We start from the raw sequence: 135472 nt of genomic DNA, 5'->3' as shown, positions 1-135472 counted from the left end.
TTCATCACATATTCAAAAGGAAAATACAATTCCCAACTTGTTTTATAGGTGAATATATCTCAGTACCAAAGTTAGACAAGCATTGTAAGAAAACTGGAAACAAATATCCTTTAGGAATACAGATGCCAAAATTCTTGACAAATTGCTAGCAAACTGAATCCAGCAGTACGTGAAAGATACTGTACACAACGACCAAACTGATTCTATCTCAAGAATGCAAGGATGGTTCAACAATATGAGAATAATCAATGCACTGTTAATGGGAAAGCAGGGGAGGGGGCAACATGAGTATCTCAATAGATGCAGAAAAGACCAAAGTCCAACACCATTTCATGATTAACAAAAAAGCTAGATTACACTTTGCTCAATAAAGGCCATTTATGAAAAACCTGCAACTAACATCATGTGTAACGGTTAAAGAATATTTTCTCCCAAGTGAAGACAAGACTAGGATGTCCGCTCTTACTACTTTTATTCAACTTTGTTCTACAGATTCTATCCAAAGCAAAGAAAAACAACAACGGAAGACATCTAGATTGGCCAAAGTAACCCAAGAGAGAAATGACTGGGAGCATTTGTGGGTTTTTTTCCTTTTTTTAAATTGAAGTATAGTTGATTCACAATGTTGTATTTATTTCAGGTGTACAACAAAATGATTCAGTTATATAAAATTTGGACTTCATCAAATTAAAGTCTTTAGTTCTTCAAAGGACACCTTTAAGAAAGTTAAAAAACCTATAGAACAGGGGGAAAATTGCAAATCATGTATCTGATAAACTACTATCAGAATATGTAAAGATCTCTTACTATTCAGTAATAGAGACAAAAATTCAGTTGTGAAATGGGCAAAAGATTTAAAAAGACATTTCTTCAAAGAAGATATAAAAAATAGCAAATAGCACACAAAAAGATATTCAGCATTATTAGCCATCAGATAAACGTAAATCAAAACCAAAAAGAGATACAATGCCATACTCCTCGGAATGGCCAGAATCAAAAAAAACAGATAAGAACTTGGGTTAACAGTGATGTGGAGAAGTTAGAATTCACATATTGCTGGGGGAATGTACAATGATGCAGCCACTTTTCAACACAACTTTGCGATTTCTTGCAGTATTCCCTTATGACAGCAATTCGATTCCCAGGTGTATACTCAAAGAAATGAAAACATGTCCACACAAATGCTTGTAAACAAACATTCATATTATTCACAATAGCCCAAGAGTATAAAAATCTCAAATGACCATCAATTAATGAATAGGTAAATAAAACATGATATACCCATAAATATACCAAAAATGACAAAATGAGCTCTGTTCATTTCCAAAGCAAACCATTCAGTATCACGGTAATCCAAGTCTATGCCCTGACCAGTAATGCTGAAGAAGCTGAAGTTGAATGGTTCTACAAAGTCCTACAAGACCTTCTAGAACTAACACCCACAGATATCCTTTTCATTATAGGGGACTGAAATGCAAACGTAGAAAGTCAAGAAATATCTGGAGTAACAGGCAAATTTGGCCTTGGAGTACAGAAAGAAGCAGGGAAAAACCTAGTAGAGTTTTGCCAAGAGAATGCACTGGTCATAGCAAACACCCTCTTCCAACAACACAAGAGAAGACTCTACACACGGACATCACCAGATGGTCAATACCGAAATCAGACTGATTATATTCTTTGCAGCCAAAGATGGGGAAGCTCTATACAGTCAGCAAAAACAAGACTGGGGGCTGACTGTGGCTCAGATCATGAACTCCTTATTGCCAAATTCTGACTTAAATTGAAGAAAGTAGGGAAAACCACTACACCTTTCAGGTATGACCTAAATCAAATCCTTTACAATTATACAGTGGAAGTGAGAAATAGATTCAAGGGATTAGATCTGATAGACTGAATTCCTGAAGAACTAGGGATAGACATTCGTGATATTGTACAGGAGGCAGGGATCAAGACCATCCCCAACATAAAGATGCAAAAAGAACTAATGGTTGTCTGAGAAGGCCTTACAAATAGCTGTGAAAAGAAGAGAAGCGAAAGGCAAAGGAGAAAAGGAAAGATATACCCATCTGAATACAGAGTTCCAAAGAACAGCAGAGATAAGAAAGCCTTCCTCAGTGATCAATGCAAAGAAATAGAGGAAAACAATAGAATGGGAAAGACTAGCAATCTCTTCAAGAAAATTAGAGATACCAAGGAAACATTTCATGCAAAGATGGGCAATAAAGGAAAGAAATGGTATGGACCTAACAGAAGGAGAAGATTTTAAGAAGAGGTGGCAAGAATAAACAAAAGAACTATACAAAAAAGATCTTCATGACCCAGATAACCACAATGGTGTGATCACTCACCTAGAGCCAGACATCCTAGAGTCCAAAGTCAAGTGGGTTTTAGGAAGCATCACTACAAACAAAGCTAGTGGAGGTGATGGAATTCCAGTAGAGCTATTTCAAATCCTAAAAGATGATGCTGTAAGAGTGCTGCACTCAATATGCCAGCAAATTTGGAAAACTCAGCGGTGGCCATGGGACTGGAAAAGGTCAGTTTTAATTCCAATCCCAAAGAAAGGCAAGGCCAGAGCATGCTCAAACTACTGCACAATTGCACTCATCTTACACGCTAGCAAAGTGATGCTCAAAATTCTCCAAGCCAGGCTTCAACAGTAAATGAACCGGGAACTTCCACATGTTCAAGCTGGTTTTAGAAAAGTCAGAGGAACCAGAGATCAAATTGCCGACATCCATTGAATCATTGAAAAAGCAGAAGAGTTCCAGAAAAACATCTACTTCTGCTTTATTGACTATGGTAAATCCTTTGACTATGTGGATCACAACAAACTGTGGAAAATCTTCAAGAGATGGGAATACCAGACCACCTGACCTTCCTCCTGAGAAATCTGTATGCAGTTCGGGAAGAAACAATTAGAATGGGATAGGGAACAACAGACTGGTTCCAAACAAGAAAAGGAGTACGTCAAGGCTGTATATTGTCACCCTGCTTATTTAACTTATATGCAGAGTACATCATGAGAAATGCTGGGCTGGAAGAAACACAAGCTGGGATCAAGACTGCCGGGAGAAATATCAATAACCTCAGATATGCAGATGACACCACCCTTATGGCAGAAAGTGAAAAAGAACTAAAGAGCCTCTTGATGAAAGTGAAAGAGGAGAGTGAAAAAGTTGGCTTAAAGCTCAACATTCAGAAAACGAAGATCATGGCATCTGGTCCCATCACTTCATGGCAAAAAGATGGGGAATCAATGGAAACAGTGACAGACTATATTTTTCTGGGCTCCAAAATCACTGCAGATGGTGACTGCAGCCATGAAATTAAAAGATGCTTGCTCCTTGGAAGTAAAGTTGTGACCAACCTAGATAGCATATTAAAAAGCAGAGACATTACTTTGCCAACAAAGGTCCGACTAGTCAAAGCTATAGCTTTTCCAGTGGTCATGTATGGATGTGAAAGTTGGACTATAAAGAAAGCTGAGTGCCAAAGAATTGATGCTTTTGAACTGTGGTGTTGGAGAAGACTCTTAAGAGTCCTTTGGACTGCAAAGAGATCCAACCAGTCCATCCTAAAGGAAATCAGACTTGAATATTCATTGGAAGGACTGGTGCAGAAGCTGAAACTCCAATACTTTAGCCACCTGATGGGAAGAACTGACTCATTGGAAAAGACCTTGATGCTGAGAAAGATGGAAAGTGAGAGGAGAAGGGAACGACAGAGGATGAGATGGTTGGGTGGCATTACCAACTCAAGGGACATGAGTTTGAGTAAACTTGGAAGTTGGTGATCGACAGGGAGGCCTGGCGTACTGCAGTCCATGGGGTCTCAGAGTCAGACATGACTGAGTGAATTGAACTGAACTGATACCCATAAAACAAAATATTACTCAACAATAAAAAGTATGAAGTACTGATACATGCTGCAACATGGATAAACCTTGAAAACATTATGCTAAGTGATAGAAACTGTCACAAAGACCACATATTGTATGATTCTATTTATGTGAAATGTCTAGAACAGGCAAATCTATAGAGATGGAGATGTAATCTATAGGTCAGATAGATAGATAAGGCTTCCTTGGTGGCTCAGATGGTAAAAGAATCTACCTGCAACATAGGAGACCTGGGTTCGATTCTGGGATCAGGAAGATCCCCTGGAGCAGGAAATGGCAGCCCACTCCAGTATTCTTGCCTGGAGAATTCTATGGACAGAGGAGCCTGGTGGGCTACAGTCCATGGGGTCTCAGAGTTGGACATGACTGAGCGACTAACACTGTCATAGAAAGTATACTAGTAGTTGCCTAGGGTTGGGGGCATTGAAATGCTCATGTGTATGGGATGGATGTCTCCTTGATATGACCGAAATGTTCTCAACAGATTTTGGTTTGTTGCATAACTGTGAATATAATAAACTAAAAACAACTGCACTGTATACTTTAAGTAGGAGAATTTTATACTATGTGAATTGTATCTCAATAAAGTTGCTTTTAAAAACTGACAGAAGGCACAGTGTACAAGCTCAATGTGAAATCTTTAAATGTTTAAGCTTAATAAATACCCTTTTTGTCTCCCTAGTGGAGCCCCTGCTGAGATGTGGAAATCTCTACCCCTTCAACTACATTTATTGATGATCCATGAGGCTCGAACTAGCTAACAGCTCCTTCAACTAAGAGAACCCCCTGGGGATCAAGAGGAAAAGCAAGAATTCTGGAACCTCTTTTTTCCTCATCTATGCATTTACTCCCAAGATGATCTCACCCTGTCTTTTTTTTAAATTAGTTTTTTCCTATTTAAAAAAAAATTTTATTGAAATATAGTTGATTCACAATGTTGTGTTAGTTTCAGGTATACAGCAAAGTGATTTGGACACATACATATATATATATATATATATATACACACACACATATACATATATACATATATATGAATAGGTATATGTACACACACACATATATATATATATGAAAAAGACTGTTTTCCCTTATAGGTCATTACAAGCTATTGGATATAGTTGCCTGTGCTGCACAGTGGGTCCTCGTTGATTCTCTTACATATGGTTTTGTGTATATGTTAATCCCAAACTTCTAATTCATCCCTCCCCACCTTTCCCCTTTGGTAACCATAAGTGTGTTTTCTATATCTATGGGTCTATTTCTGTTTTGTATATTAGTTTATTTGTATCATTTTTTTTAGATTCCACATATAAGCGATATCATATGATATTTGTCTTTAACTTCACTCAGTATGACCATCTAATGTTGCTGCAAATGGCATTATTTTCATTCTTTTTTGTGGCTGAGTAACATCCCATTGTCAGTGTATACCACATCTTTTATCTATCGTTGGACATTAGGTTTTTTCCATGAATAGTGCTGCAATGAACATTGGGGTGCAAGTATATTTTTATATTGTGATTTTCTTATGGAGAGAAATCTGCTCAAAGTCCACTGATTTAAATGTAAATCTTATTCATAAACACCCTCACAGAATCATCCTAAACAGTATTTGACCAAATACCTAGGCACAGGGGCCCAGCCACGTTAATGCATAAATTTAACCATTACAGCTTCTGTGTGAAGAAGAAATTGTGGTAAAAGGCAAGACGGAAGCAGAGAGGCCAGATGGAAGGACTTTGCAAGGATGCTGGTGAGAGAAGATGGATGCTCAGAGCAGAGAGTGGGCAATGGAGGGTCTGAGAGGTGCTTGGATTTTGAAAAGGTGAAGACTGAGCTGATGGATTAGACAGAGAAGGTAAGAGAAAGAGGAATCAAGGATACTCCAAAGTATCCTGACCTAGTCAACCAGAAAAATGTTGTTGCCACTTACTGATGGGGGAAAACGGAGACAATAGGGGATGGGCTTCCATGACCTGAGGGTGAGAGAGTGGGGGTCCAGTGGGCCCAGGGGGCAGCAGAGAGGGGACAGCAGAAGGGACACAGCCCTTGCTCCTGACCTTGAACCTGGGAGACATGAGGAAACATTGGACACTCCAGGGTGCACAGTGAAAGGACTGAGGGGCCATGAGAAGGATATTTCATCCTGGCCAAAGTATTGTTTAACTCGAGAGGGAAATGACTGGTTGGGGTAGCAATTTTTTTCTCTTTTTATTGAAGTGTAGTTGATTTACAAAGTTGTGTTAGTTTCAGGTGCATAACAAAGTGATTCAGTTATATAATGTTTCTGTTGCTGTTTAGTCACTTCTGACTCTTTTGTGGCCCCATGGACTGTAAGGCCACCAGGTTCCTCTGTCCATGGATTCTCCAGACAAGAATACTGGAGCAGATTGCCATTTCCTGCTTCTGGGTTTGAACCCTGGGTCAGGAAGATCCCCTGGAGGAGCAAATGGCAACCCACTCCAGTATTCTTGCCTGGAGAATTCCATGGACAGAGGAGCCTGGTGGGTTACAGTCCATGGGGTCACAAAGAGTCGGACATGACTGAACAACTAACACATGCACACACACACACATATCTATCTATCTATCTGTATATACACACACACACACACATACATATACATATATAATATACATACATTATAAATATGTGTATATATTTAAGTATGCATATATTCTTTTCCAAATTCTTTTCCCTTGTAGGTTACTACAAAATATTGAGTATAGTTCCCTGGCTATACAAAGGTTTGCATCTTTAATGAAAACTGAGGAAATCAGTTTGATCAGTATGATTGGTTTCATTTTGACCTAGGCCTCACAGAATTCAGTAGAGGCCTTGATGTCAAGCTAGGTGTTAAGTTAAATAAATATTAGTTGAATACCTGTTAAGTGACGAACACTCTTCCAGGTTTGGGTAACAGAGTGTTACTACTCTCCTTACCCTAAACCTTAACCTTCCAGTCACCTTTAGAATCAAGTCCAAAATCTGAACCAGGACTTTGACATCATCTCTAGCCATACCTCCTGCCTTTTCCTCTTTCTATTTACACTTCAACCACATTCTCATTCCTACAACTCTTGAATCACGCTTTTTCCTGATGCACAGTCTTTCCAAAAGCTTTTTCCTCTGCCTGAAATGAACCCTTCTCTTGTACTGGCTATAACTTTTAGATTTTTTTCTTGCAGAAGTGAAGGGGAAGAAGGGAAAGCCTTTGTCCACTTTCACCCACCCAGGCAGCCCTACTCCTGTGCCTGGTAAACCTCTTCCAAAATGCACTCCTATAGTTTCCTTTTTTTTTTTTCTGACTTTCTTTTTTTGTAATATAGTCACACTTGACAATTTCTGTTTGTTCTAGGTCTGTTTTCCCCATGTCAGCATAAACTCTGGAGGGCAGACACCATGCATGTATCATTCACTACTCCATCTTCAGTGCTTGGCAAAGTACTTGACACACAATAGGCACTCACTAAACATCAGTTGAATATTTGAGTGGATGGATGGCACAATCTCTGGCTAAGTAAATGAATGAACAAATGAGTGAAAGAAGAATCAGAGCCCCAAATCCCAAAGAAAGGCAATGCCAAAGAAGGCTCAAACTAGCACACAATTGCACTCATCTCACATACTAATGAAGTAATGCTCAAAATTCTCCAAGCCAGGCTTCAGCAATACGTGAACCATGAACTTCCTGATGTTCAAGCTGGTTTTACAAAAGGCAGAGAAACCAGAGATCATATGGCCAACATCCACTGGATCATGGAAAAAGCAAGACAGTTCCAGAAAAACATCTATTTCTGCTTTATTGACTATGCCAAAGCCTTTGACTGTGTGGGTCACAATAAACTGTGGAAAATTCTGGAAGAGATGGGAATACCAGACCACCTGACCTGCCTCTTGAGAAATCTGTATGCAGGTCAGGAAGCAACAGTTAGAACTGGACATGGAACAACAGACTGGTTCCAAATAGGAAAAGGAGTACGTCAAGGCTGTATATTGTCACCCTGCTTATTTAACTTCTATGCAGAGTACATCATGAGAAACGCTGGACTGGAAGAAACACAAACTGGAATCAAGATTGCCGGGAGAAATATCAATAACCTCAGATATGCAGATGACACCACCCTTTTGGCAGAAAGTGAAGAGGAAATAAAGAGCCTGATGAAAGTGAAAGTGGAGAGTGAAAAAGTTGGCTTAAAGCTCAACATTCAGAAACGAAGATCATGGCATCTGGTCCCATCACTTCATGGGAAATAGATGGGGAAATAGAGGAAACAGTGTCAGACTTTATTTTTGGGGGCTCCAAAATCACTGCAGATGGTGACTGCAGCCATGAAATTAAAAGACGCTTACTCCTTGGAAGAAAAGTTATGACCAACCTAGACAGCATATTCAAAAGTAGAGACATTACTTTGCCGAATAAGGTCCGTCTAGTCAAGGCTATGGTTTTTCCAGTGGTCATGTATGGATGTGAGAGTTGGACTGTGAAAAAGGCTTAGTGCTGAAGAATTGATGCTTTTGAACTGTGGTGTTGGAGAAGACTCTTGAGAGTCCCTTGGACTGCAAGGAGATCCAACCAGTCCATTCTGAGGAGATCAGCCCTGGGATTTCTTTGGAAGGAATGATGCTAAAGCTGAAACTCCATTACTTTGGCCACCTCATGCAAAGAGTTGACTCATTGGAAAAGACTCTGATGCTGGGAGGGATTGGGGGCAGGAGGAGAAGGGGACGACAGAGGATGAGATGGCTTGATGGCATCACTGACTCGATGGATGTGAGTCTGAGTGAGCTCCGGGAGGCCTGGCGTGCTGCGACTCATGTGGTCGTGAAGAGTTGGACACGTTGGACACGACCGAGTGACTGAAATGAACTGAAGAACCAAATCTCTGGAATAACTGAGATTGATTTCTTTTTTTTAAATTCTTTTAAAAATTGAGATAAAATTGACATGTAACATTGTATTAGTCTTAGGTATATAACATAGTGATTTGATATATGTATGCATACATATACATATATGATTATCACAAGTTTAGTTAACATCTATAACTATACAAAAGTACAACTTTTTTTCTTGTGATGTGACATGTTAAGGTTTACTTTCTTTTAAGATTTCTTCTTCACACATACAATGTGGTATTTTAACTGTAGTCACCATGCTGTACTCTACATCCCCATAACTTATCTATTTATAACTGGAAGATTGTACCTTTTGTCCATGGTCACCCATTTCACCTACCCACTCCTGCCCACCTCTGGTAACCACCAATCTCTTCTCTGTATCTGTGAGTTTTCTTTTGGTTTGTCCTTTATTTTAGATTTCACATATCAGATATCATATGGTATTTGTCTTTCTCTGTCTGACTTATTTGACTTAGTATAATACCCTCATGAGCCTATGTTTGTTGTCACAAATAGCAGGATTTCCTTCTTCTTATGGCTGAATAATATTCCACTATATACAACTATCTTTATCCATTGATCAGTCAGTGAACACTTAGGTTACTTCCATGTCTTGGATGCTGTGAATAATGCTTCTATGAATACAGAGGTGTGGAGATCTTCCTGAGCTAGTGATTTCATTTTCTTCCAATAAATATCAAGAAGTGGAATTGCTGGATCATCTGGTAGTTTTTTTTTTCTTTATTTTGAGGAACTTCCATATTATTTTCCATAGTGGCTGCTCAATATACATTCCCATAAACAGTGTACTAGGTTTTATTTCCTCCACATCCTTGCCAACATTTGTTATTTATAGCCTTTTTGATGATATCTGTTTTGATAGGTCAGAGAAGGCAATGGCACCCCACTCTAGTACTCTTGCCTGGAAAATCCATGGATGGAGGCGCCTGGTGGGCTGCAGTCCTTGGGGTCTCTAAGAGTCAGACACAACTGAGCGACTTCACTTTCACTTTTCCTTTCATACATTGGAGAAGGAAATGGCAACCCAGTCCAGTGTTCTTGCCTGGAGAATCCCAGGGACGGGGGAGCCTGGTGGGCTGCCGTCTATAGGGTCGCACAGAATCGGACACGACTGAAGCGACTTAGCAGCAGCAGCAGCATTCTGACAGGTATAAGGTGATATCTCATTGTGGTTTTGATTTGCATTTTCCTAATGATGAGTGATGTTGAATATCTTTTCATGTGTCTCTTGGCCATTTGTATGGCCATTCTTTCTGGGAAAATGTCTATTCAGTTCTTCTGCTCATTTTAAAAATTGGATAGCTTATTTTTTAAGAGAATTTTTTTTTTTGCCTGTCTATGTGGCTTGCAAATTTGGAAAACAGCAGTGGCCAAAAGCCTGGAAAAAGTCAGTATTCATTTCAATTCCATAGAAAGGCAATCCCAGAATGTTCAAACTACTGTACAATTGCACTGATTTCACATATTAGCAACGTAATTCTCAAAATCCTTCAGGCTAGGCTTCAGCAGTATGTGAACTGAAAACTCCAGATGTACAAGCTGTATTTAGAAAAGGCAGAGGAACCAGAGATCAAATTGCCAACATCCGCTGGATCATGGAAAAAGCAAGAGAATTTTTTTAAAAAGTGTGCTTCATTGACGATGCTAAATCCTTTGACTGTGTGGATCACAACAAGCTGTGGAAAATTCTTAAAGAGATGGGAATACCAGACCACCTTACCTGTCTCCTGAGAAGCTTATATGCAGATCAAGAAACAACAGTTAGAACTGGACATGGAACAATGGACTGGTTCCAAATTGGGAAAGGAGTACATCAATGCTGCATACTGTTACCCTGCTTATTTAATTTAAATGCAGAGTACATCATTTGAAGAAAAAGAAATGCAAAAAGGCAAAATGGTTGTCTGAGGAGGGAAGCTGAGAAAAGAAGGGAAGCTAAAGGCAAAGGAGAAAAGGAAAGATATACCCATCTGAATGCAGAGTTCCAAAGAAAAGCAAGGAGAGATAAGATAGCCTTATTCTTGCCTGGAGAATCCCATGGACGGAGGAGCCTGGTAGGCTACAGTCCATGGGGTCGCAAAGAGTCGGACACGACTGAGCCCACCTCACCTCACCTCCTCAGTGATCAATGCAAAGAAACAGAGGATAACAATAGAATGGGAAAGGCTAAAGATCTCTTCAAGAAACTTAGAGATACCAAAGGAACATTTCATACAAAGATGGGCACAATAAAGGACAGAAATGGTATGGTCCTAACAGAAGCAGAAAATATTAAGAGAAGGTAGCAAGAATATACAGAAGGACTATACAAAAAAGATCTTCATGACCCAGATAACCATGTTGGTCTGATCACTCACCTAGAGCCAGACATCCTGGAGTCCAAAGTCAAGTGGGCCTTAGGAAACACGACAAACTAGCTTAAGAACAAAGCTAGTGGAGGTGATGGAATTCTAGCTGAGCTATTTCAAGTACTAAAAGATGATGCTGTGAAAATGCTGCATTCAGTTCAGTTCAGTCGCTCAGTCGTGTCCGACTCTTTGCAACCCCAGGAATCGCAGCACACCAGGCCTCCCTGTCCATCACCAACTCCTGGAGTTCACTCAAACTCACGTCCATCGAGTCAGTGATGCCATCCAGCCATCTCATCCTCTGTCGTCCCCTTCTCCTCCTGCCCCCAATCCCTCCCAGCATCAGAGTCTTTTCCAAGGAGTCAACTCTTCGCATGAGCTGGCCAAAGTACTGGAGTTTCAGTTTTAGCCTCATTCCTTCCAAAGAAATCCCAGGGCTGATCTTCAGAATGGATTGGTTGGATCTCCTTGTTGTCCAAGGGACTCTCAAGAGCCAGCAAATTTGGAAAACTCAGCAGTGGCCTTGGGACTGGAAAAGGTCAGTTTTCATTCCAATCCCAAAAAAAGGCAAGGCCAAAGAATGTTCAAACCACACAATTGCACTCATCTCACATGCTAACAATGTTCAAAATTCTCCACACCAGGCTTCAACATTATGTGAACAGAGAACTTGCAGATGTTCAAACTGGATTTACAAAAGGCAGAGGAACCTGAGATCGTATTGCCAACATCCATTGAATCACAGGAAAATCAAGAGAGTTCCAGAAAAATATCCACTTCTGCTTTATTGACTATGCCAAAACCTTTGACTATGTGGATCACAACAAATTATGGAAAATTCTTCAAGAGATGGGAACACCTGATCTGCCTCCTGAGAAATGTGTATGCAAGTCAAGAAGCAACAGTTACAACCAGACATGGAACAATGGACTGGTTCTAAATCAGGAAAGGAGCACATCAAGGCTGTATATTGTCACCCTGCTTATTTAACTTATATGCAGAGTATATCATGCAAAATGCCGGGCTGGATAAAGCACAAGCTGGAATCAAGACTGCCAGGAGAAATATCAACAACCTCAGATATGCAGATGATACCACTCTTATGGCAGAAAGTGAAGAAGAACTAAAGGGCCTCTTGATGAGGAGAGTGGAAAGCTGGCTTAAAATTCAATATTCAGAAAACTAAGATCATGGCATCTGGTCCCATCATTTCATGGTAAATAGAGAGGGGAAAAATGGGAACAGTGTCAGTGTTTATTTTCTTGGGCTCCAAAATCACCATGGACTGTGATTGCAGCCGTGAAATTAAAAGACACTTGCTCCTTGGAAGAAAAGCTATGACAAACTTAGACAATGTATTAAAAAGCAGAGACGTCACTGTTCCAACAAGGCAAAGCTATGGTTTTCCAGTAGTCATGTATGAATTTGAGAGCTGGACTATAAAGAAGGCAGAGTACTGAAGAATTGATGCTTTCAAATTGTGGTGCTGGAGAACTCGATTCTTGAGAGTCCCTTGAACTGCAAGGAGATCAAATCAGTCAATCCTAAAAGAAATCAACCCTGAATATTCATTGGAAGAACTAATGCTGAAGCTGAAGCTCCAATACTTTGGCCAACTGATGTGAAGAGCTTCAATTCAGTTCAGTTCAGTCGCTCAGTCGGGTCCGACTCTTTGTGACCCCATGAACTGCAGCATGCCAGGCCTCCCTGTCCAACACCAACTCCTAGAGCCTACCCAAACTCATGTCCATTGAGTTGGTGATGCCATCCAACCATCTCATCCTCTGTTGTCCCCTTCTTCTCCTGCCCTCAATCTTTCCCTGCATCAGGGTCTTTTCAAATCAGTCAGCTCTTCGCATCAGGTGGCCAAAGTATTGGAGTTTCTTTCAGCTTCAACATCAGACCTTCCAATGAACACCCAGGACTGATCTCCTTTAGGATGGACTGGTTGGATCTCCATGCAGTCCAAAGGACTCTCAAGAGTCTTCTCCAACACCACAGTTCAAAAGGAGGAGAAAGAAGTAAGGGAAATAAAAGTTTTGTAACCCTAGTCTCGAAGTCTAATGTTCAAGTCAGTTAATCGCCATCATCAAAAATGCCTCTGACTTAAGTGCCTAGTTCTTTTTTTCTGGAAGGAATGTTAATGTCAATTATTAAGTAATTTTAGCTTTTCAAAGTTAAAATTTTTAATCTATTGGTGAGAGTAGTGGTGGCATAAAAATTGACCAAGAAAAAAGTTCATTATTAAGTGATTTCTTTCATTCTAATTGATAGACATATGTCTTACACTTAACAGATGTTTGGTTGTTTGTTGCTGTATAACAAGCCACCCCCAAAATTGATGATTTGAAACAACAGTAATCAAATAATAATTATTATTTTTGTCCACAGATCTGCTGTTTGGCAGGGTTCATCTCTGCTCCATATAGCACTAGCCAGGACAGCTTGACCAGAGGCTGAAGGATCTGCTTCCAGTGGGCTCCTTCAGCATGGCTGAGGCTAAGGACCAGGGGACTCAGGTCCTATGGTCAAAGGGAAAACAGCAGAACTCCTGTCCAAACCCTTGCTCTAAGAGATGCCCAAACTCTTCATGGCTTCTAGCAACATAAGACTGTGTCCCAGGATGACTCCAGTCCCTATTAAAATGCCTGCCTGAGAAAGCTCAGTGCTGCCAGAATTTAAACATTGTTTTTGCTAACATCTGATGAAAACCCCCAACTGTCCCTTTCCTACAGCATTTACTAAATAGGGCTTACAATTGTGATACCTTCCTCTGCCCTTCTTAGATGTACAGAAATCCCCTGGTATCTGCAGGGCATTGGTTCCAGGAGCCCTACAGATACAATATCTGCTGGCATCGAAGTCATATAAAACATCATAGTATTTCCATACAAGCTATGTACATCCTCTTGTAAACTTTAAATCATCTCTAGATCACTTACAATACCTGACACAATGTAAAGAAATTGAAAGTGTTAGTAGTTCAGTTGTGTCTGATTCTTTGCAAGTCCATGGACTGTAGCCTGCCAGCTTCCTCTGTTTATGGAATCTCCAGGCTAGAATACTGGAGTGGGTTGCCATTCCCTTTTTCAGGGGATCTTCCCCAACCTAGGGATCGAACCCAGATCTCCTGCATTGCAGGCAGATTCTTTACCATCTTAGCCACCAGGGAAGCCCCACTCAATATATGTGCTTTGCAATTAGTTTAAAATACAATGTAAATGCTGTGTAAATAGTTGCTAGGGTGTGTGGCAAACTCAGGTTTTGTTTTTTGGAAATTTCTGGAAATATTTTAAAATTTATATTTAATTGAAGGATAACTGCTTTACAGTATTGTGTTGGTCTCTGCCATACAAAATGAAATCAGCTCTGCTGCTTCTGCTGCTAAGTCACTTCAGTTGGGATTCTCCAGGCAAGAACACTTGAATGGGTTGCCATTTCCTTCTCCAATGCATGAAAGGAAAAGTGAAAGTGAAGTCGCTCAGTCGTGTCCGACTCTTCGAGATCCCATATACTCATTAACCCTCTTAAGTTTTGCTTGAGCTCTTCTCTCTTCCCCCACCTCTACTCTTTCATTTTCCCTTTAAATCCCTAGTCCTCTCCACACAAACCATGACTCAGCCTGGCTCTTTCCCCTACTGTCAGGAGTGATGGAATAAAATGTTTTCATCGTTTTCACTGATGTCTATGGCTTTAATCTACCTTTGATAATAAGCTACCCTAAGTGACCTGGGCTTCCTTGCAGTAAGGTGGCTGTGTTCAAAGGGTCAAATGAAGAGAGAGAAAAGTGACCTCAGCAAAACAGCAGTGCCTTGGGCTCCTGGAGCAGGAAAACATTTTATACTATCAGTTCAGTTCATTCACTCAGTCATGTCTGACTCTTTGTGACCCCATGGACTGCAGCACACCAGGCCTCCCTGTCCACCACCAACTCCTGGAGCTTACTCAAACTCATGTCCATTGAGTCAGTGATGCCATCCAACCATCTCATCCTCTGTTGTCCCCTTCTTCTCCTGCCTTCAATCTTTTCCAGTATCAGGATCTTTTCCAATGAGTCAGCCCTTCTCATCAGATAGCCAAAGTATGGGAACTTCATCTTCAACATCAGTCCTTCCAATGAAAATTCAGGGTTGATTTTTTTTAGGATTGACTGGTTTGATCTCCTTCCAGTCCAACAGACTCTCATGAGTCTTCTCCAACACCACAGTTCAAAAGTGTCAATTCTTTGGCGCTCAGCTTTCTTTACGGTCCAACTCTCAAATCCATACATGACTACTGGAAATAGCTTTGACTAGATGGACTTTTGTTGCAAAATAATACTCCTACTTATTAATACTATACTCCTTTATAAACCAAAGAGGACTGGAAATAAAGTGATTCATATAGATTTGAAAAGAGAAAGCAAAGAAAAATGAAGTTTTGAGAAAAGAACAAATATGTCACTTAGGGGTAAATGTAAATTCACCCTATGGGGGAAAAATGAATCACTCCTTAAAAAAAAATCAATTAATTATTTGAAAGTCTCACATAAAATTAAAACACAGAAAAGGAGAATTCCCTGGCGGTCCACCGATTAGGACTGCTTCCATTGAAAGGGGCACTGGTTGAATCCCTGACCGGGGAAATAAAATATCACAAACCACTGCAGCTCGGACAAAAAATTAATATAAGAAAGAACTAGAATTTGTAAGAGTGATGCCAAAATTTGAATTTAGGCAGACAGGCCCTTTCTATTATCTTGGTTTTTCAGATTAGGACACGCAGGTGATAAGTATTATTTCTGAGGACACTTTGAACACTAAACCTTCACGTGTCAACGTTTCTTAGATACTTTCTCTTCAGTACAATCCTGCTGAATGGGTCTCCCGATGAAGAGGTACTTGAAATGTAGAGAAGTCGGTTTTATCTCAGGCTAAGGGAGAGGACGCGAGATGACTTTTTTTTAATATGATTTTTGATCCCCGTGGGGCTCCGGCCTGGACTACATTTCCCAGCAGGCCGTGCTCCGAACTACGGGTGCCGGCTTGAGGTCTAGCGCCGTTGGCGGCGGCGCAGTCGCCGAGAGGGCGGCCGACCGGCGGGCGCTTCGCGGTTTGAATGGCTGCGGGCCCGGGCCCTTGGCTCACCTGAGGACCTGCCACACAGGTGTACGCTATGCCGTCGGGAGGCGACCAATCGCCGCCGCCCCCGCCTCCCCCTCCGGCGGCGGCGGCGGCCTCAGATGAGGAGGAGGAGGACGATGGCGAGGCGGAGGACGCCGCGCAGCCGGCCCGGTCGCCGGCCCCTCAGACCCAGCAGCGGTTTGACGAGCTGTGCAGCCGCCTGAACATGGACGAGGCGGCGCGGGCCGAGGCCTGGGAGAGTTACCGGAGCATGAGCGAGAGCTACACGCTGGAGGTGCGCCGGGGGAAAGGAGACCAGGGGTTTTCGGGGCCTAGCGGTCCCGCCCCGCCGCGGGGGATGGGGGCCCTTCTCTCTCCGATTCGGGCGCCCCGCGGGGGAACTCCCCAGGTCAGCCCCGGCTCTCCCGGTCCCCAGCCTGGAGCGGGAAGGGAGTCCTTTTTGCCCACTTTCGTCCTGGAAACCTGGCTTTTTGAAAAGCCCTTAGCGGTCCTAAAAGTGAACTTCTCGGTGCTCTTCCCTCTCCGGTTCCGAAGGGGGAACAGCCTTTGCCCTGAATTAGCACCTCGAGGCTGAGGTCGTGCTGGGGTCTGATTACAAAAATACAGCCATCTGGTTGGCAGACTGAACAGGTGCAGTTGTCAGGACCGTACTCAAAAGGGATGGGGGTGGGGGGCTTGCCTGCGCTCGCACTGAAATTCACCCGATTTTAGTGTCTGCGTTTCCAGGCTTCTCCTCAAGTTCTTTGCAAGCTGTACCTAATTGCCTTTGTCCAGGCATTGCCATTTGAGTAAATGCATTACGTTTCGGGCTGTGTTTGTGTATTTGTAAACAAAGACGAATCTTCCCGTGAGCGGATGAAACGGGCTTTCTCCCTACCTGGATATAGACTCATATCTGTCTCTAGGAAGTCAGGACTGCGGAGATCTTGAGGACCTATTGGTCACCCCAGACACTGCACAGGATTCTTAAGAGTCGCTGTCATCTAGACATGTTTTGTCCCTTTCTTCGGACGGGTCTTGCAATTAAGAAAAATGGCCATTCTAGCCAGTGAGGTTCAACTCTGTAGGCACCTCCCCTTTACGGGCCAATGGGAAGTGACACGGAAGTGTGTATTGTTTATCCGCTGTCTAACTGCCCACGGGAGTGATATTTAAACTGCGGGCCATATGATTTTCTTAAGTTGTTTAATAGTTTGTGGAAAGAGTAGGGCAAATAGGCTCAGAATGGGAAGGCTAACAGAGGTGTTTTAACTGTAATACGGTGTTTTTGCCTGTGTGGCACTCACTAAGTTTATTCTTATTATTTTTTATTCTTGCATTAATATAATTTTAATTTAGTTACATCTAGAGTAGGGGAGGGTAGCTAGAAATGTACTGGCTTTAGAACCTGACAGGCCTTGGTGACTTCGGGCAATTTACTTAACCACTCCAAACTCAGTTTTGTGATATGTCAACTTGAGATATGTGTACCTACTTTACACAGCTGTTCTGAAGGTTAAGTAAGGTAATGTGGAATTTCTGGAGCATAAAACATTCATGGATAGTGCTTTAGAATTTACAAAGCTCTTTCACATGCTTAGGTGATATGACTGAATAGGTCGGGTCAGGTCAGTTCAGTTCAGTTGCTCAGTCGTGTCCGACTCTTTGCAACCCCCATGAATTGCAGCACGCCAGGCCTCCTTGTCCATCACCAACTCCCAGAGTTCACTCATGTTATTGTTGATTTCCTAGTGGTTCCTGTGACAAAAGAGAAGGACTATTTTTGGTGATGGGCATAAGTGCCTCCAAATAAGCTCTTATTTTACCCTCAGGGTAACCTTGTAAATTAAATAGAAAAAGCATAATTTTACACTTTTTATGCTTAACTCACAGTGGTTAAGTCATATGAAGCCCAGGGTTATATAAACAAGTGACAAATAATAGATGGTTCAGTTCAGTCCAGTCGCTCAGTCATGTCTGACTCTTTGCGACCCCATGAATTGCAGCACACCAGGCCTCCCTGTCCGTCACCAACTCCTGGAGTTCACTCAAACTCACGTCCATCGAGTCAGTGATGCCATCCAGCCATCTCATCCTCTGTCGTCCCCTTCTCCTCCTGCCCCCAATCCCTCCCAGCATCAGAATCTTTTCCAATGAGTCAACTCTTTGCATAAGGTGGCCAAAGTAATGGAGTTTCAGCTTTAGTATCATTCCTTCCAAAGAACACCCAGGACTGATCTCCTTTAGAATGGACTGGTTGGATCTTCTTGCAGTCCAAGGGACTCTCAAGAGTCTTCTCCAACACCACAGTTCAAAAGCATCAATTCTTCAGCACTCAGCTTTCTTCACAGTCCAACTCTCACATCCATCCATGACCACTGGAAAAACCATAGCCTTGACTATATGGACCTTTGTTGGCCAAGTAATGTCTCTGCTTTTCAATATGCTATCTAGCATCTTTTAACTTCATGGCTGCAATCACCATCTGCCGTGATTTTGGAGGCCAAAAATAAAGTCTACACTGTTTCCACTGTTTCCCCATCTATTGCCCATGAAGTGATGGGACCAGATGCCATGATCTTCGTTTTCTGAATGTTGAGCTTTAAGCCAACTTTTTCGCTCTCCTCTTTCCCTTTGATCAAGAGGCTTTTTAGTTCCTCTTCACTTTCTGCCATAAGGGTGGTGTCATCTGCATATCTGAGGTGATTGATATTTCTCCTGGCAGTCTTGATTCCAGTTTGTGTTTCTTCCAGTCCAGCGTTTCTCATGATGTACTCTGCATAGAAGTTAAATAAGCAGGGTGACAATATACAGCCTTGACGTACTCCTTTTCCTATTTGGAACCAGTCTGTTGTTCCATGTCCAGTTCTAACTGTTGCTTCCTGACCTGCATATAGGTTTCTGAAGAGGCAGGTCAGGTGGTCTGGTATTCCCATCTCTTTCAGAATTTTCCACAGTTTATTGTGACCCACACAGTCAAAGGCTTTGGCATAGTCAATAAAGCGGAAATAGAAGTTTTTCTTTTCCATGATCCAGCAGATGTTGGCAATTAGATCTCTGGTTGCTCTGCCTTTTCTAAAACCAGCTTGAACATCAGGAAGTTCATGGTTCACGTATTGCTGAAGCCTGGCTTGGAGAATTTTGAGGATTACTTTACTAGCATGTGAGATGAGTGCAATTGTGTGGTAGTTTGAGCATTCTTTGGCATTGCCTTTCTTTGGGATTAGAATGAAAACTGACCTTTTCTAGTCCTGTGGCCACTGCGGAGTTTTCCAAATTTGCTGGCATATTGAATGCAGCACTTTCACAGCATCATCTTTTAGGATCTGAAATAGCTCAACTGGAATTCCGTCACCTCCACGAGCTTTGTTTGTAGTGATGCTTTCTAAGGCCCACTTGACTTCACATTCCAGGATGTCTGGCTCCAGGTGAGTGATCACACCATCGTGATTATCTGGGTCCTAAAGATCTTTTTTGTACAGTTCTTCTGTGTATTCTTGCCACCTCTTCTTAATATCTTCTGCTTCTGTTAGGTCCATACCATTTCTGTCCTTTATCGAGCCCATCTTTGCATGGTTGGTTATTTTTTAAAATGTATATGATTGCTCAATTTTTTAAAAAAGACTTTGATCTCAGATTCTTAGTTTACCCAATAAGTTAATCAGTATTTATTTATTTTCCAAATACTTGTTGATCACCTGTTCTTTGCCAGACACTCTTATCCAGGTGCTGGGCATAGAATAGTGCACAAAAACATCAAAATCCCTGCCCTTGTGAAACTAGTAGTCAGCCATGCTGTCAGATCATGTGGGGTGTCAGTCTCATGGACATGTACAGTGGAAAATAAAATTCACTTGATATTTAATATATAATACTGGTTAACGACTTTTATCTTTTGATTTCTTGTATTTCTGTCCTTGTTGGGACTTTTAGGGTATATGTTCTGAGAGAGAGAACCACGTGGAATGCCTGTTGCCTTTCATGATCTTGAAAGTTGCATCACTCTCATTTGTGCTGTTGGTGGAGCCAGATCAAAGTGAAAGAACAAACTCATACTTCTCCTTGGAAAAATGTGTCATAAAAGCATTTGGGACAGGAACATCATTGAAAATGCAGTTTCCCACAAGCATTTTTCAACTGAAATATGTATAGTTCATTAGCTCAAACTCAATTTTCTTTCTTTTTCTTTTTTAACAGGGAAATGATCTTCATTGGTTAGCATGTGCCTTATATGTGGCTTGCAGAAAATCTGTGCCAACTGTAAGCAAAGGGACAGTTGAAGGAAACTATGTATCTTTAACTCGAATCCTGAGATGTTCAGAGCAGAGGTAACTATGTTAGAGTTGTTAAAGTGCGGCTAATATAAAGACATAGTGACAGCAGAAATTCTCTTTTTCACTTTCTGAGCTTTTGTGCCTGTGGAATGCTAAATTTAGAAGTTAGGTCATGGTTTTCCTTTGCCACATCTAAGTTAGTACCCGTTATATTTTATTTCTTTGGAGAAAAATATTTAAATTTTAATGTATTTAACACTTAAATGAGGAGTTTACTATTAAAGGTTATGACTTATTATAATTATTGGGAGAGTTCTAAGTAAAGATACTCTAAATTGAAAAGGTAAATATTTTATGGTATTAAACCTGCAACTACCTGCACAGGACTGGTATCTTCTATAAGTAATGTGTAAATACTCAGTTTCCTGTTTGGGGGATAAGTAACACTATTACAAAATCAGTTAGAGAGAAGGCCAAAGAATATTTTAAGGAGGAGGAATAAATTGTTTTTTCTATCTGTTGTGTAATTGAATTGATTATGTTTCATTATTTGGGCACTTTGGGTTAATTTTCTCATGGCTTATTAAAGGCTGGTGGGAAAAGGATGTTTGGCATTTTGAAGGAAATACCACTGTCAAAACTTAATGGATCTAGTGGTTTAAAAAAATCACTTACTTTAAAATAATTAACAAGAAACATAATCTTTTAGCTGTAGTCTTTATTAATCCTGAATTTCACCCAGAGTTATATTTAGGCCTAAGAACAAGAGGCAATTGATAAAGAATTGAACATCTCGGCTATAAACCTTAAAAAAGGTGTTAAGTATAATCATTGCCAAGAAACAAAGTGGAGACAGAGTAATCTAGTTAAATGACAGATAAGGAACTTTAGAAGCAAAGGTCAAATTATGGAATAATCATTATAGACTTTACTAGACAATGGCACCCCACTCCAGTACTCTTGCCTGGAAAATCCCATGGACGGAGGAGCTTGGTAGGCTGCAGTCCATGAGGTCGCTAAGAGTAGGACACGACTGAGTGACTTCACTTTTACTTTTCACTTTCACCCATTGGAGAAGGAAATGGCAACCCACTCCAGTGTTCTTGCCTGGAGAATCCCAGGGATGGGGGAGCCTGGTGGGCTGCCGTCTATGGGGTCGAACAGAGTCAGACACGACTGAAGCGACTTAGCAGCAGCAGCAGCAGCAGCAGCAGCAGACTCAGTTCAGTTCAGTCGCTCAGTCATGTCCGACTCTTTGCGACCACATGAATTGCAGCACACCAGGCCTCCCTGTCCATCACCAACTCCCGGAGTTCACTCAAACTCACATCCATCGAGTCGGTGATGCCATCCAGCCATCTCATCCTCTGTCATCCCCTTCTCCTCCTGCCCCCAATCTCTCCCAGCATCAGAATCTTTTCCAGTGAGTCAGCTCTTCGCATGAGGTGGCCAAAGTAATGGAGTTTCAGCTTTAGCATCATTCCTTCCAAAGAATGCCCAGGACTGATCTCCTTTAGAATGGACTGGTTGGATCTCCTTGCAGTCCAAGGGCCTCTCAAGAGTCTTCTCCAACACCACAGTTCAAAAGCATCAATTCTTCAGCGCTCAGCTTTCTTCACAGTCCAACTCTCACATCCATACATGATCACTGGAAAAGCCATAGCCTTGACTAGACGGACCTTTGTTGGCAAAGTAATGTCTCTGCTTTTCAATATGCTATCTAGGTTGGTCATAACTTTCCTTCCAAGGAGTAAGCGTCTTTAAATTTCATGGCTGCAGTCACCATCTGCAGTGATTTTAGAGCCCTCAAAAATAAAGTCTGACACTGGTTCCACTGTTTCCCCTAAACTTATACTTTAACACAAGTAATTTCTAAGACTCAGTTTTATTTCCATTTCAAAAACTCAGTTTTTAACTTCTTACCTATGGGTACAGGTTATTTACTTTTCTGCCATAATGGACTAAATGAATTAAAAGCAAAGAGCAGTTTGGGAGAAGATATTTACAATGTAATGTAACAACGGTCAATATCCAGAATTAAATAAAGAACCACTAACAAAAAAACCTCTTGATGAAAGTGAAAGTGGAGAGTGAAAAAGTTGGCTTAAAGCTCAACATTCAGAAAACGAAGATCATGGCATCTGGTCCCAGCACTTCATGGCAAATAGATGGGGAAACAGTGGAAACAGTGGCAGACTGTTTTTTTGGGCTCCAAAATCACGGCAGATGGTGATTGCAGCCATAAAGTTAAAAGACGCTTACTCCTTGGAAGGAAAGTTATGACCAACCTAGATAGCATATTGAAAAGCAGAGACATTACTTTGCCAACAAAGGTCCATCTAGTCAAGGCTGTGGTTTTTCCAGTGGTCATGGATGGATGTGAGAGTTGGACTGTGAAGAAAGCTGAGCGCTGAAGAATTGATGCTTTTGAACTGTGGTGTTGGAGAAGACTCTTGAGAGTCCCTTGGACTGCAAGGAGATTCAACCAGTCCATTCTAAAGGAGATCAGTCCTGGGTGTTCTTTGGAAGGAATGATGCTAAAGCTGAAACTCCATTACTTTGGCCACCTCATGCGAAGAGTTGACTCACTGGAAAAGATTCTGATGCTGGGAGAGATTGGGGGCAGGAGGAGAAGGGGATGACAGAGGATGAGATGGCTGGATGGCATCACTGACTCAATGGATGTGAGTTTGAGTGAACTCCAGGAGTTGGTGAAGGACAGGGAGGCCTGGCGTGCTGTGATTCTTGGGGTCGCAAAGAGTTGGACACAACCGAGCAACTGAACTGAGCTGAACACTAGTTAATAATTGACAAATAGCTACTAAAAAATGGGAAAAGTGTATGATTTCACAAAAGCCTAAACTCAAGTAGCTAATAGATGTAACAAATATATTCAATCTCACTAGTAATCAAAGAAGCTCAAAGTAAAAATTAGATATTATTTCATTCTCATCAGATTGGGGAAATTTGCAGTTTCATAATACCATTATTTGGGCTTCCCACGTGGCACTAGGGGTAAAGTACCTGCCTGCCAATGCAGGAGAGGTGAGAGACGTGGGTTCGGTCCCTGGGTCGGGAAGATCCCCTGGGGAAGGGCATGGCAACCCACTCCAGGATTCTTGCCTGGAGAATCTCATGGACAGAGGAGCTCTAGTCCACAGGGTTGCAGAGAGTCGAACACAGTCGACTGGAGCAACTTAGCATGCGCGCACAATACCATTATGCAGGGCAATAGGAACTCTTTATTGCTAATGTACATTAGAGAGAGTATAAATTGGCACAGTCACTCTAGCGGGAAATTTGGCAGCAGCCAGTAAAGTTGAAGATGCATATTCTCTGAGTCAGCAATTCTATTTCTTGGGGGTAATTCTTAAATAAATTCCAGTATACATGTATAAGAATGTGTTCCTTATAGCATTTTTTGTTACAGAGAAAAATTAGAAGCCTTAGTTTCCATTGGTTGGGGAGTAAATGCAAAAACTAGTAGTTCATATGGAGGAATATTTTTAGCAATTAAATTGAATAAATTCAATCTATCCATATCAACGTTAATCTAATAAACAATATTGAATGGGGAATTCTCAGATGATTCAGTGATTAAGACTTCATACTCTCACTGCAGGGGGTGTGAGTTTGATAGGGAACTAGGATCCCACATGTTGCAGGACAAGGCAAAAAAACAAATAAAAAGCCATTATTGAATGGAAAAGTAAGTTATAGAATGCTACTTACAGTGTACTATTTACATAAAATTGTAAAATCAGACATACAAAAGATACTGTTACTGGGTACATATATAACCACATAGTAAGTATAAAAACTTGGATGAGAAGGACTCAGACTGTAGAATGATGGTTATCTTTGGGGAAGAAGAGTGAGAAATAGGATTGGGGAAGAGTACAAATGAGAACTTTGGCTGTTTCTATAGAATATGAAGCAAACGTCAAAATTTATGTGCTATATTAATATCTGTTGAATCAGTTGGTACGTGAATGTTGGTTTTGTTCTCTGGTTACTTATTTTATAGTGTGGATGTGTATTTCATAATTTAAAAAAAACTTTAATCTCAGAAAAAGAGATTAAGAAAGTTTTGGATTAGGAAAGATTTGGAAGATGAGAGAAATAAACCGACCTGTGAGACTAAGCTAGTCAGAGTCATGAGTTGTGATTTTATATCACTGTCTAAAAGTAATAGTGAGTTAATGTTGATTTACTTTTATTTACCTATATTTGTATTAATTATGAAAATCTCACTTTTAATTTTTACTATCAGCTTAATTGAATTTTTTAACAAGATGAAGAAATGGGAAGACATGGCAAATCTCCCTCCACATTTCAGAGAACGTACTGAGAGATTAGAAAGAAACTTCACTGTTTCTGCTGTAATTTTTAAGAAATATGAACCCATCTTTCAGGACATTTTTAAATATCCTCAAGAGGATCAGCCGCGTCAACAAAGAGGACGAAAACAGCGGTATGTTTTTATATTTGTTAAGCAGGAATACACACTCTTCTGTCTGTGCTACAGTTTTGATCCCTTGGTCTGCTTCCCTCAGTTTCTTTTGCTAGTCCTAAGAAATCAATGTGATTTCATAACTAATCTTTTTTCTCATCATAATTTCTTGCTTTTCATTTTATGTTAGCTCTGAAGAGTTTAGCTTCTTTCATGTTGCAAAATGTGGGGAATCTTTGTTCATATATACTTTTCCTTTAAGCAACCAACAATGCAACAACGGGACTGTCGGTGCTCTCACCAATTAGCCACCTTGGGTATAGAATTTGATTACTTAATTTTCTTATATTGACTGTATTGACTTTTTCTATTATTTTCTACATATTATAATACATATAAACTCTTTATTTGACTTTTATGTCAAACTGAGTAAATTCCCCTGAAAAGGCTTCTTGTATTTGGATGTTTACAACCAGTGAAAAGTAGAGAAATTTGGTTGGAGAAGAGTAGTTGAATTGAAACTGTCATGAAATTGTGCTTCTGACTCTGTCTGTAAGGTCTGAAAACGTACTCTGGCTCAATGTCTTCCATCTTTCCTGGCAGATAAGGGCAGTTATGGGATACAAATTCTCTACTTTTCTCAGGAAAGTTGTTTCATAAAGTAGAAGTGGAAATAGAACTAGAAAGATGTTGACAAGAAAAGTAGGGGAAAGGGAGTTATTATAATTGAATGAATAAAGTTTGCTTCTCTTTCAGTATATAAAAATGTCCCCAAATTGTGATGGATGTTTATAGTAAGTGAGCATCTTTAAAAAATAAAACAATGTACATTTTTATATAGTTGACCCCATTGCTATGGAAGCAGCCAGTCTGGTTTGCTTGCAGTTTTGGGGAATTGTCTGTTTATAATGAAGTATTCTAAAGTTTGGATAGAAGCTTCTTTCTGAGTCTGAATGAGCTGATACGATCATTTATAGAAAAATATAATGTATCTTCTTTTCCTTAAAGTGTTGCAGAAAATGGTTTCAGATTGTATTTGCTTTGATATATATTATTACACATATATATTATCAGTTCAGTTCAGTCACTCAGTCATGTCCAACTCTTTGAGACCCCAGCATCCAGGCCTCCCTGTCCATCACCAACTTCCGGAGTTCACCCAAACTCAATGTCCATTGAGTCAGTGATGCCATCCAACCATCTCATCCTCTGTCATCCCCTTCTCCTCCCGCCTTCAGTCTTTCCCAGCATCAGGGTCTTTTCAAATGAAGCAGCTCTTCGCATCAGGTGGCCAAAATATTGGAGTTTCAGCTTCAACATCAGTCCTTCCAATGAACACCCAGGACTGATTTCCTTTAGGATGGACTGGTTGGATCCCCTTGCAGTCCAAGGGACTCTAAAAAGTCTCCTCTAACACCACAGTTCAAAAGCATCAATTCTTCAGTGCTCAGCTTTCTTTATAGTCCAACTCTCACATCCACACATGACTACTGGAAAAACCATAGCCTTGACTAGACGGACCTTTGTTGACAATGTAATTCTATAATATATATTATAGAATTTTCTTAATTATATGTATATATATATATTATATTGCTATGTATACTATATTGGAGAATGAAATGGCAATCCACTCCAGTATTCTTGCCAGAAAATTCCATGGACAGAGGAGCCTGGCGGGCTACAGTCCTTGGGGTTGCAGAGTGGGCCACAACTGAGTGACTGAGCACATACATATTATTTAGATGTATATATTACTTAATTCTAATTAAGAAAACTCTAAGATAAGTTTACTAAAAGGTCTAATTTATATCACCCTAATCACAGGAATAATAATTCGTACCATTTACTGAGCATTTATTATGGTGCAGGGACTCTGCTAAGACTTAAATTAAGCATGTATTACTTGAGTTAATCACTGCTTCAGCTTCATGAGGTTGATACTGTTGTTACAGGTAGGGGAACCAAGCCTTTCAGAGGCTAAGTGATCTGGCCAGTGTCACACAGTAAGTGTGGAGCTCTTACTGAAACTTAAAGAGTCTGCCTGAGAACCCATGTTCTTATAAACTGTTCTTTGAAAATTTGTCATTGAATATTTATTGAGAGTTTACTATATGAACTACTTTGTTAGGTATTATGTAGGACACAATTATTAAAAACAAGAACAAATAGGCCAAAACCCAAACCCACAGTTACTGTCTTTTGAGAACTTACAGTAAGTATTATAAGGGAGAGGCATGTATAAATGCAAAAAATAATAGAAATGTAGGACTTCTGAGGCAAAAATAATCCACTCTGTATAAGCCAGTTAGATAATGTTCCATGGAAGAAGTAGAAACATGTCTGAAAGGTTGGGTGGCATTTTGGTAACCATCATTTGGTACCCATTTTGGTGAATTTGGAGAGATGTTCTTCTATGCAGAGGATGAAGAATGAAAATACCACAGCAGCAAAGAGGAAATTTCGCTAAGTTGGTTGGTTGTTCCAGGGTTTTCAAGTTATAGAGCCAGTTTTGGGAGTGGCTTAATTTTTTTTTCTCCCTTCCAGTGTTATTGAGATATAATTGACATACAGCACTATAAAATTTAAGGAGTGCAATATAATGATGTGACTTATGAAATGATGACCACAATACGTTTAGTGAACATTCAGCATCTCATATAGCAATACAAAGTTAAATAGAAAAAAAATTCCTTCTGATCAGAACCCTTTAAGATTTATTCTCTTAACAACTTGCATATGTGAACCTACAGCAGTGTTAATTATATTTATGTTGTACATTACATCCCTAGGACTTATAGCTGAAAGTTAGAATGGCTTGAGGGTTAAGCCTAAAAGTTTGACTTTTATCTTGGTAGGCGTCAAAACTACATAGTTTGTCATGTCTGTGGTCAGAAGGCTGCTTTTTAAAGTGGGGCCATGACGTATAACCCTTGCCATCAACTGGTGAATGAAGCCCTACAATATGCTACCCAAGGAGAAGTATCTTTTAGCAGATGAGGAAACTAAGACACGTGGAGAGCAGGGGTACTGAGTTAATGACAGTGTGGGAACTAAACTCCAGTCTTCAGCTTCTTCTCCTCAAAACACCTTGTAAGAATAAGGGTATTGGGATATGGAGCCAACACATGTCTGATCTAAACATTGGCAGAGGTTTTGGTAGAAAAGCCAGTTTAAAACAGGTCTAAAACTCCCTTTAGCAGATGACTTAGCAAATACAACAGGTACTCTTATTTTTTTCTCCCTCTTCTTCCCTACAACAGTACCTATAACAGGTACTCTTAATGGTAGAAATAGAAGGAATGATAGGAAGCCCAGAATTTCCACTGAAAGTCCTCTCGTGGGCCTTCCCTGGTGGTCCAGGGGTTAAGACTGTGCTTCCACTGCAGGGGGCACAGGTTTGATCCCTGTTTGGGGTAAGATCCTGCGTGTCATGCAGCATGCTCCCCCCATGCTTTTTGTGACTTAATATAATCTGGAATGTCTTCAGAGAGTGAGGGTTTACAGTTCATCAGCTATGATAGAGGAAAAAAAATTGGAGGACTATCTGACTGCACGAGTGTGTGCCAAGCTGCTGCAGTCATGTCCGACACTATGTAGCCCACCAGGCTCCTCTGCCCATGGGATTCTCCAGGCAAGAATATTGGAGTGGGCTGCCATTCCCTTCTCCAGGGAATCTTCCCAACCCAGGGATCAAACTCACACCTCTTATATCTCCTGCATTGGCAGTCAGATTCTTTACCACTAGCGCCACCTGGGAAGCCAATCTGACTGTATACATGGGTCTTAAAGCAACGTTAGCCTTGCTGATGTCATCAAGAGAGCTATTGTTATTTTGTTCATTTCATTCTTATTTTGTTTGTACCCTTATTCTAACAAGGTGCTTTGAGGAGAAGAAGCTGAAGACAGGGTTTAGTTCCCACACTACTGTTAACTCTGTACAGTTGCTCTCCATGTGTCTTAGTCTCCTCATTCGCTACAAGAGCCTTCTCCTTGGTTATCATATTATAGGGCTTTATTCACCAGTTGATGGCAAGGATTAAACATTGCCCTGCTTTAACCAACTCGTTAAAAAATAGAACTCATTTTATTTTCTGCCTTAGCTATCTTGACCTGGAAAAGGATCTACAGTTCTTCAGAATTTTTCTTCTGAGCGAGCTTTCCCTCGCTTTCCCAGCAATTTCCTTACCTGTGTTCGATTGGAACAGAACTTCTTGCACGTTTTCCACGAGAAATGAATCTGCTGTCACTCCCTCCAACTGTGGGTTTTGTTTCTCACCTAGTTTACAGTCATGTGTCATGTCTTTTTCTGATTCTTCTGTTATCTCATGACTTTTTTCTCCCCCCTCAAGGCGACAGCCCTGTACCGTGTCTGAAGTTTTCCATTTTTGTTGGGTGCTTTTTATATATGCGAAAGGTAAGGAAAGAGTAATATTTATTTCAATATTAGCTTACTTAAAAGTTCAGGTACTACTACGGTCAACCTATAATGTGTATCAGGAAAAGATGCTCACTGAAAAATTTCTCGAGGATTTGAATCCCACCTTCTTTTTTTTAAGTATTGCCATTTTATAAAGCTTTTGAATTTCTTTTCTTTCTTTATTTTTTTTTCCTCTGATATTTTCTCCCTTCCTCCCTCTTGATTTCTCTTTTTTTAAAAAAATTATTGATTCTTTTATTTTTGGTGCACGCGCTTTCTCCGGTAGTGGCGAGCGGGGGCTGCCCTCTCTGCGGGGCACAGGCTTCTCGCCGCAGCGGTTTCCCTCATGGAGCACAGGCTCTAGGGCACTCTGGTTTCAGCAGTCGCGGTACACCGGCCTAGTTGCTCCGCAGCACTGGATTTCTTTGCAGTGTACCAAATATTGTGCATTAAATGGACTATCCTTTAGTTTTGTTCTCACACAACACCTTTTCCAAAGCATATTATCTCTGAATTATGGGCTGAAATACGTGAGTGTGTCTGTGCTTTTGGCTTGGACTTGTATTTTGCACAAGACATGCCTTCCATAATGGAGTGGGACTAATCATTCTCAAAGTAATTTAGATTACTTTTTATGCCTTGTTCAGATAAACATGCTTGATCAAATGCCTTTAGATACAACTTATTTTCACTACCTTCTATTCTCACTTAACCTGCCCAAGGTCTGCGTTCAGTGAAATACATTTTTATGACTATCATCGTCCTGTGTTTCTATGTAAAAATGATTCTTAGTAATTTAAGGAAGAAAAGAAAGTACGGTTCTTTAGCTTTTTCTGTAGACTGTGTAGAATGCCTTTGCCATTAAGATAGCCTAATAAAATGCAAAGTTAAAATCAAAGAATTATAGAGCTGAAAGGTTTCTTCAGTAGGAGAGATTCTCACTATTAGCTCAACTTGCCCAATGTATTTATGTTAAAGAGTAAGTTACTGAGGCCCAGAAACCAGCTGCTGGAAGAAGAGCTAGGCTGTGAATCCACATCTAGAAGCTCTTGGTTTCATGCTGGGGGTGTGGGCCCTCCAGCAGGGATGTGTCACTCTGTTGGTGTCACTGTGATTGGTCTGATTGTTATAGGCTACAACTAATCCCCCCTTCCCCGAGCTGCATGCTTGACTGAAAAGAAAAATCTTTCTTTGTCCGAAGTAAGCTCTTGGTGATTTTCACTTTCCATCACACTGCATGTTTCTTTAGTGCGGATGAAGGTGGTGTGATCAGTGGCATGAAATGCGGAACATCTTAAGAGCACATAAACTGTTTCATGATGGTTTGACCATTCGCTGCCCCTCGGCTTACTGTGGGTGGTGTTATATATGATATTAATCTGGGCAGTAGGTTATGGGCAGGTATATCTGACTTAGAGGATTTTTGTCTGTTTTATGGAGGTAAGTATTTAGTACTGGTATATAAATTACTGGAAAAGAAGTGGATTGCCCTCAAGTAGGTTTTGGTCTCAGTTGAGCAACTGGGGGTGGCATATTTTTGTCTCTACAGTTATCTGAGTTTTTAATTTTATCTTACTGTTATTAATTCTGTCTGTAATTATTTGGTCTGAAGAGCCTTTGTCTACTCACAGTCCAGTGCTGCGATCATTTACGCTTCACTACGATCTTTTCCAGTAGAGTAGAATAGTTGGTTTTCTTCAGTTCTGGATTTCATTATTTGTGGGGGAGGTGTATTCTTTTATGGGCATCTTTTTCATGATTTTGTGTGCAACAGTGGGCATCCCAGATGATCTCATTCCTGATAAATAAGCTAACATTTGCCTGTTATCTTTGTTGACTTCCAATGGCAAGTACATACCAGTGACAAGTTTGGGCTTGTTGTCATGAAGGGCTTTGTGGCCTGAAGACTGTTAGGCACCACTTCCTGCTTTACATGATCTCCCAAGTCTTTAGTCAGATTATCTTTGTAGATTGAAAGAGAAAATATTTCACAAAGTGGGATTTATTTCTAAAGTCAGGATTGGAAAGGTAGACTCTGTCATGTTAGGAGAGTCCTGGAATTTAGATTCTGATCTTTAGGGGCATCTAAGTTGCTTGTAAGAAGTTACTGCTGCAGGTTTTTTCCTTCTACGGCAAGTACACACCAGCGACAAGTTTAGGCTTGTCTGTGTGATGGGCTTTTTAATTTGAAACTGGTAGGTACCACTTCCTGTTTTACATTTGAGGAATTGAGTATATTTTAATATTAAGCATCTTTATAGTCAAACCAAGCAAGTTAGTTTGGTTATATCAATGCAGAATTTAACCTATTAATTATCATTTGTGTTTTTGGCAACAGAAAAATATTTTTTTCTCTTTGATTCATTTAAATTGATTTGTTGAAATGTTTCACCTATTAAAAAAAATGAATTGCTTATCCTGATATGCTGAGGTAAGTGGTAAGTTTCTTTAGAGGAAAGAAGGAAAAAAGCCTGAAACAAAGTAGTATGAGTGTGTGTTTGTATTTAGTGTGAAAACGTCGAGGTTTAGAAATAATTCTTCAGATGTATGTTAGCTATTTAGATTGAATTCATCTGTTACTATGAGAATGTAAAGTCAATATGAAGCATATATAAGCAGTGTTTAGTGGAAGGAGGGTTATGCTTAAAGATACAAAATATCTAGAACTATGTTTTAATTTCTAAGAATAACTCGTTTTAACTGCCTGTAAAAACCTGTTTTCAATGTTAGAGATAAACTAGAACTACAAAAGTTATATGTTTCTATGGGTTTAGGTTTTGGTTTAGTTTTTTCTCTGTTACCAAGCATCAACAGTTATTCCCAGGATATTTGCTCTAGAACTGAAATATCTTTTATTGTGATCCTGTTGCGTTAGTTTGTATGAGCTTGTATTACTACATCAAAAAGCATTGAACTATTACTGCTAGGAGTCTGATTATAGTTTCTGGTCTTTTTAAAGTACATATATGCTAAAAAATAATTATATTAATTTTGAGCTTTTCCCAAATAAATATTTATACCAATTTTCTTGACAGAAAAGTATTTTCATATACAACAATTTCTTACAGCTTGAGATAATTTATGAAGTTGTATTCAGGGTTTTCAAAAGAAAAACCAGCGAAAGTAAGTTTGGACAGGCATTTAATAAATGCTTATTTAACAACTGTTAAGTGAATGGCATTTTTAGTGAAGTTTTGGTTTTTCTTAAACTCTTAGAAATTTATTAAACAATTAGTAATATTTCAAAATGTAAATTTGCCAAAACACTTTCTGTAGCTCTTGAGTCAGCCTTGCATATTGTTGTATAGTGACATTTTAATTAAAGGAAGAGATTATTTTTATAATATTGTAAAGTTGATGCAAATTTGACTCTCTAATTCTTTATAATCCTATAGGTAATTTTCCCATGATTAGTGATGACTTGGTTAATTCTTATCATCTTCTGCTGTGTGCTTTGGACTTAGTTTATGGAAATGCCCTTCAATGTTCCAATCGTAAAGAACTTGTGAACCCTAATTTTAAGGGTAAGTTTGTAAATCAGGGACTCAGATGACTCACATGTCTACACTATGTTTACTCTTGAGGGTTGTATACATAGTACAGGTTTCCTAGCATCAGAGAACATAAATGCTTTCCCACGCTTCATCACCATAGTTATCCCAGAGTACTCAGAACTAGGAGTCGAGCTCTCTGTAAAAATATCTGTAGAAAGAGAAATCGCAAATATCACAACATTTTTAAAGTGTTAGATGACAACTTTAGAAGTTTCTGAAATATATACTCAATGAGAAGAAGGAATTTAGAAATCTGGAGTAGCAATGATGACATTCAAGCTGACAGTGGTTTTGTGCGATGGCAAGTTTCATGCCTGACACACAGGAGGAGGTCAAAGAAGATTTGTTGAAAGATTTATTCATTCAAGTATTTTCTACAGAAGAGGAATACCTATGGTTCTAAAATAATTAAAATGCATTTTCAACTCTGAAAGGTGTGTGGAAAGGATCATTATTTTGGCAATGCATTTAGCAGGCTTTAAGGTGTAGAATTTCTATGAATGATATACAGTAAGAGGCCAAATTATGATTTATAAAGCAAATATTTAACAAGTACTTATTGAACTAGTATGTAATGCTCTTGCTGCTTGAATAATACCTTGGTCGGATTCTGAGCGATTGTCAGTTTTGAAGTGGTTATGATGAGAATTTCAGCCTGTCCAACTCACATGGCAGACTTTTCAAGTTAGTGGAGTTAATTACTTCAGTTGCTCCTGGTTTGGTAAGTCTAGTGTCCTCTGTATTCTGTCCTTTCATTTATTTTCTTCCTAACTCCCTTTTGTATTTCTATATCGCTGGTTCCCTTCATTTTTCCCCTCTTCTTTTATTTATTATTTGTGGGGGTTTTTTTGCCTTGCATTGAGTCTAGGGCAAGAAGGGCTGTAAAGTAATATAATAAAAACATCTAATGTAATTAACTCAAAGTATATAAAGAGTATGTGCTTTGAACAGTAACTTTTCTATTTGACTTTTTTATTTGAATGTAACACTTCTTTTGCAAAATTTAATTTTTCTGTTTTGTAGATATTATAGTAGTATAAAAAATATTTTTTTAGTTTTTCTTTTTTAACTCTCTCCAGATAGATAACTGAATAACTGAAATCTTTGGGGTCATAATAAAAGCTTTACTGCTATTTGCTATTTTTGAAGTGTATTTAAACAGTTAAATTAGCACCTTACACTATTTCCTATACATGCATGTGCTAACAACTCATGTGCTGATTAGACTCTGTGTTATTTATATCTTAATTTATTACAGTTAGGCTTGTTGAATGCTACCTGATATCTCTGTTCTGTGCTTTTACCTATCATAGGTCTATCTGAAGATTTTCATGCTAAGGATTCTAAACCTTCCTCTGACCCACCTTGTGTTATTGAGAAACTGTGTTCCTTACATGACGGCTTAGTTTTGGAAGCAAAAGGAATAAAGGAACATTTCTGGAAACCTTATATTAGGAAGCTTTATGAAAAAAAGGTTTGTAAGTAGAAAGAAATGATTTGAAAATATTTTCTGGGTAAAGACTTGATTTAATATGACTTAAGGATCTTTTTTTTCATCATAGCTCCTTAAGGGAAAAGAAGAAAATCTTACTGGTTTTTTAGAACCTGGGAATTTTGGAGAGAGTTTGTGAGTACTTCTGTTATAAAAAGTGTTTTCATACTTTATGTGCTCAGGAAATGTCAGAGTTTAATGTTTTTATTGTTTGTATCCTGGAAATTTAGAATATGTTTTGTGGCAGAATATAGGGATGCAGTAAAAAATTCTATCAACTCTTACTTGAAGCACACGTTTTGAAGTAGTTGAAAATTGTGCGGATGTTTTAAAGCTCTGATAGTTAAATTTTGGGATCATGATTTAAAATCCTTTTGGAACTACCCAGGTGGCGAATGGTGCTGTGGAAGCACTGAGGTCTTCACAGGTGCCTGGAGCAGCCGGGAGAGAGAAGTCGGCTGGCAGCTTGGTACAGGGCACCCACCCTGGAATACTGTCAGCAAAATACACTTCCTGTACAAGGCATGAGTGTAGTGGAGCACACCTGCATTTCTATACTCCTCAGTTTTTATCTTGGTGATCCCACTAAAATATAACTTTCACAGACTATTAGAATTTTTAGTAAATGAAAACAATGGAACAAGCAGCCTCACACAACTTCAAATGGCAGTTCTGCAAGTGTACATCTTGCCTGTTTTTCCCCCTCTAGTAAAGCCATCAATAAAGCGTATGAGGAGTATGTTTTATCTGCTGGGAATCTGGATGAGCGGATTTTTCTGGGCGAGGATGCTGAAGAGGAAATTGGGACTCTCTCAAGGTGCCTGAACACTGGTGCAGGAACAGAGACTGCTGAGAGGGTGCAGATGAAGACCATCCTGCAGCAGCACTTTGACAAGGTGAGCCGAGCCAGGCCGGAGCAGCAGTGCGAGAGCAGGTGCGCCGAGGGCCTGCTTTATTCTGGCAGCTGAGTGTGTATGCGTGCTTTACTGGCTTCCAGTACAAAAAAGAAAATTCACATCCTCCTTATTGCAGCTGAAAAGGTTATCTCTGTCTTTATTATTTTAACTTTTGTTGACATTGACTTTCACAAGTTTTGGTTAGATCTGTGAAAAAGAATTTAATATAAATGTCAACAAATGCCTCATGCTGGTTGTTGGTTTTGAAAAGATGGGCCAGGGATATACAGCTGTTACATACTGAACATAGTAGGCATTTCGAAAATGTTGATTGACCCGAATTAGTACCTTCATCTAAGACACTAGGGAAACTGAGAATCTGTAGTCTTTAAGAAAACTCTCTTAAACTGAGTTTCAGGATCATGTGTTATTTCAGGCAGGATGATGGAGACTGAGAGTTTCCCTTCTGTTGTGTGGTGTTCATAGAAAATAAGCAACTTCTGACAGGTACTTCCAGAGGCGGTGTGGCTAATTCCAAGGGGTAACTCACCTGTAAGACCTGAATCAAGGCTGGTTTGCTTTTTTGATTCAGCAAATATTCTCAAGATATTCTATATACCGGGTTGTATCCTAGACACTGGGACTACACCAGTGAACAAAACAGCTATGAATATCCTGTTTAATATTCTGATGTGGGGAGATGGATAAGAGATAAACAAATAAATATATAGTATATCAGATGATGATAAATGAAGAAAACTAAAATAGAGTAGTAGAACAAAGTATTGAGAAGAGAGAATGGGTGGGCCTTGGGCTTCTGGGTGTAGATAGGGTGGTTGGAAAAGGCATCTCTAAGGAGGTAGTATTAACGTGGGCCTGAAGAAGGTGAGGAAGCAAGTTATGGGAATAGCTGGGGAATGTATTTGAAATCAAGACAACAGCAAGCACAAAGCCGCGAGGTACAGACATGGTTGGCTTTTTGGAGGAACAGTGAGTGAGAACACTACCACACACTAGTGTGGTAGAAATTGAATGAGTGAGAGAAATAATGACTGAGAGCTGAAGCGGGGTGGACCAAGGGGACAGGCCAACCGTAGAGGACTGAAAGCTGTGGGAAGGTGTTTACTTTTGTTCTGCTTGAGAGGAACGCCGTTAGGAAGGTATTGTAGAGAACAGTGACTGATGGAATCTGGTTTACATTTTTAAAAGGGCTTGTGAAGAGGTGGGATGGGGCAGGGGTAGGAGTAAGGAATTAAGAGGCTATTGCAGTGATTCTGGTGATAATTCATGGTGTCTTGAATCAGAAAAGTGGTTGTATTTGGGGTCTGTTATGGAGACAGCATCCACAGAATTTACTGATGGCTTGGATCTAGGGTGTGCAAGAAAGAAAACAGTGAGGACTCCAGTTGGGTGCATGGTATAAAAGCTAATGTCCTTGCAGATGTCTGGAAGGTCATCAGTGATGTAACCCCACTCCCTCTCTGAATTCATCTCTCACCACCTTCTTCCTCACTGTTTCCACTCATGTCACATTAGCCTCCTTTTTCCTTCTTCAGATATGCCAAGCCTACTTCCAACTCAGAGCAAGCTGTTTCCTTGGCCTGTGGTGTGTTTCTTCAAGATACTCATGTGGTTCAATTGTTCACTTCCTCCAGATCTCTAATAACCCGACTACTATATAAAATAACAACCACCAGCATCCTCCCATACCTCAAGACTTCCTTTCCCACTTACTCTGTGATTAGTGTTAGTATTAATCACTGTCTGATGGTTGGTAGGTAGGTAGGAAGAATTGTTTATCTGAAGATGATAGATAAAGACAGAAGGAGGAAGAGGGGAAGGAAGGATAGATGGACTGTTTATTATCTGTCTCCTTGCATTACAGTCTAAGCTTCATGAGGTCTGTGATGAGTGTTGTGTTCAGTGCTTGTAGGCATTACATAGTTATTTACTATTGACAGTTACTGAGGGGAGAAAGAAGAGTCTAGGGGGGTGAAAATCAAGAGTCACAGTTATGAGCATGTTCAATGTGAGATGTCTCTTAGACATTCTAGTAGAGGAGCTAAGTAGGCAGTTAAGAGATATACAAGACTAGGGCTTCCCTGGTGGTCCAGTGGTTAAGAATCCACCTGCCAATGTAGGGGACACAGATTCAGTCCCTGGCCTGGAAAGATTCCACATGCTGTGAACTAAGCAACTAAGCCCATGAGCTGCCACTACTGAGCCAGCATGCCTAGAGCCTGTGCTCGCAACAAGAGAAGCCACCAGAATGAGAAGCCTGAGCATCGCAACAAAGAGCAGCCCCTACTTGCTGCAACTAGAGAAAGCCTGCACACAGCAACAGTGACCCAGTGCGGCCAAAAAAAAAAAAATGATGAATAAATCCTTATTAAAGAGAGAGATATAAGACTAGCGTTCACAGCAAATGTAAAGGCCATATATATAAGTACCTGTGTATGTGCGCTCAGTCATGTCTGACTCTTTGCAACCCCACGGACTAAAGCTTGCCAGGCTCCTCTGTCCAGGCAAGAAGACTGGAGTGAGTTGCCATGCCCTCCTCCAGGGGATCTTCCCGATCCAAGGATCAAACCAGCCTCTCTTGTCTCCTGTATTGGGTTCTTTACCTCTAGCGCCACCTGTGAAACCCATAGGACTTCACACACACCTATACATAGAGTCATTAGGATACAGATGGCTTTTAAAGTTATGGAATTAGGAGAGGTTACCTAGTAGTATGAGTTGCCGGGCAATAAAAGGTCTAAGGAGTTAAAGACTCTTCTTGATCAGAATGCACAGGAAGTTTTAAGCTAAGAATTTAAACGGGGCTACCAAGAAGCCCCGTGCCGACCTTGAGGACTGTGGGCAGGAAGTTGTTTGTGGTCGTCCTACCTCGTTTCCTTTGTGGAAGCACTGCTGCCTGTAGGCATGGTGGTGAGATGCTGCTGGCTGCTGTCATTTCTCCTTCCAGAAAGGCTCCGGGTCATACACAGGGAAGACGGTGGCTGCAAGGAGAGCTGCTCAGGGACTCCCCTGGTGGCCCAGGGGTTAAGACTCTGTCTCCCAATGCAGGGGGCCCAGGTCTGATCCCAGTGCTGCAACTAAAGAACCTGCATATGGCAACAAAGATCCCAAGTGCGGCAACTAAGAACTAACGAAGCCAGAAAAAACAGCTGTTAAGTACTGAGAAAAATCTTCTGAATGTAGTTAATCAACCTAGATCATTTTATTGACCTAAAAAAGTTATAGAATTAATTTCTTTGAAGCAGAGTGGAAGTCTTTGCTCTACTCTTAAGTCACAGAGAAAGCATGTAGATTTATTTCTATATAGTGGATTTCTGTGTTTTTCTGTATGTCGTGGAACTCGAACAGTTCTGTTGCCAGGTAAAATTTTTGGTGGGTGTTTTTACAGCTGTCTCTGGAATAAGTACATTTACTACATAAGGAAACGTAGTCTGTCTTGAGTATTAAAAAATTCTTAAGCTATCTTAACCTTTGTTGGAAATATAGAAAAAGATATTTTATTAGACTGTGTATTCATACTTAAATTCTTTGGCGTCAAGTTGTATCTTTTTCATTTTTGTGTTCAAGAATTTCACTTGAACTTATTTCTCTGAAGGTCTGTCTGCTTTAGGGGGGAAGCCTGTGATAGATTCTAGAAACTAAAGGAGGGGCAAGAAGACTGCAGAAGGCTCTTCTGCATCAGGCTGTGCTCTGCATCTAGGGAGGCTTGCTTTATCCTCTCTGTGAAGCAAGATTTGATTATTCAGAGGGGCTTTTGGGAAATCATGGATTTCATTTGGGCCAGATTTAATTCTCAGCTTTCCTTTGTAAGTCTTTGAATGATTACAAAAATAACAGTAGATGGGAGTTATGAAATTATGTTTGTCAGAGATAGCCTTAATATTTTCATGCTTCTTTTTGCTTTCAAGTTAAGTTTTGAAGGAAGAATAATAGGGAACTATGCCTTATTTTAAACATTAACTTTTTTTTTTTTAATCTGTGCCACATGGTGAGGCTTGTGGGATCTTAGTTCCCAACCGGGCATTGAACCTCTGCCCTTGGCAGTGAAAGTTCAGAGCCCTAACCACAGGACTGCTGGGGAATTCCCATAAATATTTTTTAAGAGATAAACTTCTTGGTTGGCTAAAGTATAGATTGTCCTTTAACACAATTTCACATGGATAGTGATGTCTCTTAGTGGTATTATATTTAAATTCCAAGAAAGTGGTGACATTTGAATCACTAATATTTATCAGTAATGTAAAGATAAAGTCTGATTGGCTTGAATTCCCATTTATGAAGTGACTGACAGTCTCTTTGACCTGAGATACTGTTCCTTTCCCCCCTTTAGTCTAAAGCACTTAGAGTCTCCACACCACTTACCGGTGTGAGGTACATTAAGGACAGCAGCCCTTGTGTGACTCCAGTTTCTACAGCTACACACAGCTTGAGTCGCCTTCACACCATGCTCACCGGCCTCAGGAATGCACCGAGTGAGAAGCTGGAACAGACCCTCAGGTTAGTCTGAGCCCTTCTTGCCTTCTAAGACTTGGTTGTTGACTGTCTTCCAATGTTTTATTTTAATGTTTTGCCATTTGTGCCTTAATTCACCCATTGATAATTCTATATCAAGTTATGCTCAGTTCTGTTGTTAGTCCTTAGAGGACAGAAAAGGTATGAATAGAAAATGATCCTTTAAAAAATAATAATAATAAATAAAAATAAAAAAAAAGAAAATGATCCTTTTTTCTCAGTATCTTAGTCCATTTGGGCTGCTATACAGAATATGGTAGACTGAGTATTGGTGGCTTAGAAACAACAGAAATTAATTTCTAACAGTTCTAAAGGCTGGAAGTCCAGGCTCGAGATGCGAACAGTCAGTGTCTGGTGAGGACTGCTTCCTGGTTCGTAGACAGCTGTGCTTTTGCTGTGTCCTCATGTAGCAGAAGGAAGAAGGGAGCTCGCTTGGGTTTTCTTTATAGGGGCTCTAATCCTATTCATGAGGACCGCCCCCCTCGTGACCTAATCACCTCCCAAATTCCCCACCTCTGTACATTAACCTTGGGGATTAGATTTCAATACATGAAATTGAGGTAGGAGTAGGAGGGGAGCAACTGCAGACGTTCAGTTCATCGCTCTCAGATGTTTTTAAACATAGTTCAGGAGACAGTAACTAATAACACTAGATACTGTAGAATAAAACACTGACCTGTCTATTATCAGTTATTCTATCTTAAGATTTCAAGGAAAGAGGGATCAGTAAAGATGGGCATCTGTCAAAGAACTTCAAAATAAGGACTGAATCTGAGCGAACTTCTGAAGGGTGGGTCACATTTGAAAGGATAGCCAGTTAGATTCACAGCCAATATAAAACCACCGTACCTTTTCTAAGTTCTAGAAAACACCCTTAGCCTGGAAAGGTAGTCAGCTGCCTTTAGTTCCTTTGATCTGTCTGATACTAGTAAGAGTAAAGGGAACTTTAGTGGAAAACACAATAGACTGAATTTCATTACCTGTGCATAATTTTTAGCAAATTTATTTGACAAATTACCTTCAAGACTGCTTCTATTCCTGAACATTTATGATTTAATGACATAGATCCTATGAGAGACCATTTAATTTCTGGCAGTATAGTATAAGAAAGCTCTGTATAAGCATACAGTAATTTCCCACTCATAGCCACACATATTAAATATCAAGGCTGATCAGTTTTCCTGTACATTTGTATGAAGTCTACTTTATTCATAAACTGAATTGTGATTGACACCCAATAGGCTTTTTCTGTATGACCTCTTCCTAAGTCATATTGCTCAGATGAATCTTGTTTACCTAGAATTCAGAAGCATTTTATAAATACATTTTGGAAGGCTGTCAACCTCTGTGTCTACCAGATCTCCTTGCAGTCTCTAACTAGGTGTAACAGCTTCTTTAATCTTAAATACCATTGCTGCTGCTGCTGCTAAGTCGCCTCAGTCATGTCCAACTCTGTGTGACCCCATAGACGGCAGCCCACCAGGCTCCCCCATTCCTGGGATTCTCCAGGCAAGAACACTGGAGTGGGTTGCCATTTCCTTCTCCAATGCATAAAAGTGAAAAGTCAAAGTGAAGTCGCTCAGTCGGAGCCCACCAGGCTCCTCCGTCCATGGGATTTTCCAGGCAAGAGTACTGGAATACCATTAGTGGGGTTAAATATTGCCAGTAGATACTAGGTAGAACCAAAGAGTCCTGTTGTTGTAACCTCTGTGTGTATTCATAAATAAAATTCTGCTTACGTATGATATTCAGTAGCCATTAGTATCAGGACTATAATTGATTTTTACTTCCTTTGTAATTTTCTAAACTTGCTGCATTTCTACAGTGAATATATATGTTATGATCAAGATAAAAACATAGTTATTACAAAAGCCCACATGGTGATCATTTATATTATGCTTCTGAATTGAACATATAGTGTTTTTCAAGTAAAAGTAGAAAAATCAATGAAATAAACTTCATTTTGGAGGAAAAAATGTAGAATGCCACTAATGATTTATATGACTTTGTTGTAGTATAGATTATATAACCCTTCATTCTGTTTTCTTCCAGGAGTCCTTAATAAGAGTTGTGCTGCTATCTGGGGAAAGAGTTGAGGGCAATTTTGTTTGTCAACAGTGATTGCAGATGTGTAGGGTAGGTGGGGGCCAGTCACGTACATCAAATGGGCACTGGTCAGAGTTGCTCCATGGAATAAATATTTTTCATTCAAATGGTAATACTAACAGCTTTGATAAGGAAGTATGGGATTGCCTGGATTAATTGGGATGTGTATAGTTTCTGCTCAAAGTATTTGATATTTACAGGTTAAAATTACTCTGAAATTCCAGAGTTGTAAACAGTTTATCACTTTGTGACTTGGCAAGACCCTTAAATAATTTCTTCTTCTTTTTTTAGGTCATGTTCCAGAGATCCAACCCAGGCTATTGCCAACAGATTGAAAGAAATGTATGAGATATATTCTCAGCATTTCCAGTCAGAGGAGGATGGCAGTAATTGTGCTAAAGGTAAGACTTAATATTACCCATATTGTTCTCATTTTTGAAATTTTACTATTAATATGTGGATTTCTTTCTTGGAAAAATGTGGATTTCTTTCTTGGAAACCGAGTCAGAAATTGACTCTAGTCTGAGGGCCACAATACGGATATCCAACTTTTCTGTCAACAGATTTCTGGGCTACTCTCAAAAGAGAGAAATTTTAGATTGATAATCTTTATTATGTTGGACTTCTGGCACTTAAAAAAATCTTTAATTTTCATTTGTAGACTGGATATTACATATAGAACTATAGTGATTCCTCACAGTATTAAGAACAAGGACAGAAGATATAGCTGTTACCTGCCCAGGCTTGTTCTTGGAGTTGTTTGATGGCATGAAGTATAAGTACCAAATAGTGCAGTAGCAAGCCAGTCACATGCCTCTTAGCACAGAGCTGCTCTATTCAGAATTTAAAAAAAGAAAAAAGTGTGATCTTGATGGGGTGCTATTACAGTTTTTATGTACAAATTTTATTTTCAATTTTAGAAAAATTTCAGTGTTACCATGAAGAAAATGTTAAGGAATCTTAGGGACGGTTGAAATAGTAGCTCTAGGAAATACATACATATATATGAAGTGTTGGGGTTGGTTTTTAAATTGTATTCTGTGAGTAGGGGATGGGATAGACCCTCATTTTCCACAATACTTATGTTCTTTGCATGTGGCTTTTGTGTTTTGTTTTTTTTTATTCAGATATTGCCAGCAGACATTTTCGTTTTGCAGAGATGCTTTACTATAAAGTATTAGAATCTGTTATTGAGCAGGAACAAAAAAGACTGGGAGACATGGATTTATCTGTGAGTAAATAACCAATGTACTGAGCAGCACAATAAAATGTAGTTCCCTTTCAGCCCAACCCACCAAGAAACTAGCCATTATTGAAAAAATAATATATGACTTTGAGGGAATAAGATTGTCATCTAAGGAAACTTGTGTTCTGAGCCTCTCATCTCTGGTTGCCCACTTAGTGTTTCTCATCACAGCAGGCTGTGTGTTATCACTTAGAGACTCTGTGGGTAATAAGACTCTTTAGTCAAGGTTAACACATTCAGACTTAGCCTTAACTGAGGTTTTCAAATAACATGGAGTTTTAATTCAAGCCTTGTATAGAATAAATTGAGTACTGACTATATAGGAATTTAATATAAATATTCAACCATTGATCTTTGACTAAGGTAATTTTTCTAGATTGTGGAAGTAATGCTTGCTTTTAATGACCTCAATAAAGATAATTTAAAAATAAATAACATTTTAATGAAAACTGTAAAATTGACAAATAATGGTTCTGACTCTTTATAACTATCTACAGTGCTTTTATTCTGTATAAAAATATGGCTGTGTATACAATGGAATGTTAATGATAAAATAGAATGAAATTCTGCCATTTGCATGTGTGGATGGACCTAGAGAATACTAAGTGAAATAATGTCACTTACATATGTAATCTTAAAAATATGCAAAAGAGAAACAGACCCACTGATACAGAAAACAAACTTTTGGTTACCAAAGGGGAGAGGGAAGTAGGAAAGGATAAATTAGGACTATGGGATTAACTATACTAACTGCTATATCCCTGGAGAAGGAAATAGATAAGCAACAAGGATATTCTGTATAGCACAATAAATTATAGCCATTGTCTTATATTATTTCTAGAGTATAATCTGCAAAAATACTGAATCATTACACTGTACACCTGAAACTAATGTAACATTGTAAATCAACTGAACTTCAGTAAAAATAGTATATGGTGGTTGAAATTTAAAAGGCTGTTTTAGAACAGTTTTTCTTTTTTAAATTTTGAGACATACAGAAGAGTATAAAAATGTTCCTAGATGTTGAAGCTTTGTTTTTTTATAGGGCATTCTGGAACAAGATGCATTCCACAGATCACTCTTGGCGTGCTGCCTTGAGGTCGTCACTTTTTCTTATAAGCCTCCTGGGAATTTTCCATTTATTACTGAAATATTCGATGTGCCACTTTATCATTTTTACAAGGTATTTTTAAAAATCTGATACTGATGAGGAAATTGTAAAAGAGAGTAACATCTTGTTAGTCATCTAATCCATTTTAATATGGAAGTACATTTCTTCTGTTTTAAATTACATATTTAATAATTTGCACTCTAAATGGGGAGCAGAGAAGAAAAAGGAGAGTCTTAAGAACTATATAAATTATTTTAATATGTATAGACCTATTTTGTATAAAAGTTTCATATGATTCCTCCATTTATCTGATAGTCTTTTAGAATACTTTCTTTTTATAAGGTAAGAAAGTTTATAAAAAGTAGCAAATTATCACTAGCTAATCATGATAGCAACCTTCCTTTTAATTTTATGAAAATTAAATGAAAGTGTCTTTCAGAAAAGAACTTTTCACATGTTATATAGAGGCACACAGTTACAGCACTGATTTGGTTTCCCACTTGATATTGATATAGTATATAAACTTATCTTAATTCTCATACACTGCTGCTGCTAGTTTGCTTCAGTCATGTGTGACTCTGTGCGACCCCATAGACGGCAGCCCACTAGGCTCCTCTGTCCCTGGGATTCTCCAGACAAGAACACTGGAGTGGGTTGCCATTTCCTTCTCCAATGCATGAAAGTGAAAAGTGAAAGTGAAGTCGCTCAGTCGTGCCCAACTCTTAGCAACCCCATGGACTGGAGCCTACCAGGCTCCTCTGTCCATGGAATTTTCCAGGCAAGAGTACTGGAGTAGGGTGCCATTGCCTTCTCATACACTAGTCAAAACTAATTTTTATAGTGGCATAGACTTTTCAGTTTTTAAATATCACATTTTGAGTCATGTATCTTAATCTCAGTAGATAGAGCATGTTTTTTAAAGATTTTTGAAATGTATTACTGTACAAAAGATTTTAGATGGCTCATACCTGCAATTCAAATAATTATTTATTAAGGTAATGAAATGAAGAGCAGCTGTTTCAAAATAGTATTCTTTAACCTTAATTTTTCATTAATTGACTTCTGTTTCTATAAATATGTAAAAAATATTGAAATATGTTTGCCCATTTTGCTTTTCCACTTGAATAATTTTCTTGTTAAAAGTTATTACTAAACAAACCAAGACATTTTGAAACATTTCAGGTGATAGAAGTATTCATTAGAGCAGAAGATGGCCTTTGTAGAGAAGTGGTAAAACACCTTAATCAGATTGAAGAACAAATCTTGGATCATTTAGCTTGGAAACCAGAGTCTCCGCTCTGGGACAGGATTAGAGACAATGAAAACAGAGTTCCCACATGCGAAGAGGTTTGTGAAAAGATCTTAACATCTTTCTGTGACAAAAAGCCTACCAATATCTATCCTATTCATAATTCTCTTTCACTGACCACAGTTAAACTTAGCATCTTGCTCATAAGTGTGGGAGGGTAACAGCTGGGTGTAATTTGGTACAGTCACCTCTGTATCTACGAGGAAACAAGAGTCAAATGATTAGTGACTGCCCCAAGGTTTTAGTGACAGAGTAAGAATTCAGTGTTCTCTCTTGATTTCCTAATCAAGTTTCTATACTTTAAAATGGTTGATTGTCTAATTCTCCAATGAGTAATGAAGGTTAATTTGTATTTAGTATCCAGTTATTAGGTTTGAATTTTTTAAACCTGCCAGAATTTTTTAAAAGATTTACTTATTTTTTTTGGCTGTGCTGGGTCTTCATTGCTGCACTTGGGCTTTCTCTGGTTGCTGCAAGGAGGGGCTGCTCTCTGGTGTGCAGGCTTCTCATTGGGTGACTTCTCTTGTTGCAAAGCACGGGCTCCAGGGTGCACGGGCTTCAGTAATTGCTTGGGGGCAAGTGGGATCTTCTTGGACCAGGGATCGAACTCATGTCTTCTGCATTGGCAGGCAGATTCCTATCCACTGCACCACCAAGAAAGTCCCAGAATTTTTTTTTAATTCAGTATGAAAGTGAAAAAGATAGGTGATTTTATTTAGGTGGAAAAACTGATGAGCCAAGATAATTTCCTTTTGCCTTAGATTATTATTTTTTGGTTTGCCTTAGATTATTATTTTTTGGTGTTTAAAAAAAAAACTTTTTTGAATAATGGTATTTTGTGTAAACATTTCTTAATAGGTCATGCCACCTCAGAACCTGGAAAGAGCAGATGAAATTTGTATTGCTGGCTCACCTCTGACTCCCAGAAGGGTGAGTGAAGTTCGTGCTGATACTGGAGGACTCGGAAGAAGTAAGTTTAAAATACTAGGGGAAGTATTTTGGGGATTTAAATTCCATCCAAAACTACAGATAAAGTTATTAGGGTATATATAGAAGAAAATAATCCATGCATTATAGTGTCACGTGGATCAGTTCAAGAGCACAGGAAAATGTATGATAAGTATCTTTTAAAATAGATAGAATGCTATATATTAATGTAATTCCTATTTTTAAAGTATATTTTTTCCTATAAACACACAAAAGGGCTGAAATAGAAAAACCAAACCATAAATGATTAGTGTCGGGTAATAGAATTCCAGGTGATCTCTATAAAATTTTTAAGATGAATATCTATCACTTTTAAATTCAGAAGAAACAGAAAAAGGTTTCTTAAAGATGGAGTGTCTATGATGTAATTAGATATAGACGAGCCAGTGAGTTGAGAGGACTGAATGGCCTGAGTGTGTTCAGGTTTTTCAATTTTTGACCATGCCTTGCTGCTTGTGGGATTGTAGTTCCCTGACCAAGGACTGAACCAAGGATTGACCCCAGCAGTGAAATCTCCGAGTCCCAACCACGGATCACAGGGAATTCCCGGGCATGTTTAGCTTTGACTCTTGTCAGTCGAGCAGTGCCACCTACCCTGGTTAACATAACAGCATTGCTGGCCCTGAGGTGCAGCAAAGGGAAGTTTTGCTATTCATCTGGTTACAGTTTAGACAGCTCTTTATAACAGTTGCCAAGTGCAACACATACTTCAGATAAAACTACTTTTTTGAAAGCAATTCTGTAAATCCAGAGAGTTCTAAATCCTTAGATGCCATTAGAAAGATATTATTTCTAGATCAACTTTTTAATGTAATTGATAAGCACTGGCTATAGAAGATCAGTTTTAAAATCAGAAATCTCTCTATGTCAGTGCATTGTCAATGGATATGAATGATCTGTATGAAAATTTCCTCATTTTTGAAAGAGGAGGCATAATGGCTTAACTTTTTCTGCTTGTTATCCACTTTAAACTTCATTTTTTGTACTTTTCCATATTCATGAGGTCTTTTAATATTTTACAAGATAATGATCATAATTTGAAACACTAAAAAAATTGTATTGAACTATAGTTGATTTACAATATTGTGTTAATTTCTGCTATCTAGCAAAGTGACTCAGTTATACATATATATATATATATACTTTTTTCATATTATTTTCAATTATAGTTTAGCACAGGATATTGAATATAGTTCCCTGTGCTATACAATAGAACTTTTTTTGTTTATCCAGAGATAATGATCATAATTAATGTATTCTTCTTAACTCTGCAGCTTTGTTCCAAATGTAAATCAAGTAAATTTGTTTGCTTTTGTATCATCAAGAAATTGAAATGTTAAGCCACAGTCTGTCAGAAATACTATCAATCCTCTTATGACCTCCCTACATATATTTTAATACTTAAAACCCACTCGTGCAGTTTTTACAGCTAGACATGGAAAAGAGAAAGGGATGATTCTCAAAAATTCAGATTGGTGTGGATTCAAACTTAACAACAGATGAAGCTACAGTGGTTAACAGAGTTTCTGTTTGGGATGTTGAAAAAGTTTTGGGGAAAGATGGTGGTGGTAGTGGTGGTCTGCACAGTAAGTGAAAGTCACTTAGTCGTGTCCAACTCTTTGCGACCCCATAGACTCTACAGTCCATGTGATTCTCCAGGTCAGAATACTGGAGTGGGCAGCTGTTCGCTTCTCCAGGGGATCTTCCCAACCCAGAGATCAAACCAAGGTCTCCCGCATTGCAGACAGATTCTCTACCAGCTGAGACACTAGGGAAGTCCAAGAATCCTGGAGTTAGTAGCCTATCCCTTCTCCAGTGAATCTTCCCAACCCAGGAATCGAACGGGGGTCTCCTGCAATGCAAGCAGGTTCTTTACAAGCTGAGCTATCAGCAAAACCCTCTGTGAATGTGATACCACTAGATTGTATACTTAATGCCAAATTATATGTATTTTATCACAACTTAAAAAAAAAATAGTGATGTAATATACCCCAAACCATTGAATTGTACAATCTAAGTGGGTGAAATATATGTGAATCATATCTCAGTAAGGTTGTTTAAAGAATAGTGAACTAAGCTTAATTGAATCTAAAACATGTATGTCCATTCTTACTGAATAACATTATTATATTTTAGTAACTTTCTATGTGTAAAAAATGACAATGATGAAAATGCATAAAATGGAGAGTAAATGCCCCAAATATTACCACAGTAATTTCAAGTCTATCAAGTCTTCATATCAAGTAATAGCTTTACAGTGAAATCTGTTATCTGAGTGTTAGGTAGAAACTGAATACGGTAGAAAAATAGTTATTCAAAATGCCCCTAAATCATCAAGACCTCATGGTAGTGGAGGGAAAAGTCTAGTTTGATTTAACAGAAGATATAGTGAAAACAGCAACAGTATGAGACAAATAGAGAAAAATCCTTCCTTTAAATTTTGCTCTTAATAGTATTCAGTTGAATTTTCATCCATTGAATTTAGCTATGATGTGATTCCTGTAATTTTCATTTTTCAGTTATAATGTATTTCAAACACTTAGTTATGAGCATAATATCTTGGATGGAAGTCAGATCTGTCTCCTTGAGTTAAATGGTTCGATCTTTTCTTTCTTCTGACCCTAGGCATATCATCTCCAACCACACTGTATGATAGGTACAGCTCCCCAACAGCTAGTTCTACCAGAAGGCGACTGTTTGTGGAGAATGACAGCCCCACGGATGGAGGGACCCCTGGACGCATTCCCCCGCAGCCTCTAGTCAATGCTGTCCCCGTGCAGAATGTATCTGGGGAGGCTGTATCTGTCACACCAGTTCCTGGACAGACCTTGGTCACCATGGCAACAGCCACCGTCACAGCCAACAATGGACAAACAGTGACCATTCCTGTACAAGGTAAGGAAGGCAGAATTGGATATTGAGTTCTTTCTCTGGCATTTATTACTTGAGATTTGGCTGGAATGATGATACGAGACAAGCGCGGACTGGGAAAGGGGTTGGGAGGGGAAAAATGGGAAACCTCTGCCCGGAGAATCTGTTGTTATCAACATTTTCTTTGTGCTTTTTTTTTCTTTGAAACAAACTTTAGGTATTGCCAATGAGAATGGAGGAATAACGTTCTTCCCAGTCCAAGTCAATGTTGGGGGGCAGGCGCAAGCTGTGACCGGCTCCATCCAGCCCCTCAGTGCTCAGGCCCTGGCTGGAAGCTTAAGCTCGCAACAGGTGACAGGAACAACGTTGCAAGTCCCTGGTCAGGTGGCCATTCAACAGATTTCCCCTGGCGGACCACAGCCAAAACAAGGCCTACCTTTAACCAGCAGCAGTGTCAGACCCAGGAAGACCAGCTCTTTATCGCTTTTCTTTAGGAAGGTAATTTTTCACATGCCCTCACCAGGTCTACAACTCAGGAAATACAAGGGTTAGATAAAGTTTGATATAATATTTTTGTTTATCTACTAGGTTTATCACTTAGCAGGTGTCCGCCTTCGGGATCTTTGTGCTAAATTGGATATTTCAGATGAACTGAGGAAAAAAATCTGGACCTGCTTTGAATTCTCCATAATTCAGTGTCCTGAACTTATGATGGACAGACATCTGGACCAGTTGTTAATGTGTGCCATTTATGTGATGGCAAAGGTGAGTACCATTAGGAATATAAAAGGAAAAAGATGCTACTTTCTTACTCTTAGAACACTTTTAACAGCTTTACTAAGGTAAAATTCACATACTGAATAATTCACCCATTTAAAATATACAGCTCAGTGGATTTTAGTATATTCATAGATATGTGTGACAAGTACCACAGTCAATTTTAGAATATGATATTCCATTGTATGAATATATGATATTTTGTTTATCCATTCATCAGTTGATGGACATTTAGATTGTTTTTACTTTAGGGCTATTATAAATAAAGCTGCTAATGAACATGTGTATACAAGTCTCTGCAGGGACATTTTTTCATTTCTCTTCTGTATATACCTTGGAGCATATTGCTGGGTCATGTGGTAAACTCCATTTTTAACTGCTTGAGGAACTGCCAGACTGTTTTCCAAAGTCACTGCACCATTTTACAGTTCCACAGATAGTATATGAAGGTCCTTATTTCTCCACATTCTCATTAACACTCATTGTCTGACTTTGTTTTTAAAAATAATTTATTAAGGTGAAATTCACATAACATTATGCATTTTAAAACAAATGGTCCAAGTTTTAAATTCGGTAACTTTTTTCTTTTTCAAGGTTTGGCTAGTCTAAATTGCTTGACATTCTTGATGAATTTTAGAATCAACTTGTCTATTCTTCTTGTTATAAAGAAGTCAGGTGGGGTTCAGATAGAGATTATGTTGAATCTAGATTAGTAAAGGAGTATTGTTATCTTAACCATATTTTACCTTCTGATTAGTGGACATTTCAGGCCTATGCTTTTCTCTGTGGGTAGTTTATTGTGAATGACTCTTTTTTCTCTGGTTACGAGTCTGTTCAGATTGTCTGTTCCTTCTAGAATCGGTTTTGGCAGTGTATATCTTTTCTAAGGAATTTGTTTTCTCCAGGCTAATTTGTTGGCACCATTGTTTATAATATTCCTTTTAGTCCTTTTTATTCTTTGTCAGTAGTAATTTGAGAGCTTCTTTAAAAATTTTGGTCAGTCTAGCTGAAAATTTTGTTGGTTTTGTCAAAGAACCACTTTCTGGCTTATTATTATAGGCTCTAATCTTTATTATTCCCTTCTTTCTGCCTGCTTTTGTTCTTTTTGTTTTCTCAAGCTTTCTTGAGGCTTATTTTTGTTCTTTTTGTTTTCCTGGCTCTGCCACACGGCTTGTGGGATCTTAGTTCTCTGTTCAGGGATTGAACCGAGGCATTTGGCAGTGAAAGTGCCAAGTCCCAACCACTGAACTACCAGGGATTCCCTAGGCTGTGTTTGCTTTTTTTTTTTTATAGTGTCTTAAGATGGATGGATAGGTAATTTAATCTTTCTTTTTTCTTACTATGGGCATTAAGAGCTATAGATTTCCCTCTAAGCACTGCTTTAGCTGTATCTCATAAATTAGGGTATGTTGTATCTTTATTTCACCCATCTCAAAGCATTCTCTAATGTTTTTTGACTTACTGGTTATCTAGGTGTGTCGTTTAATTTCCATGCATTTGTGAGTTTCTCAAATTTCTGTTAATTTCTAGTTCCAATCCACTGTGGTTCCAAAATACACTTTGTATTAGTTACTTTAATCCTTTTAAATTTATTGAAGTTTTGTAGCCTAGCTTGTGGTCTATCCTGGACAATGTTCAGTGTGCACTTGGGAAGAATATATATTCTGTTGTTGGGTGTTACATCTATAGATGTAAGGTTTTTTAGTGTTTGTTTTTTTTTTTCTTAATAGTGTTAAAGTCTGTTTCTTTGTTGATCTTCTGTCTAGTTGATCAATCCATTATTGCCAGTGGAATATTGAACTCTCTGAATATTACTGAATTGTCTATTTCTCTATTAATTTGTCAGTTTTTACTTCATGTATTCTAGTGCTCTGTTATTAGGTATCCGTATGTTTTTAATTGTTAGATCTTTCTAATGGATTGGCCCCTCATAATCATGAAATGTCCCTCTTTATCTCGAGTAACTTTTTTGTTTTAAAGTCTATTTTATAGTGTGATCTTTGTATATCCACTCAGTTTTCTTGAGTTGCTGCTGGATGATATGTCTTTTCATCCTTTTCTTTTCAATCTGTTTGCTTTAACCTAACATGTTTTTTGTATATGGAGTATATAGTTGGATCTCCTTTTTTAATCTAATGTGACAATTTCTCCCTTTGCTTAATATTCACATTTAACATTGTTGTAACTGGATTTATGTCTGACATTTTCCTTTTTGTTTTTTTTGTCTCATGTCTTTTAGATCCTCTCCTTCACTGCTTCCATTTTCATGTGCATGCAGTAAATACTAATATGGCATTTTAATTTCAGTATTGAGTTTTAAACTTTTTTTTACTAGTGGTTTCTTTAGGGTTTTCTATATTTTTATTTTTGCTCTGCCTTTTTTTTTTGGTCCCATCTTTATTGAGATATAACATCACATTTCTTCATGTATATATTTTGTTTTATACAATTAAAAAAATCAGTTAAGAAATACACATTCTGTATTCTTTCCAGTTACATAATTGTTTTTACATTGCTCTTTGTTTTTTCATGTGTAGTTGAATTACTGTGTGGGGTCACTTACTTTTAGCTTGAAGAACTTGCTTTAGTATTTTTAAATGAAGCAACTGACAAACAACTAATCTCAAAAATATACAAGCAACTCCTGCAGCTCAATTCCAGAAAAATAAATGACCCAATCAAAAAATGGGCCAAAGAACTAAATAGACATTTCTCCAAAGAAGACATATGGATGGCTAACAAACACATGAAAAGATGCTCAACATCACTCATTATTAGAGAAATGCAAATCAAAACCACAATGAGGTACCACTTCACACCAGCCAGAATGTCTGCGATCCAAAAATCTGCAAGCAATAAATGCTGGAGAGGGTGTGGAGAGAAGGGAACCCTCCTACACTGTTGGTGGGAGTGCAAACTAGTACAGCCACTATGGAGAACAGTGTGGAGATTCCTTAAAAAATTGCAAATAGAAATGCCTTATGACCCAGCAATCCCACTGTTGGGCATACACACAGAGGAAACCAGAATTGAAAGAGACACATGTACCCCAATGTTCATTGCAGCACTGTTTATAATAGCCAGGACATGGAAACAACCTAGATGTCCATCAGTAGATGAATGGATAAGAAAGCTGTGGTACATATACACAATGGAGTATTACTCAGCCATTAAAAAGAATACATTTGAATCAGTTCTGATGAGATGGATGACTATACAGAGTGAAGTGAGCCAGAAAGAAAAACACCAATACAGTATACTAACACACATATATGGAATTTAGGAAGATGGCAATGATGACCCTGTATGCAGGACAGCAAAAAAGACACAGGTGTGTATAGTGGACTTTTGGACTCAGAGGGAGAGGGAGAGGGTGTGATGATTTGGGAGAATGGCATTGAAACATGTATAATATCATGTAAGAATCGAAATGCCAGTCTATGTCTGATGCAGGATATGACATGCTTGGGGCTGACGCACAGGGATGACCCAGAGAGATGTTGTGGGGAGGGGGGTGGGAGGGGGGTTCATGTTTGAGAACGCATGTACAACTGTGGTGGATTCATGTCAATCTATGCCAAAACCAATACAGAATTATAAAGTAAAAATTAAAAATAAATAAATTTAGAAAGAAAAAAAAAGAACTTGCTTTAGTATTTTTATGTAAGATGGTTCTGCTGGCACCAAGTTTTCTGTCTTTATGTTTAGTTGAGACTGTATTCATTTCACTTTCATTTACAAAAGATAATTTTGTTACATACTGGATTCTTAGATTTTACCTTGTACAGTTTCATAGCTTCCATAGTTTCTAATGAGAAGTTATCTGTTACTTTATTAGAGTTTCCTAGTAAGCAAAAGGTTGCTTTTCTCTTGATGCTTTCAAGATTCTCCCTTTCTTTGGCTTTCAACTTTTTTACCAAGTGTCTGGGTTTCTTTGCATTTGTCCTACTTGGAATTTGTTAAAATTTGTGGATATATTTCAGACTTAAATTGAAGAAAGTAGGGAAAACCACTAGAACATTCAGGGTATGACCTAAATCAAATCCTTTACCAGAGATACAGTGGAAGTGAGAAATAGATTCAAGGGATTAGATATGATAGACAGTGCCTGATGAAATAGGGATGGAGGTTTGTGACATTGTACAGGAGACAGGGATGAAGACCATCCTCAAGAAAAAGAAATGCAAAAAAGCAAAATAGCTGTCTGAGGAGGCCTTACAAATAGCTGTGAAAAGACGAGAAGCAAAAAGCAAAGGAGAAAAGGAAAGACATATCCATTTGAATGCAGAGATCCAAAGAATAGCAAGGAAAGATAAGAAAGCCTTATCAATGATCAGAGCAAAGAAATAGAGGAAAACAACAGAATGGGAAAGACTAGAGATCTCTTCAAGAAAATTAGAGATACCAAGGGAACATTTCATGCAAAGATGGGCTCAATAAAGGACAGAAATGGTATGGACCTAACAGAAGCAGACGATATTAAGAAGAGGTGGCACAAATACACAGAAGAACTGTACGAGAAAGATCTTGGTATGATCACTCACCTAGAGCCAGAAATTCTGGAATGCGAAGTCAAGTGGGCCTTAGGAAGCATCACTACGAACAAAGCTAGTGGAAGTGATGGAATTCCAGTAGAGCTATTTCAAATCCTAAAAGATGATGTTGTGAAAGTGCTGCACTCAATATGCCAGCAAATTTGGGAAACTCAGCAGTGGCCACAGGACTGGAAAAGGTCAGTTTTCATTCCAATCCCAAAGAAAGGCAATGCCAAAGAATGCTCAAACTATCGCACAACTGCACTCATCTCACACGCTAGCAAAGTAATGGTCAAAAGTCTCCAAGCCAGACTTCAACAGTACGTGAACCGTGAACTTCCAGATGTTCAAGCTGGTTTTAGTAAAGGCTGAGGAACCAGGAATCAAATTGCCAACATCTGTTGGATCATCGAAAAAGCAAGAGTTCCAGAAAAACATCTATTTCTGCTTTATTGACTATGCCAAAGCCTTTGACTGTGTGGATCACCACAAACTCTGGAAAATTCTTAAAAGAGACAGGAATACCAGACCACCTGACCTGCCTCCTGAGAAATCTGTATGCAGGACAGGAAGAAACAGAACTGGACATGGACCAGCAGACTGGTTCCAAATAGGGAAAGGAGTACATCAAGGCTGTATACTGTCACCCTGCTTATTTAACTTATATGCAGAGTACATCATGAGAAATGCTGGGGTGGATGACGCACAAGCTGAATCAAGATTGCCAGGAGAAATATCAATAACCTGATATGCAGATGACACCACCCTTCTGGCAGAAAGTAAAGAACTAAAGAGCCTCTTGATGAAAGTGAAAGAGGGGAGTGAAAAAGTTGGCTTAAAGCTCAACATTCAGAAAACTAAGATCATGGCAACTGGTCCCAGCACTTCATGGCAAATAGATGGGGAAACAGTGGCAGACTTTGTTCTTTTTGGGCTCCAAAATCACTGCAGATAGTGACTGTAGCCATGAAATTAAAAGGTGCTTACTCCTTGGAAGTAAAGTTATGACCAACCTAGACAGCGTATTAAAAAGCCGAGACATTACTTTGCCAACAAAGGTCTGTCTGGTCAAGGCTATGGTTTTTCCAGTAGTCATGTATGGAGAGTTGGACTAAAGAAAGGTGAGCGCCAAAGAATTGATGCGTTTGAACTGTGGTGTTGGAGGAGACTCTTGAGAGTCCCTTGGACTACAAGATCCAACCAGCCCATCCTAAAGGAGATCAGTCCTGAATATTCAATGGAAGGACTGATGCTGAAGTTGATACTCCCAAAACTTTGGCCACCTGATGTGAAGAACTGGCTCATTTGAAAAGACCCTGATGCTGGAAAAGATTGAAGGTGGGAGAAGGGGATGACAGAGGATGAGATGGTTGGATGGCATCACTGACTCAATGGACATGAGTTTGAGTAAACTCCAGAAGTTGGTGATGGACAGGGAGGCCTGGTGAGCTGCAGTCCATGGGGTCACAAAGAGTCAGACAAGACTGAGCAACTGAACCGAGACTAATGTTTTTTAAATAAATTTGGAAGGTTTCAGCCTTTGAACATTTCTTCCTGCTTCACTCCTTCTGGTACTCCCATTATGTGACCTTGATGTGCTTAATGGTATGCCCCATTTCTCTGAAGCACTTTTAATTTTTCTTCATTCTGTCCTCTGTTCTGTGAACAATTCCATCTCAGGTTTATTAAACTTTTCCTTTGCCAGTTCAAATCTAGTTTTTCATTCCTCTAATGAATTTTCTGTCACTGTGGTTTATTCTAGGTCTTGATTTAGATACCACATATTCCCTCTGTTGTACTGAATTAGTAGATTTACTTGAATATATAGTTCATTTGTTGTATGCTTTTTAGAGACATTTCCAGCGACTTTAAATGGTTGTTTTTTAATGCGATTTTCACCAGTGTCACTGGGGAGCAGGTTCATGGATCATCTCATACTATATTATGCTAGAAGTCAAATTCACTCTCAGTGTACCCTTATTCTTTGCCAGGTCACAAAAGAAGACAAGTCCTTCCAGAATATTATGCGTTGCTATAGGACTCAGCCACAGGCCCGGAGCCAGGTAACTACATTTTCTCTCAGGGCTGAAAATAAAGATGAAAGTCTTTTTGATGCATATAAAAAAATTAACTACAAGAGGCTACAAGTGATTCTGTAGCCTCTTCTCCAGGATAAAAAATAGGACTCTATTTCAGTCTTATTTAATTATTGACAGCCACACATCTTGATTAGTTTAAGTTCTCTTTTCCCCCAAAGTTAATGATGTAAAATATTTGATTCCTTTTTAATTCAGATAATTACAAGATAGATGTAAATTAGGAAGCTGCTGTTTGGATTCTATGTCACCTTGAATTCAGTCTGGTTTAGGACACACAGTGCTGCACATTTAACCAAAATAGCATTAAATGAAATTTTAAAACCCATTTTATACCTTTAATGCTATATACTTGTCTCGAAGAGATAGGTAGGTAAGATCTTTGTATCTGACTTAGAATGACTTGATTTTATAATTAGATATTATTGCTGCTCTGTAGTATTGTAGGCAGCACTTGGAAGTTGAAGCCTGATGGGCCCTGATACAGAACCTTGGCTGCATTTACAAACCTCCCCTGAGTAGGACAGCTATTACTGTAGGGAACTGTGAGAATTAAATGACATGAAAGTTGGTATAGTCTAGGTTGTGCTCAATAGATACTGTTCTGTTGCCTTCTCATGCTCTGTTTAAAGGTGTATAGAAGTGTTTTGATAAAAGGGAAAAGGAGAAGAAGAAATTCTGGCAGCAGTGACAGCAGAAGCCATCAGAATTCTCCGACAGAACTAAACAAGGACAGAAGTAAGTGGGATCTTTATGAATGTATATAACTAAATTAGGAGCTCCTCTTTTTTTTAGGTCTAGGACTAAAGAATTACTAAAATTACTGTTGTAGAAACTGTGAAAACAGTTTATTGGCAAAAGATTTGTTGGAACAATAAACAATTCTAAATTTAGTAGCAAAGTTGTCCTTTATTCCATGGTTTTGAGACACATTGTGCATAAACATTTTTCTTTAGGGGTACTAGAAAAGGTTAGAGAAGACAGGCATTTGCTGACCTGAGTTCCATAAAAATGTGGCATGTCAACAGAAACCATGCTATGGAAATACCATCCTTAATTGCTGGTTTATACCACTTAATGCACGGCTCGGTCCTAGAAAACTGGTTTCAATTAATGAATACTTGCTACAATTAATGAATACTTGGTGTCAATCAATCAAGCCCTTGCTACATTAATAGCGTGACAGTGGTTAGTGGGGCTTCCCAGGTAGCTCAGTGGTAAAGAATCCACCTGCCAACCCAGGAAAGCTCAACCCTTGGGGTGCGAAGACCCCCTGGAGAACGGCAACCTGCTCAAGTATTCTTGCTGGGATAAACCCATGAACAGAGGAGCCTGGTGGGCTACATCCAATGGATTCGCAAAGAGTCGGACACAACTAGACATGCACACACACAGAGTTAGTACTAAATACCTTGTCTGTGCTTTGCTCCTCGGTGTAGAGGGCCCATTTGCTGCCGTTTAACAAGGAGAACGGGTAGCTGTTCACCCTCCTCTTCCTGAAGTTTCTTTTTAAAAGCAAACTGCACCAGCAGTCTCCCTGTTTAACACCTGTTCTACCTGGTACAGCCAGCAGAGACTCCAGTCCTGTCATGAGATCCAGCAGCACCTTGCCAGTCCCACAGCCGAGCAGCGCCCCTCCTACCCCGACTCGCCTCACGGGGGCCAACAGTGATGTAGAGGAGGAGGAGAGGGGAGACCTCATCCAGTTCTACAACAACATCTATATCAAACAGATTAAAACGTTTGCCATGAAGTACTCACAGGCAAATGCAGTAAGTTTGAGGAGGATTATTTCATACTTTTTTTTAACTTGTGGGGAATGAGAGATCACATGTTTTTGAGCTACTTCTGTGTAAACTAGTTTGACAAATAATTATTTTGTTAAGTAAAATAAAACTGAGAAAGTCTTTAACAAAAATAATTTGCTTAATGAACATAACTTCTACTGTTGTGAAGTGTTAAAATGAATAAGTTTGCATTTGGACTCCCTGCAAAGTATAGTCATATGAGACGGACTGCGTAAGTTCAGATTACCCCAAACTTGCCAGCTCTGGTAACCTTGCAAATTATTTAACTCTCTGTGCCTATTATTTCCTTTATATAAAATGGGAATAGAAATAGTCCTTTGCTTATAGTGTTGTGAGGATTAAATGACCTAATATATTAAAAATGGTTAAAACAGTGGCACAAAGAAAGCACTTAACCAGTTCCTAATGTATGGTTTTCTTTAGTTTTTTTGCCACGAATACATCACTATCGACCATTCATAAAGCACTTAGTTTATTATACCTCTTCACTGATTCAGCAAGAATAACCATTTTCCCAAAAAAGTAATTGGTTAGGAATTTTGTTTACCTTAGAATTTTTTTTTTTTTTAACAGATGGATGCTCCTCCACTCTCTCCCTATCCATTTGTAAGAACCGGCTCTCCTCGCCGAATACAGTTGTCTCAGAACCATCCTGTCTACATTTCCCCGCATAAAAATGAAGGCATGCTTTCTCCTCGAGAAAAGATTTTCTACTACTTCAGCAACAGTCCTTCAAAGGTGAGCCTAATGTAAAGCTTGGGCTTTACCAGCCCCACACTCGGGATGCTAAGGGTTGTTGGGAAACCTTCAGCACGCACACGAGTGATGGGATCTGCGAAGGAAGAGTAACCAGTGGTCCCACAGCAGCAGGAAACAAGGGTTTGGGGGAGAACTTTCAAGTTGGAAATAGGGTAAGGGGTTTGGATTTTCATTCCTTTTTTCCCATTTGTGCATCTGAACATTCTGCTGTAAATCTGGAATTTTTTTGGTCTCATTTGTTAAAACTTTAAAATTCCAAATTTCTGTTAGGCAAAGAAAATCCAGATCCTTTGATGGATTACTCAGTGCCTGTCTCTGGGCCAGGAACTGTCTCTGTCCTTTGAATTCTTAGTCTAAAGGGGAGAAACGGGCATTTTATAACGATACGCACATTAGCACCGATTTAAGTGGTAGCATCTGCCTCAGTCTGCAGTGGGTAGGGAAGCTTGAGTCAAGCCTTAACAGATGAAAAATTAGGAGATTGCTGAAGTGTGGAAGGAAGAGCATCCAGGATAAAGTGGACAAGAAAGGGAAACAAGTCCTTGAGGCAGTAAGGCTAGAGCTCTGGGAATCATATGTTACTTACTGTTAAGGAGGCAGCTAGATCTTAAAGGTCCTTAAGTGATAACTTATAAAGATTGTTCAGAAAACACACATAGATAACAAATGGCACAGGAAAAACATGCAGACTCCTAAAAAACACAATGTCAATACCATGGAGAGATGGATGACAGACGGCGGGGAGAGCACTGCTCTGTTTCATCCCATACCAAATTAAGTTCCAAACAGATTAAAAAGTTAAACAGAAAAAATAAATTGGAATAGGACTATTCAATTCAAAAGAAGGCCAAAAAAGGAAGAAGACAGCAAACAAAGAGCAAGTAAATATAAATGGTCTAAATACCCCAGTTAAAACTCAGGAATTGTTAACACTGGATTAAACTATGATGCAGATTACCACAGAATACTATGTAGCAGTTAGATATGTGATCCGTATATATTGATATGAGAAGGTGTAAGACATAATGTGGACTGAACAGTACATAATATATCATTTTAATTTTTTTGAAACCCCACTTAATGAACATTATTATATTTCTAATGCGTGCCTTCCTAGAAAAAAAGAGCAGAAAGCTACACAGTAGCCTGATCTGTTCAGTGAATGAATGGTAACAGTAAGTGTCCTTAGCGATTGGGTGAGGACAAGATGGTATATTCTGTATGAATCTGGGGGGGAATAAGTATTCATTTTTAAACTGTCATGTACCTATTATATAAATTATGGTGTATAAAACACTGTATTGTATATAAATTATGTATTAATGTGTTATTAATCTATATTGATGTTATGTATATAGTAAGGCACACAATTATACTTGCACAATACAAAATATCTTGTATGTACATGTATACAAATACCACTTATACAATTAGTGTATAGTTAACAATGTAAGAACATTCCAGTAAGTGGGAGACTAGAGATAGAAAGTGCAGAGCAGACTTTTAGGGAGGCAAGAGAGTAGATGAGAAAGAGGAAAACTTGCTTAAAATGGTTAAAATTTGAGAAAGATGCATATACTGATTATAGAAAACAGTGATGGTTTTAAGCCTCAGAAAAGCCTTTATTATTTAAGAATAAGAAATAGATATCTAGGATTTGCTTTAAAACATCTGAGAGATGAGAAGTGAATGAAGGTATGGATCAAATAAGACTGGCCAACATTGCTGAAGTAGGGTGATGGTCAGGTGAAGGTTCACTATATATGCTTTTCCGTTCCCATGTTTGAAATGTCCTAAAACAAATGCATTTATAATCTGCTCAGTATGCTTTCTACTAGGAAGCATGGACAATGAAGTCAGTGGCACATGAAAAAAAAAATTATCCGAAAATAATGTAACAGCCGACTTCCGGGACTCTGGGGAAACTCAGTGCTGAAGGCACCTGTACATAGATCCAGTCTTTCTAGCCCCCTGGCAATATTCTTCTCACTCCAGGTTCCTCATGTGAACCAGAGAATGCAGAAAATAATTTGCCTTTCCTCAGAGGAAGATGTATAATGCATTTTAGAATTTAGACTTCTCCTATGAAACTCCATGGCTGCTAAAAAAAAATGAGTAACACTATACTGGGGGAGAAGGGGACATAATACTATATAAAGTCATGTTTTTTAAAAATGAAAATGGAAATGTATGAAGTTGATTAAATATGGCATAGCAATGTGATGCTATGTAACTTGTTAAAAAATAAATACTCTGCCTCTATCCCAGTCAGTCGTCATCTCAGCTAGCTGAGAAGTGAAACCAGAAGGGTGTAAAATTTGCTAGTTCTTTCCCTTATAAAGATGTTCAAATTCTTCAAAGTAAACTACTTAACTCATGTGAGGTTCTTTGATGTTACACTGAACTGTGTGTATTAGAATTTTAACGCTTTTTATATCTATTTTTACCTCTGCCACCAGAGACTGAGAGAAATTAACAGTATGATACGGACAGGAGAAACTCCAACCAAAAAGAGAGGGATCCTTTTGGAAGATGGAAGTGAATCACCTGCAAAAAGAATCTGCCCAGAAAATCATTCTGCCTTATTACGTCGTCTCCAAGATGTAGCTAATGACCGAGGTTCCCACTGAGGTTAGTCCATTGTATTGAAACTGTCTCTTCACAAACTCTGTTTAGCAGCAGCATTTAATGTATGCTAGATTATGGGGCTCTTTTCCTGAATCCTTCCCGGTATCCTTAGGATATTTTTACTTACCCCAACTGCCTTTTTTCCTACCTTGCAGTGCTTGCTATCAAGGCTGCCTAGAATCCAACACAGTTGGATTTTTTAACTCTTTGGCAAAGCTATTCCAAGTATTACAAGTACTGCAGAGAACAAAGCATACTCGTGTGTGTAGAAGAGTCTCTGTTAATGTGTTCTAGCAGAGGAACCATATTTCAGTTCATTCCTGTTTTGTGGTCAGCCCTGGCCCTCATGAAAAGCGAAACTTGGCATTTCGTCCTGAAACACTTGGTAGGAGTGTGAGATTTCTGCATTCCTAAAAGGTAACAAATTGGGAAAGCGCCCAGATTTGGAGGTCCTAGGTAACCAGTCCAAGTCTCCCGTTTCCTTTGTGTAATTCTTCCCTACCCCAGTAGATGTGGTGCAGTGTGACAAGTCTTTGATTAGTGTGCAATGTGTGAGTGAACTTGTATAAGAAGTGGCACTTTAGGGCTGTAAAAAGCATGATTTTGTAACCCAGATTTTGCTGTATATTTGCGATGGCACTTTCTACAATGTGAACTTTATTAAGTACAAAACTTCTAGGCTTAATATCTTCTTTGATGCTTTTGTACTTTTAAAAAATTGTTAAAGCCCCAGTAGCTACCTTTTGGGCAAGTGTTTTAAATTCTCCATTTTTGTTGATAGGGATCAGCTGGCTAAGTAAAGATTTTAAATCAAGTTGAATTAAGGGGATTATTATGAAAAATTAGGACCTCTTCCTTTAGGAGGTAGTTATCCAAAAAGACATGTCTTTATTAAGGTGGTATTTTTAAATATCTTTGGGTGTGTTCCTGGAAGTTTAAAAAAATAGATTGGAGAATTTTAGGTTTTTATTAGTACACAGTACCATTTATACAGATTAGAAAATGTTAATTTAACAGCTACTGAATTATCTATATATACCTTTATTAATCACTATTGTTCCAGCAGTTTTAAAGTTGAATGAATAATCTTATTAGGGAGAAAGTTCAATTGTAAATTGAATCAGTATAAACAAAGTTACTAGGTAACTTCATATTGCTCTGAAAAGAATATGGAACTTACACTGTTCAATTAGAATAGTGTTCTGCAAAAATATTTATAAAACCTCTCAAGATACTGCTACTGTAATTTTATATGAAAATAAGTGTATTTTTCAATAAAGCATTTATAAATTAATCTTTGTTTAGTTATATTGAGAAAAGGGTATTTAGTTTCCTGCATAAATGACAAAGAACAATCATTCATTGATTTATTGTCTCTACAGAACACACTAGTCATTCATCATTTAAATCTCTGACTTCATTAGAAACTGTTTTAACACTTTTTCTCCCTCCTGCCATAAAAATACAGTAATTTGCTTAAAAAAAAAAAAAAACACCTAAGAACAAGTGTTCTGGTTTCCTCTCACTCACCTAGTATGTCCCTCAGTGACAGCAGTTTGTATATCAGTAACACAGTAAGCTGAAGACTGAGGTTCATTCATTCAACTGCTCCTCCACTTAAAAGTGCTAATAAGCTATGGAAACTGCTCTCTCTATCCTTTCATCTCTGCACCCTAACGTATGTACAACCAAAACCGCCAATTAAGAAATCACTATAGTGTTGAACTTTGCTTAACTTCATTAGTTTAAATGAATGCAACTTACCTTTAGCATTATATTCAAAAAAATACGTAAGCTTCAAAGTCTCCAATAATTTGGAGTACTGAACTAGATAACCACCTTAAAGACACTTCTGACAGAAGTAATGCATTACGTAAAGAGAGGTTTCCAGAACTTGCTGTTAGAACCTAAGCATACACGGACAACACTGACGTCAGCCACTGTTCACAATGTTTTACTCTGCAGGCAGTCCTTTGCCATTGGCCAGCTTTAGGAGCCGAAGTCCAGCAGGAAAGTGCGTGGTGCACGATTCACCAGCTCTTAGGTCGCTACTGTTTTCTCTTCTTTACTGAAAGGTTGTACTGAGCCAGGCTTTACCCATGACAGGCCAGCAACATGAACACTTTTATTGTGCTGTTCTTCAGGCTTCTTCTAGGCACAATGAAAAACAGACCAATAAGGAGATTTCAGCACTGCACCAATCTGTCTCCCCAAAAGTCACTGTATACACTCAATGGTCACCAGTGAAGACACTTTAGAAAGGAAACAGCAAGTTAACCTATTTCTAAAATGGCCATCTACTTACTTTCTGAGTCAGCATCTTCTCTCTGGCTTCATCATGGACAGAAGGATTCCATGGAGAAAAGCTTAAGGAAGAGAGAAACACTAAAGAACGGCTCACTAAATTTAATGTCCATTTTTAAGCCCGTTCCCCAAACAGAACTTAACAAGGAACAGTCTTAATCAGTTGTCAGTATGTAAGTTTCAGACATTACCTAAATGATTTTCTCACATAATTACCCCTTAGAGAGCACTTTTCCTGGGTTAGCTCACGTAAGCCTTGCAACCACCCCTGATGTCCTATTACAGATAAAGAAAGCAAGGCACAGTAAAACTAAGTAACTGCTCAGGGTCACCAAAGCCAATTAAGTGCAAATAACACCCAGTCTAACTGCAGAGCCCAAGCCCTTGAACACTATACTACACTCCTCTCTCCCAGCCACACCCACGCTGCCCAAGAGCTAAGTCACTTCAGCTCTCAACACTCTTGCAGACACTTCCCCAACTCACACCAACAGTGCTCGGGGAACCCATGATTCAGACTGTTCACTCACCCTGATCAGTTTCCCTCCTTTCACCAAATCTGTAGGTTGATGGGGTGAAAGTGAAGTCACTCAGTCGAGTCTGACTCTTTGTGACCCCATGGACTGTAGCCTACCAAGCTCCTCTGTCCATGGGATTCTCCAGGCAAGAATACTGGAGTGGGTTGCCATTTCCTTCTCCAGGGGATCTTCCCGACCCAGGGATCGAACCTGGGTTTCCTGCATTGGAGGCAGACGCTTTAACCTCTGAGCTACCAGGGAAGCCCAAGGTTGATGGAGTAATGACCATTTAAGAGGGGCTCCAATTGGAAGGAAAAGTCCTGACACTTGAGTGAGCACATTACCAGGATCTTTGAGAAACCAAAGTCACTCAATAGCTTGCTCCTGGCATAGTCATCCATGTAAAGCAGAAATCAAGTTAGAAATGTTGTAGGCTAGCAGATGACTCACTTTCCTTTTAAATCCCCATTTTAAGGCCACCTGGAAAACAAGCCCAGTATTGCCAAGTGCGGCTTATCTGGATAATGTACCACTCACCTAATTGCATAGGGGTCTTCTATTTTAGGTTGGTCAAACAAGCGAGCAGTGCACACCTTAACGCTGTCAACCACTTTACTTTTAAAAAGCTGAATATCTTTCTCGTACCTGTGTCAAAAGTTTAAATCAAAAGGTTACCAACATGACCTCCTTCGCTGACTTTTCAAATGTATCTTAAGTGACAAAGCAGAGTAACATACAGTACTGCAGCCTCGGGGTTTAGGGGGCTTGCTGTATCAATCTTGTAGAAGACTCGCCTTGCGTACATCAGTACTTGCCAAATGTGATTATGGTTCCGCCTAAAGGGAAACAGTGGGGTGACTAAGGCTTCCCCTTACTGGCTTACATTACCACATGAAACTCTCTATTTACTAACCTCCATTTTGCAAACGCTCTCTTCACATCCAGTTCACCTGAGGTGGGATCCACTAGCGGGTGAAAGACAGGAATATCAAACACCAAACGCTACAGTGAGAGAAAGACACTGCCTTTAATGGAAGCAGTGGAGCTTGTGAAACCCACACAGAAGCTGTAAAAGGAGCTTGAGGACAAGGCAGTCTTGTTGCTTGAAGTCAAAAAGCTGCCTTGAGAGGGACACTTAAGTACTTTCACCATTTTCCTGTAAAAGTAAATTTTGCAATGAAGCAAAGGGAAAGTTGCTCTCCCCCACCACAGCGTAACAAACGCCACTCACATGGCAAATGCTATACCACAGCATCCAGCCTCACAGGCACACCCTGGACAGAGAAACAAGCAAAGCTGAAGGCAGAAGCCAGCATGGCAAAAGATGGAACAAAAAGCAAAAAAAAAAAAAAATCCCCTCCAAGGACTACACAGTAGACAGAACATTCTGGGAAACTGAAATCATAAAACTTATTAATTAGGTCCAGAAAAGAACCAAGACATTTTGAAAGCCCCGTTAAGCCCTCCTCACTGACGAAGCAATGAAGCCAGAGTGTATCCCCAACTTACTGGACAGTCACCATCTGGGTAGTTATCAGGGATGTAAACTGTAAACTTAAATACGCCATCTTGATAAAGTCCATGCCGTATGAATATTACTCCAAACCACACTGCAGGACAAAATAGAAACAGTTAAGGGCTAAGTTTGCGTCAGCGGAATCAAACATGCTATAAAAAGAGTGAATGCTTCTTACTTAATGCAGATCGGTAAGATGGCTGCACATAGACACCTGGTAACTTCTGCTTCACAACCAAGGTACTAAAACAGAAGCAGCAGAATAGTGAGACTGTAGGGATGCAAAAGACACACAGAGACCAAACCACCCACATTCAGTTTTTAAAGAAGGAACAGTTCTCAAAGGGGAGCCGATGCCTTGACCACATCTGGAGGCATCACAGTCTCTCACCTGGCCCTAATTGCTGTCTACTGGCTTCATAACATATGTGTGCAGAGTAGCACAGCCAAAAAAGGGCCCCAGATTTAGAAATGAAAGCCAAGCAGGGATTCACAGTCACGTTTTCCCTCTAGAAATCAGCTTCCCTAAAACACCATCTTGGAAGCCAACCTGCATAGTTAATACTGGACATCAAGTTTTAGGTCAGGGAGAGTCATTTGTAAGGTTATTGCTTTTGTGACCACAGACAATAGATCTTACCCACACACATTCAGAAGCTCTTTGAAGGTAGTTTTAGGTAATTAAGACATTAAAATTCCATGGAATTTCCCTCACTTGGGGGTCATGTTAAGTGTGAATGTCAGCGTCTGACTGTACTCTGCTCCTGAGTTCACCAACTCAGGCCCTTGAACTCTGCAGGGCTCGGCGTGGGAGCTGGCGGGAGCTGAAACAAGGGAAGACAGGCTGCACTGGCTCTTCTGGGACCTGGTTGTTCTGCTCTGTTCCCTGCTGCTGAGCCACGAGCCGACACAAGTAATGCTGTGACCAGACCTCGAGAACTGAGGGCCTTAAAGCACATTAACCTGCCAATCCTCAGTTTTACTGAGAAGAAACTTATTAGATCTCAGTTGACATTTTATTACCTATTTGCTACCACACTTATTTTTCAATCATTTTAAAGTAGTTATTCCATTTTTAAATCACTAAAATTCAGCGCATCAACAGCAGTGTGGATGGCAGATATATCTCCTACAGAGGTTTGCCAGAAAGGCAGATATTGTGGCCTAATACCGCAGATTTAACACCACAATAGAAGCCTGTCCAACTCACTGCCTCGCCTCAAACACAGGTGTCCATTATAAAGTTACCAGCTCATACTCAGCCTCAGACCCTCTGACCATTACAACATTAGTAAAGAAAGAGGGCACTGGAGGATGCTTTTAAAACAGCTTCATGGGCAAAGGCATTTTTAAATGACTGAAATTCAGAATTAATTCTCCAAATTTGCTGCCCAGATAACAAATGACCAATTAAATGCCATCTGCACTCATTCACTGCTTGAGCCCCTCTGATGGGCCAAGCACTGTTTCATCACTACCAGACTATGCAGAGGTACCCATCTCCTCACAATCTATAGATAGGTACAACCTCAGTCCAATTCGTGACTTCTGAGACTAATCAAGTTCTTACATGGAGCCCAGATCTTTTAAAACTTCCCAACTGCCTACTTCTGCCTTTGGGGGTCCTACAGAATAACTCAAATCCTCTTTCTAATTGATGGGCCTTCAAATATATGAAGACAGCTTTAATAAGTACTTTCTAAGTTTTCTCCAAGTTAGCGGTTCCTCTTCCTTCAATTGTAGACTCCTAAGGTCAGGCTTCCTGACCTCTGCCTCCTGGGACTAGCCTCTCAGTCTGTTAGGAGGCCTCTTAAAGGTGATCGCCAGAATGGAGCACCAGCCTCCAGCTGCGTCTGACCCAAGGAAAGAATAGATCGCCAGCCTCCCACCGTCCTGCCCCCTACAACAACCTCTTCAGGGGGTGAATTCCCTACTTCATATAAAGGTAGACCAAAATTAAGTTCCCAGATGCTTAATAATCTCAGTTTCTCCCTCCTCTTGCTTTTCAAAACAGACATGGAAATTAAAGCACATATTTGTCTTTGAATCTTACTTACCCAAGCTCTCAGTAAGAACTGTTACTTTTAGAAGCAGATATTTATATAACACCACTGAGGCCTTGGTGAAGAAAGATTACATGCCAGCAATAGATTCCATCCTATATACATTAAGGCTCATACTGAAGGGGGATGGGTTTGACTGTCAAGATTAAATGGCTACTGTGTTGCTCTGAGCCCCAATTTACTGATTGTGTGGCTCTTTCTGAGCAAAAAAATAAAAAAAAATAAAAAATAAAAAATAAATGGCTACTGTTTACTGAGTCCATCAGAATAAATTTCATTCTTCACCTTTAAGGATCATTCAAAATTTAGCCAGATAGTTTCAGAACTTACAATTCTGCAAGAAGGGAGTATTCCAGGTAGAAAGGTCCATAGGAAGCATGCGTGCCATTTGTTGACTGTGTTGCTGGGGCAGGAGATGTAGGCTTAGTTATGGGCAAAGCATTTTTGGGAATTGAAGGCAGCTGTTTCTTTGGAGCAGTGCGTGGAGGACTGGTTTTCACATCCCCTGTTAATGTCTTCTCTTCACCATCAGACCGCTATTCAAGATGAAGTGGTGAGAACATTTGTTAGGAAGATTGTTAAATCACAAGGCTACGTGTGATGCCCTTTAGTCCTTGACTGAAAAGCTGGAATGACTCTTACAGGAACCTCCTAGCACCGTGATCGAGATGACCTGGAAGTCTGTTGAGTGGGCAAGCTATTACAGAGAGCAGAATCAAGCTGATGCAAGACTAAACCATTAGAAAAACTCGTTCATCAGCTGTATCCTATAGACAACAAAGCCAACATTTACAGGATTTACATGACACAGAGAAAGAGTTTCTCTTCAAGGCCCTAGAAAGAGGGCAAGGGGTTACTACACAATTAGACCAGATTAGAAAGGTGCCCTGGCATGCAGATGTAGGAAGTTGGGTGCTAAGCATCTCAAAACAAATAGTGTAATGACTGAAATTAGTCACTCCCTGATGTCAGCACTTTGGTTAGAAACAAAGGATGAGCCTCCTCTCTCACTCGCATGGGTCTGATTTTGATCTGGTCCCTAACTGGTATGTTTTCACATTTGGACTATCATTAGCATAAACTATCATTCTTAGTCAAAGACAAAGGTCTAAATGATTCAGAGACTAAACTACCACCCCACAGGTATTTCCTTGGCTCCAAGACCATCAAAGGCTGTATCATCACCTGTATTAAAAATGTATACAGCATCAGGTACAGAAAAAAAAAAAAAGATTACAAGGGTATTCTTAGACATGGACTTATGGGTGACATTTTCTTTTTGTTTGCATATTTAAAGCTTCCCTAAAACATATTTTATTTTACAAGATATTTTAGTTAGATAAATTAAACCAGTGCTGTCAAGTCTGACTTGACCACATTGGACTGGCCTTTCCCAAAACTTTTCTACCATGAAATCTTGAAGTCTGTAGAAAAACTACCCACAATATGTGTCACAAATTTCATCATGTGTGAATATAACCTAAGTCAAAATAACAGAATTTTGATTACCAGAATGGTTTCTGAGATGTGATCTTGGTCCTAGAAGCTGACTTTAATCAATGAAATAATTATTTCTCAAAAGTAAAACCTAAACTAGAAAACCAAAGTTAATTCTGCTAAGACGATAGGCAACCTTAATATGGCCTCTGTTTTGACACAAATGGGTTTCCTCCCTAAGTTCATCAACTATACCTACTTTGCGTACAGAGCTTGTAGACATGCTCCAGAAAGGGTTCATAACGTGTGCTCCAAACAAAGGAATTCAGTGGTCTGTGTCATCAAATTCTTCTGGCCTCAGAATTCACTTCACCTTAAAATGAGACGGGAAAACAGAGAAACATACCAACAGTTAAGACTTCTGAAATAGTTAAGAGCTAAATCTGAACCTCTAAACAGAAATACAATAGAATGTTATATAATATGCAGTTATAAAAACCTAGGGAAGAAAGTCTTCAGAAACAGTTTCCTTCTATACCCCCTCCCTCTTCTGACTCCAATTTCTTTCCCATCTTTAAATGCCGACAGGAATCTGTGTACTGAGTCTTTGGCCAGGATTCAGAATATTCAGTGACACAGTTCAGCTCTGGTGCCAGCAGTGCAGAAGATATGGACTAAACAGTTGCTACTAGCAGAATATCTAGGCATTTGACTGCTGGGAAAGCCAGGTTCAGAATGCACTGTACCCACAGACACAAAAGGTTTATCCAGTTCTCAGGGTTATGGGAATTGAAAATCCACGGGAGTTGATTTAAGCGTGTCTTAAACAAGTGTCTTAAATACAGAATGATTCTCTCCAGTAAAACTAGCAACCAAAAACAAAGCATGAGACACGCAGAGAGAAAAGTGGATCCTGTTGGGACCATCCACATACACACACAGAAAAACCCGATCTTTTCAACTGCTTCAAGTGTGGAAACAGATTATGCATTTAAGGAATTGCCAAGCAATATGTACAAAAGCAACAGAAGGGGACCAAAGAGACCTTTCACAAACACACATCTTCCACCAAAGCTTCATGAAGTGGATAAGAAACCCTGTCTTAAAGGTCACAAAGCCAGCGGGTCATTTCCTAACAATACAAGGGAGAAGCAGCAAGTGGAGCTGAAAGAAGAGCAGCTTGTCTGCTCTGGTGACATTCCCCCCAGGCTCCATCATGTTTAAAACAGAGCTCTGCTCAGTTCCTACTTGCACCAATCAAAAGGCTGAAGGTGAAAAGAGTCAGAACTTAAACAGTATTTTACCAAATTTATAAGCAAGTCATTAGAGTAGGATGTGCCAAATGTCCCCCATTCAGCAAAAATTTGTTTTCTTTCATACACAGGTGGGTCTCTTATTCTGCCAGTGCCCATTACTGCTGTTCTGCTTTCCAAGATACAGTGCCACCGAATAATTAAATCAGAAAGAATGTGGGTTCTGGTTCTTCCACTTACCTAATGACTTAAACCCAGTAAGTAGCAACTTATTGCTGAGAGCTCTCTGCAAACCTGGTGACTATTATACAAGCCAAAATGGCACGGCACCAAAACTGTAGTGGGGGTAAATGTTCCTGTTTGGTGCAAATGAAAACATGGTTTTCAGGTCCAGAGTAATGGGCAGCACCCACCCACCATCTAGGTCAGGCCTAATTTGACAGGGGAACCCTGTTCCCCTGGGACACAGTGCTCACCACCACGTAAATTGACTGGAGTGGATTACTCACCTGTAAGGTCTCTTCCAAGTCTAATACCTAGTAATTCTATGACTTTGCCTTTAAGAATCAAATATTAATCAAACTTACGCCCAGGTTCCTCCTGTCTTTAAGAAGGAGGTATTGTCTACTGCTGCCTGTTTCCAGCAAGGACATAATCACCTAGAGAAACTGCAGCACGCTTTTCAGGAGTAACTACATCATTTAATAGATGTCTACTGGGCAGGTACAGCATTTTTCCAACAGATGTGACATGGATGGAAGAAAACACAGGACAGGTCCTAGTCATTCCGAAACAATTTAAACATTTCTGCTGATCTGGTCGTCCAAAACACAAAGGACTGTCTCTTAATATCATACAGCTGAGAAGTCGTAGCTTAGCCCTATACGAATTATCTGCACGTGTACTGAGCCAAAACTTGAGAAGGGCGGTGCTATCTCCTATGCCTAAACAGGCACATCATCCCGATCAGACTTAAATCACACGTTAAGAGGTGGCAGAGGACGACCCAGGGAAAAGATGAAAACTGCTTCGGCCCCAGATCTCTGGGGACAGCCGGGACGGGCACCCTCGCCCGGGGCGTAAACCCATCTCCGCGTACGTAGGGAATCTGGACAAACCTGTCTCGGGATGATGTAAGGCAGGAGCCAAACCCTGACCTCGCTGTTAGCTCGAGGCCGACCCCGGGCCCGCGAGACCCTCGGGTGAGGGGACTGCGGTTCTCGGACGCTACCCTCAAGCTGGAAGCAGGGACGGAGCCAGGCAACGCGGGAAGGGCCCGGACGGGGCGAGCCGGCACGGCCCGCCTCCCCTCCTCAGGCCGGCCCGGCCCGGCTCCCGGTCAGCCCCCAGTGCCAGGCCCCGGGGTCGGCGGCGGCCGGCGCAGCAGGTGCCTGCAAACGCGGACAGGTGCCCGGCCCCGCCCCCGTGTCCCAGCGCGGCCGCCGTCGCTACAGTCTAGAACCCCTGGCAGAGCACACAAACGCCGGGCCTGAGGACGCTGGCGGCCCGGGTCTGAGGACTCCACGGCCCTCGCGCACCTACCACAGCCTGGCAGCGCACCTCACCTCGGTGTTTTCAATGCAGTGCTCCCAGCGGCCGAGCGCCGTCGCAGTCCCACAGCATCTCTGGCCGCAGCGCCAGCCCAGCCCCTGCCTACTCTCCGCCCCGCCCGGCCCTGTTCTCAGCCTCCGGCTCCGCCCCTCAGCCCCAGCCCCAGGGCCCGGATGCTTCCGCCCAGCCTCGCGGCGCAGAGTGGTTCCTATACCTGTCGATCAAAGACGTTCTTCCGGAGGCGTTGGGGCGGTGGCTCTAGGTCCTGCCAATCAAATCTGCTCGACTCGGGTGGAGCCGCGCTTGACCCTCCCCTTACGTAACAGCGCCCGGAGAGAAATGTCAGTCACGGAAGTATCGGTCCCTTTGGGGGAGGGGGGGTTGTTTTTAGGGGGGAGGGGCGGAAACAAGTGCCCGGACATAATTGGTCACAGCGTCTGCCAGTCACCATGGAGACCCGCCCACGGGCCTGTGCGTGGCTGCCGCTGCTAGTCGGGAAGGCTGTGACTGCGGGTTTCCCAAGCCTGAGTTAGGGCTGGGTAGTGTCGCGGAGCCGGGGTCCCGAACAAGGAGCCTGGGGGCGTTTCCGGCCGCCGCCCGACCGCCCCGGTGCCCGCCCTCGCTCTTCCCTCGGGCTCCGGCTCCGCCGCCAGGCCGGAGACCGCCACGTCGGGCCTACTCGGGTCTGGCCGGCCCGCAGTGGGAGGGGCTGGGGCGGCTGTCAGGTTGGGAGAACTTAGGGGAACGCTTGGTGTATCCTTGAGAAATGCCCGTTTTCTGTGTCAAAGAATGGAGGAGCGCATAGGTACAGAAAATGGGACTAAACTCCCAAGTCACCCCTTGGCAGTAGCCTAGCTGCCAGAAGGGGTTTTTAAAAGTGTACCTATCGGACCTGACCTATAAAATCCGAATCCAAGGGGCGATGAGTACCAGGAATTTACATTTGTTGTAAGTTCCTCTGGCGATTCAGGTACGCCTTGAAGTTTGGGAACCTCTTGCACGGTAACGAAGCTCCCGGTCCTCTGATTTTTAAATTTTTATTTTTTTACCTAACAAAGGTGATCTGGAACATCTTCACCACATCTAACTCCTTTCATCTATCTCCTTTCACGGGAGTCGTTTCAGACTGAATAAAGTCTAAACGCAGCCTGATTCACAAGGCACACCCCGTGCTGGCCTCATTCCCATATTCCCATCTCACTTCCCACGTTTCTCTCCGGCCTCATTCTGTGGCGGTTGCCTTTGGTTTTCACACCTCCGAGGCTTTTCTTATAATGGTGCCTCTTCTTGGGGTGCTTTTCCAATCCCCACCTAACTCGGGATCTTATACTCAGAAGAGGAGAAATGTTCTCTGATCTGGCTGTTTTGTTCAATTTTTGGTGGCCTTTCACATTCTGGTAAAATGACCTTCTTCTTAAATGGCAGACAGCCAAACGCTCCTAATCCCAAGGGTTTGTTCTGAAATCCAACTTCCTCCTCTAGTGAACATTCCTGAGCCACTTCGGTTTGTCCAGTTAAAGTACACTGGGGAATGTTGTAATGCCCTTACTATTAGTCCCAGTCAATATAAAGAGGAAGATAAGCAGGAAGTCCTTTCTCCTGGCCACAGGTGATCTCCCGTGGCACCTCTCTGACCCAATCTCTCCTCAACTTCTTGGCAGTCTCATCATTCTTTCCTAAACTTGTTTATGATCCCACCTTCTACCCTTCTTGACAATCGTCTTTTCCCTAAGCTTTACCAAGGACTCACATATATTTCTCCAGGTCAGACCTCTCCACTGAGCTTCAGCATCCATTTGGCACTGGATGCCTCAGACACGTATCAGAATCCTTACAGCTGCACATGTCAGAGAATCCAACTCAAATCGACTTGCATAGCAAGGAGATTTGCCTCATATGGGAGGGCAGGGTCCAGTGGTGGCAGTCTGGACTTCAGGCACTGCTTTCCTTCCAGTGCCTGGAATGGTTCCTTAGACACACCCAGGTGTGACAATGGCTAGCAAAACAGAGAGCGTCTGTTTCTTCCAGGGGTCTCTTTCACTGAGCAAAGATACCTTTCCCAGAAGCTCCCCAGAAGCAATGCTCTCGTTTCAGTGACCAGAAACAAGTCTCATGCTGGTCTCTGCCCACAACGAAACCGATCAAGGTCAAGTGGAATGAGTCTGCCATGATTGGCTAGGGCCTCAGCAAGATTTACCCTGGATCCCTGGCCTTTAGGCAGAGGAGTGACATGATTGGTTTGTATTTTGAAAAGGCCCATGGAGAAGGAAATGACAACTCACTCTAGTATTCTTGCCTGGAAAATCCCATGGACAGAGGAGCCTGGTGGGCTATAGCCCGTGGGGTCACAGAATCGGACATGACTGAGTCACTGAACAACAACAGCTTTTCCGGGAGAACAGACTGGGGGGGTCACGTGAACACATGGGAAAACGTTGCAGTAGTTCAGCTGCATGAATTTGACGGTGAAGATGGAGGAATGAATGAGTTCAGATAGTCAAGAGGTAGATGGACAGGACTCGCCCGTGGATTAGATACGGGGATGAAGATGGGTGTGTCATGGATGAAGCCTAGATTTTGACCTGAGCTACTGGATGAATGGTGAGGACTTTCACTATGATGAGAAACAGTAAAAGCGATGCTGTTTGCAGGGTGGAGCGATGGGGAGATAGTTTGGTTTCAGTTAGGCAATGTTTGGAGGTGTTTCTTTAAGTTCTCTTGCCTGTATTAACTATTTCCCCTTCTTCCCCCTTCAGAGCCTTGATTTTTGTTGAGGAGTCTTGCCCTTCAGTGGTTTCCTGTTCTTGGGGCAATATAGTCACTGTGGACCTTGCACGGCAGGGCCTATCTGTCCAGCCCCATAGGCCCCAGACTCCAGCCACTCACATTCTTTTAATTCCTTGGACGTGTGATGCTCTCCCAGTCTGCCCCACCACAAGAGGGCGCTTGGGCGTTCCCTTTGCCTGCACCATCCTTTTCTCAAAGAGTCGGGACACAGTGGCTAAACAACACGTCTCTGCTCAAACACCACTTCCTGAGGGCAATTTTCTGTCTATGTGGGAGATGACTTGTTAGTATCTATCTATATACTATACAGTAAGCTCTGTGAAGCAGGCACCATGCCTGTTTCATTGTTCCTGGCCTCCCGAGCATCCAGTGCAATGCCTGCGTGTGGTGGGTATGAAACAGATCCTTGACAAATGAAGGGCAGAAGCAACTCAGTTCAGTTCAGTCGCTCAGCTGTGTCCGACTCTTTGCGACCCCATGGACTGCAGCACGCCAGGCTTTCCTGTCCATCACCAAACTCCCAGAGCTTGCACAAACTCATGTCCATCCAGTCAGTGATGCCATCCAACCCTCTCATCCTCTGTCATCCCCTTCTGCCTTCAGTCTTTTCCAGCATCAGGATATTTTCCAGTGAGTCAGTTCTTCACATCAAGTGGCCAAAGTATTGGAGTTTCAGCTTCAGCATCAGTCCTTCCAATGTATATTAAGGACTGATTTCCTTTAGAAGCAATTACAGTATATTTAAAATACCGACCAACCTGCATGCCCCGAGATCTGCACCAAGAAAGGAGCTGATTATGAAAAAAAGGATGATTTATTTAAAGGGAAATGAAAAGATAGCCTTGAGGTACCATTTCTTCAAGACTAAAATATAAGTACTAAGAAAAAATTAAAAAGCTACTGACCCTAAACCTTACCTGTAAGACATTTTTAATCACTTCATATTATATTCATTGGTCTAACCTTTTGGAGCACATCTGATATTTGTGTCAAAAGATGAATTCTTGGGACTTCCCTGGTGGCCCAGTGGTTAAGACTTCATGCTCCCAATGCAGGGGGCATGAGTTTGGTCCCTGGTTGGGGAACTAGGATCTTGCATGCCACATAGCCAATAAATAAATAATAAATAATAAATTTAAAACACGTTTAAAGAATTTTAAATTATTTAAAAAGAATTCTTGCACCAGGACTTCAGCAGACATGTGATCTCTATGAGTAGTCAAGACTCCTGCTCATGTTCTAACAAGCAAAATATTCACTGAGTCCGTTTTTCTTTTGGTCTCTGGGAAATTAACTGTACAAAGCCAGTTTAGATCACTGATCTACTACTAAAGGAAGGCCTGAACAGAAGGAAAGGGCCAAATGATGGTTAGTTGAAATGTGTTTCATAAACATGAACCAGTATTTTAAGCTCACTCCATTTACCTCCTAAATCCTTTTCTGAAAGGCAGATTCCTATATAAGATGGTATATATATCACCGTTTACATGATTATTGTTAAAGATACATGAGCTGATTATATAACTGTGCATTTATTTTAGTACATCAGAGAAAAATGCCACAAAACATCACTACCGAGACTTTATGGATAGGAATGTGTAGGCTGAGACCACAGTAATCTCTTTTTTTTTAAGTGAATAGGTTTAAGGGAGGATATTAAGTATTATTAGTTAATGATCCTCAGATATGGCAGAAATCATGAATTTTTGACGATTTAAATTTGAGAAACTGCTATAGAGGATGGTGTGGCTTTTATCCTTTCTACATCCTCACTGATCATGACAGTTTCGCTTATAACATCACAAATGTGCTTCTAATTTTGGGTTGCATCCCATTTTCTTCCCTGACCTAGTTACTAAAACTCCTGACTCATGAATAAATTAGTGAGTGGATGGTTGGATTACTGGATAGATGAAATAGATAGATGAATTTTACAGAATACAATATTTCAAATCTAAATCCTAGTAGCTGACGGACTACTCTGTCAGTAAATAAGAGTAAATACTACTCTGTGAGTATTTACACCTTAAGGAAAAGCAATCGATATACAACACTGCAGTTCAGAGAGGGCCAGAAGAGAACTGATTTTCTTTTATAAACCAAAAAGTGCTTTGAACAAGGCATGACACTGCAAATAACCACCCACTCTCTCAGCGAGCTCCTGGCTATTCCACCAGCCGCAAGAACTCCTGTTCTCTGATTGGCATTGTATGCAAAATCAGCTCACTCTGCAGTTTCAAAGCATTTGGAGAGATGATAAAGGCTTAAGGTTAGTTTTAGCCAGAGTGGTAGATTTCAGAAAAGGAAAAAACAAAAAGAGAAAGCAATATTCATCCATTAATAAATATTGATAATTCAGGGTCTTTTGTGGGCAAAGTACTGTTCCTGACATAGATGCCTTTCTTTCTTACAATAGGTAAATAGAGATCTGTGAAAACCAAGAAGTCCCAATGATTTTGAGAGTCTGCCACCCAAAGTAAATGATGATGTCACTCTCATTTCTATGTCCCAACTTTCTATTATGAAAATTTTCAGTCATACAGAAAAGTAGAGTAAAAGGACTATCCTTAAACTCACCACCTGGGTTCAACAACATATTAATGGTGTAAGAGTTCTGCTGTATTTCCTTTTACTGTCTAATTTTTTCCTCCCAAATCATTTAAAAATAAGTTGCAGAGGAAGACCAAGATGGCAGATGGGGAACTCACCTCCCCCCACAAATACATCAAATACGCCCACATGTGGAGCGATTCTCACTGAAAACTAGAAATTGGCAGAAAGATTTGTTCAATCAAGGCTGTAAAAAATGCCCCTGGGAGAGGACTCAGAATAGGAGGGGGATTACATGGGCTGAGATCCTCCCTGGGGAGGAAGCAGTTTGAGCCACACATTGCCCACACCAGCCCTGGGGGAGTGGGTCTAACTCCAGGAAGATGAGTCCATTTGGCTGGCTGGAAGGCTGGTAGGGCTAACAGGTAGGCTGTGGGAAGCCTGGCCTCCACCTGTGAGGACTGCATACATGCTTGCTTGCTCCCAAAACAGGGCAGAAAGGGCAGACTGACACTGCCTGGGGTGCTAGCAGGTTTCTTGCACTCACCCTGGCACTCAGCTCAGCCTAAGCTGAGCGTCCACACTGGCCCTGCCCGCTCTGCAGCACAGTTCCACAGAAGGGGGAGGGCTGCAGAGGCCAAGGGGAGAGCTCCCTTGTGAGGGACAAAGGTGGCTTGGACCCAGAGTGGCTTCTTTATAGAACCTCAAAAAACCCTGGACTGCCAAAGCAAATTTGAGAAAAAAGAAGAAAGTTGGAGGTATCATGCTCCCCGACTTCAGACTATACAATGAAGTTACAGTAATCAAAACACCATGGTACCAGCGCCAAAAAAAAAAACAGATGCAGAGATCAATGGAACAGAATAGAGAGCCATAAATAAATGCACACACTAATAATGATCAATTCTTGCCATGAGAACCCGATGAACAGTATAAAATGGTCAATTAGTCTGTGACAAAGGAGGCATGAATATATACACTGGAGTAAAGACAATCTCTTAAACGTGTGGTTCTGGGAAGACAGGACGGCTGCATGTACAAGACTGATAATAGGACACTTTCGCACACCATACACACAAAAAGGCTCCAAGTGGATTAAAGACCTAAAGGTGAAACCTGAAACCATAAGACTCCTGGAAGAGAATATAGGCAGAATACCCTTTGACACAAATTGTAGCGATATTTTTTGGATCTGTCTCTTAAGGCAAAAGAAACAAAAGCAAACTATAAACAAATGGGACCTAAATTTGTTAAATTTGAGAACTGTTGCTCATTAAAGGAAACAATTAACAAAAGGCAACCTACTCAATGGGAAAAAATGTTTGTAGATGAGATGGATAAAACTGTTCATAGAACACTATATCAAAACAACCTGATTTTTAAAAATGGACAGAATACCTGAATAGACATTTTCCCAAAGAAGATATACAGATGGCCAACAGGCAAATGAAAATATGCTTGCTGTAGCTAATCACGCTGCTGCTGCTGCTGCTAAGTCACTCCAGTCGTGTCTGACTCTGTGCGACCCCATAGACGGCAGCCCGCCAGGCTCCCCCGTCCCTGGGATTCTCCAGGCAAGAACACTGGAGTGGGTTGCCATGTCCTTCTCCAGTGCATGAAAATGAAAAGTGAAAGTGAAGTCGCTCAGTCGTGTCCGACTCTTAGCGGCCCCATGGACTGCAGCCCACCAGGCTCCTCTGTCCATGGGATTTTCCAGGCAAGAGTACTGGAGTGGGGTGCCACTGCCTTCTCCGAGCTAATCATGAGAGAAATGCAAATCAAAACCACCATGAGGTATCACCTCACACCCGTCAGAATGGCAGTCTTCAAAAAGTCTACAAATGACAAATGTTGGCAAAGATGTGGACCAAATGGAGCTGCAGTCCACTATGGAAAGTAGCGGCAAGTCCTCAAGAAAATAAAAACATAGCTACCATGTGATCCACAGATCCCACTCCTGGGTATTATATCTGAAGAAAATGAAAACGCCTATTTAAAAAGATGTATGCATGTCCGTGTTCGTAGCAGCGTCATTTAGAACAGCCAAGATGTGGAAGCAACCATGTGCCCAACAACAGATGAACGGATAAAGAAGATGCGGGGGGTGTGTGTATATACAATGGGATGTATATATATCTATATCTATACACACCCATGCAATGGAATATTGCTCATCCTTTTAAAAAAGAACGAAATTCGGCCATTTACAACAATGCGGATGGACCTAGAGGGTATTAAGTTTAGTGAAATATGTCCCGTTGAGAAAGAAAAATACTGTATGATATCATTTATATGTGGAAATTAAAAAATGAAATAAATGAATAAATCTAACAAAACAGAAACAGACTCACAGATATAGAAACCAAACTAGTGGTTACTAGTGGGGAGAGGAAAGGGAGAGGGGCAAGATAGGGTAGGGGGTTAAGAGATACAAACTACTTTATAAAAAAAAATAAGCAACAAGGGTATATTATACAGCATAAGGATATACAGCCACTATTTTGTAATAAGTTTAAATGGAAAGAAGGGAGGGGCTTCACTGGTGGCTCAGATGGTAAAGAATCCACCTGCAGTGCAGGAGACCTGGGTTCGATCGCTGGGTTGGGAAGACCCCTGGAGGAGGGCATGGCAACCCTCTCCAGTATTCTTGCCTGGAGAACCCCCATGGGTAGAGGAGTCTGGCGGGCTACAGCCCATGGGGTCGCAAAGAGTCGGACATGACTGAGCGACTAAGCACAAGCTCAATCTATAAAAATACTGAATCACTATGTTGTACATGTGAAACTTTCATATTTTAAATCAACTATATTTCAATTAAAAAAAATAAGCTGAGGTCATCGTGAACTTCACTCCTAGGTACCTCAGCATGTATCGCCTAAGGTCTAGGGCATTCCCCTGCCTACAGGGCCACGGACACACTTGAGAAAATGCTCTAAATTCCTACCCGCATTGCATGCCCATACCTATTTAAATTGTCCTATTGTCACATATCATAAAAATGCTTTAATTGTTATCATTTTCTGAAGCCACGATCCAATCAAGATTTATTCACTGTGCTTGGTTGTTCCATCTCTTTAATCGCTATTACAGAACAATTCTTCCTCCCGCCCCCATAACTTGGACCTCTGGAACAAACCAGGATGGGTTTCTTGCGATTTTATTCACCTCGATCCTCTACCCCTGATTGATTTATTCGTTATTTTTGGCTGTGCTGGGTCTTCCTTGCTGCATGTGGGCTGTCTCTAGTGGGAGCTACTCTTCACTGAGGTGTCTGGGCTTGTCATTGCAGTGACCTCTCTTGTGGATCACGGGCTCGCTCTAGGCACTCGGGTTTCAGCGGTTGCAGTGCGTGGACTCGGCAGCTGGGCGCAGGCTCAGCTGCTCCATGGCATATGGGATCTTCCCGGATCAGGGACTGAATCTGTGTCCCCTGCATTGACAGGTGGATTCTTAACCACTGGACCACCAGCAAAGTCCTATCTCTGTATTTCTTGAATGCAGTAAGGGCCGAACACCTGATTAGATTTAGCATTTCTGGCAGGAGTACTTTGTGGGGGAGGAGTTTATTTTGACTCCTTGAACTAATGATTTAGCAGAATTGCACCTAATGATTATGTGTGGATAATTAAAAACAGAAATATTGGCTGTGTTAATACAAGTTGCTTGTATTAACTCTCTGGCAGTGTAAATAGTAAAATTTGAAGTTTCCATTTTGGAAACTTTTACTTTTCTCCAGTAACAGGCATTTGGAGAAGGCAATGGCACCCCACTCCAGTACTCTTGCCTGGAAAATCCCATGGGTGGAGGAGCCTGGTGGGCTGCAGTCCATGGGGTTGCTAAGAGTCGGACACGACTGAGCGACTTCACTTTCACTTTTCACTTTTCACTTTCCTACACTGGAGAAGGAAATGGCAGTCCACTCCAGTGTTCTTGCCTGGAGAATCCCAGAGACGGGGGAGCCTGGTGGGCTTCCGTCTATGGGGTCGCACAGAGTCAGACACGATTGAAGCGACTTAGCAGCAGCAGCAGCAGTAACAGGCGTTGGATATTTTGGCCATTGCTACTTCTCACTCCTAAGGCTGACTTCCTGTCAATGACTTCTGTCCTCACAAATATCCATGAGGCCATAAATCACACTTGCTATGTGCCACTTGCATTAAGTGCTTGTGGTACTTAATGCCAGCTTAGTTGTGGTGGTGGTGGTTTATTCGATAAAGTGTGTCTGACTCTTTGCTAACCCACAGACTGCAGCCCACCAGGCTCTTCTGTCCATGGGATTTTCCAGGCAAGGATACTGGAGCAGGTCACCACTTCCTTCTTCAGGGGATCTTCCCGACCCCGGGACTGAGCCCACGTCTACTGTGTCTCCTGCACTGCCAGGTGGATTCTTTACCACTGAGCCACCTGAGAAGTCCGCCAGCTAAGTTGAGTCCAGTTGAAAAAAGAAAGTGAACGTGGCTCAGAAGACATCAGGTGGAACATGGTGATTGCAGTGCTAGCAAGTGTTAGTGAGGAGAAGGGGGCCCTCTTAAAGATTATGCTTATGCAATTCACATTTGAACATTTGCTACTTTCCACCTGTAGCCAAGCCTGGCCTTAGGTTCCTGCTAACTGATACACTGTAAACCTTAAGGACACTCACTTTTTTCTCTCTTTTTGATGTGTCAAGGTACCAAACATTCCTTAATGTGCAGAGTAGGGAAAATGAAGACTGCTTGAAGGAACAGTAAAGCCTGGCGCACCGTTGCTTTCTGTGGCTATGTGACTCTAAACAAAGGTGACCACAGAGACTGCTACTGGATATCCTAGTGGGTTCATATAAATATATTTGTATTTTCTCTAGTAACAGGCAGCAGTTTCTCCTCACACCATTTATATGCCTTTCCTTTTCAGTTGACAGTAGTTGGCAAACCTTGCCCGGCTTCGCCAAATACAGCTTCAAGCCGGGGAGGGTGCTGGGTGAGTAAATTTTCCAAAGGGGCTCGACTTTAGTATCTTCTGGTGGAGGGTTGAGTGCCCTCTGGTGGCCAATGGGAAGAATGCATGCAGCAAAGCAGGAATTAATTTACCGGAGGATGTTTGTTTTAGAGAATGCTATGTGTTCATTTTATATAGGCCCCTGCTGTTGAAACCCAGTGCCTACATCTGTATTCTTGAAAAAATTTACAGTTAAAAGAGTTACGTTTCCCTTACACAAAGTTGCTTAATAGTCTCAACATCTCCATCAAGTCCCCAGAGATAAGAAAGGGATTCAAGAGAGAGATTTTTACAGAAACTTTCACCGAAGATGCCCTCAATAACACGCTGTATTATTCCAGGAGCCATTCCTCAGGGCTGTCCCACCAAAGAAAGGTCATGCCTTTGACCCCCAGCAACTCCGCATTGATATTCTCGGGCTTGACTTTATCCCTGTACAACTACCTTCCTCTCACCCCCATCAAAACCAGAAGTTGGAATCTTTATTCCCTAAAACATGAACGACTACAGAAAGCTGAATCCTTCTGCACAGTCTGGGACCCAAAGCCCGAAATTAGAGATGAAATGCTCACAGTGGCGTTTCCGGCACTGACCCAGAGCACGCTGACCGATTCTATCCTACAGGGGAGGTGGTCTGGAGAATGAAGGGTCGGGGGAAGGAATTAGGAGAAATCGGGGGCTGGGATGAGCAGGTGACTGCCGCACCCCCTCTCCAGGGCTCTATACTTGCAGCGGTTCAAGGGCTGCAACACTGCTGAGGAAAAGGCCAGCCCAAATATGCCCACGTGACAAAGGACGAGGGTGATCAGCTGGGCATCAGGTTTGTGTTTAGGTAGAAACTCGGGAGCAGAGGTGTCCGTGGGCGATGCAGTATTCCCAGTGATCCCAGTCACTCAAGAGTTAGGCCAGCACCCGAGGGTCACGTGATCCGGTTTCTCAGGACAAATATTTATCTTAATCACTGATGAGCGGAGGCTGCACTGGTTGCCCTGGTCTGCTGGTATGGGCAGGCTCCTTCCATAAGGCAGAATAACCCAGGTGCTGAGCCCACTGGGGTCAGCTGGGGAACCAGGAAGGTTTGAAACCGCCATCCATCCACCTCTTCAGAGCCTGTATCTGGGTCTGCTGGGGTCCTTCTATCTTAAATCCCAGCATGAGGTGCAGTAGGAGGCCCTGTCTACACCCACCGTGGGAGTGCTCCCCTAGCTCTTCCCTCCTGGAAGAGCCACAGTGACTTAACACAGCCACAGCTCCTTGGCTGTGGTATCTTTCTATTAGAGGGTGTCTTGCTATTGCTTGCTGACCAGAAATATCACCCAGCTGCAAAATGCAAGGTCACACACACAGAGAGGAAGGGAGGCGAAGAATTATGCCACTGAACAGATAATCCCTAAGCCATTCATATGCCTCCACTGCTATGACTCCACTCCACTGCGATGTGGTCCAAGCCACCATGATCTGGATGACATCTTTCATCTGAATGAGGGCACCAGCCTCCCCACTGGGCTCTGGCTTCCCCCACCTCCTCTCAGTCTGTCCTCAACACGGCAGGTGCAGTGAGCACATTCAGTCTCAAGTCAGGCCGCATCACTCTCTGCTCAAACCTCCCACGGTTTCCCGTCTCAGGTCAACTAAAGGCCTAAGAGACTCCAAGTAATCTAGCCATTGCTACTGACTCACCTGTGTCCAGCTCCTTCTCTGACTCTGTTTTGTAGAATACAATTGATTTTTGTATGTTGGTTTTATATCCTACAACTTTACTGAATTCACTTATTATTTCTAACAGTTTTCCAATGGAATGCCTAGCATATTCTACCTGTAAGATCATGCCATCTACAAAAGAGATGTGATTTTACTTCCTTTCCAATTGGGATGTCTTTCTTTAGTTTTCCTTCTTTCTTTTGCCTAATTATTCTGGCTAGGATTTCTAGTGCTGTGTTGAATTTAAGTGGCAAGTGGGCATGCCTGCCTTGCTCCCAATCTAAAAAGGAGATCTTTCAGTTTTTCACCACCAGGTATGACGTTAGCTGTGAGTTTTTCATACATGGCCTTATTTTGTTGAGGTAAATTCCTTCTATACCTGATCTGTTGACAGGCTGTTTTTTTTTTTTAATCATAAAAGGGTGCTGAATTTTGTCAAATGGCTTTTCTGCATTTATTGAGATGATCATGTGACTTATCCCTTATTTTGTTAATGTGGCATTATCACATTGTGGTATCAATTTGCATATGTGGCGCCATCCTTGCATCCCAGCAATAAATCTCACTTGGTCATGGTGTGTGATCCTTTCACTGCGCTCTTGAGTACAGTTTGCTTGTATTTTGTTGAGGACTTGTGCATCTATGTTCACCAATCTTTTCCATTTTCTGCTCAAACACCCTTTACCAGTGAGGTCTTTCTTGACCACCATATTTAACATTTGACTCCTCCCTACCCTCTATAGCTGCTCTATTTTACCCCTTACCATTTATCACCAAGCATACTAAATAGTCACATGTTTGTTTATGGTCTCTCTCTCCCACCTCCATCTCTGATCCATGTAAAGGTAGGGATTTTTATTTTTTCTCTGTTTTGGTCACTTCTAAGGAAAGTTATGACCAACCTAGATAGCATATTCAAAAGCAGAGACATTACTTTGCCAACAAAGGTCCGTCTAGTCAAGGCTATGGTTTTTCCTGCGGTCCTGTATGGATGTGAGAGTTGGACTGTGAAGAAGCTGAGCACTGAAGAATTGATGGTTTTGAACTGTGGTGTTGGAGAAGACTCTTGAGAGTCCCTTGGACTGCAAGGAGATCCAACCAGTCCATTCTAAAAGAGATCAGCCCTGGGATTTCTTTGGAAGGAATGATGCTAAAGCTGAAACTCCAGTACTTTGGCCACCTCATGCAAAGGTGGAAAAGGTTGACTCATTGGAAAAGACTCTGATGCTGAGAGGGATTGGGGGCAGGAGGAGAAGGGGACGACAGAGGATGAGATGGCTGGATGGCATCACCGACTCGATGGACGTGAGTTTGCATGAACTCCAGGAGTTGGTGATGGACAGGGAGGCCTGGCGTGCTGTGATTTATGGGGTCGCAAAGAGTCAGACACGACTGAATGACTGAACTGAACTGATGGCCCTTTTACCTAAAAAAAAAAAAGGGTGTGGCACACAGCAGGCAAATGATGGGTCGAATTGTATCCTCCTGACCTTTTTATGCTGAAGCCCTTACTCCTAGAACCTCAGATGTAGTTATATTTTGAGATAGGGTTTCAATGAGTTAAGTTAGCACGGGCCCTAATCTGACCAGTGTTTTGGTAAGAGGAGGAAATTTGGATACACAAGGAGACGTCTTGAACTCACACTCTTAGATGGATGACCATGTGAAGAAACAGTAAGAGGGAGGCCTCAGGAGAAACTAACCTTGCCAGCATCTTGATCTTGGGCTTCTAGCCTTCAGACTATGAGAAAGTAAATTTCTGCTGTTTATGCTACCCAGTCGATCGTATTTTGTTATGGCAGTGTGAGCAAACTAATACAGCATGTAAATATTTGTTGACTGAATGAATATCTTTGGAAGGCCTGAAATAGCTGCATCCTTCTTTTTCTCCTTCCCATATTAAGATGAGTGTCCACTGGGTATCTCTCACTCCTGGAGGGGTCTGCTGGCCCCAGGGAAAGCTGCCCTGTGAGGAAGGTTTCCCCATACCTGTACCAACATGTGGATGGGCCACATTGGAGCTTTTCAGGAGCTGATGGTACCAAGGTGCTTCTAATGATGCTTTATCCAGTGGCCTGCAGGGTGGGTTGGCAGAATTGGCCATCTCCTATGATGACCCTCTGACCACAGTTAAAATCAGAAAACCCCATAAACCAGAAGGGGCTGTAAAGATCCCTGTAACAGTGGTAGCAGATGTGTGGTGATAGCAGCTGTAATTATTGTTGCTGCTATTTAGCGAGCTTTTACTCTGGGTTGGTGTGGTAAGCACTCTGTAAATCTTAGCTCTTTAATCCTTGGGATAATCCAGTGATATGGGACCTTGCCCTGCCCCTACCTTACAGATAAGGTAGCTGAGGCTTGGAGAATGAGGCCGCAGTCAGTGAGAAAAAGCAGAAATCGAATCTATTTTCATTTTCTGCCTCTCACCAAGCTCTGCTCCTCCTCCTCCAGACTTCCTCCACCCTTATTTCCCTTGAGAAGTCATCCTCCCTAATTTGTTCTTTGTTCAGGTGGGACTGAACGGATTCAGATGGGACTGACCCCATCCCCGCAACCCCAGCTCCAAGTGGACCAGGACTGACCAATCAGAATACTCCATTCCTTCCAACTCGCCACTACTCCACCGATTCAGGGATTGGTCACATGATACAAATTAGTCCAGAGAGGCCCTGCCCTGAGGTTTTAGATATCTGGGAGAAGTCCTGGGTACAGGAAACTCCCATTGGTAAGGATGCGAGAACGTCAGCCCTGGACACTACCTTCAGCAAGACTCAGTTCTTTTACCATATGACCCAGTAATCCCACTACTGGGCATAAACCCAGAGAAAACCATAATTCAAAATGACACATGCACCCAAATGTTCAGTGCAGCACTATTTGCAATAACCAGGACATGGAAGCAACCTAAGTTTCCATCAACAGAGGGATGGATAAAGAAGATACTGTATATATACACACACACACATACACACACAGTGGAATATTACTCAGCCATACAAAGGAATGAAATTGGGTCATTTGTAGAGATTTGGATGGATCCAGAGATTGTCATACAGGGTGAAGTAGTCAGAAAGAGAAAACCAAATATCATATGTTAATGCATATATGTGGAATCTAGAAAAATGGTATAGATGATTTTACTTGCAAAGAGAAATAGAAACACAGACAACAAATGTATGGATACCAAGACGGGGAGGGGAGGCAGGACTGACATTTACATACTGCTGGTACTATGTACACAATAGATAACTACTAGGAGAACCTACTGTGGTGCACAGGGCACTCTACTCAGCGCTCTGTGGTGACCTAAACGGGAGGAACTCCAAAAGGCGGGACATACGTGTACGTATAGCGGATTCTCTCTGCAATACAGCAGAAACTAATACAATATGGTAAAGCTACTCCAATAAAAGTCAATTTAAAAAAGACTCAGTTCTCCAGGTCTCTCAGTTGAGAGATTCCTGCAGGAGAATCTGATGGTTCTAGAAGAGGCCAGGCCTCCACACCTTGTCAGTTGTCTGTGGCTGAGGGGGTGGAGAGGGACAAAGATCACCACTTAGCACCAACCACCGATGCTAAAAAAAGAGGAAACGAGAAACTGAGATCAAAACTCTTTTTTTTTTTTTTTTTGCGATAAGAGATCAAAACTCTTGATGATCACAACCTTTCTGTGGGTGAAAATGGGCCCCAACATCTTGGCCCCCACAACCATCTCCATTGATTCTGTGACCTGCCTTTGCCAACAACATGTTAACAGAATTCTCTAAGCTGCGGGCACAAGGCAGATAGCCTACCAGAGAACGTCAATATGTGAATCAAGCCAGGTCTGAGTTAATAGAGCTAAAACTTCTGGTGCTGTGGCCAGGCCATCTGCCTGCCACTTGCTTCTAAAACATCACAGAGGACTTCCCTGGTGGCACAGTGGCTAAGACTCTGGGCTCCAGTGCTTGCAACTTCTACAGAGCAGCTAAATAGTGCCCCTCTGGGCTAGATGAGCATATTTCTACGAAGAATTCTGGGCAATGTACCAGCCATCAGACTGCATTCGGGTGGTGGCACCAAGGAAAGAAAGACTTAGAAAACATGTCTTTTGTGGGAGGGATAAATAAAGAGTAGAGGTAGCATTTGACTTCAGGAAGCTTGCAGTCTGGTCAAAGAGACCTGACAAATGCGAGAGAAAGTGGCCAATGCACAGGCCCTTCCTTGCATGGCCCGAGCTGCGCTCTGTCTGGGGCACAAGAGGTGCCAGTGGCAGATGGCTGCAATTGCAATAGTTTGAGATGGGAATCGTGCACTGGCGAGAAACCCAGGAGGGGAAAGAGAGGCGTCTCTTTGACTTGGAAAAACCCTCTCTCGCAGCCCTCTTGGTTTGGCCGAATGGCTCCTGAAGGCATCCTGACTTCTGTCTTCTTTACCCAGGAGAAGGATCACATTTTATATATATATATATATATATATATATATATATATATATATGGTGCTAAGTCGCTTCGGTCGTGTGACCCCATAGACGGCAGCTCACCAGGCTCCCCCGTCCCTGGGGTTCTCCAGGCAAGAACACTGGAGTGGGTTGCCATTTCCTTCTCTGGTGCATGAAAGTGAAAAGTGAAAGTGAAGTTGCTCAGTCGTGTCCGACTCTTCTCGACCCCATAGACTGCAGCCCACCAGGCTCCTCTGTCCATGGGATTTTCCAGGCAAGAGTGCTGGAGAGTATTGCCTTCTCCGAGAACAAGGCCTAGTAGGGGCATTCAGTTCAGTTGAGTTCAGTTCAGTCGCTCAATTGTGTCCGATTCTTTGCAACCCCATGAATTGCATCAGCCAACTCCAAATTCCCATTGCCAGGATGGCTCAAGTCCCTCCCTGTTCAGGGATCAGAGTATCTATCTTCTGTCTGTTTTGGAGTACAATCCGTGCCAAGCGTGTTGGCTCTTTAGAGCTATCCTGAGAAATCTTACCCCCAGAAACCAGATTTTGGGGGTGTTCATTAGAATGGCACTCATTTGTAGTCCTGAATAGGTGTCTGAGAGCTCCCAGGGGCTCACAGGTGTACTGAATGTCCTCTTCTGTTTTCTTCCACAGCTTTACTTGTGAGTAGTGAAGTCATGTCCTGGTACCTTGACTGCTGTGGGGGTAGAAAGTATTACAGGGTAGGGGCCCTTCCATGTGGGCTGGAGTTGAGCCTTTGGGGACCCATCTTTCCAGACTTTAATTAGGACTTGAGTCCCTGGAGCGTATAGTGGTGACTCTTTAGAATCTTTTGGGTCCTGGTTCATACCCCACAAGCGTATATCCTGTTGGAATTGCCCAATGGCCATGGTATAAGACTGGAGGGTCTGAACCTCTGGATCTAGGAAGAGGTCATTGACATAAACAGAAGGTCTCCCATATAGCATCTCATAAGGACTAAGACCAACCTGTTTCTTAGGGGCAATACGGGTGCGGAGGACAGCTATCTCCTGGGTTATCTTTTTTATTGGTGATTTTAAGAATTGGTTAGCTCTTTCTGCTTTTCCTGAAGACTGAGGCCTCCAGGCACAATGGAGATAATAAGGAATGCCCAGTGCTTTAGAGACCTCTTGGGTGACCTTAGAAGTAAATGATGTCCCATTGTCACTTTGTAAAGACCCGGGCAGACCAAATCTTGGAATGATTTCATGGAGCAGTTTTTTTACCACCTCCTCAGCCTTCTCAGTCCAGGTAGGAAAGCCTTCCATCCATCCTGTGAATGTAACTATCACGACTAATAGGTATTTATATCCTTGAGAAAATGGCATCTGGGTGAAGTCCATCTGCCAGTCCTCCCCTGGGTAGGCCCCATGTCGTTGGACAGGCTGGACCAGCTGGGGTCTTCGAGCTCCTTGGGGGTTGTTTAATTGGCAAGTGGGACAAGAGGAGCCACTTGCCTTATAGTAATTTGGAGGCCTGTTCCTCTGAAGGACCTTTCTAGTAATCTTTGGAGGGCCTTTTCCCCTAAATGAGTGGTGGCATGTAAGGAGTTAACCAACTTCCACTGGAAGTTCCCAGGCAGAAAAAGGCGTCCCTCCTTTTGGAACCACCCCATATAATTTTCTTGAAAGCCCTCACTCTTAGCTTTAAGAGTCTCACCTTCAGTATATGAAGGAGTCTCTGGCAAATTAGTCTGTAGAACTGGGGTGGCCACCCCTATTAGGTCATTGTTCTGTAATTCTGCTCTCTCAGCTACATACACACACATTATAATATATATGTTTGTATATAAATATAATATTTTATGTATTTATTATATAATTATATAATATATATAACATAAATATATGATGTATATGTAATATATTCTCTATATATAATGTATGAATGCATGCATGCTCAGTAACTTCAGTTGTGTCAGACTCTTTGCAACCCTACAGACTGTAGCCTGCCAGGCTCCTCAGTCTATGAGATTCTCCATGCAAGAGTACTGGAGTGGGTTGCCACGCTCTCCTTCATGGGATCTTCCTGACCCAGAGATCGAGATCGAACCCAGGTCTCAAGCATTGCAGGCGGATTCTTTACCACTGAGCCATCAGGAACACCCATGTAATGTGTGTGTGTTTGTGTGTGTGTGTGTGTGTGTGTGTGTGTGTGTGTGGATAAATTCGGTTGGAACCCAGGCCCCCTGCATTGGGAACACAGAGTCTTAATCACGGAACCACCAGGGAAGCCCCTCACATTTTATTTTTATTGAGCACAGCAAGCCCATGGGCAAGGTTCCATTGTCAGTATCTACAATACAACTTACAAAAATGAGAGAATGAGAGTGAAGCCCCCTCAAGAAAGAGAGGGTCTGTCCATCAGCTGTGGCCTTCTGTGCATGTCTATTCATTTTCCTGCAGTTCTTCCACCTCTTCCTGAACTCAGAGAGAATCTCAATGAAAGTTCTCTCCAAGTAAGAGCTTGGGAGGAGTGAATGGGAGCACAGTGGTGCCTGGGCACAATTTAGTGGTGCCTCAGGGAGGCCTCCGCTGTCTGCCAGGGTCCTCCTTTGGTGGGGCAGGTATCTACCCTTATTTCTGCTTATAGGGGGGACAGCTGACAGCATGTCATGAAAAAAGGGCAAGGAAAAGATGGGTCTCAGCACAAAACAGTGGTCATGATATGCCCTCTGTTGGTTTGACAGTCACGGGGACACTGAGGATTCTCCAGTGACAGCAAATACTTCTGCTCCTCCCTTCCCTTCTGCTAACCACACACCCACGAAGTCCTCCCAATGGTGGAGGAAGGGGCAGGGCCGTGTGTCAAAGGGGTAGCCCCATCTGAAATAGGATCCGGATGGATCACACACATTCCAGCTCCAGAGAACTCTTGGTGGATTGGTCAGGCACGATTTCTGCATAACCCAGGCTGGGCTGCTGTTGTGTCAATAAGTTAGTAACTTTGCAGCCTAACCTACTGAAGGGCGGGGACTCCAGGCTCAGAGGTGTTTCCTGGCACACCCACCCATGCAGGAGCCTGGAAGAGCTGGAGCCAAGCTTCAGCTTCTCCCACGGTTAGCCCTTCATGAGAGCACACACAGCCACCTACACACTCATGAGTCAAGACACAGTGCTTCTTATTTGTGTCTTTCCACCCAACCCATTGCTCCGACAACAACAGGACATCTGACAACCCGTGACTGCCTGAGTGTCAAGACTCTAGAAAGTCCCTTGGACAGCAAGGAGATCAAACCAGTCAGTCCTAAAGGAAATCAATCCTGAATATTCATTGGAAGGACTGATGCTGAAGCTGAAGCTCCAATACTTTGGCCACTTGGTGCGAAGAGCTGACTCATTGGAAAAGACCCTGATGCTGGGAAAAGGTTGAAGGCAAGAGAAGGAGGCGACAGAGGATGAGATGGTTGGATGGCATCACTGACTCAATGGACATAAGTGTGAGCTTGCTCCGGGAGACAGTGCAGGACAGGGGACCCTGGTGTGCTGCAGTTTACAGGGTCGCAGAGAGTCAGACATGACTTAGCAACAGAATAACCACGCCAGAAAAAGTCTTTGTTGCCACAACTTTGAGTCTTTTTGCTCCTGAGAAACAGAAAAACCCGAGGCTGCAGGGAAGTGGTGTTGGTGGAGCAGTGATCAAGGAGTCCATTCCCCATCACTTTCCTGCCAGGATCGTCACGCTCAGCTGGGACATGGGTCCCCTCTCCCACAACATGAACAGAGGAGTTTGGTTGCAATTCCCTCGCACATTCCAACTCTCAACTTGGTGGTGTTAAAGATCTCAAGTGAGAAAGGACTTTAAAGATAAAATAGAGCAATCCTTCGATTTTGGAGACCAAGGGAGGCAAACAGAGGTTCACTGTCTCATAGTTTATCAGTTGTATACGTGGTGGTACATGGGCCAGAGTGTGTGTGCACGTGTGTGTGTGCAATGTGTGTGCAGTGTCTGTGCAGGGAAGGGTCAGAGAGGCTGAGAGGTGGAGAGAGAAGTGCAGAGAGTATGTCTCTTTCCTTTCACAGATCACCCCAGAGATTTCCTTGACTTTACAGGTGGAACTGAAGATAAATGGATTAGCCAGGTGAATAAACCTGTATTAAAAACTTTCTGAAAAATCAATTTGAGAGAGAAGATTTGGGAGAATAAAATATGATCAACTGTGTCAGGTAGCTTGAATAAATCGATGCCTGCAAGTCTGATAAACAATTTCTGATCTACAGCCCCCAGGGTCTCCTTGCTGGTGATAGCTACCTTGGTAATTGGACCGTGGGATGAGGCCAGGCCAGGGAGGAGAGGCATTAAAAATGATGTTTCTTCAAGTGAAAATTAATTTCTTTGCTGACCAACAAAGACCAAAGTAATTTCAGAATTTTAAGGATGGCGAGACATCATAAAATTGTTTATGCTTTTCATTCCGTCCTGAAATTAGACATGGAAATGAAAGAGAAATGAGTCTCTCTGTCCCCATGCGTGATATTCCATGCACTGAGGCAGCCGGCTACTGTTGAGAGGAGCATCTGACAGCTCCAGGAGCAGGGAAAGGGGAGTATCTCGCAGCAGGGACACAGAGTACACATCTGTGCATATGGCAGGAGGAAAATCAACCCTGAAAGCCAGAAAGAGCTTCCTCTTCTGCTCTGGACTTTCTCCACACAACAGTTAAAGAGATGTAGCTTTTGGCCCTGGAATGGAGTGAATCAGCCTCTAAAAAAAAGATGAAATGTACTGTTGAAATAAACTTAAGACCTAAGACTAGCTTTTCTATACAGAATGGATAAACAACAAGGTCCTATTGTATAGCATGGAGAACTATAGTTAATATTCTCTAACAAATAATAATAGAAAATATTAAAAATAATATATACCTATGTGAAACAGAATCACTTTGCTGTACAGCAGAAATTAACCCAACATTGTAAATCAACTATATGTCAACTTTAAAAATTGATTAAAAAAAGAATCCACATGGGAAACCCAGTACTCTATAATGACTTAAGGGAAAAGAATCTAAAAATGAGTAGATATATATATGTATAACTGATTTTGTCTGTATAGCAGAAACTAACACAGCATCATAAGTTAACTATACTTAAGAAAATTGTTTTAAAAAGAATCTAAACTCAGTGTTTATGGCAAATAATATCTCCTAATGTATAATTATTAGGATATGACTACAACAGGCCCCAAATCCCCTTATAAATCTTCATAAGGAATATTCAATACTTTTCTTATCAGTAGAATAAAGTGAATGTATGAATAGCTTTACACAAGGGGATAAACAACAAACAATATGCGTGCAGCATTAACAAAAATTGTCATTGTCTTTGAAATCTGTAATTTCAGAAGTGTGTACACTTACAAACAGCTGGAAATACTTAATTTTCTAAATGTAAATAAGAAAGACCTAAGGCTACAGTAAACACCTTAGCAGCAGAAGAAGGTGGGATGTAAGAAAGAAGCGCAAGCAAGCGACAGGCTTGGCCCTGTCGTGATGGTGGTGGAGGCGCGTGTGATTTCAAGGACCGCAAAAAGCCACACGACGGCCGGAAGGATCTCGACATGAATCAAAGCATCTCACTCTCCAGCTTAAACTGGTGGTGTGCTGGAGCCCCCCCTTTCCAGTTTGAAATGTTTTGTTTTAGAAAATGCCCTTTGGGACTTCCCTGGTGGTCCAGTGGTTACGACTTCCAGTGCAGGGGTGCGGGTTGGATCCCCAGATGACGAGCTAAGATCCCACATACCTCATGACCAAACAAGCAAAAACATAAAGCGATAATATAACAAATTAAAGACTTGAAAAATGGTCCACATTAAAAAAAAATAACCGAAAAGAAAGGAAATACCCTTTAATGTGTAAAAAGCAGAACACTTTCAATGAAATGAATCCTGAGATGCAAAGAGCTAGCATTTCACCCAGTCTTTTGTGCACACCCCTTCCCAGGCCCAGCTTCAGGGACCTCACTTCAGTCACTTGAACTTGGTCATGACGGGGTATTTCCACCACTGAAACCCGTCTACATGCCCAAGGGACTGCTGCACGTTTACCAGCCCACTGTTGCTAAAAAGTCTCCTTACTCTTTAAACTGTAAGCCAAGACATTCCGCTGTGACCTCAGGGGCTCACCTCTCTACCTTCAGCTGGTATTTCTCTCCCTTCTTCTGCTCTGCACCAGCCCACAAGGCCTACATTTACTCCTTGAATGTTCTCTGTTCAACCTGTGCTCTCTGCCTAGAGAATTCTTTCTTCACATCCTTCTTCAGGCTTCAAATGTCACCTCCCCAGAGGCCTTTTCTAACCTCCTCCTCTTCCATCACTGTTACAGCATCCGACTTTATTGTCTTTGCAGGATTCATGACTCTCTGAAATCCTTTGTTTTGTTTGTGGTCCAGGCCACTGGTAGGATATACGCTTCCTTGAGTGTGGCGATCCTAACGTTCTCATGTCTTCAAAATCCAGCCCTGATACATGTCCGGCTTTCCAACATAGAGGCTGAAATGAATGCATGAATGAATAGCCCAGAGCCTCAAATTCCATCATGGACCAGATATCCTTTTTTGATAAGTGCGGCTCCTCCTTTTCTGTTCTGAAAATAAATCATTTCAGGGGCAGTCCCACTTCCAGTCACTGAAACCCTTGAGGGAATAAGTTTCTTAATGTATTTCCTCCTGGGCTAAGAGGCCCAGAACAGTCTGGGATGTTGGAAGAGGGCGAGCAAAGAAAAGGGCACCAAATACAGACTTTGCTCCTATAATTCTGCTGAGTGACATTTCTGGGTGCTGTGTTGACAGCCACAGGCAAACTTACCTGTAATAAGAGTAATGCAAACTAAAACTCCATTTTTAAAAACTCTGCAATTGGGAAAGATGGAATAATCTAATTACAGACTGTTGGAAAATGTGTCAAAACAGACACTCATCTATTGCTTATATGAGCTTAACTTCATACCACCTTTGGCAACTTCTATTACAAATCCAAATATTCAAGCCCTTTGACCTAATGATTCCACATCCATGAATTTATCCAAAAGATTTATGTTCACAGGGGTGCAGAATCCAAGCATGCAAGGTTATGAATTGTGGCAAAAGACTAGAATCAATGTAAAAGTTCTTCACTGGGTGCTGGGTTAGACAAATGAAGAAAATGAAGTGCTATAGGAATGGAAAGGGATGAGGATGTTCCCTTTCTACTAACATGGCACAGTCTTCAAGATACAGTCAATGAAGAACCATAGGCCTATGATACTGTTTGTGTAGAAGTGGGCAAACAGAGAAGTGGGTGTCCACACAGACACACCAATACCTGTATATGCTACGATGCTGTTGGGAAGAATGTTCAAGAAAATGGGGGGACCTCCCTGGAGGTTCAGTGGCTAAGACTCCGCACTCCCAATGCAGGGGGACCAGGTTCGATCCCTGCTCAGGGGACTAGATCCCACATGCCACACTAAAAAAACCACAAGCCACAGCTAAAACAATCCTGTGTGCTGTAAATAAGACCCGGTGCAGCCAAATTTAAAAAAAAAAAAAAGAAAAGAAATTGGGAACCTGGTTGACTCTAGGTAAGAAGTCAAGTGGCCAAGTGGAACGGGAAGAGGAAGCCTTTTCACTCTGCTTGTAGAATCTGAACCGTGTAACTATCTCTCTTATGCAAAAAAAATTTTAATTGAAAGTTTAAACTATAGATGTGGCCCCAGAGCAGTTACAAGAGAAAATGCTGCATTTCAGTCACATTAAAATGTCAGCAGAACTTTCCCACCCGACTTTCTTCCCTGTAAAAGGTGACGAGGTGGGGAACAACTTGTAACGCCAGCGGCAACTGACCTGATGATGTTGTCTTCTATGCCGATTTCACCACTTGCTCCTGGCCTCAGGCCCGGGACTTCCTTTCTTGTCTTCTACACTCACTTGGGGATCTCATCCAGTCGACACACTCCCAGTCTGAGTCTCCAGCCTGGCCCTCTGCCTGAACTCCAACCAAATGCCTACTCTGCGACTTTACCTGGACCTGGACATCTCATCTCCTGTGATACATGAATGCTCCACGGGCTTCTCCTGTTGTGTTATCCCTCTCTCACTTGTCCACAATCTGGGTCATCGCTGCCTCAGCTCCGTCCTGAATCCAGCAGCTTCTCACCCTCAACCTGATCCATCTGGGCCATTGCCGCTCTCTCTGCTCACCTTGGCTTCTGTCAAAGTCTCCTAACCATTGAGTCTCCCTGTTTGCCCTGAAAACAGCCAACATAATACTGTTGAAACAACTCCGATCATGTCATTCTTCTGCCCTGAATGCTCGACTCTGTCGCATCTCAGAACAAAATCCAAAGTCCTTGCAGGGTCCCTTAAGACCGAGACAATCTCCTGTCCTCGGCCCATCTCTGTGACCTTGCCTCCCGGCCCCAGCAGTCTTCCCGTTCTTCAAAGATTCAGGCACAGGGCCTGTGCACTTGTTCTTCTTTCGTTCTTCCTGGAAGGTTCTTGTCCCAGACAATTGCATGGCTTGCCTCCTCCCTTCCTTCAGGGCTTTACTCAAACACCACCTCCTCAGAGAGGTCTACCCTGGCCGCTTTATCCACAGTCACAACCCTTCCCCTGCCTCCACCACCAGCCTCCTTTCCCCTGCTTGGCCATCACCCTTCTCAGTTCAGTTCAGTCGCTCAGTCGTCTGACTCTTTTCAACCCCATGGACTGCAGCACACCAGGCCTCCCTGTCCATCATCAACTCCCGGAGCTTGCTCAAACTCATGTCCATTGAGTTGGTGATGCCCTCCAACCATCTCATCCTCTGTTGTCCCCTTCTCTTCCTGCCTCCAATCTTTCCCAGCATCATGGTCTTTTCTAAAGAGTCAGTTCTTCACATCAGGTGGCCAAAGTATTGGAGTTTCAGCATCCGTCCTTCCAGTGAATATTCAGGACTGATTTCCTTTAGGATAGACTGGTTTGATCTTCCTGCAGTCCAAGGGACTCTCAGGTCTTCTCCAACACCACAGTTCAAAAGCATCAATTTACCTTTCTCACCATTTACTAAACCATGTGTTTTATTTCCCTGCCTTGTATATTATCTGTTTCCCCCTCTTGGATGTCCACTCTTCAAGGGCAGAGATATTTATCTGTTTTCTTCATGGCTGTTTCCCCAGAACTTAGAATAATGCCTGACACACAATAGATGCTCAATAAATACGCGCTGAATGAATGAGTCACCCCCTTGGCTGGCTCTCTGGGGAGTGAGTGTCAGCTTCCTTGAGTTGGTGTTACATGATTGAAAGGCAGAATTCAGTGGCAATCTTGATGGACCTAAGCCACATCACTGCTTGTCCTGCTGTTCACGTGTCCATCACCTACATCACCATCAATGTCCCTGCCTGCACTCAGCAGACAGAGTCCTGTATATTCCTAATATGTTTTCTTAAAAATGGACATCTCCTAGTTTTATTTATTTAATTTTCAAAATTATAGTTGATTTACAATGTTGTGTTAGTTTTAGTGTACAGCAAAGTGATTCAGTAATACATATACACTATCTATTCTTTTTCAGATTCTTTTCCTTTATAGGTTATTACAGACATTAAGTAAAGTTCCCTGTGCTACACCGTAGGTCCTTGTTGGTAATCTGCTTTATAAATAGCAGTGTGTATGTTATTCTCCAACTCCTAATTTATCCCTCCCCCTGCCACTTTTCCCTTTGGTAACCACATCTGTTCTCTATGTCTGAGTTTGTTTCTCTTTTGTAAATAAGTACATTTGTGTCATATTTTAGATTCCACATAAAAGTGATATCATATGGTATTTATCTGTCTGACACTTTATTCAGCATGAAAATCTCTAGGACCATCCACTTTGCTGCAAATGGCATTATTTCCACTCTATTTTATGGCTGAGTAATGTTCCACCCTGGGCTTCCCTGCTCGCTCAGTGGTAAAGAATCCACCTGCCAATGCAGGGGATGCGGGTTTGATCCCTGGTCCTCAAAAATCCTCTGGAGGAGGAAATGGCAACCCACTGCAGTATTCTCACCTGGGAAATCCCATGGACAGAGGAACCTGGTGGGCTACAGTTCATGGAGTGGCAAAAGAGTCAGACATGACTTAGCAACTAAACAACAACAATATTCCACTGTGTGTATGTATGTATATGTATTTATGCATAAATATATATACTAGCAATCTCCTAATTTTAAAAGCAGAAAATTAAAAAGTGCTCAAGTATTGAGGGCTTGGTCCACTCACCTTAAGAGTCACTGCTTGGAAACGTTTATCTTTATAACCCTTGGACCTTGCAGAAAGCTGAACTCTAGATAGGATGAAGAGAAGCAGTCCCTGGGATAGAATCTATCGGCAGTTTTAATATGTCGGGAAGTATTATATTGTCTCTCATTGTTTTCTAGTGGGAGGATGGACCCCAGTGACTGAAGGATCTTGTTTACTGAGTTCAGGCTTAGCCTCCCTGCTGTAAGGCCTTCCACGGCCTTTCCTCTGCTCACAGAGAACATTAGCAAGTTCTTAGGGGTAGCGGGCTTGAAGGAGCCGAGCGTGAGCTCACATGCGTATGAAAAGAGCACTGTGAGGGGAGAAAACTGAGATGGACTGAGGAAAGGTTGGAGGAGCTAAGAGAGGAGAGAGAACGAAAGAAATGAGGCAAATGGGGACTTTGGTTCATCAAGCACATGGGATGTTCATGGCGGCCCCTTCCTTGCTCTGACTATACAATCTTTAGCAAAACATATGCAACCAACTCTATGTGCTTGTGCCAAGAGCACAACTGTTGGCAGGGGAGGAGTTTGATAAAGAAGGACAGGAGACAACTGACATGTGAGGAACAAATCTAACACTTGGACAAACTTAATTTTAAATATCGATCAAAAGTTGGTGGCAATGACCTAGTGAGTTTACTCCTAGGAGTACATGTATCCAAAGAATTGAAAACAAACGTTTCAACAAAAAGTTGTACATGACTGTTCATGGAAGCACTATTTCCAATAGGCAAAGACGGAAAACAACCCAGACGCCCTTGAATGGATGAATGATAAACAAAACGTGGTCTGTTGTTACAATGGAGCATTATGTGGTCCCCCGAAAGGAATGCAGTACTGAAACACAATTCGATGAAGTGTGGAACCAAATGAAAGAAGCCAGTCACAAAAAACCATATGTTATGTAGTCCACTCATCTAAAATGTCCAGAACAGGCAAATCTGTGGAGACATAAAGTACATTAGTGATTGCTTAGGGAGCAGGGCACCTCTGAAGGTGATGGCTTAAAGGTATAAAGACTCTCAGACCAAGACAAAATTCTCAGATCGACTGTGGTGATGGCTGTGCAACTGCAACTGTGACTATACCAAAATCCATTAAACTGTCTACTTTAATGGGAGAATCATACGATATGTGAGCTCAGTAAAATTATTTAAAAATAGAATAGTTGAGGATTTCCTTGGTGGCCCAGTGGAAATCTAAGACTCTGAGCTCCCAATGCAAAGGGCCTGGGTTCAATCTCTGGTCAGGGAACTAGATCCTGAGTGCCACCACTAAGACCCGGCATGAAAGTGAAAGTGAAGTCACTCAGTCATGCCTGACTCTTTGCGACCCCATGGACTATAGCCTACCAGGCTCTTCCATCCATGGGATTTTCCAAGCAAGGAGTGGGTTGCCATTTCCTCCTCCAGGAGATCTTCCCCACCCAAGGATTGAACCCTGGTCTCCCACGCTGTAGGCAGATGCTTTACCATCTGAGCCACCAGGGAAGTCCAAGATCCAGCATAGCCAAATAAATAAATATCGAAAGTAGAAAAGTTGGTGGCACACCTGCAGAAGATTCACAGTCTATAAGATGCCACGACTCATCCACCCAAAACCACGGCCTGATGTTACTGTCAAGCAGGAAGGAGGGTCTGGACCATGGGGCAGAAGCAAGAAGCGGGGGTTGGACTAGACATTTCCTTGAAGACCCCCACTGAAAACACCACCAGCCTCTTTGCCACATTAAAGCGGAGAGAGGTGGGAGAACAGAAAAGTCACCAGCACCCTTTCCTGTGGGGCAAACCCTTCTCAGCCCCTCCCTGTTGACTGTCATGGCTCTGCCCTCTGAAAACATGCTGCATTTCATAAACTGGAAGTGGCACCCAAGACAAAGTGTGTCTGTTTAGAATTAAGGCCCTTTTAGTACTAAAGATGAGTGGGGGTCAACCAAGAGGGGAGGGTGCAGAGCCTTAAAGGCTCCCCCCTTCTCTCCTTGCAGTATGACTTGAAGCCGGGGCCAAGCATCGGTGTGGCCTCTGGGACTGTCTGTGGTCTGGGAGGGACCGCCTGGCTTAGCTGGGACCAACACAGGGTCAGGATCCTCTGGGTCTAATTCTAAGCACCGAAACTTTTTTTTTAACTGAAGGAGAATTGATTACAATGTGTTAGTTTCTGGTGTAAAGTGACTCAGTCATACATATGTATTTTCTTTTTCATATTCTTTTCCATTATGGCTTATTATAGGATATTGAATACAATTTGCTGTGCTATATACTAGGGCCTATATACACTAGGACTATAATTTTATACGGAGTGGTTTTCATCTGCTAATCCCAAGCTCCTAATTCATCTTCCCCACCCCCTTTTCCCTTTGGTGACTATAAGTTTGTTTTCCATGTCTCTGAGCCTGTTTCCATTTCATTGAAAGTTTATTCGTGTCATATTTTAAATTCCACATATAAGTGACATCATATGGCATTTGCCTTTCTCTAACTTATTCCACTTAGTATGGTAATCTCTAGGTCCACCCATGTTGCTGCAGATGGCGTTATTTCACTCTTATTTTCTGGCTGAGTAGTACTCCATTGCATACATGCACCCCATCTTCTTTATCCATTCAGGGGCCAATGGACATTTAGGTTGTCTCCGTTTCTTGGATACTACAAATGATGTTGCAATAAGCATTGGGGTGCATGTATCTTTTTAAAAATATTTTCACTGGACTATAGTTGATTTACAATGTTGTGTGGAAGGTATCTTTTTGAACTATCAGTTCAGTTCAGTTGCTCAGTTGTGTCCGATTCTTTGTGACCCCATGAGCTGCAGCATGCCAGGCCTCCTTGTCAATCACCAACTCCCGAAGTCCAGCCAAACTCATATCCATTGAGTCGGTGATGCCATCCAACCATCTCATCCTCTGTCGTCCCCTTCTCCTCCTGCCCTCAATCTTTCCCAGCATCAGGGTCTTTTCCAATGAGTCAGCTCTTCGCATCAGGTGGCCAACGTATTGGAGTTTCAGCTTCAACATCAGTCCTTCCAATGAACACTCAGGACTGATCTCCTTCAGAATGGACTGGTTGGATCTCCTTGCAGTCCAAGGGACTCTCAAGAGTCTTCTCCAACACCACAGTTCAAAAGCATCAGTTCTTCGGCGCTCAGCTTTCTTCACAGTCCAACTCTCACATCCATACATGACCACTGGAAAAACCATAGCCTTGACTAGATGGACCTTTGTTGGCAAAGTAATGTCTCTGCTTTTGAATATGCTATCTAGGTTGGTCATAACTTTGCTTCCAAGGGGTAAGCGTCTTTTAATTTCATGGCTGCAATCACCATCTGCAGTGATTTTGGAGCCCGCAAAAATAAAGTCTGACACTGTTTCCACTGTTTCCCCATCTGTTTGCCATGAAGTGATGGGACCAGATGCCATGATCTTCGTTTTCTGAATGTTGAGCTGTAAGCCAACTTTTTTGCTCTCCTCTTTCACTTTCATCAAGAGGCTTTTTAGTTCCTCTTCACTTTCTGCCATAAGGGTGGTGTCATCTGCATATCTGAGGTTATTGATATTTGTCCCAGCAATCTTGATTCCAGCTTGTGCTTCTTCCAGCCCACTGTTTCTCATGATGTACTCTGTGTATAAGTTAAATAAGCAGGGTGACAATATACAGCCTTGACGTATTCCTTTTCCTATTTGGAACTAGTCTGTTGCTCCATGTTCAGTTCTAACTGTTGCTTCCTGACCTGCACATAGGTTTGTGTTTCTCAAGAGGCAGGTCAGGTGGTCTGGTATTCCCATCTCTTTCAGAATTTTCCACAGTTTATTGTGACCCACACAGTCAAAGGCTTTGGCATAGTCAATAAAGCAGAAATAGATGTTTTTCTGGAACTCTCTTGCTTTTTCGATGATCCAGTGGATGTTGGCAATTTGTTCTCTGGTTCCTCTGCCTTTTCTAAAACCAGCTTGAACATCTGGAAGTTCATGGTTCATGTATTGCTGAAGCTGGCTTGGAGAATTTTGAGCATTACTTTACTAACATGTGAGATGATAGATATATGCCTAGAAGTGGAGCATATGGCAACTCTATTTTTAGATTTTTGAGAAACTTCCATACTATTTTTCATATTGGTTGCATCAATTTATACTCTTACCAACAGTGTACAAGGGTTTTCTTTTCTTCACATCCCCTCCAGTGTTTGTTATTTGTAGACTTTTTATTAATGGCCATTCTGACTGGTATGAGGTGTTACTTCATTGTAGTTTTGATTTGCATTTTTCTAACGATTATAGCTTTTCATATGCCTATTGGCCATCTGTATATCTTCTTTGGAGAAATGTCTATTTTAGTCTTCTGCTTATTTTTTGATTGGGTTGTTTTTTTGTTTCAATTGTATGTTTTTCAACCCCTAAGTGTGTCTGACTCTTGGTGACACCATGGACTTAAGCATGCCAGGCTCCTCTGTTCTTCACTATCTCCTGGAGTTTGCTAAACTCATGCCATTGAGTCCATGATGCCATCCAACCATCTCATCTTCTATCAACATCAACCCTTCTCCTCCTGCCCTCAATCTTTCCCAGCATCAGGGCCTTTTCCAGTGAGTCAGGTTTTCGTATCAGGGGTCCAAAGTATCGGAGCTTCAGTTTCAGCATCAGTCCTTCCAATGAATATTCAGGGTTGATTTCCTTTAGGATTGACTGGTTTGATCTCCTTGCAGTCCAAGGGCCTCTCAAGAGTCTTTGCCAGCACCACAATTTGAAAGCATCAATTCTTCAGTGCTCAGCCTTCTTTATGGTTCAACTCTCACATCTGTACATGACTACTGGAAAAACCATAGACTATACAGACCTTTGTCAGCAAAGTTATGTCTTCAATTTTTAATACAGTGTCTAAGTTTGTCATGGCAACCCACTCCAGTATTCTTGCCTGGAAAATCCCATGGATGGAGGAGCCTGGTAGGCTGCAGTCCATGGGGCTGCTAAGAGTTGGACACGACTGAGCGACTTCACTTTCACTTTTCACTTTCATGCATTGGAGAAGGAAATGGCAACCCACTCCAGTGTTCTTGCCTGGAGAATACCAGGGACGGGGGAGCCTGGTGGGCTGCCGTCTATAGGGTCGCACAGAGTCAGACACGACTGAAGCAACTTAGCAACAGCAAGTTTGTCATAGCTTTCTCCCAAGAAGCAAGTGTCTTTTAATTTCATGGCTGCAGTCATCATCCACAGTGATTTTGAAGCCCAAGAAAATAAAAACTGACACTGTTTCCACTTTTTCTCCATCTATTTGCTATGAAGTGATGGGAATGGATGCCATGATCTTAGTTTTTTGAATGATGAATTTTAAACCACCTTTTTCACTTTCCTCCTTCACCTTCATCAGGAAGCTCTTTAGTTCCTCTTCACTTTCTGCCATTAGAGTGGGTTATCATTTGCATATCTAAAGTTATTGATATTTCTCCTGACAATCTTGATTTCACCTTGTGATTCTTCCAGCCCAGCATTTCTCATGAAGCACTCTGAATATAAGTTAAATAAACAGGGTGACAGTACACAGCCTTGATGTAATCCTTTCCCAATTTTGAACTAGTCTGTTGTTTTATGTCTGGTTCTAACTGTTGCTTCTTGACACACATACTCGTTTCTCAGGAGACAGGGAAAGGAGTCTGGAATTTTCATCTCTTTAAGAATTTTTCACAGTTTGTGATACACACAGTCAAAGGCTTTAGTGTAATCAATGAAGCAGAAATAGATGTGTCTGTGGAATTCCCTTATTTGTCATATGATCCAGTGAATGTTGGCAATTTGGTCTCTGGTTCCTCTACCTTTTCTAAATCTAGCTGGTACATCTGGAAGTTCTCAGTTCACATACTGCTGAAGTCGAGCTTGAAGGATTTTGAGCATACCTTGCTAGCACGTGAAAGGAGCAGAACTGTACAGTAGTTTGAACATTCTTCGGCATTGCCTTTCTTTAGGATTGGAATGAAAACTGACTTTCAATGTGTATGAGCTGTTTGTATATTTTGGAAATTAAGCCCTTGTCAGTCGCATCATTTGTAAATATTTTCTCCCAGTTCATAGGTTATCTTTTCATTTTATTTTATGGCCTATTTTGCTGGGCAACAGCTTGTAAATTTGATTCAGCTCCATTTGTTTATTTTCTAAGCACTGACACTTTTACAAAGGGCAGAGAAAAGACTGTTGGAGGCCCAGCCTTGGCCGTGAACCTTCAAGTATTTCTGATTTGAGTGATGGTTTTTCCTCCTGGGGCTGGTCTACAACTAGCTTCCTTGAACACTGGACCTCCATGGAGGACAAAGAAAGCCCAGGTCCATGGTGGTCTTTTGACTGTGGTCCCAAGAGCTGCTCATGGCAGCTGCCTCTGTCTTCCAGCATGGCTTGCCCTCAGGCCTCCTCCTGGCAAAGCCCCTTCCTTTGCATCCTGTGGGCTAGACTTGGTGCTTCCAGAGCCCTCATCATCATGGCTGCCTTACACCTCAGCATCTTCATTTTTTATCTTCATGACAAACTTCATACTTATCCCTGATGCTGTCTTCACAGACATTTAATGAACAGGCAGCTTATTCCCACCTAACTGCTCTACTGGATGTGAGCATGTGTAGAGGCGAATGTGGTCCTAAGGATGACAGCTGCCCATGGGACCAGGCTCTAGCTATGTAGGCAAGATAAAGCTGCCCAATGCACATTTGAGCTCTAGAAAAAATGGTGTCCTTTGTGGAAATACCAAAGCATAAACACGCATAACTTTGAAACTAATCGTGTTTTCTCCCCTGCTATAGCTTAACAGAAGCTTCCCAGGTGGCTGAGTGGTAAAAAATCTGCCTGCCAAACAGGAGATGTGGGCTCTGTCCCTGGGTTGGGAAGATCCCCTGGAGAAGGAAATGGCAACCCACTTCAGTATTCTTGCCTGGAAAAATCCCATGGACAGAGGAGCCTGGCAGGCTATAGTCCAGGGGGTCCTAAAGAGTTGGACACGACTTAGGGGCTAAACAACAGCAATAACTTAGCAGAGTCTGGCTTCCTGCAGGGGCAGGGTGTTACACAGCAGCCCCTAGCTCAACATCAAATTACTCCATGGCTTCAGTAGGGGGCATCCTCCCAGCCAATCTGCCTCGGTCAGCTACCTGGGGCCCCACTATATCTCTGTGCTGTGCACACCCACCTGGGTGTCCAGCCACCACCAAGGTGATCGGGAAGTACTAAGGCTGTACGCTTTCCTTGCCACCAAAATAATCACCAGGAGCCCCTTTGATTTGCAAGGAAATCGGGGCTTCTTAATGCACTTGCTGTCAGGCCGGCCCTTTGAACAAGCTCACTCCATAATTTAGAGTTTGAATCTCGTTTTAAATGGCAGTTAAAAATTGTATGTGGCAGTTCACAATGAAATTTAGCTTGACAGCTTGGACATAAAACTAAAAATAAATGACTTCACATCCAAATAATAAGTAATAACAATGTTAGGCTGCATAAGAATAGCAGGGCTGGATTCAAATACAATATTAATTTTAGGAATATGAGTGACTGGGGAGAGACAGAGGCAAAGAAACAAATCCTTCATATAGCAATCGTCTCCTCTTATCCCCCAGGCAACTGGCTGCCTTTCACCTCCGCGGCACAGCAATTATGTGGTGTAATGGAGGCACCGCAAATAAGCAGAAAGATTTTATTAAACCAAATGAGCAAATCATCTGCGTATTATTGCGATTTGATTGACACTGACAAGTGTCGAGCAGACTCGGATGTGAATATGATAAAGAAGCTTGCAGAAAAGCTCTTGATAATGTTACTCTTGATAAAGTTGCCCGGCCACCCTCTCTAAGTAAATAAAGGGGAGAAGAAGATGACGCATATTAATTCGCCCAGTTTGCAGCCTACTGGAGGATGAGAGGGGGGGAAAGAAAGTTGCAATGGGTTCAGCGTATGGCATTTTCTATGAATACCAAAATTGCATTCATGATTCGCATAGACTTTACGGTAATATATTAATATTAAAACTAAAGGTCATTCCACATAACAGTTAAGCTGCCTGAGCTTCAACCTTTATATCAATAACAGACTCGGGAAAGTAAGTAAGAGATATTTGAATACTCTAAAAAATATATATATATATATTTATTTGGGAAGATTGCTGGGCTAACGTGAGCTCAGGTGGCCCCTCACCCACCTGCCTTCTCCAGGGACAATTAAAGGGCTACCTGGAGGATGGCTGCATCTGAGACAGCTGGGGCTGCCAGGGAGGAGAGGTGATTAATTGCCACAGGCCTTCGGGCCCTCGCACAGGGCTGCGTTTCACTAATGATTCCCTTATGAGCTGGCGGCGGGCGCTGCCACCGATGGGGCTCTATGGAGTCAGCACAAAACTTTACTCGGCTGCTCAGGGTGCTCGGAGCAAAGGGCCTCCAATGAGGCAGTCTCTGTCGAGGACGATTTATGGGACACCTGCCTGGAGGCAGGGGGATGGCTGAGATGACCTCTGGAGTGCCCTCCGGGGGGTAGTTTGCTCTGATTCTGTCAGCTGGGCTAGCTCCAGAAGAGCATCCTGGCTGGCTTGGTGGGTGGGAGAGTGGGTGCATAGACTGACTCTGAAGTTTTCTTGGAAGAGACAAAGATGGTCATCAGCTAAGATGAGAGGCTGTTGACGTGTAGGGTGCCATTTCTGTAGAGGGAATTAAGTCAGTGTCCGGAGAAGGGAGTGTCTGTCGATGGAAAGTTTATCAGACCTCCATGGGCAGATGCCCAGGTCTGGTTGGCTCAGAAAGGACAGAGACCTTGATGGCTGAGGGTCACCATCCAGTGACCTTGCCGACAGCTTGAAACTGGCCACAGATAGTCTTTCCACCGTGGAAATTGGCAAATGCTTTAAATCGGGGCTCCCTCTCCACTAGCCAGTTTGCAAACATTTTAGCAGCTGGCTGACTCAGGACAACACGTGGGAAATTTCACTTCCCACGAGGAGCTGGGTTGTTGCTATGTTTACTCACTTATATGGGCATAGAACATAGATTTTTTTATAAAAATTATATTTATTGAAGTATTATATAAGTTATAGGTGTACAATATAGTGAGTCACAATTTTTTTTTTGGCCTCGATGTTCATTGGGAGCTCAGAATCTTAACCACTGGACCACCAGGGAAGTCCCAGTGAGTCATAATTTTTAAAGGCTATACTCCGTTAGTAGTATTTATCAAAGATTAGCTATATTCTCTGTGTTGTACAATATGTGCACGCATGCTCTGTCGCTCAGTCATGTCTTGCGACCCCATGGGCTAGAGCCCGCCAGACTCCTCTGTCCATGGAATTTTCCAGGCAAGAATACTGGAGTGGGTTGCCATTTCCTTCTCCAGGGGATCTTCCCGACCCAAGGATTGAACCTGAATCTTTTATGTGTCTTGCAGATATGTGGCAGGCAGATTCTTTACTACTGCGACCACCTGGAAAGCCCATGTATAATCTATATCCTTGTAGCTTTTATCTTTTTAAGATTTTTGGGGGGATATGGACCATTTTTAGTCTTTGCAATATTGCTTCTGCTTTATGTTTTGATTTTTTGGCAGCGAGGCATGTGGGATTAGCACCCTGATCAGGGATTGCGCCTGCACCCCCTGAACTGGAAGGTGAAGCCTCCACCGCCGATCACCAGGGAAGCCCCTCTCTGCAGCTTATTTTATACATAATAGTTTGTACCGCTTAATCCCCTACTTCTGGACTCCCCTCCCCCTACCTTCTCCCCAGATAACCACTAGTTTGTTCTATCTGTGAGTCAGCTTCTTTGTTATATTCGCTAGTTTGTTGTACTTTTTAGACTCTACATATTAGTGAGCTCATCTAGTATTTGTCTTTCTCCGGCTTATTTCACTCAGCATCACGCCCTCCCAGTTCCATCCTTGTTGCTGTAAAGGGCACAATTTCATTCCTTTTTATGGCTGAGCAGTAGAGCAAGTTTCTTTCACACAGAAAATCTTTGTGAAGCCCCATTTGGTGCAAAGCAAAGGCGGGCGGAGGACTAGATTTAGCACCACTTAAATGCAATGATTCTAACCATGTCTTTTGGTAATTTTCTGCCTGTTCTGAGAAAAGAATTTGGGCTTCTGACTTTTTAGTCTTCTCCCCGCCCAGCCGGCTCCTCTCCCAGGTGGCACTTGAGTGAGCGGCACGGGCAGGTGGCTTCAGTACCTGCATCCCTCTGGAGGAGTCCCTTGACTACTGGCTCTCCCTCACCTGCCTGGCATTTTAAAGTGTTATAACTAGAGATCTGGTCAGTCTCCCTGACACTCTCGTCTTGAACAGGTCGAAGCTGCCTCCCACTCACGACCTTCTGGCCTAAGTAGGGCTCTCATCTGTCATCTGTGCTGGCACCTCCTTGGGTTTCTTGGACGAGGGAAGCCCCTGGTGCAGCCACACGAGGAGGGAGTGGAATGGGCGGCAGCTCTGGGTAGTTGAGGTCCGGTGCCTGATCACATACCACCTCCCATTGTTGGGGCCCCCTCCAGGCTGGTGCAGAGGCAAGGGGTGAATTTCCAGGATCCTAAGGAGAGCTGGGGGCTTCGCAGGAGACTCAGTGGTAAAGAATCTGCCTGCAACATAGGAGGTGCAGGTAAGATCCCAGGGTCGGGAAGATCCCCTAGAGAAGGAAATGGCAACCCACTCCAGTATCCTTGCCTGGAAAATCCCATGGACAGAGGAGCCTGGCGGGCTACAGTCCATGGGGCTGCAAAGAGTCAGACACGACTTAGCCACTGAAACGCAGCTACGAGGGGAGCCAGGGCAGACGCGCTTCTTCTTCTGGCTCCTGCCGTCCCTGTTCCTCTCCAGGCCAAAGTATGGAGCAGAGGAAGAAGGTCCCGCATCGGACTGCTCTCCTCCCCACTCCGTCTCTGCCGTCCTCCTCCTCCCACACCTGCCAAAGCCAATGCCTCTATCTCAGTGTTCTTGAAATGAAGTAGGTGGATCATGACCAGCATCCATCAAAAAGACAAAAGCAAAACCAGAACTTTAAAAGTGAGCAAATACCACGCATGACAAGGCTAAGTATTGTTCCTTGAAATTTGTTTCGATTATATGTACACGTGGGCGCACACATGGGAGTTCTGGTTAAAATGTAAAATGAAAAGATGCTCCACATCGCTGATTATTAGAAAAATATAAATCAAAACAACAATGAGGTGTCACCTCACACCAGTCAGAATGACCACCATCAAAGTCTACAGATAATAAACGGGAGAGCGGGCATAGAGAAAAAGGAACCCTCCTACACGGTTACTGGGAATGTAAATTGGTGCAGCCACTATGGAAAACAGTATGGAGACTCCTAAAAAACTAAAAATAGAGTTTTCATGTGATTCAGAATCCCACTCCTGGGCAAATAACTGGAGAAAACTCCAATTGGAAAAGATACATGTACCCCAATATTCACAGCAGCACCATTTACAATAGCTAAGACATGAAAGCAACCTAAGCGTCTATCATAGATGATTGGATAAGGAAGATATGGTATATATGAACAATGGAATATCACTCAGCCATTGGAAAGAGTGAAATAATGTCATTTGGAGCAACATGGATGGACCTACAGACTGTCATACCAAGTGAAGTCAGACAGACAAAGACAAATATCATATGATACTGCTTATATATGGACTCTAAAAAATGGAGGCAAATGAACTTCTTCATGAAACAGAACTAGACTCACAGATATAAAGAACAAACTTATGGTTATCAAAGGGGAAAGTTGGAGGGAAGAATAAATTAGGAGCTTGGCATTAACATGTACATACTTCTACATATAAAATATAATAGATAAAAGACAAGGACCAGAAATGGAAACCCACTCTAGTATTCATATCTGGAAAACCCCATGGATAGAGGAGCCTGGCGGGCTATAGTCCACACGCTTACAAAGAGTCGGACATGACTGAGTGACTAACATAACAATATATAACACAGGGAACTAAACTCATCTAGATAGTACAGGGAACTAAAATCAATATTTTGTAATAACCTATACCAGACAAGAACTTGAGAAAGAATATATATATGTATATGTATGCTGAGATACTTCAGTCATGTCCGACTCTTTGTGACCCTATGGACTGTACTCCACCAGGCTCCTCTGTCCGTGGAATTCTCCAGGCAAGAATACTGGAGTGGGTTGACCATGCCCGTCTCCAGGGGTCTTCCCAACCCAAGGTTCGAACCCACGTCTCTTATGTCACGTTGGCAGGCTGGTTCTCTATCATTAGTGGCACCTGGGAAGCCCATATACATATATATGAATATATGCATTATTTATATATGATTTATGTTATATAAATGATATATTATATAACATACATTATACATTTATGTATTAATATGTGTGTGCATATTAATATGTAAGCTGAATCATTTTGCTGTACACCAGAAACTAACATGGCATTGTAAATCAACTCTACTTCAATTAAAAATATGTAGAATGAGCTTGTGCTGTGGGTCCCAGAAGAATGTGTTTGGCAGTCACTGTTCCACACTGTGTTCTCCTGTCCCAGAGCGACAGGCCACCCCCCCTAGGGCTCACAGGGTCTCCTCTTCACAGCAGGAGACCTCCAAGCATGGCCCCCTCCAAGCTCGGCTCTGAAGAAGCTTACTGAAGAGATGAAACAACTCAGAAAGTCTCCCCAGGACAAGTCTGGCTGGCTATGCAAAACCACTTTTGACTGTCAGACCCTGAGCAGGACTCTTTCTCTTGCTTTCTTCTGTAAACAGCTCTGACCTCTCCTCTCTCCTTAAGGAAGACTGAGGCCCCTAGCCTACAAGGGAGAAAACACACTTGGAGGAGGCTAAAGAAAAAAGGTGATCAGGGATATGACACTGCTGCTGCTGCTGCTGCTGAGTCGCGTCAGTCGTGTCCGACTCTGTGCGACCCCGTAGACAGCAGCCCACCAGGCTCCCCCGTCCCTGGGATTCTCCAGGCAAGAACACTGCAGTGGGTTGCCATTTCCTTCTCCAGTGCATGAAAGTGAAAAGTGAAAGTGAACTCGCTCAGTCGTTTCCGACTCAGGGACCCCACGGACTGCAGCCCACCGGGCTCCTCCGTCCATGGGACTGTCCAGGCAAGAGTGCTGGAGTGGGGGGCCACCGCCTTCTCTGGAGACTTCAGTTGTCACATGCTAATTGTTGAAGAGGTGGTTTTGCTTTGACTCGAACCCACTGGGTCCTCCTCTAGCTTAGCCAGCCACCAACCCACACATGAGCTACACACATGCCAGAAGATACTCGGAGCTAACCTGATCCACTGCTGAGAAGTCTCCGTCATACATCCTGGTTTCGGATGCCTAATGAGTCACGCGTGACTTTGATGAGCAAGTCCATGTGAGATTATAAAAAAGACAAACCAGGACTTCCCTGGTGGCTCAGTGGTAAAGAATCTGCCTGCTGATGAAGGAGACATGGGTTCAATCCCTGGTCTGGGAAGATCCCATATGTCACGGAGCAACTAAGCCCGTGAGCCACAACTATTGAGCTGTGGCAATATTAGTATACTGTGTATCCTAATTAGTACAGGTACACTAATTCCTGCTCTGGAGCCCGGGAACTGCAGCTACTGAGCCCCCAGGCCTAGAGCCTGTGCTCTGCAATGAGAGGCCACTGCAGTAGGAAGCCCTTGCACCGCCGCTAGAGAGGAGCCCCCTCACCGCAACGAGAAAAAGCCGCACAGCAGCGAAGACCTGGCACAGCTAAAAACAAATAAACGAAATTTTAAGTTAAAAAACCTTAAAAATAAAATAAATGTACAACTCACAGTGTGATACACCAGAGTATTGCATGCTCGTTCACTAGGTCTTTACACACATCCCGTTAGTGCTAGTAAAAGTGAGATACATACCCATCAATATATTTTATGCCCTTCTGTTCAAGAATACACACAATGATAATATCATTCCCTGTTTAATTTTGTATACTGGTCTGAGGGAAAAATAAACAAGGTTATATATTTTTTGGAATAATAGGTCTTTAAATTCTAAGAAATTCCAAGGGATAATATCAGTCAGATATATCTTAAATGTTAACTGCCATTTCCCTGTATTCTTCTGCTAACAGAGTTAGAAACCACCTCCGTAGTGTATTTGATATCTGTCAAGATGTATATGGGCTTCCCTGATAGCTCAGTTGGTAAAGAATCTGCCTGCAATGCAGGAGACCCCAGTTCAATTCCTGGATCAGTAAGATCCACTGGAGAAGGGATAGGCTACCCACTCCAGTATTCTTGGACTTCCCTTGTGGCTCCGTTGGTAAAGAATCTGCCTGCAATGCAGGAGACCTAGGGAAGATCCCCTGGAGAGGGGAATGGCTACCCACTCCAGTATTCTGGCCACGGTCTGTATAGTCCATGGGGTCACAAAGGGTCGGACACAACTGAGCGACTTTCACCTTCTTTCAAGACATATATATACTAATTCTCGCTTTCTTTACAGCCTACTGTTACCAAAACTTTATTTTCCAAGAGAATTTTCCCAAGGCCCCATCGTAAACACTGTTTTCCCATGGCTGACATACAGAGCAAACTTTGTAACCTGGCACTCACACCTTATATAAGCTGAGCCTATGAGACGCTCCCAAACTTACCTATTCATTCGTACAATCATTCCATTAGAAAGTACCAGCATATGTGCTAAGACCTTAGCAAGTCAAAGCCTTTCTCCTCCTAGAATTTACATTCCAGTAAAAGAGAGAAAAAAGCAAACAAACAATTACAGACTGTAAGAGGTGATATGAAGGAAATGTGCAGAGTGAGGGGATCGATGGGGGGTGACTTTAAGGGGAGGTGTCAGGGAAGGCCCCAGAGAAGGAGGCACTGGATCTGTGAGTGCCAAGGGAGGGCCAAGTAAAAGCTAAGAGGACAGAGAGTGCAAGGCTTTGTGGTGGGGAGTACCTGGCCTATTGACACATCAGCTGAGTAGGTGGGGGGCACCTTGAGAAGAGATGGAAGTGGTCAGTGGAAGCCGGTTCACTCGGGCCCTGAGGACCGCAGGGAGAAATCCATTTTATGTTAAGAGCATCTGAAGTCAAAGATCACCCCCTTTGTCTTTATCCGTGTGTGTGCTGTGCTGTGCTTAGTCGCTCAGTTGTGTCCAACTTTTTGCAGCTTCACGGACTGTAGCCCACCAGGCTCCTCTGTCCATGGGGATTCTCCAGGAAAGAATACTGGAGTGGGTTGACCATGCCCTCCCCTCCAGGGGAACTTCCTGATCCAGGACTCAAACTGGGGTCTCCTGCATTGCAGGTGGATTCTTTACCATCTAAGCTACTAGGGAAGCCAGCCTTTACTCATAACTGCCCCCAAAGAGGGGGAAACTGATATTCCTCACCTACTAAGTGGATAAATAAACTGTGGCACAGCTATTTAAAGCCATGCTACTCAGCAATAAGAGGGAATGAACAGCTAATGCATGCCGCAAGGCAGATGCAATTCCAATGCATTTTGCCAAGTGTATCTGTTATCTATGTGCGTGCGGGCATGTGCAGTCGTATCCAGTTCTTTGTGACTCCATGGATCGTAGCTCACCAGGCTTCTCTGTCCATGAGATTTCCCAGGCAAGAATACTGAAGTGGGTTGCCACTTCCTCCTCCAGGGGATCTTCCTGATCCAGGGATTGAACCTGAGTCTCCTGTATCTCTTGCATTGGCAGACAGATATTTACCACTGAGCCACCTGGGAAGCCCCATCTGTTATCTGTGCTGTGTAAAAAATCATCCCCAAACTCAGAAGAGGTAAAAAAATATATATAATCTTACCACGTGTCAGAAAGGAAAATTGGAAATATCAAAGGAGAGGGACAATAGCCCGTTATAAAAGTTGCAGTTATATTGTTTCACTTCTGGAGGGGGAGTGAATGCAGCATCATTCCTCACAAATGAGCCTCAGCGGTGGAGGTCTGCAAGGTGACAGAGATACAGTCATGTAGCTCACAGTTCTTATTAGTCACATTCTGGTCAGTCGCTCAGTCGTGCCTGGCCCTTTGAGGCCCCGTGGACTGTAGCTCACCAGGCTCCTCTGTCCATGGGATTTCTCATGCGAGAGTACTGGACTGGGTTGCCATTGCATTTTCCAGGGGATCTTCCTGACCCAGGAATCGAACCTGCATCTCTTTCAGCTCCTACACTGGCAGGTGGATTCTTTACCAGCAGTGCCACCAGGGAAGACTTAGTCACATTACTGGAAGCAAAATGTACTATTTTGTTGGGTCATCTGGGAAAAGAGAACATCTCATGACATCACACAGTCTTGATACGCATGAGATGGCGCGTGGCCGGTATGATCCTCGGCTGTGGGTACAGAGCCACGGAGTCCAGTGCTGGTTCCCTGCTGACACATCTGGGACCCCAGACCCTCGATGCTTCAGAGCTTCGGTTTCCTTCACCTGCATTAGTCGTGCTTGGGAATCCATCTCTAAGGCTCCTTCCTTCTGTGAATTATCAGCCGTCATTCTGTGACTTGACCACATGCTGCTTCTTGCGTGATGCTCTTTCCTGCCTTCCCAGGTAGGGCTGGGGGCTCCTGCATCCCTCCAGCACATCCATGAGACTTCCTGGTGCAGGGTACCACCTGCACCAATCCTGCTATCTCTGCTGGCCATCTGCTCTGCCTGTTTAATCTTTTCTGTCAAATGAACTCACTTTTAAAAAACTTAAACTTGAGTACATTTATTTTAAAAGTAAACTTTATGTCACAATAGCAAGTGGAAGAAAATCGGCGAGACTAGTCGAGTTGAAGCCAACTATAAAATGAATACAATGAAGGCAGAGGGATGGTGCCAATTACAGCTGGAAACCTGGGTTTAAGTCCTTTTTTTTTTTTTTTTTAAGATGGGGGCTCTATGTCTTTTCAAGTGATTGAAGAGCGGCAATAAAGACCTATTAGCACCAAACTGAGGCATTCTCTCTGCTTTAACTAAAGGCTTAAAAGATAACTGAAAAGTGAATAACTTTGTCCTTTGGTGATTTGGGGTTATTTCACGCCATGTCTATGTACCATCCAACACCATTTCCCATTACACACTGATGTGTCCTCTACAGGGCTTCCCGGGCAGCTTGGTAGTAAAGAATCTGCCTGCCAGTGTAGGAGACGCAGGTTCGATCCCTGGGTTGGGAAGATCCCCTGGAGGAGGAAATGGCAACCCACCCCAGTATTCTTGCCTGGAGAATTCCCTGGACAGAGGAACCTGGAGGGCTGCAGTCCATGTGATCACAAAGAGTCAGACACGACGTAGGGACTGTGCCATGCAAACACACATGTGTCCTCCGTATTCGGGGAAGCGTGGAAACTGTTATGCATTATAATCATTTCAAAGTTGTTTCTCTTGACTGATCTCCTGGAGAACAGGTGGGTTCTGGTTTATCCATCTCTGCGTCCTTAGCAGACATCCCGTTACCTCCTTCAGAGGACTTGGGATACCTGGTACAAGTCAAGCCATCAGGGGGCATGAGCACGAGAGAAGCAGATGAGCGAAGCTGCCATCATCAGTGAGGGTGGGATTTGAGTTCCATCAAGAGCTCTGCCTGAAGTTCTAAAGAGGGGAAATTAGACTCCAAAGGAGGATTTGGCCCAAGTTCAGGTACTGTTTTGAGGCGATTTTCAGAGCTATGTTAAATCTCCAGTGGGTTTAAGGCTGCAAAACAGCAGCTACCCAGAACTAACTTATAAGCAGTGAAGGGACTTCCCTGGTGGTCCCGAGGTTAAAACCCCACACTCCCAACACAGGGGGCCTGTGTTTGATCCCTAGTCAGGGAACTAGATCCCATGCACTGTAACTAAGAGTGCACGTGCTGCAAGGAAGATCAAAGGCCCCGCATACCGTACCTGAGACCGAGAATGGCCAAAAAAAAAAGCTAAAAAAAAAATCCATCTTGCCTATATAATAATTCCCTAAAAATTGAATTAAAAGATAAAGAATAAATAAAAGCAGTGAACATTTTGGAGTGAATTTTTTTTTTTAATGAAAAGACATGGAGTTTAGGGTTTTCAATTTTTTTTTCCTTGAAAAATGAGAGCATCCCCTACAGTGTGCCAACACAGGTACCTTAAAAGGCTGGAAGGGCCGCAGACACCTTGTTTACCTGTGCTCAGAGCAATACTTCACCACAGTCAAGAAATAGAAACAACCCCAATGACCACCAACTGATGAACAGGCAAACAGAATGTGGCTGGAATATTATGCAGTCATGAAAAGGAACGAAGCACAGAAACATTCTACACCATGGTCAAAGTTTGAAAACATTGTGTTAAATGAAAGAAGTCAGATACAAAAGGTCACATATTATACGATTTGGTTTACATGAAATGTCCAGAAGAGACAGATTCATAGAGACAGCAGATGAGTGGTTGCCAGGGGCTGGGAGGATAAGATAGGATGGAAGGCTGTTGAAGTTTCCTTTTGAGATGATGAAAATGTTCTAGAATTGATGCAGTATGTGAGTGCCATCACAATAAAGCTGTTACCAAAAAGGCTTGGAGGAGCACAGCTTTGTAAACCAGCTGTAACGGTAATGGGTAATGAGTTTGTTTACAGCTGTGATCCTCAAGCCCATGAGAATCACCAGGGGGGTGTCAGGAACCAATGCCAGCCCCACTTGGACTGCTCACATCAGAAACTCCTGGGGGGTGCGACTGGCCTTTACAGTTTTCAAATCTCCCCAGGCGATTCTGAGAGGTAGGGAGTACTGGCAGATGCAGACTTGACCCAGATGTGTGTCCTTGCTCATGACCAGACTGGCCCACTTTGCTCTGTCCCCATCAGAGCCCCTTCTTCTCCTTTTTGTGACCTTTGAAAATAAGTCAGCTGCCCGAGAAGCTATGTGCTCAACCTTCATTATTCATTGCTACTGCTAAGTCGCTTCAGTCGTGTCCACCTCTGTGCGTCCCGACGGACAGCAGCCTACCAGGCTCCTCCATCCACAGGATTCTCTAGGCAAGAATACTGGAGTGGGTTGCCATTTCCTTGGGAAACACAAATCAAATCCACAATGAGATACCACTTCACACCCATGAGGATGGCTATTAGTGAAAGACGCAAAAGTGTTGGTGAGGATGTAGAGAAACTGGAACCCTTGTGTAATGTTGGCAGGAATGGAAAATGGTGCAGTCATTAAGGAAAACAGTATGGAGATGCCTCAAAAAGTTAAACTTAGGGTTAAGAATAGGCCTGCCAATGCAGGGAACATGTGTTCAATCCCCGGCCCAGGAAGATCCCACATGCCTCAGCACAATGCAACAAAGAGTGGCTCCCACTCTCTGCAACTAGAGGAAGCTCGCAGGCAGCAACAAAGACCCAGCGCAGCCAAAAATAAATAAAAAATTTTTTAAAGTTAAACTTAAGATTCTTTTGTAACCTTGCAATTGCACCCTTAGGTATATACCCAAAAGAATTGAAAGCAGTTAAACAAGCTTACACAGGTTCATAGAAGCATTATTCACAGTAGCCAAGAGGTAGAAACAACCCAATTAATCACTGGCAAAGAATGATTAAACAAAACGCAGCGTGTACACACAATGGAATATGATTCAGCCTTAAAAAGGAATGAGATTCTGGCACATGCTACCCCATGGATAAACCTTGAGAACATTATGCTAAGTAAAATAAGCCAGACATAAAAGGGCAAATATTGCATGATTCCACCATTCTGAGATACTCAGAAGCAGCAATTTCACACAGATGAAATGTAGACGGGGTTACCAGAGGCCGAGGGCAGTGGGGAGTTATTTTTGATACAGTGGGTACAGAATTTCTGTTTGGGATGATTTAAGAGTTCTTGAGATAGATAGTTTAATGGTTGCACAAAACTGTGAATGTACACCATGCCACTGAATTGCATAACGGTTAAAATGATAGCATCTGGACCTTCCTGGGGGTACACTGGGTAAGAATCTGCTCGCCAATCCAAGGGACCCATGTCTGGGAAGACCCTTGGTCCCAAAAGATTCCATATGCCACAGAGCCACTAAGCCTGCGTGCCACACTGCTGAGCCCGAGCGCTGCAACCACTGAAGCCTCTGTGCCTGGAGCCCGTGCTCCACAGCAAGAGAGACCACCGCAGTGAGGCCCCGAGCACCGCAACGAAGAGGAGCCCCTGCCCATCGTAACTAGAAGAAGCCTGCACGCGACAACGAAGACCCAGCACAACCAAAAAATAAATCAATTAAATTTTTAAAAAAGAAGAAGCAGTGGAGGGGGAGCTTTCCTGGTGATCCAGTGGCTAAGACTCTGTGCTCCCAGTGCATGGGGTCTGGGTTTGATCCCTGGTCAGGGAACTAGATTCCATATGCCACAACTAAAGAGTTTGCATGCTGCACACCAGTGCATGCTAAATTAGACCAGTGCAGCTAAGTTAAACAAAAGAAGCAGTGGAGGGGTAGGGCATGCACTGCCCTGGGTTCAGACCCTGCGATGGTGGGCTGCCAGCTTCCTCTCTCTGCACCTTGGTTCCCTCACCCACAAAAGCAGGATAACCATAGGGGCCACCTGTCTGGGATGTGGTACAGACTGAATGAAATAATAGGCAAAACACTTAGCTCAGAAGCTGGTATACAGTAAGTGCTCAGTAATGGCTATGGGTATCACCACCACCATCAGCGGCAGCATCATCCAGACCCACACTGATGTCTGCCTTGACTCTGACGTCCATTCAAAAGGCGGAGTGTGTTTGGGGGTGATGAAAACGTTCTGGCATTAGACAGTGGTGATGGTTGCACAACCTCCGTAAAGTGGTGCATTTACGGAATGTAAGTTGGATGTAGACAAAACAGTTAGCTGTGCTGTGCTCAGCCGTGTCCAACTCTTTTGCAAGCCCATGGACTGTAGCCCATCACGTTTCTCTGTCCAAGGGATTTCCCAGGCAAGAATACTGGAGTGGGCTGCCATTTCCTCCTCCAGGGGATCTTCCCAACCCAGGGATCAAACCCACATCTCCTGCATTGGCAGGCAGATTCTTTACCACTAGCGCCACCTGGGAAACCCATAGAAACTATAATCACATAGTAATGTAGACACATGTAAGAATCGTGTAGTAGGAAATACGTATTTGTTAAGTGGCAAAGTCAGGACCACATGGCAGAGATATACTTGAGCTGCTGTTTGAGAAGAATCTCAGTTCCTGGTATCAGTGACCAGCTGGGGCTGGGTCTTGGGACCTCAGTCACCTCTGTCCTCTCTGGAGCTGCCCTGCCATTCTTGGGGGCTTGTCTGGCTCCTGAGAGGCACAGAGAGGAGGCAGGCAGGAGTCTAGGCCTTTGAGAACAAAGCCAAGATAGACCACCTAGGGAACGAGTGCTGAAAGGGTCAAGCTCACTGACATTCCAGATCTACAGTCTGTGCCCCTTCCCACGTCACACCTACCGCCTATAGTGTTCCCTCTGCCCCCTCCTGGGAAGATCTCTTCTCCTTGGATGTCAAGACAAACCTGCAGGCAGAAGAAGGGGAGGCGGATGGTGATGGCCAGCTCTCCCAGCCCCGGTTTCCTCATTACTGACTAGAGGCTAACAACGCTGGCTTGAGAGCCCTTCGGGATGGGGAGGGGTGATGCAGATCCATGGAAGAGGGCTGCAGGCCCAGGTAAATGCTCAGAAAGAGCACCTGCCTCGTGATGTTAAGCAGCAGCACCTGCTTGGGCAGCGGGCGGTCCCACACCTTCCATGTGCTAGGCAGGTAATTTCTATCTGGAAGACTCAGCAACCCCCAGCCTGGGATCTGCGAGCCCAGCTGGAGCAAGGATGTGGAATCGAGCACTTGGCAGGGTGTGGGAAGAGTTCCAGCTAAGTCGCTTCAGTCACGTCCGACTCTGTGCGACTCCGTGGACTGTAGCCGGCCAGGCTCCTCTGTCCATAGGAGTCTCCAGACAAGAATACTGGAGTGGGTTGCCATTTCCTCCTCCAGAGGATCTTCCCCACCCAGGGATTGAACCAGTGTCTCTTCTGCCTCCTGCAGTGGCAGGCAGGTTCTTTACCACTAACACCTCCTGGGAAGTCCTCACGGTGCTGGAAGTAGAGGCTGGAGTCTCAGGTTTTCCAAAACTCAGACCCTGGAGTTCTCTGAACTGGCTTAATAGTTTCCCTCTGGGGCAGGAAAGACAATCCCCCCACCACTCCCACCCCATGACTGTGTGATAAGGTGGAAGCCTAGCAACACCCACCCTGAATCTACCAGGGGAACATTGGCTGGAAAACGTGCAAACTCTAGTCACAAAGCAAATGTGTGGGATCTCAGGAGAGAGGAAGAGAAGAGCCGGCTCACTCTGGAGTTTCAAAAAGATGAATGAGGGAAAATCACCCCAAACAATGTGAAGTTCAATGTTCTTATGATTATTTAGGAAGGCTATTATAGTATGCTTTAAATATACGCTGTTCATTGTGTGCACATCTCAAAGCATTTGAACTTTAAGAGGTGAGCTAATGTCAGCCCCCTGACCTTTGTAGTTTATCTATCCGGTCTCATCTCCTTTCAGAAGCAGGGTGAAAGGAGCTATAGCTGAAGGCTGAGACTCATGGTGATGGGTTGGAGGTCAAACAGCCAGCTGGTGGCTGGGTCTCTGATTCCAGCCCCTATGAAGTTTCCACAAATATTTATGAGCCTTTCGATGGCCGAATGGTGGGGAAAAGGTTGAGAAAAATTACAGGGAGTCTTTGCATTTAGGATTTGCCAGCAACTCGCTGTGTAACTGAGGTGGCTTCTCTTCGGGCCTCCGTTTCCTCATCTGTAAAATGGGGCCAGAAAAAGCAGCCTCCAAGACCTCTTTTTGCTCCAAGAGTGCAGCAAAGATTTGTGAATAGTTTTGCTAATTTCTAAAGCAATGTAGGGACTTCCCTGGAGGTCCAGTGGTTGGGACTCTACACTTCCACTACAGGGGCATGGGTTCAACCCCGGGTGGAGGAATGAAGATTTCACATGTTTCGTAGCTCTGCCAAAAAAATAAAAATAGCAATATCTCAATTTAAAAAAGAGGCAATGTAGCCTCTCTTCACCTCAGTTCAGTTCAGTCGCTCATTCATCTAATTATTGTAATGACTTAACAGTCACTTGTTACTTGATATAAAAGGTCAATATAATATAGCCTTCAGTTCAGTCGCTCAGTCGTGTCCGACTCTTTGCGATCCCGTGAATTGCAGCACGCCAGGCCTCCCTGTCCATCACCAACTCCAGGGGTTCACTCAGATTCACATCCATCGAGTCAGTGATGCCATCCAGCCATCTCATCCTCTGTTGTCCCCTTCTCCTCTCTTCACCTAAGTATCATTATTAAAAAAAAAGACCCCATCTGTTTCTAAGTGGCACTTTCCCCCCAAAATGTAACTTTGATTCTGCTCTATCTGCAATCAGCTTCCTACCTCTTATGCAGGACCTCAAAGTTATGAAATTTCTAATTCCAATGTCTTGGCTATTTAGGTGTTAGAAAATTATACAATATTTCTATGACTCACATCAGGCTTTTGGCATTAAGACTAAAAGATCTGAGTATCTGAGTTTTTGTTTTTTTAAAGAAAAATGACGGATATCAGCCCTTAGAAAAATCAGCTCACTTGGAGACCTCCGTGGCGTTATTGCCTCCTTTAATATTGCTGACAGTCTCTTGCAAATGTATCACAAGTTGGCATTTATTAGTGCGAGGCACAAGTAAGGGGCATGTTATTTGATTTGAATAACAGCTTGGAGCTACAGTTTGAGTCCAGAAATATATTAGTCAGAAACAATCTCATTTAATAACACAGAAACTAATAAAAGAAAAGTATTCCAACTGATTCAGAATTGAATTTATGAATATTGCTTTAGCAGGATTAATGATCAAAACCCCAACCTGTTTGTCACGTTATAACTGACTTTTCCATTTAAATGCAAAACCAGAAGTCAATGAGTCCGAAGGATTGTATATTGCTTTGAAGAAAACCAGTTCATTTTACATGTAAGCTTCTAAATTGGCAATAAACTTTAATTACAGGGTCAGATAATCAAATTATAATCAAATAGCCTCACATAAAAATCTATGTTTGAAATTAATGAGATACAAGGCTGCCACTCGGTACCAATACACCTCTGTAGCTTACTAGCAGACATTTCATTTTCATTTAAAAGTCACCTTAAGGACTTTCTCCTCAATTTTCACTGTGTAGCTTAATTTGATTTAGAAAACATTTCATTCTTAGACCATACAGTCCTTTGGATTTTCAGACTCATCTCTGCCTTTCCCTCCTCCTCTCAACCTCGGGGGAGGTCTGTTTTATAATTGACAATGGAATTTCCAAATGGGCGCTGTTGGAAACCTTTCCAGCTGCGGGGTGAGTACGTATCTATCTGTGTTGAGAAGAACCTTGCCCCCGTGTCTGGTGTCATCTGGCGGAGGCAGCATCCAAACTGTGGGATGGGGTCAGCTGGGAAGTTTTGCCAGAGAAGGGAAAAAAATGCACTTGCCTTAGAAATACTTAAATTGTTTTGAAATCAACCAATCCATTGGCAAGTGAGTGGCATTAACACTTACACCTGCCTCCTTATCTCATTAGCTTACAAACAAGAATGTGGAGTTGTATTTTAAACCCTCTGTATTTTATCTTTAAAAATCAGCAATGTCTTTGTCTTCATCAGTAATATTTCTTTGGGGTCAGAATCAGCCAGCTTCTGAGGCTTCCTATTACCGGCAGGTAGGAGAGCTGGGACCAGGGATAGAGAGTAACGAACTGACAGAGAGAGAGAGATGCGGAGGGACAGCTTTCTATCACTGACATGCTTTCGCTTTCTAAAAACTAGACTTTTGAGTCTTTCCATATTATGCAATAAATGAGGTGCATAGCACTTGACCAGGTTGCCAGCTTTAAAAAAAAAAATCAATTTTTAGCATCTTTCACTTTTCACTTTCATGCACTGGAGAAGGAAATGGCAACCCACTCCAGTGTTCTTGCCTGGAGAATCCCAGGGACGGGGGTGCCTGGTGGGCTGCCGTCTATGGGGTCGCACAGAGTCGGACATGACTGAAGTGACTTAGCAGCAGCAGCAGCATATCCCAATTATTGCTTGGGACATACTTCTAAAAATATTCATTCAGGAAATTCAAATTTAACTGGGCATCTTGTGTTTTTGAGAATTCTGGGGATCTTAATCTGTAATAATAACGATAATAAAGTTTCAGTTCAGTTCAGTCGCTCAGACGTGTCCGACTCTTTGCAACCCCATGAACCGCAGCACGCCAGGCCTCCCTGTCCATCACCATCTCCCGGAGTTCACTCAAACTCACATCCATCAAGTCGGTGATGCCATTCAGCCATTTCATCCTCTGTCGTCCCCTTCTCCTCCTGCCCCCAATCCCTCCCAGCATCAGGGTCTTTTTCAATGAGTCAACTCTTCGCATGAGGTGGCCAAAGTACTAGAGTTTCAGCTTTAGCATCATTCCTTCCAAAGAAATCCCAGGGCTGATCTCCTTCAGAATGGACTGGTTGGATCTCCTTGTGGTCCAAGGGACTCTCAAGAGTCTTCTCCAACACCACAGCTCAAAAGCATCAATTCTTCAGTGCTCAGCTTTCTTCACAGTCCAACTCTCACATCCATTCATGACCACAGGAAAAACCATAGCCTTGACTAGATGGACCTTAGTCGGCAAACTCATGTCTCTGCTTTTGAATATGCTATCTAGGTTAGTCATAGAGTAAGCGTCTTTTAATTTCATGGCTGCAATCACCATCTGCAGTGATTTTGGAGCCCAAAAAAATAAAGTCTGACACTGTTTACACTGTTTCCCCATCTATTTCCCATGAAATGATGGGACCAGATGCCATGATCTTCGTTTTCTGAATATTGAGCTTTAAGCCAACTTTTTCACTCTCCTCGTTCACTTTGATCAAGAGGCTTTTTAGTTCCTCTTCACTTTCTGCCATAAGGGTGGTGTCATCTGCCTATCTGAGGTGATTGATATTTCTCCTGGCAATCTTGATTCCAGCTGTGCTTCTTCCAGTCCAGCATTTCTCATGATGTACTCTGCATATAAGTTAAATAAGCAGGGTGACAATATACAGCCTTGATGTACTGCTTTTCCTATTTGGAACCAGTCTGTTGTTCCATGTCCAGTTCTAACTGTTGCTTCCTGAACTGCATATAGGTTTCTCAGGAGGCAGGTCAGGTGGTCTGGTATTCCCATCTCTATCAGAATTTTGTGATCCACACAGTCAAAGCCTTTGGCATAGTCAATAAAGCAGAAATAGATGTTTTTCTGGAACTTTCTTGCTTTTTCCATGATCCAGCGGATGTTGGCAATTTGATCTCTGGTTTCTCTGCCTTTTCTAAAACCAAAATCAGATTGATTACATTCTTTGCAGCCAAAGATGGAAAAGCTCTATGCAGTCAGCGAAAACAAGACCCGGAGCTGACTGTGGCTCAGAGCATGAACTCCTTATTGCCAAATTCAGACTTAATTTGAAGAAAGTAGGGAAAACCACTAGACCACTCAGGTATGACCTAAATCAAATCCATTATGATTATACAGTGGAAGTGAGAAATAGATTTAAGGGACTAGATCTGATAGATAGAATGCCTGATGAACTATGGATGGAGGTTCATGACATTGTACAGGAGACAGGGATCAAGACCATCCCCATGGAAAAGAAATGCAAAAAAGCAAAATGGCTGTCTGGGGAGGCCTTACAAATAGCTGTGAAAAGAAGAGAAGTGAAAAGCAAAGGAGAAAAGGAAAGATACAAGCATCTGAATACAGAGTTCCAAAGAATAGCAAGAAGAGATAAAGCCTTCCTCAGCGATCAATGCAAAGAAATAGAGGAAAACAAATGAATGGGAAAGACTAGAGATCTCTTCAAGAAAATTAGAGATACCAAGGGAACATTTCATGCAAAGATGGGCTCGATAAAGGATAGAAACGGTATGGACCTAACAGAAGCAGAAGATATTAAGAGGTGGTAAGAATACATAGAGCTGTACAAAAAAGATCTTCAGGACCAAGATAATCACGATGGTGTGATCACTCACCTAGAGCCAGACATCCTGGAATATGAAGTCAAGTGGGCCTTAGAAAGCATCACTACGAACAAAGCTAGTGGAGGTGATGGAATTCCAGTTGATCTATTTCAGATCCTGAAAGATGATGCTGTGAAAGTGCTGCACTCAATTTGCCAGCAAATTTGGAAAACTCAGCAGTGGCCAAAGGACTGGAAAAGGTCAGTTTTCATTCCAATCTGTAAGAAAGGCAATGCCAAAGAATGCTCAAACTACCGCATAATAAGGTTTGGTATCTTCTAAAACATTAAAAGGGTTTCATGGGGACTCCCTGAATATTTTGCAAACTTGCCTGATTACCCAATCACATGGATCAGCTGGGAGTTTTCTAAAACTACAGTTGCCCAGGGCCACCCTAGCAATGCCGATTCACTAGGTCCAGGGTTTGGCCTGGGAGTCTGTATTTTGACAAGTTTCCCAGATAATTCTTGGCATCAGACAAGTTTGGAAAACACTGCAAATATCTCTTTGTCACGACATCCCTGAGAAGGAGGTGGTGATGGAGTGGGGGAGGTAAGACCAAATGATGCATTTTTCAGCTGGGGAATTCATGGCCCAAAAAGGAAGAGGGAGTGTTCAGCTGTCTTCAGAACCTTGCACCAATTGAAACACCAGCCTTGGAATATTTTATTTCACTGTGGCATAAAGTTAAAGGTTATTTGCCTTAATTACTATCTTTGCTGTTTTGTTTGGCACGTTCAAGGGTCCTACTGTGAGCTATGTAAGTGTGAAGCATCGATCGAATCTGCCTTGGGTTTTTTATCTGTAACAAGGACATCCTCCCACCTCCAGCCTCCTCCATGGTTTTACCACTAGGACACGACAGAGACAGACAGGAACTAAAAGTCTGTTGGGTCAGGGCTCAGACCCAACTGTGAAGGGGGAGGGGGAGCGTGCCACACAAGCTCTGGGGTGCCGCCCCCACCCACGCCCAGGACCCCTCTAGCTCTTTCTACCACAGCAATCCACAGGGACACCTGGAAGATGCTGCCCCACACTGCCGGGCAGGGGGGAGAACACCATTTCAGTGTGAACCACAGCCTGTGTCTCACCCTCACTCCCTACACACACACATCTAACAAACTGCAAGGATGACAAGGTGATGAGAATATTCAGTAAAGACCAAGAGGACCACGGGGCACGCCCATGCCGCCCTGCTCTGCGCTGTTACCTCCAGGGCAGGAACTGTGGGTTTGAAGTTAGCCATTTCTCTCTCCTCTTCCTGTTCACCAGCAGAGGCATGAAGCAATACATAAGAGGGAAGTCCGGTTTCTCCTGCTCCCAGCTCCCCCTTTCCACCTCCTATTTGAGTGTCTTCTTGCTCCCCTACAACCTGGGCATTCACATTTTACTTGCATAGTACAAGCAGCCTCTTTTGGTCAAAGTGGACCAACCCCTGGGCCAGCAATCAGAAAGGGAGAGCTCCCTCCACCCCGTGTCTTGCCATAACCTTGAGCAACCCTGGTCTCTGCCTCACCTCTACTCAGGTTGTGCTTTTCTCTGACATCCTGGACTCTTCTGCCATGCCTTCCCTTTTATTGGTGAGTGATGACAGTGTCAACTAGGCAGCCTCTAAGATCAAAGGAACACAATTTAGTTTCTCCTTTTCACCTGAAGCAGGTTATATCTGCCCCTTCTCATCCAAAAATTAACTCCTAAATGACTGCCGCTGTCCACCTTTATCTCGACAGATTTCCTTTTCACCATTGCTTGATTTGGCTCCACCCTCTATGAACCCAACGACTCAAGGGATAATAAGGAATATGTTTCACTTGTAAGATAGTCTGCAAGTCCTCCCAAAGCCACTGACCCTGCAGATTACACCTCATGTGATCCCGACAGGTGCCAGGATTTTTCTAAAGACCTGATGAATGCAGTTGCCTCTTACTCTGTTCTGAGGAATCCAGAGGAACCCGACTCAACCCAATGAGATGTGCAGGAGAAGGCAAAGCATCCATGCGAACAAACAGGACAGGATATGGAAGAAGGAACAACAAAGTTGGGATGATAATGATCATGGCAAGTGGTGGCGTTTGGGTGATGAAGATGAATAAATTGTCTTTTCTTCCTAATCTGAGCCTTTGGTGATGTTCTATTGATGACATAAGCACTAGGTCCGAAACATGGCTTGTGGCGTGTCTCCAAGAGACATCCGAGTCTAAATCACTCACGAGGTAAGGAATTGATCAAAAGCAGTTCTGAGCCACTCTGCTCCCTCTGGTTGTGATGCTCAGCCAAGCACCCCTTAACTCCGAGAAGCACCACTCGGCATCACAGCGAGTTCTTTCTGCAATGGTGAACACTCAGGGCCCCTAAAGTAGGATTTTGGTTCAGACGTGATGTGAAATTCTGGGAGATGGATGCTGGATGGGTCTCATAGGCCCTCTCTGATCCAGAAGTTCTACAGCTTCAGGTTCATCATAAGGAAAACCTAGGAATCTTGTATCGAGTGAATTTTTATGGCTCATTCCTATGAAAGAATACCCTGAAGCCATGCAAAATCACGTAGGAGAGGACTTCCCTGGTCATCCGGTGGTTAAGGATCAGCCTGCCAACGCACGGGACAGGGGTTCGATCCCCGGGCTGGGAAGATCCCACATGCTCCAGGGCAACTAAGCCCGTGAGCCACAGGTACTGAACCCATGCTCTGTAACAACTGAAGCCACTGCAGGGAGAAGCCCAAGCACCGCAGCTAGAGAGCAGACCCTGCTCACAGTGACTAGAGAAAGCCCGGGCACAGCAAAGACCCAGGGCAGTCAAAATAAATAAATATCACACAGAAGAGCATGCAGGGACATGGAGCTTCAGGTTAGTGAAGCCAGAGCACAAGCTGTGTAAAGACAAAAGTAGTGCAGGGCCACGTTAAAGTTGACGGTGATCATCTTCGGTTGACAGAATGATGAATGCTTTCGATTTCATTTTTTTTTCTTGTTTTCCATGTTTTCTACACAAAGCTAATATATATATATATATTTTTTTTTTTTAATTAGGAAAAAACGAATTACACTTCTGCGGGGAAAAAAGTATTGAACAGGACAAAAATCTTATTGACCCTTAAGGAACTTTCAGCTTCCATTTTGTCCTGAGTCACAGGATTTTATGTTCACTGTGTATGGAGGTTGTTCCAAGCTCTACAACAACTGGTGACCTGGGACTTTCTCCTTTCCTTTTTTTTGACCCATGTGGAAATGTTCCAGCCAACAAGAGGAAGTAGCAAAAGTTCTTATGGGTCAATTACGGGATGTTTTCATACCTCACCTACCCCTGTGCTTTACCACGGAACCTGACTCAAAGAAGGTGCTGAGTGTTCGCTGAATGAATGAAAGAAAAGGCCATCTTGCTATTTTGAGGGCTTTCATCTTTGTTCCATTGTTAAAACCTGGTGCGGGGAGTGGGGAAAAAAAAGACATTTAACTCAATTCATAACAATCAGGGGTTTAAAATAGAAACTCCCAACCAATTTTGGCTGAAAGGGTTCTGGAATAATTTGAACAGCTGCTGTTGTAGACGCAGCCTGAAACAACTTCCAGCGAAGTTCCAAGTCTGCGTTGAATAAATGCGCAGACGGGGGCAAGGGCTTTAATTAGCATTAATTGCAGTGGCGGCCGGCTGTCCGTCTAAGCCTGGAGGCGAGCATCCTTCCGCAGGCTGTAGATGGAGCCATAACATTACTAAACGGCATCCCGGCGCACAGGGTGGGGGTTTTGTGCCAGGAGAACCAGATGTATGGAAGTTTTTCCGCTTCCGTTTCTGAGTGTGAACAACCAGCGAACTCAGACCTTCTAATTCTCTCCGAAGCTGACTGTGTTGGTTGAAGCCCAGAAGCTGGCGTTGGGGTGGATTCAGATTCCATGTGCCCAGCAATTATCACCTTCTAGCATCTTCCCCTCTGAAAATTTCTCTGCTCCAGGGCATCCCCAGGGCTGTCAATCCCACCTGGGCCGATGAATGCATTTCGAACAGCAGATACGTCCTGCTCTTTGCAATCTCTTGCCGTAAGAGCCACTCACCCAAGTGGCCTGGGCTCCCCAGGGCTCACCTGGCATCCTGGCCAGAGGGGAACTCAGGGAGGGTTTCGCACCCACAGACAGGGCCTTGGTCAGCTGGGCAAGCCTCACCTCCCGTTTCCCACCGAAAGGCCCAAACTTGATGAATGTCCCGACTTCAAAACCCTCCCTGGCTTGGTTGATCACTCACATTTCTTTCTCTTCTCTTTTCTGCCTTCAAGACACCTCTCCCTGGCTTTCTTTCTCCTCCTCTCTCCATCTCTCTCTGCCTTCTTCCCCTCCTGCCTTCTCTGCACCTTCTCTCCACATACAGATTCTTGAAGCAAGAGTCAAATCTTGAATCAAAGGCCATTTCACATTCACTATGCTGTGTTTTCCTACTGACTTTGCTACATCTTATCAGGTCACTTCTTTGCTCCCAAATATTCCATGGCTGCCGCCCTGCTGTCATTCAGGGAAGGCCCACCTTGGCTTGACACTCTCGGTGCATAGACCGTCTCCTCCTCTCCTGCCCCGTTTGGGCCTCCCAGGCAGCTGCCTTGATTCATACCTCCCCTCCACTGGCTGGACTCCCACTCGTCTCTCCAGGCCCACAGCACACGTTCCCATTTCTTTTACACTGCTTTCCTTGCTTGCCTCCAGTGGGATTCCTCTCTCCTGTGAAAGGACTTCAGGATGGCACATGTTTTATTTGCTTTGGATTCTGGAGTGTGTGTCTGTAAGATAAGATAATCCTTTAAAGGGTTTTCGTTGTAGTACCCTCTTCCCAGGCTTACCCTTGCAAGAGAAGGACGGCTGTTGACCAGGGTGATGAGCGGCCAGGGTGACTTCCTGTGGGAAATGGGGAGGTCCCTGGCAAAAAATCGATAGCTTCAGGTTCCCGTGTGTTGGTGGAAGAGGACCTCTTCCCATCCCTGAGGTGAGATGGCAGGTCAGCACTGATAGAGCTGATGTTTCAATACCCCAGCTCTCTCGCCCCTCACATGTACTCACTCTCCACTGTTTCGCAGAGTTCCTGGCAAGACTGAATGCCATTTGCCCACCGGGTACTGTGATAACACGCTCTGTGGCGGCTTCTTTCCCTTCCCTGTCTCACTGCTGTATCCCCTACTACTGTGGGTATCACCTCCAAATAAACGATCGACCTGATTCTGGAGGAACTCAAAACCAATACATTTGGGAGAATGGCATTGAAACATGTGTAATATCATGTAAGAATTGAATCGCCAGTCTATGTCCGATGCAGGATATGGCATGCTTGGGGCTGGTACACGGGGATGAACCAGAGAGTTGTTGGGAGGGGGGTGGGAGGGGGGTTCATGTTTGGGAACGCATGTACACCCGTGGTGGATTCATGTCAATGTATGGCAAAACCAATACAGAATTTTAAAGTAAAATTAAAAACAAACAAAAAAACCCAATACAAACTCAAAAGAGGCCCTTGGGAAGGAACGAAGAAAGATGCAGCAGGAAGCCTCAGGGCCTGACATGGGTGTGGAACTCTCCCAGGAGACTCAGCACAGACAGATGATGCCTTTTCCCAGAGTCTGTGTCTCAGAAGCCTTCTCCTTCCTCTCCTCACAAAAACACAGCAGGACAACCAGGAAAAAAGGGAATGGGGGCTTGTGCTTTAAATTGATTTGTTGAAAGAGGAGAATTGCATGTTCTTTTCATCTGCGTTTGTGGGTGCCTCCTCCAGCTGTGGCCTTTACCTGCTTCCCTCTCCATCTGAGATGCCTGAAGGCAGGGAATGGGCCTTGCTCAGCTTGTGGCAACTCATCCCCTGGTGTCTCCCACGAGGGACACTTGAGCCCGATTCAGTCCACTGGGGAGTGTGCCAGGAAGTGCTGATGGCCCTAAGGAGCGGAGAGCAGCCCCCAGCTGACGGCCAGTAGGGAGGTGGGGACCTCAGCCTGATAAGTGCAAGGGACTGAACTCTGCCAACAACTGAGTGAGCCTGGGAGTGGATTCATCCTGGGTCTCCAGCTGAGAATCCAGGTTGGCCAACACCTTGACTTTGGCCTCAGGAGACTTGGAGCAGAAGAACCGATTGAGCCTACCTGAAATTGTGACTTGAGACGATAAATTTGGGTTGTTTTAAGCAACTATGTTTGGAGTGATTTGTTACAGAAGCAACAAGAAACTGATACAGAGATTATAACAACCCCGTGAGTGCTACTTTGTGTGGCAACTCTGGCAGAAATGTTGAAATGGCCAAATGGCCCTCTGTGCTTTGGTCCATCCTGCAGGTCACATGTGCACTTCCTATGCGGGTGGCTTGTTAAGGATAATAAGCGAATGAAGAAAGCTGCAGGCTCCTTTGGGTCTGAAGGAGGGAGACATGGATATGGATCTGGGGTGGCTTTAGCTGGTTTTGGTGTGATGTGCGGGTGACCTCTGAATCACAGAGTTTGACGATCATTTTCTGACTTCATTTCTTCAGGGCTTTTGGCAGATAGAGCCCTGGAATCTGCCAAGAAGGCTGGTTATGTAGGCAGAAGCAGCGGTCCAGGGACAAGATTTGACAGCACCCCGGCCGGTTCATCTCTCTATCCAGGTGGGATGATGCCCTGAGGTTTATCTTCAGGTTTTCTTCAACTCTTTTGCTTCTCTTCACCCAAGAAAAGGGTACCTGGAGGCAGGAATGGGATTTGCTTTTCCTTCCCAATTCAACTTCTCTGTTTCAACAGGTTTTAAGCTAATGGTTGCTATGGCTGCCCACTGGGGCTGTTCATATACATCCCAGGGGTTGTGGTAAGGAATGGGGGTTCACACTTTGATTTCTGCAAAGAACATAAGCAGCATTTTCAGCTCCCAGATGGAGGAAGTGGGAGCTGGTTTCCTGCCTTCATCACGGAGCTCTGTGGGACCGACTTCTTGTCTGGAATGCAAAGCCCTTGCGTTTGGCTGGACTGTCATGTCAACCTAGAAAGACTGTGAACTAGGGGAGCAACCACTTGTAGGCTTTGAAAAACTGCCTCTACCAAGGTTCAGGGGAGACTGACCACAGGGTGGGGACCGGAGCCCGCCTCACACATCTATCTTCTCTGGCCCTTGGCTCTCTCCCAGGTGAAGACACTTGGCCTCCTTAGATAGCTTCCAAGGTTCCTTTTGACTTTAGAATTCTAGGTTTGAAAAAAAAAATCTGGTAGAACAGACAATAGCTGTTGACAGCAGTAATCTCTGCTGCGGTGGGAACGGGGAATAGTATTAGAGATTAACTTCCCAGGTCAAATTTTAGAAAATATTAAAAAATAATTTTTGGATCATATGCAACAAAACATTAATTTTTTAAATTGTGAGGTTTTTCTTTCTAAAAAATGTGCTTTCTGTTATGGAAAATTTCAAACATACATAAAAGTATGGGCTAACGAATTCCCACATACCCATCACTCAGCTTCAACCATGGTTGGCTCATAGCCCGTTGTTTCACCAGTATCCCCACCTACTCCCCCTTTCTGTCTTATTTTAAAGCAAATCCAAGACATAACATCATTTCACTCAATATAGCATGTATCACTTTTGTAATTAGAAATTAAAATTTACCTGAGGCATTCTGAAACTAAATATACCTCCATATTCTCCTGCAGAAGCACCACAATAGGATGGAAATAAAATGTAACTGTTAGTCTTCTGGAGATCTGGAAGAAATCTGTTCTCTACTTATGATTGCCTAACAATGGTTAATCCAAAGAAAAGAATCTCTAACAGTGGAATTTCATTTATCTGTGGGAGGGGCTATATTGAGGGACAGGGGACAAGGGAACACTGTTAGCTACTCCACTGTGTAATGTGTAGAGCCAGTCCTGGGAGGGAATGGCTTGTCATTATCTTCCCCACCTGTTTTGCACTGTATATGTCAAATCCCATAGTAAATACTGAGAATTATTTTAAAGGATCTTTCAGGAGTTTGGCAGCCTCTCCTCTTCCCATTCAACAGTTTCAAAATCCCTGTTACTACCACCACCCTCATCAGATTGTGCTTATTAAAGGTCCACTTGGACGCACAGCCCCACCTGTTTCCCACTGAGATGGGTCCTTGACTTAATTTCGGGGGTGAGTTCTCCTGCTTTGTTCATTTGGATTAGAAACCCCCGTGACGTTCGACCTGGTTTACGTTTTTTCTTTTCTCTTTTGAAACAATAAAAATGTTTCGTGGGGATTCTGGACTACATTAGAGGGTCGTTTTCAATTTTCATGTGAGACATATGGAAAGACTCACCTCCACTTACAGTTTATTCCCTGAGACGGTCTGACCCCCAGCCGACACTCCGAAATGGAAAAGACCTTCCAGGCAGTCAGCATTTGAGCACATTTCCCGCCCGCGGCCTGTACTGACCTCAGCTCAAGTCAAAACTCACAAGAACGCTAGACTTGGATGATCCAGGACATGGAAACTTTCAATCCTGAAGTGTGCCCCCTCCTCACTGAGACTGGGGCTCCCCAGACTCTTAGAGTGAGATTGGGCCTGAGCCTGGGGGTGGGGAGTGGGCTGCTACAGTGTTTCTCCTCTTTCTCTTCTTTGGTAGAGGGAGAAAGACCCGTGGGACTTGCTCTGTATGGCTGACGGTGCTTCTTTTTGCCTGCTTGAGTTAATGGAGAAAAGCCATACAGGGATGTCTGCCGGACTAGTTATGTTTTCCTTGCAAATACAAATCTAAATTGCTCTAGCACAGACAGCTTTAAAGCCTGAGTAAACGCTTGACCTTTGGTGAGTTTCCAGAATTGAGGTGTTCGGGTCTTTTGGCATCACTAGGAAATGGGCTTACACCTGACAGGTTAGGGGTGACAGCAGTAAATACAGACAGGATCGGAGAAGCCGGGAGTCACAGGGAGGGGAGCTGGAAGATTCGGTCCTGACGTCCAGGCTCTCCAGCCTTTTGACATGGGGATTAAGAATGGCCTGCAGAGGCAGCTGTAGTAGGGAGATTTTAAAGGAAGGATTCTTTGGGTAGAAGGAGCTCTGGC

General features: G+C 42.4%; 2 protein-coding genes and 1 non-coding gene across 11 annotated transcripts; 1 reads left to right on the top strand and 2 right to left on the bottom strand.

Moving 5' to 3' along the window:
• Positions 1–16192: 16192 nt before the first annotated feature.
• On the top strand, positions 16193–62966 carry RBL2 (RB transcriptional corepressor like 2). Of its 3 annotated transcripts, XM_040253841.1 has the most exons (23): positions 16193–16573; positions 20476–20606; positions 24826–25026; positions 29358–29422; positions 32821–32949; positions 34293–34453; positions 34542–34606; positions 35181–35367; positions 39719–39885; positions 42298–42407; positions 43134–43237; positions 44298–44435; positions 45546–45710; positions 46531–46642; positions 49285–49554; positions 49748–50028; positions 50119–50295; positions 56834–56905; positions 57571–57676; positions 58505–58710; positions 59320–59484; positions 61965–62136; positions 62289–62966. In XM_040253841.1, the coding sequence occupies exons 1-22, from the start codon at positions 16331–16333 to the stop codon at positions 62133–62135; spliced, it is 3426 nt and encodes a 1141-aa protein (XP_040109775.1). In that variant the 5' UTR covers positions 16193–16330; the 3' UTR covers position 62136; positions 62289–62966. The 3 variants fall into 3 exon arrangements, with proteins under 3 accessions (XP_040109775.1, XP_040109777.1, XP_040109776.1); XM_040253843.1 differs by lacking the exons at positions 16193–16573; positions 20476–20606; positions 24826–25026; positions 29358–29422 and adding an exon at positions 31075–31620 and having other exon boundaries at positions 61965–62966; XM_040253842.1 differs by lacking the exons at positions 16193–16573; positions 20476–20606; positions 24826–25026; positions 29358–29422 and adding an exon at positions 31838–31856 and having other exon boundaries at positions 61965–62966.
• Positions 62967–63486: 520 nt separating this feature from the next.
• On the bottom strand, positions 63487–73902 carry LOC120873102 (AKT interacting protein). Of its 7 annotated transcripts, none has more exons than XM_040253845.1 (11): positions 72790–72907; positions 71812–71936; positions 70231–70344; positions 68865–69070; positions 66650–66714; positions 66465–66565; positions 65869–65957; positions 65693–65791; positions 65493–65600; positions 64439–64499; positions 63487–64284 (listed from the first exon to the last, which is right to left on the bottom strand). In XM_040253845.1, exons 3-11 carry the CDS (start codon positions 70270–70272, stop codon positions 64174–64176), a joined length of 882 nt encoding a protein of 293 aa, XP_040109779.1. In that variant the 5' UTR covers positions 70273–70344; positions 71812–71936; positions 72790–72907; the 3' UTR covers positions 63487–64173. The 7 variants fall into 7 exon arrangements, with proteins under 7 accessions (XP_040109779.1, XP_040109785.1, XP_040109781.1 ...); XM_040253851.1 differs by having other exon boundaries at positions 63487–64281; positions 72790–72901; XM_040253847.1 differs by lacking the exons at positions 71812–71936; positions 72790–72907 and adding an exon at positions 73717–73902.
• Positions 65145–65216, bottom strand: TRNAW-CCA. The gene has a single exon. It is a non-coding gene; the product is annotated as a tRNA-Trp (tRNA).
• Positions 73903–135472: the final 61570 nt, after the last annotated feature.

Source organism: Oryx dammah, unplaced genomic scaffold (genome assembly GCF_014754425.2).
Source record: "Oryx dammah isolate SB20612 unplaced genomic scaffold, SCBI_Odam_1.1 HiC_scaffold_13, whole genome shotgun sequence".
Taxonomy (NCBI): Eukaryota; Metazoa; Chordata; class Mammalia; order Artiodactyla; family Bovidae; genus Oryx; species Oryx dammah.
Note: the sequence above shows the minus strand (reverse complement) of the source record. Positions and strands in the feature narration are given on the sequence as shown.

What these genes read in the sequence shown, in the direction of transcription:
- RBL2 (XM_040253841.1), top strand. Translation starts at nt 16,331, where the DNA reads ATGCCGTCGGGAGGCGACCAATCGCCGCCGCCCCCGCCTCCCCCTCCG. An exon ending in GAGTTCCCACATGCGAAGAG is followed by an intron (nt 45,711 to 46,530) that starts GTTTGTGAAAAG and finishes ATTTCTTAATAG; the next exon opens with GTCATGCCACCTCAGAACCT. An exon ending in TCAGCAACAGTCCTTCAAAG is followed by an intron (nt 59,485 to 61,964) that starts GTGAGCCTAATG and finishes CTCTGCCACCAG; the next exon opens with AGACTGAGAGAAATTAACAG.
- LOC120873102 (XM_040253847.1), bottom strand. Translation starts at nt 70,272, where the DNA reads ATGAACCCTTTCTGGAGCATGTCTACAAGCTCTGTACGCAAA. An exon ending in AACCCCGAGGCTGCAGTACT is followed by an intron (nt 65,601 to 65,692) that starts GTATGTTACTCT and finishes CTTTTGACACAG; the next exon opens with GTACGAGAAAGATATTCAGC. An exon ending in AGAAGATGCTGACTCAGAAA is followed by an intron (nt 64,285 to 64,438) that starts GTAAGTAGATGG and finishes CATTGTGCCTAG; the next exon opens with AAGAAGCCTGAAGAACAGCA.